Here is a 119,703-nt window from a genome sequence, read left to right on the forward strand (position 1 = left end):
CGTCGTTATTGACAAATGTTAAACAAGCGAGATAAAGAAAAAACAAGCGAATTGCAGGCACCTGATAAGGAATTAAAAAAAAAACAAGAATGTTTTTCAATAAAAAATGGGTTTTCGTGGAAACCGCCTTCAATGAAACACTGAAACTTATATCTCCAAATTTTCCTACAGGTATAGCTACATTTAATCACTATTCCTGTAAACATAAACAAAGTTCAAGATTCTGCAAAATAACAAAATTCAAGATTTTACAATTGTGATGACTATTCAACATATTTCAAGGGTGATGATAATCTAACATAGTTCATGAGTGATGAGTAATCAACTTACATAGTTCATTTAATGTTGCGGTCATAGACCAGGAATAAGTAAGTAACGGGACGTCAATGGCTCACTTGAAATAAAGTCTACGGTAAAAGAGACCTACACTTTACATGCCTTCTGTTTGAATACCAATCTTAAATTTAAATTTGAAACGATATGATTCAAGATCCCAGCCTGAATTTAGGAGATGCGGATACATCTTAAGGCCATATCCTAAATTTAAGAAATTTGGATACTATTTAATGCCATATTTTAAATTTACAAAGATGCGGATATATTTTAGAATTTAGACTATATAGGTATACTACACTCCATTGGACACGTAAAAATTTAAAGCCAAATCCTACATTTCACACTATGCAGATATATTTATGGCTACATCCTACATTAAAGGAACTATACAAGCAGTGGCATTCAAATTTCAACAGCTATATATAACGTAAGCATGTCACTTTTGCCACAAATGTCGTTTGCCTTGACATTGCTAATTAGAAACAATGTGAATATTTTCGTGCTTCCACAAGCCCAAAAATGAGATCAATAATTTTTCAAGGTCATTCATCCCCATGCAATTTCGTAACAACCGATTTTGGTACATTACAAACACCATAGTTGACAGTCAAGAACCGTTCATAACTCAGTGTCGTCGATGATACATTTGTTAAAGAATGCAAGAAATATATGATTATTAATTTTCCAAGAGGCATTCTGTTGTAAAAAAATACTCCCGATAAAAAAATTTTCTGTACTAATATTTGCGAACTCGTTGAGTTCTAATCAGTCGATCTACCATTTGAAAAGTTTTGAACTTCCACGGCCACGCTGATGTACCGCCTTTGTCGTCGCCCAGTCGTTTTCGGAAAGGTAGTTCCCATCAGAGACAAAAAGGGCTAACGCAGGTCCACTATAGACAACTGACGTTAAAATAATGTTGTTTAAACGTCGTTGCAACAAAAATCAGCTTGAAATCAACTCCTGGAGTTGAATTCAATCGTTAGGTATCAATTGTCATTTGCCCGGACAAGAACGTAACTAACTTGCACCTTCTCTAAGTTGGTCAAGCCGATGTTGCAAGATACTGTTGCTTGATGTCATCTCATAATATTAGGAATATTTCTTGACCTGAGAGCTAAAAGCCAATTGCTACCAAATCTGGCTTCAGTTCCGAAACGTTCTTTTAAATGAGCTTAAATTCTCAATGAAAAGTGCTTGGTCAAAAAAAAGATTATTAATGACTCAACTTACTTTTAGTGATAATGCGTTTTGGGTGATTCCTCTGACAATGGGATAAATGTTGTATTGGAAGGTGCGTCATGTAGCAAGCTGGTGCGTCATGTAGCAAGCTGGTGCTGAATGTCGTGGTGAAATATTTAGCTATTCAATAAGTTGTTAATGATTTATTGGTTGTAGGTAATAACTTAATAAGGGATTAGTTAGTAGTGCTTTGGTGGTGCGTTGTTAGTAGTGCGTTCACTAAGTGGTGTGGTACGCTGATTGGGCGTCGGTCATGCGTTTTCAGTGCGTTAGTGGTGTAATTGATTTGTTGGTAGTGCGTTGAATGTGCATTGGTGGTGTATCGGTGGTGCTGTGGTGGTGCTGTGGTACTGCTTTGATGGTGCTGTGATGGTGCTGTGGTGGTGCTGTGGTACTGCTTTGATGGTGCTGTGATGGTGCTGTGGTGGTGCTGTGATGGTGCTGTGGTGGTGCTGTGGTGGTGCTGTGGTGGAGCTGTGGTGGTGCTGTGGTGGTGCGTCGGCGATGCTGTGGTGGTGCTGTGGTGGTGCTGTGGTGGTCCTGTAGTAGTGCTGTGGTACTGCTTTGGTGGTGCTGTGATGGTGCTGTGGTGGTGCTGTGATGGTGCTGTGATGGTGCTGTGGTGGTGCTGTGGTGGTGCTGTGGTGGTGCTGTGGTAGTGCTGTGGTGGTGCTGTGGTGGTGCTGTGGTGGTGCTGTGGTGGTGCTGCGGTGGTACTGCTGTGGTGGTGCTGTGATGGTGCTACTGTAGTGGTGCTACCGTGGTGTTGCTGCTATGCTGCTGCTGCTGCTGCAACAGTGTTGGATGTACTACGGATGTGTTGTACTACGGATGGTACAANTGCTGTGGTGGTGCTGTGGTGGTGCTGTGGTGGTGCTGTGGTGGTGCTGTGGTGGTGCTGTGGTGGTGCTGTGGTGGTGCACGCAGCAGTCAAGGTCAGCGTCACAAGGCGGCGCTGTGAGGCCGCTAACAGCGACGCTGCCGAGACTCCACAGCGGCGAGTGCCGGGGAAGTTTTGTGAGCTGCACTTAAATTCTGTAATATTCCTGTACTTTGTGTATTACGTATAATGTTCCTGTATTTTATATATTACGTATAGTGTTCTTGTATATTACAAATTACGTATAATGTTCTTGTACATATACAAATTACGTTTAGTATTCCTGTACTTTACAAATTACGTTTAATGTTCCTGTACATTGCAATGCACGTTCAATGCTCATGTTAATTTTTGATCACGTATAATTTTTCTGTAAATTACACATTACCTGTACTATTCTCCTAAGTTATGTAAAGTTTCCCCGAAAATTTGTATTGTTTGGTTTCAGAATACGTTCAGTGATCTCCCAAATTGCGTATAGAGTTGTCTAAATTGCTTATAGTCTTCCCCTAAATAGCGTACATGCAGGCTGTTCCCAAATAACGAATAGTTGCGCATAGCCGCAATGATATTTTAAATTTTCACTAAATAGTAGCGATGTTAGTGTTAGTTATCGGGCAAATATCGGGAAGAGTCTGTGTATGGCTGAATGCGGCCATGTAAAATAGTTAACTTATAGTAAATTATTATAAATTTGAAAAAAATGCCACTATATAAATTGATACAGTGCAATTCGGTACCGCTGTTCTCATTCTATAATGTTATCCTGACAGTTGCAGTCTGCTTACCAGGAAAATGTTTATTTTAAACAATTTTGCGTATATAATCAACTTGTTAACTTTTTCCAATGAGTATTGCATGTTAACAAGCAGTATACGTATACAGTGTTTCTTTTAATGTGTTGCATTTTCGTATCATTTTGCGCACAGTATTGTTGTAAAATGTTTGGTTAATGATGAATAGAGGACTATGTATAATTAATGTATGCTGCATACGTAGTATTGTTTTGTTGTGTACGTAGTGTTGTTTTTCTGTGTACGTAGCGTTGTTTTGTTGTGTACGTAGCGTTGTTTTTCTGTGTACGTAGCGTTGTTTTGTTGAGTACGTAGCGTATTGAAAATTGGGCTGCGCGTTGTTTTTCTGTGTACGTAGCATTGTTTTGTTGTGTACGTAGCGTTGTTTTTCTGTGTACGTAGCATTGTTTTGTTGTGTACGTAGCGTTGTTTCGCTGTGTACGTAGCGTTGTTTTTCTGTGTNGTACGTATCGTAGTTATTCTGTACGAAGTGTAGTTATACTGTACGAAGGGCATTTATACTGTCGGTAGTGTAGTTACTGGTAGTGTTTTTCCCTTTAAATTTTTTTCTGGCAGTATTCTTAGTGTTTTATTTCATTTTATGTCCACTCTGTGTTTTTTGTCTGTGAATATAATAAATGATCGTTTGTAAGTATTAAAATTTGAAGTAATTTTTCTTTATGAAAAAGTTTGTGCATGAGAAGAACATTTATTTCGACCAAGTTTGTGGAAGGATCGATGAACTGCTAAAAGTAAAATAAATTTCATCATTAAGTTCATTAAAAAATAATCGAAATATATAGAGGTTGATGATTGCAGGTTTGCCAGAGTGAATACATTAATTTTGTAAAGTGTAATAAGGAAAGGAAGGCAGAATATTCTCTATTCTGTCAAAAAAATTCACATTCATGTAATTTTTCTTCTATAGCTCTGAATGCTTCTCAATGTATATTCATCAGCTGCGATTAATTTAATCGAGATAGAAGAACATGATTTTTTAGTATCATATATGGAAATTTACGCTTATATATCTGCAATAAAAAATTGTAAATTAATATTATTTTTCTCCTATAGCTGAAAATGCTTCTCCCTATAATAATCCGCTACGGTTAATTCAATCCAGGTAGAACATCATGACTTTTTAGTATAATGCTTGGACTTTTACACTTAAATGTCTTAAATAAAAAATTTAGATGAAGTCAGAATCGAACCAAAACGATTTATGCTCAGAAAAATGGCTATAGGAAATTTTAAAGCAAATAGATGTGATAGATCAAAGTTTCCTAAAGTCCCATGAAAACTCTACGGTTTCTCCCACCAGGATTTCAAAACAAACGTGTCAGGAGATATGATGTCATTTTGTATTCACTGACTAAAACGAAAAAGTTTTAATCGATGTATCATAATTTAACGTATTATTATGACTCATAAAACTGGGTATAACGTTGACTTCTCATACTTAATGAAATTTCTCAAAACTTTGGCTGATAATGAGGCTATAATATGCCACTGAAGGAATTCGTGATTAAATGTTGTGGTCATTTATACATTATTCAAATCCATTAGTATAGAATTTTATTACCCTACTACGTTACAACGAAATCAGTTGCTGGAGAATTAATCATCAATTTGGTATGAAATTAATAAACTCAGAGTATGGGGTCCATAAACATTCCTCGTTTCCTGAAGCTCAATGTTTCTAGTTGTTACCGCAAGAGGTCGCTGTAAAGTTGTCTGCCAGACGTAAAATTCGAAAAATTGATCACGATTTTCTGCTAAACTTTTGGTTTTGCAGATATTTTATTCTGAGTCTAGATTAATTATCAATTTTTATTTATTTTGGCTTAGACAGAGCAGATATAACAATCAGAGTGTTGAGTTCTATTCGAACTTTAGTGTCGGCAGGATAGAAAGTGCGCATGCGTGCAATGGCGGATTTGCCATAACTTGAGAGCAGAGTTGTGCCCTAATCATTCAATAATTTCTCTTCTAAAGTGCCTTGTAAATGTTTGTTTTCTTTTAAGATATTCTATAAATGAATGCAAAACCTAACTGAAGGTAAGTATTGTAAATCTTAATTGAAATAATTTTGATTTAGCCTATTTAAGACCTAAAATTCATGAAGTTTATTCATCAGCGTTGAAATCTAGGTTTAGTCCACCTTCACTCTGGTCTGTGCACTGGAACGCTGCACGTAGTGTCGCCGTAATTGTTGTATAATAAACTAATATTAGTATAAATACCTATTGTATGAAATAATTTATATTTGAAAATATTTTTTCTAATTTTTTAAATTTTCAGCAAAATTTTATTTTAATTAGGATTATACATAGGATGAAATGAAAGTTAGATTGTGAAGAGTCGGGTTTCAATTACCTACTTCGGTCATTTCCAAATACTCCAATTAATGAAACTTGTTTTCGTATTCTTTTGCCTGTAGTAATTACCTAACAACTTTTAATTTCGCACTTTTTATGCCGGAAAGGTTGAAGTAGATCTTAGTTATATATTCACACATTTTATAGTATTTTTTTGGCGAATTTAACTTACGTGATATGAACTACGAGCTAAAATTCGGGATATATATACTTCACATCGCGGTCGAGGCGTCACGTACTCACGTTTGTTATTTGATGTTTAATTTTGAATAATATTTAATGAAGTTTTAACTTTTAAGATTTATAAATGATTAGTACTTGATTTAATGAGTTATCTGTGCTTCTGAAATTCTTTTTAATTACGATATATTCTATTGATTGAATTTTTATTACTTGGATTTTGAGAGTAGGCCTACCTAGCTACTAGCTACAAGAATTTGAAGAAATTAAATTGGGTTTTAAACTGAAGCAAAATATTAGTGATTTTTCTGAGATGTGTCTCTAAAAGAATAATTCTGTAAATTTCAAAATTATTAGGGCCTATAGGCTAGGTATTTTATTTTAATTGCTGAACCTAGCTAAATAAAATATCGAAAGGAAATATGAAAACAGTACCTAGGCCTACTTCATTTCCATAGTTATTTTGATGGAATTAGTCATAGGCTACAAATTTAATTTTCAGGTAGCCTAATTACTGTTGAGCTTTCAAGTTTCAATTACTTTTTCCAAAATAATCTATGCTAAAGTTTGTAATAAAACTTTTTTTAGTCTCAGCAACTTTTTAAACTTGTATATCTACACATATTTTCTCAATATTTTTTTTTTTGCTATTATTTTGAATTACAAATACCTACATGAAAAAATCAGACACTTGCTACTTAGAATTATTTCTATCAGATGAATTGGTTCTTTTCAAGCATATATAGGCTACTTTCATAAAACAGCATATCTCATAGGTATTGTATTTTGTTTTCAAAGCAACTAATTTTTAGCAGATATTTCAAGTTTCTAACAGTATAGGTATAATTTATTTTAAATTCTATTTATCTTCAAAGATTTTCACTTTACAAAAGTGACTTGGGTAACTTTTCATTTTAATCTAATAATGCAGACAATACCAGATTCATTTGTATCAATCCTTGACTTAGACTTTGAGATATCATTTGTTTTGGTTCTTGAATCTTGAATTAGGCTAGTTGAATATTGCTGATTTGCTGTTATACAAAAATCTGAGGCAAGTTTTTTCAAACTATGTTGAATTAGCCTAGAACGTACTGTACATGTTCAGGCAAGAATACTTTTTTCTCAATTAAAGCCCTAAATTATTATTTCTAATTTGGAATATTGGGCAGAAGTTTTCCAAAATTTTAAGCAAATACTATCATTTCACAGGTGATTTGAAAAAATCCCTTGAAAAAAATAGGCAGTTTTTCTTAATTGATAATGAATAAATTATGGAAAAGCCAAAGGAACAAAGGAAATTGGCTAGATTCACAGGCATTTTTGTCCAATTCACAGGAGCCTTCTGCCCAATTTTTGTTCATCTTTCTCATTTTAGGTATTAGCTCACTCATGACTTGTGATTAAAATTTCACTATCTATTACTATAATTTCCTTGTTCCAAAGCAACATATTTTTGAAATTGTGTAAAATTTTGTATTCTATTTAAGTTAGCCTTCAGATAATGTCACATGTTCATCAAAAAGTTATGTTTGACCTATAACATAATTTTTTTTGCCTTTGAAATAGTTTAAAATTCTATTATTATATAGATGTTAATGAGGCCATAACAAGAGTGCAGTTCAAGAGATGGTATGAAAAAATTAATTAGGTACCATAAAATGGGGTAACTTTGACCACTTTTTTTTCAAAATGATGCCATTTTTTTACTAGATAAGTTAAACTTAAATTGAAATGTGCAAAATACAGGTCTATACTCTAGCTTTACTCACCATAAATTGCTGGCTCCTGCCTCTCATAGTTTTGATGTAATTTAAAAAAAAGTGATGGTCTTCGTTACCCCAGCTCGTGGGGTTTCTTTGACCGGGTGGTAAAATAAATTTTATTTTTTGGTAAAATAACTCTAAATAACTCCAGGTTGTGGTGCATTGTAGTAGAACTCTTCTAGTTACATTATTATTACATATGCAAAAGACAAATTTTAGGAAAGTGTCATAGTTTGCAAATGGGAGGCGCCGACCCCCAATGGGCAAAATGTGACCACCTAATGGCAGCCATGACAGGGTAACATTGACCGGTTTGGGAATTAAGCTAAAATTACCATATATAAGACTCTGTAGAGTCTGGAACATAAAGAAAAAACATTAATAGGTGTATCAAACATAAAATATGTTATATAGGTACCTATGGTAATTTTAACTTAATTTCCAAGCAGGTCAATGTTACCCCGTCCCGGCTGCCATTAGGTGGTCAAAGTTCCCCTATTGGGGGCAGTGCCCCCCATTTGCAAACTATGAAATTTTCCTAAAATTTGTCATTTGCATATGTAACTAGAAGAGTTCTACTACAATGCATCAAAACCTGGAGTTATTTTACCAAAAAATAAAAAAATTGGAGGGGGTACTCCGACAGGCTTTAAATAATAGCTCTTTTTTGTGGGTCACATTATTAATTTTTTAACATATTAGATATGCAAACTCTTTAAATCTTTCTATTGTGTTACGTAGCCTCAGTATTAGGCCTTTGATGGCCATAGACAAAATTTTTCTATGTCAAATCGTTTTTGAGTTTTGGGGGTTCTTGTTAAAAAAATAAAAAGTGGTCTAAGTTACCCCGCCGGTCAAAGTAACCCCATTTTACGGTACAACTTCACGAGGTATTCGTCATTTCATTTTTAAATGTCAATGTTTTGATTCCGAGTTGAAATTTGTTGCCAAATGTGTTCAAATTGTAGAGTGATGAAGACATTGGGTTTTTAATCAGAAGATATTGTACTGCCTAATTGGCAGAAATCTAATTGCTTAAACTCGCGTAATATATTTATTGTATTCCCCAGATTAATATGGAATCAAAAATTTTCCTATAGTGCTGAAATTGGCCATTTTAGGAAAAATTCAACTTCTCATAATTAACCTGGGTGATGAAAAATTCAATACTTTAATACCAAAAGTGTTCAATGGAATTCTAAAATGATTGATCTATCTCTAGAATGGGATACAAAACTGTGTGATGATGTGATCTAAATTTTTAATTTAAATTTTTAAATAACTTACATCATTAGCATTTGTGAGTGTATTGATACTGACAAAAACTTTCACATTCGCTTGAATTTTTGGTGTGGCAGACCACTAGGTACTTAACTCTCATTCATGCTCTGGCTGCAAGAAGGAGGACAATGTTCTAGGTTTTTGATTTTTTAATCAAAATAGAAATTTGTACTGAGAATTTGAACTTTTTTAATCACAGCCTGCTTTTTCTTTTGGCTATTTTATGACAAATAGCAAATTTTGTTACTTGAGTACCAGTACTGAACTTATGAAGGAATAATTAACTACAAATTTCACTGATACATATTGCATTTTTAGCAGCTAAGTTCTTGCCTGGTGTGCCTGCCATGATATTTTTAAAACATTCAAGTGTTTATGATACATTCGGTACTATCTAAAAAATATTTTATATTCACCTAAAACTCAACCAATTAGATCCCTGATGAACATATTATTTGTTAAACAAAGGAGAATGGAGTCCCAAAGCAGATCATCTATATAATAAAGCTGGTCATGCAGAAATTCATGGCTTCATTCATTATTCTTCTTGTTTACTAATTATAAATTTTCATAAGCACTTATAGTCATGGAGTCTGTTTGCTGTGATGTATGACCCATAGAGTTACATTTCTCAAGAGTGTGTCACTTGTGTTGCAGGGAAACAAGTCGTGTTGTGTGCTACTAACTATTACTGCTGCTGGTGTGCACTGCTGAAGCTTCTGTCCCTCACACCTTTGCCTTCATCCTGCTGGTATGTTGCATCACATCTCCCATTAGCAAATAAGACTCCTATGACATATTCATGGTACATGAAAATTATGCATTACCTGCTGGTATGTTGCATCACATCTCCCATTAGCAATTAAGACTCCTATGACATATTCATGGTACATGAAAATTATGCATTACCTGCTGGTATGTTGCATTACATCTCCCATTAGCAATTAAGACTCCTATGACATATTCATGGTACAGGTACATGAAAATTATGCATTGTTAAAATGAAAAAATTTCTATAGTAAGACTCTTTTTGAAGTGAGAAAGCAAAATATACTGGGTTTTCTCTCCTTCATATTCTGAAGTATTAGTAATCTAATCTCAAGTTGGATAAGAACTTTGGTGAAATTGTCATGCAAAATATAATATTCACATACAATCATATACAAAAGGAATGTGTCTGTACAGGAAAAAATGTCTGAACATAATAATAATAGGCCAGGAACCAAAATTTATTCATTAGTTTCCAGCATATTAAAACTTGATTTAGATTTATATTATTCAAACCATGAAATTTATTCCAATGTCTTCCCCATTTTCATCAAGAGTAAAAACCAAAAGTTTACATACTTACTAATTCAACTTGGCTCCTTTCTTAAGTAAAGAATGATCTCGTGTAATTTTTTAAGTATATATTAATGACATAAAAATTGTGATTAATTAAATCTCCTTTTTTTTCCTCTGAATTTTTAAATTTAATATTCAAAATTATCTATCCAAGCAATTTAAACAATTACCAGTTATTATATTCCCTAAGAATAGAATTGGAATCATACCCAAGCCCTGCTCCCATTATCCCACCCTGAACTAATGTTCTACCAAATGAAATATCGATTAAAGGATGACCATTTCAAATCCCCCTTTGATATAAAATTCCCAATCAACTCCATTTCAAGAATTTTAGGAGACTTTAATTTTTATGTTCAAATCCAACTAAATGTTCTACATCTCAACAAAAATTTCAAAACAAAGCTCCTTCCTAATTTTTTACTGCCACTTAATTGAACCACCATCAATTGGATTTCTGATACAATTAATATCACATAACTATTGGGACTGTATACATTTATTTGTAGAGCCTCGACTTCATATTTGTGGTCAGGTGTCAAATGCCCATGAACACAAAACTTGACCTTTTTTCTAATTTTGGATAGATATCCGCTACATTTTATTTCGGATATTAGCACAAACTAAAATTTTGATCGAGATCAAGCTAGTCGAAAAATATGAAATATATTGGGAATTTAGTGGGGCTATATGGGAGGTCTAGGAATTAGTTGGGAGCAGCTCTTCTAAGCAAATATTATTAATTTCTACTTCATTAATTTGCTACCTGATACTTACAAATCATTCCTTGTTTATCATCTTATTCTCCTTTTAGAAATTATTTCAAAGCCATCTCTTTATTTACTACTAAAAATTTGTCAAATGTCATTATTTTTATCTTTACATCTGATTTTTGTCAATTATTAATCTTGATGTGTTAAGTGTTTTGTAAGTTTGCTTCATTATTACCCTGTGTTATCTTTTAATATTTTAACATCTGTTCAAAGCAGATTAATTGGATATTGTGGTAAGTTTGAAGTGCTAAATGCAAATAGCTGTGCCATTGCTCTGAACTACAACCCTGCTGTACATACCAGCTTTTCTCCATCATTTGGTGCCTTGCATGATGCTTATGATCTATCTTACTATGTCAACTTTGGATCATTTTCAGGGAAGAGCAAAGTATTTTTTGTAATTCATTCATTGTTAATTTGATCAGTTCATTTTTTGGGGAAATGTTCACCTCATCCAAGTTTTTCCATTTGTATCAACCAAGGACTTGTATTTCACATTTTTGTGATGTTGATAACATGGTTTTCTCATTGCTTCATTATTATCTTAGTGGGATTGAAATATAGATGTCATTAGCTTCAATATTATTCATTGCTTTTATCATTAGTCTGCCTAAGTTGCAAGTAGAAAGAATTTTAAAGAAAATAAAATACCAAATGAATTCATCACAACGTCATTGAAAAAATTTTTGCAGGCCAGCTCCATCATGAGCTCGAAAGCTAAGTGAGCTGGTGACAGACACAGACCTGACATATGAAAAGTTTTCTATGAAGATATGGTATATTAATTTGGCAATTTCTTTTTCTTCTTTTTGGCAATTTCTTAAATTTGGATTTTTAAATTCTTGATTATTCAGTGCTTCATGGATGATAATCATAAATGAAGTTCAACTATTACGCACTTGCCAATAATATTTGTCAAAACTCTAAGCTGTTTCATCATTAACAATCTTCTGTGTGTAGTCTTGCATAATTGCTCACACAGCTTCCATAATGATGTTGAATTGAATAGTTGACATGAATTAATCTTGTAGCTCAATTTTTGATAATTATTTCTTAAAATTTTAACATATGTTTACATCACACTGCAACAGGTTTACAATTTTACATGCTACTAAAGTACTAATTCAAGTATTTAACACTAATTATTACCCTAGGTTTCTCTGAGTCCATTAATCCTTGGTCATGTAATGACATGTTTTGATTATCCTGCCATTTTATTAACATGCAATTAATTTGCTTGAATTTAACTCATAACCATAATCTAATCACATTATCAGGTCATTAACTCTGGTGTTATTAATCCTTGTTCATCAACGTTGAAGTTTGTGTTTTTTGTTGTGTTGGTCTCATTTTATCTGTGTCCTCAATTCTCATCAATCCCTTTGCTTGTTTCTGTTGATTTTAGGCTAATTTCTCAATCAGTCTTGGTTTTCTTGATCATGTCAATAACTCTCAAACCTTGTTCTAATTTTTGCCCTATCCCCTTATTTTAATCTGCTTCTATTATATGAATGATGAATGTTGGGATGAATTTCAAGCATTGATTTCAATTAATGAGCAATTTTAGTCCTTCTGTGGCATTTGTTGTGACTGATAATTTGGGTTTATACTCTGCGCATTAGTTTGATTCTAATTTAGGCATTTAAGGAATCTCAAATGTGGTCTGTAGAGTAGAAGGCAGTGCGAAATATATGGTATCAATTGCAATCAAGTTGTCATTGGTGACTTAACTGTTGAAATTGTAGTGTTGAATATTTACAGGGATGAACTCTGTTTCCTGAATGGGTTTTATCTTGCTTTGATTTATTCAAAAGCAAATTGATTGTAATGAAGTTTTTCCGGGGTGTAAAATTGTGATGAAATCCATCTGAAGTATAATTTTTTCTTATTTGCTAAGGTATGAATAAAGGCTAAATATACATGTTACTATCAATTTTGGTTCCAGACGTGTTCACTGTACATTTTTAAACTTGAAATTTCTCTACTGAAGAAAATCGGTGCATCATGTTTATAGACTAGGCTTATGGAATGCTAATAGGACCAAACTATTCTTCATCTATTCTTGCCATCACGAACGCAATTGGTTTCCTGAAGAACCTGACTATGAGCTGACAACCTATTGGTTCTAACTTAAAATAAGATTATAAGTCCCTTCTGGTACCACGAGGTCTTGAAGAAAGATGGTTTCTTCTGATGGTGTTCAAATTCATTATTATTTATCATTAGATATTCTGACGAACTGTACACAGGGAGAGAAAAAATATCTCCGTCAATTTACAATTTTCTGAGCTACCGACAATTTCAAAGTATCAAGCCTGAATCTTAATGCTTGTTAATCCACATTCAATAAAAGTCGGATCTTGATAAAATATACAGATCACGAATTCTATCAATTACCAAGATTTTTTATCTCTTGTGTACAGTTCGTAATGTTTTTAACATCGATAAACGGTTAATTTTACAGGTTATTATTTCATCTCCTATTTAAATTTATAATGACGTGGGGTTGCTGGTGTGGCAACTTTGAGGCAGCGTCGATGCTCTTGGTTTATAAAATGTTATCTTCGTTGCCGTAAGCCTAACAACAAATTCCAAGCATATCTACTGCACAAATCATACTGCATGAACCTGCAAACTGAATAACCTCAAATTATTCAGGCAACCATCGTTATATATATTAGATCAGATGCCAATGTTTGCATGCTAACCTAACCATCATTTATGTAGTTATTTCTAAAGTTTAAATGCTCATCAATTTTTTTTCGCACTGCCGCTAGTTTTATTATGCATGTTCTTTTTTCCTAATTGCATTTTGTTGATTAAGCTTCGGGTATTCTTGCTGACTAATGGTATTTATCACTCCATAGTGTATATTCCATTTTATTGCACTGACGTAATATACATCTATATATGATGTGTATACATATGCGTAATATGCAGAGGAAATTTACATTTCCGTGCGTTTCATGGTGAATGATTCAATTTAACAATTGATTTTTTTTAATTTATGGATTAACTTGCGGTTCACTACGTTTTACGATATGCTACAGTGCATCTCCTGTAGTCTTATGTTCAATTCAAATACTTAACTATTATTTTTCTCGAGTCCATGGATCATGTGACTAACCAATGAACTTCAACTCCCTCCCGCATGATTGTTTACAACTAGTCATTTCAGCACCGATCTTCACATGTCCACTTTTTTTTTCGTTAGAATGTTGACAATTGTTCACTTCTTGATTGAATTACCACTTATCCAATTAGTCTGCTTTCACTGTAATGTATTGTTTTTATGTGTTCTGAGTGTCAAAGCATAAATAGAGACTGTCCATTTGACACGTATCTAAAGTCGATAAGAAATTTTTAAAAAAGGCGTATCCGGAAACCAAGTATCTACACAAATGTCGTTGAATGTAGAAACAATTTGTTTATTCGCTAATGCCGAGCTACTTTGCGCACGTGACGAAATGTCATTCAATGATTTGCTTGAAATAACTTGACCAAGGTGGCGCATTACCATTCTTTTTTTTTTTTCAGAAAACAAATATCATTCGTCCAATCTAGTAAGAACACTGGTAGGGCGCTGTTCTCTGGAAGTATTATTGAAACTATATGATCAGTTCCAGAGGAGTTGTATTCTATGCTGACTATTTCAGTGACATATTTTGTATGAATTAGCCTGCTTAATTCCAGGTATCTAAGGTATTCAATCACATACCTATCATTGAAATGTTTTACGTTTCGACAAAACTATAACAGATCTAATTATACTTTTTTATGTATAGGATTTCATTGATGTAGGAAGTTCCATTTCACGGGTACATAATCGCGTGAAGTTGTGTTTATCGGAAGAAGTGATAACAAATGCGATAAGTCTTCTCATGAAGTAACAGCTGAACCTACGCTGTCACTATTAGCTGTATTTAAATGCGTTTCATTGTATTACTGCATTGCTTGAATTTTCAAGCTTTATTTAGGTATAGACAAAAATTTGTACGGAATAGCGTGATTTCACTTATAACGTTCCATCATTAGTTTACCATCATTCGCAAAGTTTTTAAAATTCTTATTCACGCTAAAAATATCTAGCCCTGAAAACGGCATTGAATTTAAATTTCTTAGAACATCAATGCGTACGTGGTGTGTCGAGTGTAAAATGTTCCAAAATTTCTCATTATATCGCCTGCGTAACGATTGTGTGATAACGATATCCTTCTGAGAAAAATCGTGCCTCAAACCAGAATGAGACATAAGCTGCCTCCAATACATAAGCTGACTTTGTTGGAACTTGGTTGATTTTTGAGCATTCAGTTCAGGCGTCATTAGGATTTAGTAACTACTGTCTCCGCGCTATTAATTACTAATTAGTAATTTAGTCTCCACGCCCCGCAAGGTTCTAGGTTTTACTTGAGATGGAGAAGTCTGGCACTGGAACAGAAATTCTTAATGACGGATTGACTGCTCGTTATGCTTTGACACTCCTTTGATTTGCCTTTTAATAATTTTGTTTGCTTTGTTTTTTTTTAGTTTTTAATTTGCGGTTATCGTTTGCAGGTGGTTGTGCAGTAGGAAGTACCTTAGCCCTGTTTAGGACGCAGGAACATATGTGTTAGTAAGTGTGCGCGGTACGCTGTATATCTGATGTGATGGCAGCTACAGCTACCTGCGGACTAGACTCCTCGTCTAGCCTCCTAGATGCAAAGCTCTTAGTTCCGCTTGCCGAAAACATCGTTGCCACACCAGCATCCTCGGTAATATCAACGAGCCCTTCGTTAGGCTCATGCAACTCCTCATCCTCTCACTCAATGATGGTGTCACCCACAGCCACTCCCACGTCTCCCTCACTTACAGACGCCGCTGCCTCTTCTCCCTCATCTTCTACCTCCACTAATCCTGGTCCGATTTCAACGTCTCCATCGGAACAAGAAAGGGTTCTTGATCCGACCGTCTTGATTCAACTTAAAGAACTCGACCTCGCCATCCAATTAAGAGATCAGAACAGGGTTGACGGACGCAAGACTCGCTGGATCGAGCACCGCAGACGTCAAGAAGAGCAAGGGTCTCCTGGAAGCATATCTGGAGCTTCCACGGGCTCTAATTCAAGCCGCAAACGACGATCGGGCGGTAGCGTAGCAAAGCATAAGAAAGAAAATATCGACGTTTCGAGCGGCTCTGTTTCACCAATCAAATCTTCAAATTCTTCTCCTAGCAAAACAGATGATCCGCTCTCGTTTCATGAGTCAACTCCTCATGACAATAACAACATCACTCCGCTCAAGTTTCCACCAGACTATACAGATTCAAGCACCATGAAAATCGAAGTTTCTGAACCCCTCGTGGGTTCTGTTGAGCCTTCAAATGTTTTGCAGACGATGAAACAGCAATTCTTACAAGACACAACAAAAGAAACCGTTGTCGACTCTGCAAAGCTAATCAACACCGACTCAAATGTCGTCGAAATTTCAGAAATTGTACCTAAGAAGAAAAAAACCAAATCTGCCACGGCTGTTTCATTGCCTGTTGGAAGGAAGAAAATTGGACGACCTGCTAAAAAACCTAATCGTGTTGCGTTGCCGAACGGCAAAGAAGTGCCTGGCACATCGAAAGTCCAAAAGAAGAAAGTCATGAAAAGCACCACAGCAAATGGCAACAATGCGCCGAAGAAAGTTTTAGCTCCTTTCAGCAACTTCTTCATGAAAGCAAAAACCCGAGGGCTTCGCGATGTCCGTAAGCCAGACGGAGAAACTCCCGATGGCCCTTCCCTTCTTGGTGACCGAAACACGGGGTCCGAGACCGAGTTAGGAAGTACAAAAGCTCCTATTATCGCTCCAATAATACCTTCCAAATGTCTCTTGATAGCTGCAACTGCTAAGGTGCTTTCCAACAAAGGTGCTGCGGCTTATAAGAAAAAATCATCCCAAAGCATCGTAAAATTAAGTGCGGGGGTTAAAACAGCGAAAAAGTTTGAGGCTAACGGGAAGTTTTCCAACGGAGAACTCTCTTCCAAGACCAAAACAATGGCCAAAGTCCTAAACAAGAAGTCTCTCAATAAAAATAACCCTAGCGACATTCCTGACACATCTATTTCGAAAGACTCAGAGAAACAAGCAGCACCTTACGTCTCGGAGGGCGATTCTTCGGAGTCAGCTAACGATGCCTCCAGACGTGGAAGATCTCGAGGTTCGAAACGTAAGCTTGATTCAAATTCAATTTCACCGCCACCCAAGTGGAGCAGGAAAACTTCGACTGTTGTGGCTGAGGTTCACAACTCAATGAACGGTGAGCCTCAACAGTCGCTGGCTGGAATCCCTAAGCCACAAGTTGCCGGTCGGAAGCGTAAACCTTTGACACCTGTTAAAGGTGCCGAAACATCTATTAATCAGTCGTCCAGCGGTCTGGCATCAAATGACACGCAGTCGTGTAAAACTGATTCTGATAACAAAACTGATGCCTGTGTTCAGAGTTCATCGAGCTCTAGTTGTGTAAGTGCAGCTAGTATGACTCGACATTCTGAGGAGGAACCATCCAAAATTTCTAATGTGAATCAGATCGGCAGCAACGGTCATGAAGTGCTTCATGTTGGCCTTCAGTCGCTTACATCTCCCAATGGAGTATCCACTGAAAATCGCAATTTTCCCGTTTCCCGCTCAACATTGTTAGGTTCTTCACCGCGTCCGCCTTCAGCACTTCAATCACATTCCTTCACAAATGGAGTCACTACTCATGCGATGATGGAGCAAACGTGCAATAGTTCGACTTTGCCTGAAGATGGCTGCACTCAGCCTTCTTCCCCTCGAAAAAGAACTTTATCTCCAGTGAAATTGATCCGCACAGGTGTGCTCAAAGCCAGCACTACCAACGACAATACTTCTCCCACGACTTTAGTGTCACCAGTATTGAAGACTTCTCCGTCTTCAAGTTGCAGTCCATCTGCAGGAGCTTCACCTCCCTTAATAAATGGCGAACACAATGGTCCGCCGTTAACTCAATCGGTTAATGAAAAGCTTGATGTGTCGAGTAGTATCAAGAAATCACCTCAACCTTATACTGAAACCAAAGTAATGACAACTGATATCCCAGTTGATATAAGTGATAAAGAAATTCGTACAAAATCTCCAACTGGATCCGACTGTGATAATAACAACAGAAATGAGCCCGAAGTTGTTGAATCTTCCGGTAAAATCAAGGAGAAATCTATAATGACTGACACTGCAAATTCTGTGGTTAAAGAAAGTGGCAAGAATTCTGACTCGATTGATGTGAAGAAGCCTCGTCGCCCGCCTCGCTTCTTGAAAGCACTGTTTGACGACGAGGGTGTACAGAATATGCTCAATAGCATCAAAACAAAAGAAGTAGGATTAGATGGCTCTTTCTCTTCCTCTACTGAAATCGCCACCACTCATAAATTGAGACCCAAACGCCCCCCTGAACATTCCATGGCAATTTCACCCGAGCCTGACCTAGAGGTCTTCTTTTCAACCGGCACCGGTAAAAGGAAGAGAAAATGTAACGAGGTAGATAGTTTGTACTCGGACGAGGGTGCCGTCAACATGATGACAAGTTGCTCGGGCAGCTCGAGACGAAGCACTCCGGTTCAAGACGAACCATTTCTTGGTAGTGCAGCTGCTGAGGATATTAGCGTAACTCATGGCAAGGATTGGAGTACCCGCGTGTCTCTCAATGGTAATGAGCAATACGTGGACACTGCTGGTTCCGTGATAGCCAAGCGCAAGCCCGGTCGTCCACAGAAGCAGAAATCCATTTTGTCCAAGTCGTGTTCTCCGTCTTCTGCCCCTGATATCGTTATTGAGTCTGAAATATCTATCCGAAAGAAACCAGATTCTTCATCTTGGAAGCCAGATGATGCCAACGGTTTGCAACTATCCAACGTTACCAAGAACAAAGTTTCTAATGGTCATGAAGTTCGAATTGACTACGGTAACGTCGGTGGTAGCACGAATTTGGGGTTGAAGGCTAACGTTCAATCTTTATATGCTAGCAGCGTCGTATCCAGCAATGCTGCGATTTCTGTTCCTTCGTCTTCGGCCAACGCCCATCGCCAGGGCAATCAGTCTCCTGTTAAAATCAGGAGGATTGATCTTCCCACCAGCCCAACTATGGCCAGTGAGTGTCCTTGTCTAATAACAATTCATTTTTATCTTATATTTATGCGTTTTTTTTTCTTATACTATATGTTTTTCCTTATACTATGCGAGACAAACGGTCAAATTTCATTCAATTAGTGCCCAGCATCAAAAAGCAGTAATGTTGAAACTTTAGTTCAGAAATGGTAGAAACGAATCTGATACTAATCCAATTTGCCCCTGTTTATTTATGAGCAAAGATTAGATGCAATAACCATTTCTTACGTCGTAAACTAGGCTTAGACTCGCTGGTGCGGAGTATGGACGAAACCAGTGGCGTGGTGCCGACCTCAAGTGTCGCCTTCGTGCCCAACATCGTCCCTGAAGACATGGTGCCCCCGGTGCGGGGCATGCGAGGCCTCATGACGGTAGACGGGGGCATCTCTGGAGGCCTGAGGCAGAGCCAGCGCTGTTCGGTGAGGCAGACGGGCGATGCTGCCTCATTCAGCTACCGAGACCTGGTGCTGCGTAAGATGAACAACTTCGTACACATCATCATGGCTCCTCAGACCACAAAAATTAAAAATTCTCTCAATTCCAGGGTAAGCTTCTGATGCATTAGATTGCTTATCGATTAATTTTAATCGCTATGAATTCACGAGTAAGATACTTTTCATTCACGGTCTCACAATTTGCACGGTTTATGTAACTCTAATTTTATCAAGAAATTTATTGATTAAATAATTCAGTTGACAGCGTTTGCTATACGTACGTTAGTTGCTAATAGATCAGTCCTTCACTCAATTGCACTGATCGTGTGTGGTTTATTTTATTTTACGTTCTTCGTGCATCCCATGAATATTTATTGATATTGTTCATAATGTTCTTGTTCGTCCTGTAATTCTTTTTCTGCAGATTAAACAATATCAATAAATATTGATATCACACGATATGCACTTGCAATTTGCAGATCCTGCGCGAGCTGTGTGATGCGCTGAACTCGTTGCGCGGTGACCCGAGCGTGCGGTTGGTGCTGCTCACCTCGAATGGCTCGAGTTTTTGTCAGGGCGTCGACCTTACTTCGCTGCATCACGCCCACCCTGAGACTCGCAACAACCACGCGCAGAACCTCGCCAGGGCCATCAAGTGCGTGTGCTCGAAAATTGTGAAAATATGTAGCAACATGAAAAAATTATTAAAGAAATTGTGTGGAAGAATTCATTCAAAAATTGTGTCGTAGGTTTTTCGTGCCATGTGGAGACTTATTGGAGCATCTCCTTCGTTGGACAAAGAAGTGAGAGTAACGTCTAGTAAGAAACGTCTATGGTATCTTCCTGGTAGATTTTTCTATTATTGGTGGGGTGTAACCAACGTTGCTACAGTAAGATTCATGGATCGGCATTATCGAATACATACCGTATCATGTATTAAGAAACTGAAATTTAAATTTTTTCTAATTATATTGACATTTGAAATTAAGAATTATTTATTCGTCAAATACCCGGTCAGGGTTAGATGGTGTACTATGAAACAGAGGAATTCCCTTTTTACTTTCATTTAATTGAGTTGAATTCAGGCTGTAGCTTAAAAACGGCTGTTTCTACCCCGTTAAAGAATGAATCCGCAGTAATCATTGAATCATCGAAACGCCTGTTTCGCCTGCTGATTAAAACGCCTGTTTCGTCTACTTATCAAAACGCCTGGCTCGTCTGTTGATTAAAAGGCATTTACGTTCTCAGGGAGTTCCTACGCATGCTGGTGCAGTTCCCTAAGCCGATCATCGCTGGTGTTAACGGCAACGCAGTGGGGCTGGGGGTAACCATGCTACCGCTCTTCGATCTGGTCTATGCCAGCGACAGCGCCGAGTTTTACTTGCCTTATTCCAAGCTGGGGCAGGTGCCTGAAGGAGGCGCTACTTACACCTTCCCTGCTCTTATTGGCAAACTACAAGTAATGGCCTTTTCAAAAATCAAATTTTTTTCGTTGATGCACGTAATTACGGATGCAATATAATATGGTGTGTGTATCCTATTATTTATTCATGTTTGTTACCCGACTAACAGACTTGAAAACTTTGTGGAAGGCATTATTTATCGTTTGATGTAGTGAATTAATGCAACAAATGTGAGTTATCGTTTCAAATACTTGAATAAGATATTATTTGACTATTTCTAGTGTAGCTTCGTTAACAGAAATGTATTGAAGGAATGAGCAATTGTTTTTTTTTTTTCGTTGAAAACTGATATACACTGAAATCCTGGTTTTTATACCCGTAGATTTTTTTCAACATCATATTTCTCTGTAGTATATTATAACGTAACGCACATTGGAATGCGCATTATAATGTAATTCAACCAATTCATTAGTCCGTGGAAATTATCCTCGCATCATTATTTATCGCTTATTCCTAAAGAAATTTGTTTCCCCGTTTCTCCTTTCATACTGACGGTTCTTCAAAGAAATTATGTATCTGGTATTTGTTGATCAGTAATTTATGTTCATGGTTTAGTGAAGGTATAAGTTGTGTATGATAATGTGAAGCCATTAGAAAATCAAGTTTTTAGACCTCTATTAACTTTTGTTTCAGGCAACCCGTTTGTTCATGGGCTACAAGTTCAGTGCGCGTGAGGGCGTAAACTTCGGCCTTGTGTCTGAGGTGCTGTGGCCCGCAAACTTCCAAGAAATGCTGCTGCCCAAAGTCGCTTTGCTGGCCACCCAGTCTTCACAGGTAAGATTATTGAGGAGTTTGATATCTCAAAGATGTATGAACTTATGAAGTGACGTAAGAAGTATTAAAATTACAATAACCTATGAAACGTATTTGAATTATTTGAAAATTGAATGCCAGCCATCTTCGAGGACACTCCATTTTTTCACCCTCCTTTCTAAGACGTGTCAGCATGCTTAGGATCAAAATACATTCTGAAAATATCAATTTAATGCTATAAGAAAAGACAGAATCTCTTTCAGGCATTCGGTTCTAAGAATTTTGGGTATTAATTATATTTTTATTGCTTGTTTTAGCTCTTTATTTTCAAGTGAAATCGCTTCCAATCCTAATTTGAGTGTACCTACTTGTTTAACAATCCTCATAACATTTCTTATGTAAATTCTTTCACTCTAACGCATATACTACCTATTTATTATGAAGATGTGAAAGTTTTTAGCCGTAGTTTCTTGGTGGTTGTGGTGGGTAGTGCGGTGTGCACACGCCCTCAAGAGTGCGACCGTAGTGGTGGGGGTACGTGTGGCTGGTGGTGCGTTGAGCTTGAGCACCACGAGGTACGAGACACAAGTGGTGCACTGGGCAGGAACACGTGAAATAACTCTCGTATGTATCGGGCCGCACAGCGCTGCAGGACTCGTTTGTTCCACAAGCAGGCAACTGCAAAGCAGAGAATATCATGCAAAACCACAATATTTATGTATAAAGTTGGTCATTGATGTGCAGTAAATGATCTAAGTTGCCGAATTGCTTTTTTTCAATTGTGCGACGTAATACTGCATTATTACCCTCTATTGAACCGCTCTGTTCTTGTTTACTCTTTGCGTTCAAAGAAGAGCAAAACGTTTTACATTATTGATTCAGGCGCGTTACAGAATTTGTCCTGTCATGTAATGCTATAGGCGTATTTTATTTCTCAAACCACGGAATATGGTTGTTTCAACAGTTTTAGTGCTAGAAAAGGCTTTTACGAGTACGGATGTTGTTGATCAGTAGTATACCGATTACCCACTCACTGTATCACAAACATAGTTGTGTATCTGGGTTAGAAGTCGACTCCGTTGAGGATCATCGCGTCTCTCTCGTTCGGACAATTTGAGTTGAGTGTTTCGATGCTTCCAATACCGCGGCATCTCACATCGACATTTCAGATGAGTGAACGAGTCCGTTATGATGGCGGGTTTGTAGCTCTGAGATGCTGGTTCGTCTTTGGATCGCGAATTGTGTAGTGCATACCGTTCTTTGAGCGTTACTTCGAGACCAACCTGTCGGTTAGTACACTGTTGCATGTCGCGAGTGTCCGATGGCACATTGCAGAACTGCACAAGAGCGCCAAACTATAAATTATATTCTGTTTCTCTGCATTAGCATTTAGTGATAATTTCATTAAGTTATTTGTACATATAACTTTTTGAAATCGATTGTCAATTTGTTCTCGCTATGGCGCGCAAGTTTTGCTTGGTTACTGTGCGCTATTCTTGTGTTGATCTTAAGTCTCGACAGCGTCTTACATGCAGCTGTGCTCTGTTGCTGATGTGCTGAACCAAAAGCTCCCGTCCTGCAGCTGATTCTTCTCCGTCCTGAAAAACACGTCTTTTTGTTATTACGATAGTTTGGAACGTTTTATAAACAGCACAGCTTGTACTAGGTTTGATGTCTTCCCTCGTGTATCAGACTAATGCGCAAAATAAAATTATGTATTGCCGGCCTTCTATTGTGTGGCTACCGTAAACGTTACGAATTTTCAAGTGGCCTGTATTTATTACTCTGCTGGAATGATTTTGTAAGTTTTGCTAGCCATTGACGTACCAGAATTTGGTCTCGCGTGGCGTTGCTGTGGTCAGTTTGCTGGGGATTGACAGGACACGGCGTGTGTCCCGGACACCTACAGAGACGCTCAAGCAGGGGCGGCTTCCAGAAGCGATCGTGGCGTAAGTTGCATGCCTCCAGACCGGAAGAACTGCACTCTGGGAGGTCACGTTCACTGCTCCGCTGTTTAGTATGCAGTTTATTAGCTTATTTTTATGGCATCATTTCCAGGATGAGAACCAAAATCGTCAAAAACTTTTGTGATGAATTCCAATGTTATCGTCAACATTAAACAAAACTAGAACGTGCAATATTATGCTTGCTTGTAGTCTAACCACATTGTTGAACAAATTATTATTTTACTCAGAATTAAAACATATTTCTTTTGTAAGACATCAAACGCCGAGAATTTCATGCGCAAACCGTAGCACGAGCATTAATTTCGAGTTTTGATAGCGGACGCATCAGACGTGCGGTTTCTAGTCCGACTCACCCCGTGACCGTAGGCAATGTAATTGCCTTTATTGAAGAGAATGAGGTGATTTGCGAAGCCTGGTAGTCTCGTGGCAGAGCTGAACTCCGGAACTATCAGAATAACGATTAGGCTCAACCGTACCGATTTGATCATTATTTTATGCACATTTATGGAACAATATTATACAATTTTCTGTTTAGATTTTATTTTAATGAGACTCGAGCCCTAAAAATTATTCAGCTCTCAATGTAAATTGGTTGAATATATTTGTTTGTTTTTTAAATTTATTTTTCTTGACCGTTATTGTGTGATTTCACACACTAATTGCCATCGCTTAAACAAAATTGAAGTTTCATCGAAAAGGAGCTTCAAGGGACGAAAGGATCTTCTTCTCGCATTAATGTCCTTGCGGTACGTCTGTATCTTCAGGCTGCCAACAGCTAACTGAGGATCTTTGTTCGCCAGCTTGGGAGCTCAAGACTCGCCATATTTTCAATGAAAGAAGGCTCTTATTTTACTTCCCTGCGCTGCCATTACTGCTGTTGTTTGACATATCCTGATCCCATATAATCCTGTTATTCCTTCTCCCGATGTATAGTTGTAGTTTTTTCACGATTTTTTGCTAGGCTCCACAGGGCAGTTTGCCGTGTTTATTAATTATTACAATCTAGTGTGTTATCTTTACAGAAATCGATTTTACCTGTCTGTTATCGATTATAATGAAGAATTCTTGTAATGTTACGAGGTTAACATGCATATTTTTTGCAGAGCATGGAGACTACGAAGGCGCTGATGAACCATCAGCTGCAGACGCGGCTGGAACTAAGCCTGGAGAACGAGTGCAACATGTTGCAGAAGCAGTGGATTTCTCCGAACTTCGAAACTCTGAGCCGACGCTTCCTCGAGTCCCACGCTCCTCTCATGCAAAAGCCTGTCGTCGTGCCTCTATGAGTTGTATGGCTTAAATGCTGCTTCTGTAGGCTGATTAATTTTCACATTCTACCAATTAATAATTTTGTATTTATAGCATCAGATTGTATCGTTGTGAGTCATGTTCGTTTCGCATGCCTCTTTATTCCTTGCCGCATATTCAAATGCGTCATGAGTTATTTATACTTTCCGATTATCAAATGAATATTAGAGTTTCATCACTGTATTTGTCATTGTTAAGTGACCGCGGTTTTATCTTGAAATGAATGAGAGAACAATGTCCTCACTTTATTTTGAGTTATGATGCAAAGAGGTTCACGTTATCATAGATGATGCCTTACATTATATTGCAGTCATGCTGCGCCAATATTTCAATAGTATACTTGCCCATCGTTAGCATTTTTTTTTCTCGACTTCAATTATTTAGCTTACTTTCGCAAGCTAAACTAAATTCGATAATGTGAGCCATGTTCTCCCCTGCCGATATCAAGTTTTTTCGAATGATAGAAACTTAAGCTTATCGTATTTCTGTTCCTGTTTTATTCACTCATCCTCTCCCTGACCTCGCCCAGCTACAATGCTCTGTGTTGTGGAGCTTTGATGTTGGTGTTTGAAAAGAAGCCAAATTTTCGGTATATTTCCAGAGACACTAATCGTGAATTTGATCACATTTAAACTGCATACTCCTTTCTTCATAGTTTGGGTAGCAATGAACTAACTATGTATGATGTTGATGCTCTTTGATGATCATCCATCATGACATTTTGAAACAAGTTGATCATTTTTTTTTTTTCGGGACTGTCTAGTTGTTGATCTCATGAATTTGTGAGAATACGTTGCACTCAGCCTTCTCGGCAATAATATTGGTTTTATTTAAGTGCTATAACCAAGAATAAAATTGCATTTGATTGAATCAGTGTTATACAAATAAGAAAGTATTACACATTCTGATGCTTCTATCCTGTTGACCGATATATTGAAATTGACTTGAATTATTAATGCCTATCGCTCGGTCCAATCTTTTAGACTATTTATTTGCCATGTTCACCGACTTTGATTGCCTCTTTTCTTGATTTTGTATGTAGATTAATTCTCTTTATGATTTCTGTGGTTATAAGACCTACAACAAATAAGCTGAACCAACGCTAATCTTTATTTTATTTAAACCAAGGGGTTTGCTAATGTTCATGCTTAAAGTTTACTAGCTCTGACAGGTGCAATTTCATTGTGACATTTTCCTTGTCTTGCTTTCGATTGAAAAAAAATTGAAGTTGTAAATAAGGTTTAGTTCTTTTCTTATTTCACTCAGCCTCTTGTATTCCATAAATCCAAGAAGTACCAAACTTGGCGCAGTGCACGCGTGGACACTTTATGTTAAGGCTTGATAGATAAGTAACGGGGTGATCCGTCATAACACTTCTTTTACGAAGTGGATTTTACTATATTTGTGAATATTGAGTACATCTTTGAAGAATTGACAGAGCTAATTTATCTCAACGTTTTCTCGAAAGTTTTTTTTTTATGTTAGGACTTGCTTTTAAAATTTTTGTGAATTAAAGCCTCAAAAAGTAGGTTCTTTTAAAAAATTCTTATCTATTTTGTGTATTTATTTAAATTATTTAGGAAAATTATTTTCCCGATTAAGTTCTTCCAAGTTAGAAGACGATTGTCGATATCAAGTTTAATTTTTTGCCCGTTAATGATGTTAGCTTGAAGATTGCACTCTTTTTTTTCTCTATTTTAAGCATATCAAGTATTTTCAATAGCCTCAAAATTGAAACAGAATGACGTACCATTAAAAAACCGAATGGCATTTCAAGTGTCCTCTTGTCTGTACGTCAGTTTAACAAAATGGCGTATTTTTGGAATAAATACAAAAAAACTTGAGCAACTTCATTATTGTGGTGTTGAGGATTTTCTCGATGGTGGTTTCAGTGACACTCTGCCTGCTCTGAAAAATGTTTTAATGTGAAAGCAATTTCTATCATTATTGATTTTCCGTTTATTGGTTCCAGGATTGGAGCTTATTTAATGTTTTCTTATTTATTTCGGAAGATAAGCGGCTCCACTTGACCGATGTTTCGTGTTATTCTCGTATAATTAACCGTCCAAGCAGCAGTTCTGAAGCTCATAATTTGATCGAATGGTCGTTCCATGTAGTATTTCTCATTGAACTGCGGGTAGTATTTCTACTTGAACTTATAATGTAATATCATAATTAGTTAAATAAAATGTAGGTAACGAAAAAGCAACATTCGGTCGCGGAGGGGTGACCTGAGCTCTTGAAATAGATTGCTGATTATCAATTTCATGAACACCTGAAAAATATTGTTGAATTCTATGGAAACCAACTGGTTTCAATTCAATGCGTTCCACGGTCTTGCGGACAATATCTTTTAGTTATGTACAGCGTATTTTTTCGTAGTTCGATTGTTATTTGATTTCAAATGATATAGTATGTTTCTTTATGATTGTAAATATGATTTTTTTTCTCGAATCTTGCTTCAAACTGTGATGGTTTGGAATCGAGTTCCAATTCTCTGCCTATGTTACTGTCCATTTAGATTTCATCCTCAGTTTTCACCAATGAATTTTCAGCACTCGGTTCACTAGAAAAGGCATTCGTCCTTTTGCGTAGTTTTGCCGGCTAATCTTGTATTTTTTCAAATTTATTGCTGTGTGTACTCGTTATCAAAAGCAAAATTGCCAGAAATATAAACGTCATAATTGCCTCGAATGATTTCAGCTCAGCTCTAACAAAAAATACACTGTTGTACAATTTCCTGTCAGACCAACCGAATGTGTAAACAAAAAACCGCTTAGTGCTTATAATTTCAAAACTGTGTTAAGCTACACAATTTTTTTTTTATGTTGCAGTTATTGAACATGGGACGATGTTCCTACCAACGATACATCTCAATTTTTTACATTAAACTTAAAATGACAGAATTATTAACATTACATGCAATAACTTCATTCTTTAGTCTCGTATAAGTATGGCCAATCTTTCCTTCAAATTCGTTGTTCGTTCAACTATCTCTTACTCTTCTTTAATATTAGTCTTTGTATCATATAATTTTACTTTGTGTGTTTTGTTGTACATTTTCAGCTAGAACCGCGAGAATATTTTTCGCTTTATTTCGAGTGCACCTACTTTGCTGCATCTCTTTCCAGTAACTCCTCGGCTATTCTAAGGTTCTTGGCGATTAATAGAGTTGAACATTGTGTAAGTATATTTTAGACTTGCATCTATTATTACTAGCCGATGATTCTTTAATTCTTCTGTACGCTATTGATTCAAGCTCTGCGATTTTAGCCTATTCGGATCAAACATTAAACTACAACAAAGAGTGTTGGATATCACGAAGGTTTCGCTAATGTATAAATTGATCATATTGATTTGGAGTTTCCTTTGGGTTCGTGACTAGCATTGGCTTTGACCAGTGCATTGTCTAGATCACGAAAATGTGGCATTCTTTTGGCCTAGAACCATTACTTGCATCGCTCGTTTGCAGCCTCGTCTAGTAGATGAGCTTTTTGTTTGATCGGTTGTACATGTGAGATTTAAATTTCGTGATTATTCATGAAGCTCTATAAGTTTCGTTCTAGCCTGCCTAAATTATTAACCATGGTTGAGCAACGTTTGAAAATTAAAATTGTTTACCCCAATGAGCGTCAGTGACGCGACTACGAAACTTTTGATGTTGGTTTAGTGGATTGGTTCGATGCGATCCTGTTATGGTGGGGCATTATTTACGACCTTCATTTCAATTCTCGTTTTTTTGTTTATTGCCCGTAAAACATTGTGTTTAAGATTTTATGTTACCCTATTAATAGGTTTCTATGAAGGGAAGAAAATTCTTTTAGACGTTACTACATAGTTGATGCTTTTGCTTTTCAGTAGTTAACATTTTCGCCGTAGTTGAATTTTGCTCAAAGGAACAGAAGCAGACCTGACTATCATTGTTTCCTATTCAATTTATTATTTAGTGAGGTTTAGCGGTGTATAATAGGGGCAAATTTTAACTATTTCGGCCTTGAAAGCTTCATTGTAAGCGAGCTATTTTTCTACATTAACTATGCTTTATTTATATATTCAAAAAAAAAAGAATTTTTTTATTTTCCCTTGTTTAAATTTTACTTGATTTCCATTTTATTAACACGCCAAGAATTATTATTTTACGACACCATCAATAACTTGATCAATTCATTTATTTTTATTTTGTCTGACGTCTCTACGATCAGAATTTTATAAGGACATCGCGTTTTGTTGTGCACCGTCTTCGAGCTCGTGTTGGTGAGGCAGTTAATTGGGTCTAACGAGCGGGATTTTCACTCATTTTTATTCATTCTTCCTGGGCTGACGTTACGTGTAAGCGGTTTTTTTTTTTAATTATCGCAAATAATAGTTACTTTTCTGTGAGATGTCAACGCTGCCAGCTTCAGCGCGCTGGTCGTTGTACACCTACCCTGTTTTAATAAGGCTTATTTTGGGAGTAATGTTGCAAGATTGCTCGAGAGTCGAGGCGCTATTAAATCACTTTTTCCTACCAAACTGGTTGCCTTGGTATGAAATTATTTGCATCGTGTGCAATTCCTATATCGTTCATTTAAACAATTAAAATAGTCTTTAATCATAAATGGCAATACTAACAAGGACAAGACGACGTGTTTATCAACTCGTGCCACCATTCTTCATACCATGTTATTACTCATTGCAATTCAAGGATAACGGAATGACAGCTGGAGAAACATTGTTTGGAATGATCAAATACAAAACTTGTTTAGCTAGCAATAGAATCCGGAAACGAGCTGGGCAGAATGTAGTTAAAAAAATTGTTCATCAATAACAATTTACAGGTTTTTGAAACTTGGCTACCGAAACGTTAATAAAAAACGATTGATATTCGTTGGATCAAACGCGCGGTTTTCTGTCAGCTAAAATATAGTAAATGACTACGCGAAGTGAGTTTGAGCGAAATGCGTAGCTGTAAGTAAAATCTGACAAAATAATGTTTTAACGCCATCCTTTAGCAAATTGGCCCAAAACAAAGTAGTCATTGGTAGCTGCTAGCCAGACCCTCATGCTGTGCGCCCACCTTATTAGAATTCATTAAAACTCTGAAGTGTACAAATAATGTGAAACGTCATTGTTGTTTAGAGGAAGTGTCCCTACATAACCGGGAAATATATTTTTAGTACTATTAGATTCGTTAAATAATCTCCGGTGTTCCTCTATATACTCGTGCTTCACCTTATGACCGATCCACTCAAAATGTTCAGTACAACATACGTGGGAATACAGCATCTACATAAATTATATAAATATTTATTTTATAAAATAAATTAAATCAAGAATATGTCGTGTTTAACCTGTCCACTTGATGCAAGAAATTCTTAATATGAACAACAGGTGAAGGAATTCAATAGTAATTTGTCTTCAGTATTCCTTACCTGTTCCGTAGCCGACAGCTAGGGTAATTTCCGGGCAAAAGTTAAAATTATTAGCTGAAAAATTCGAATTTTGCTAGGCATGTGCATTTACAGATTCCGGTAAATTAGTTTCATATTATTTATGGTCGAAAAATCGTTAGACCGAATGACGTGTTTCACTGTACGGATGCCTTGATCCTGATTAACATCAGGATGGGGTAGCTTTTCATTGCCAGTCGGAGAATTGATCGTCAGAGTGCATGGAAGGAGGAAACGCATCCCGTCTTCGGTTCATGACTCTCCTCAGGAGTACCGTCAAGTCTTGCAGAGACTTTTCCGGTAAGCCTGATATATCAGGAAGTGCAGAAGGTCGAACAGGCCGAAGCTTCTGTTTTTGATCCAGGAGGAGTTCAGCGGTGAGAGCCAGTCCAGGTCTATCGACTGTACACGGCCGATTCTCTCTTCTTTTCCCCTCAATGCGTCGCACCGGAGACTTGAGCCGCGTTGGGGATTTGACTCGCTGCCGAGGAGGCGAGATGTCTCGCTCTTTCTTAGGCGACGAACGACGAGAACTCGGAACAATAGGTTTCTGGAAAGTCCTGCTACCGCGGCGAGGAGACGTTGCTCTGCTTTCAGTCTTAGTGTCTCGCTTGCGGAGCTTCGAGTAGTAAACATTGTAGTACTCATCGCTACTCCATGAACTGCACTGACTTTCTCCAGCACTGTCCTGCTCATTTGTCCGACTTTGTTTTACTGTTTTGCCATTTTTTATTCTTCGGTCTGTGTCCCTAGCCTCCCAGCTTCCTTCTAAGGAATCGTGCAGGTCCGATGAGCGGCTCAGACTACCGTCACTCGATTGCTTGTCGCGTCTCTTGAGATCGCGACTCATTTCAACGGAAAGTTCGCGCTGCCGTGTCCTGCTTGACCGAGACTTTTGAGGTCGTCTGTTGGGCGATGGCTTTCTCTCCTCGATTTGTTCGTAAGTGACGTCACGGCGGGACAAGCGCGAGCGGTGAGCCCGATTAGGCGATGATCTTTCCCGATCGTCCCCAGTTGCTTTAATTTTTTTCTCATTACGATCAGGACTTCTTCCACGAGCTTTGCTTCGTTCTCGACCTTCGTTCTTCTCACGAGGACTGCTTTTCTCTCCTGAATTACTCTTCTCTCTAGAATTAGCTTTTTCTCTCGAGTTATTTTTCGCTGACATCGACTCTTTTTGCTCAACATATTTCGACGATGCTCCTCTTTTATCTACGCTCGAGTTACGTCGACGCGCCGGAGCTTTAGGAGGACTAGTTTTTTCCTCGTTGAGTGACATCATCCCGGACATAAGAGGCACCTCTGGAATAAATAAGTAGAAGTACTGAAATTGTTCAAACGATAAAACCTGCGGATAATCATAAAGGAAACGCTTTACCTATACTTGCTGTAATAAAAAAATCCATGTCACTTGTTTGATAAGGAAGTCATGGTCAAACGTATATGCTTCAGACAATTCGAAGGTTTTTCCCGGCAAGACTTCCTTCTTGTTGTCATTCAACGTCGACAAAACAGGAATCGAATTAACATGTTTATAAAAATATGTAGTTACAACCAGAATATACTACCATATAAGATATAGGACTAAACGAAGTCTACTTGATTGGAATTTAATGATGAGCAGGCATAAATGAGCATAAATTACCTCTAATTGCAGAGCTACGAGAGGTCTTCTCCTTTGCATTCTTCTTGTTCCTTCGCAGTGTCTCGACACTTTCTTGCACGGCGTTTATCACGGTTCTGCAGAGGAAAGTTCATCAATTTCTTAATTTTGCGTAAGGAACCAACTAAGTATCGATATCAGGTTAATAAGTGTGTTTAAAATATCGTCGACTTTTAGAAGAAATGATTGAATTTACGTCTGACAAGACGACGTAACATGTCACAAACTTAATATAAAAAACAAACACGCAAGAATTCATATTTATTTTCAGGAAAGGGTAACTGACCATAGCTAACCATCAAATTAACGCTAATTGATCAAGTCGAGTACGTTTATTAATAAGTAAAATTATATTCCTTGCACATTCAGAGTACTTCATTCAAGTTCAATCAGATTACGCATGAATCCTCAATGTAATTTCTGTGTAAAATGAGTGAGAAAATCAGAATTTTTCTACTTAGTGTCATCTTTAATTTATTTTTCTTATCTTAACCTGGCCAAAGGAGGGTCCTGAGGAAGACTGGTAGGTAGGTGAGCTCGCTGGAAAAGACCTCGCCAAGATGGAGGCACAGCAGCTTCTTCCAGAGCACCCAGTACCTGTAAATAAACAATTAAAAACTAACATCGGCTATAACAAAACTTTCTTCATAATTATTTCGCTGAATATTACATTAAAAGAACTATAATTTCATGTCTGATTCAATGAGTTACCACAATACATCTATTAATATTATTATCTGACATTTTTACTCATAAATTACCATGACTACGTTGGAAAAATATTTTTAAAACAACACACCTCCGCAAAGCTGGGTCTCAGTGACGAGTTCTGAGCCCAGCATGAAGTAATGAGCTCCCTCAGCTCTCTGGACACGTTGGCGCTGGGTAGCGGCGGTCTCAGCCCAGCTTCCACCGACTCCAGAATCTGGAAGATATAATTTTCATTTAAAATACCTAGAATTTCTTTATAACGCAAGAAATAATCATTATTTGATATTATCTCGAGATTTTGTATGATAATCCCCCAAAAAGTTGCTATTTTTGAGTCTATTTACGCTTCTCAAGGCCGTTTAACAAATATAATTATGCAAAGATGATTTGAATCTATGTTAAAAATGATGATGCAATCATTAGAGTATTTTTCGTTTCTTCACAATCGATTCCATGTTGGGACCTTTTAACTTCATAATCACGCATTTTTGAAACGGTATTTACAACCACCAACTGAAAAAGTTGAGCAAAACATCTTGAATACAAAATTCCAACAATTCATCCAGTTCAAACTTAGGACGAATATTTTGTCGACAGAAAAGTCGACTTATCCAGTGTGCCGTGGTCAGAAACGGGAAAAAAACATCGATACATCCCTATGATTTCCGGTCATCCCTCAGATCAAGCGATGCAATAGAAAGATTGAGGTATGAATTCCGGATTGTCGTAAGCTTACAACCACCGTAATTTCGTTTCAGTGTCCAGACCTGGAGTACGTCGTAGCCCCGGAACGGTTGCTCTGACGTCAGCATCTCCCACAGGATGATAGCGTAGCTGTACACGTCACACTTCGCTGACACTTCACCCTTCGTCAGCAACTCGGGTGCCATCCACGCTGGTGTTCCTCTGAAACATTTGAAAAAATATATAAGTAGATTAGAATGTGAGATATGCAGATACAGAGCAATGCTCTAAAGTAGAATCATGACTTCTAATGATAAATAGTAATTGGAAGTAACACAACAATCGAGCTAAAAAAATTACCACATTTGAATCGTTCACTTGTAACTTCAACATAGCAGTAAGGTTGAGCTTATATTATATTATATATAATATATATTATGTTGATATTATAAACAATGTACCTGATAGCACCCTTTTGCGCAGGTGAACGCGAGCGACGCAATATAGAGAAACCAAAATCGGCGATTTTGGCTCGTGAATAAGCATCCAGCAAAACGTTCATCGATTTCAGGTCAAGATGTAGGACCTGTAAAAAAATTTTTCAACATCATTTCATTCCTTCAAACAACAGCGTATTATTAGGCGTGAAAATATGAAAACTTTCATATTAATTGTCATTTTATTGTGCTAAATTACATTGAATCAGCAGGAATAGAATAGAAATGTCGGCACTGAAGAAATAGGCCCATGGTCTCTTGCCGATTCCTGTACTTCTCGTGACTTGATTCCACAAGGGATCCGGCTTTTGGAGCCCGATCCTCCCGTAAGTGTTGTTAACAGAATTTTAGCTCCCATAGCTCCACCGTTTGTCGAGTAAGAATTTCGTTTCACAAGTCACACACACAGAGCTTGTCAGAAATAAATCACCTGAGGGTCGTGTTTGTGGAGATAGTTCATGCCCTGAGCGACATCGCGTGCGATGCAGAAATACGTGGCGTGGTCGAGAGGCACCGGCTTTCTGTCGGAGGACATGTGAATTATTATAAAGTTTTAATACGGGATGAAATGGGCGAAAGCGTTTTGTTGTTTGAACTCTAATTACTCAATACTTGGTTGCATTAAAATTGTAATAAAATAATAAATTTTCCTAAATAACGATTCTTCCCCAATGAGTGCTGTCGCTTATCGATCGATTTAGTTGTTCGAGAATGTTTGGATTTGACACCTCTCAGAGATTATCAATTATCAAGTGATACCATGATTTTTCACACATATTTACAGGATGCAGATAAAAAATGAGCGTTCATCGGAGAATAATCTGTAAAAATTTTAATTATAAATTAGATATATCTGACCCGTCACCATGCAGCAACGCGTGCAGCGAACCGCCGCTCATGTACTCGAGCAGCATGAAGGGACGCGCAGCAGTGCTGCATACGCCCATCAGCAGCACCACGCGCGGGTGGTGCAGCTGCTGCAGCAATGCTGCCTCAGACCGAAAGTAGTTTTTGTCATCCTGAAAAAATTGTAAACATTTATACTACACACTAAACTTGATTGAAATATTAACTAATTATGTTTCGATAAAAACGCGTCATGCGCAGAAGTTGTCTACATCAATATTTATTCTGCGAAAAAAAATCAAATTTGAATTGGAATGACTACAGCTAACAATTTTCATGGGAAAAGTGAAGGAATTCATAAATTTTTCTGCCTCTACCTTCACAAATTCGTGAAGCACTCGTGCCGTACCTGCGATAGTTTCAGTTTAAGTTCTTTAACGGCGACGTCGATGGCACAGAAAGTGCCGCGGTAGACGGTTGAGAAGGAGCCTTCTCCCAGCACGTCACCAGGCCGCCACTCCACGTCTCTTTGACGTACTTCACACTTCGCTAGGGCGTCGCAGCCTCGAAGGCGTTCTACTTCATTCTCCAAACTCCTGAGCATCATGTTGATAATTTTAGTGGAAATTTAATTTCCTTGTTTTTAATTTGATACTAGATAATTATTAATATTATGAGAGAGGTTGGTGTGGTATGAAATAAACAAAAAGCTCTTCACAATGAGATAGAATTCTTTAGAGACGTAGGTAGATACAATAATAATTGGAAATAATTATTACGATGACTAGTTTAAAAACATCTGCATCAATTATTTACCAGGCTCAAGAGATCGAAAGCAGGAAGATACTTACCTTATTTGTTTCTTTTGAGCTTTGGTCTGCGAAACCATATGGGTCAATATGTCATGATTCGAGTAAATATGGTCGAGGGGATTAGATCTCTTGGCAGCTGAAGAATATCTGTCACCAAGTTTGACGAGCGGCGCCGCGCTGTTGTCGGCTTTCGGTTCAGCACAACATTTCGGTTCGTACAGCTTATGGTCTGCGTACTTCAGGGCGCAGTCTCTACAGTCGCGGTCGCCGCTACTGTGGCTTCCTGATGATCGTTTCCCGCCAGCATCTCTGATCGGAGTTCGGCCTCGACGAGACGACGTTTTCTCAACCGATGGAATGTCTCGGTTTTCATAATAATCTCGTGACCGAGCACGAGACGCGGGCTTCGCTGGTGAATTTACAAGGGATACTCCGTCGCTCCGGGCATGAGACTTCATCTGTGAATAGTACATTTTCAAACTTTTTTGCTCCATAATTATGATAGACGATTGAAAAATTTCTTCTAGAAGAATATAATAGCAAGCAAAAAGGTCAGGTAAATTCGCCATATTTTCATTGAGAACGTTAGATTACACAGTGTAAATATGATGAATTTACTTGGCATTTTCTCAGTTATTAAATTCTTAGGTAATTTGCGATATTAGTAAATGAATGAAAATAGACAGTTAGACGAAGTCTTACTATGCCAGCGAGTAAATTTAAAGTGAAAAGGACACATCTGCCACTAATAATATTGCGCTGTACGAAAAGTATCTGACAAAATACCTACGAAAAGTTTATATAATGCTCGCCAAGTTTCCAGTATGAACACGACATCAATAATCATACATTTCCAACAGGAAACTATTTTTCGGTAAAGACCGAGATATACAGGAGACAGATTCAGAACTTCAGGTCCAACGTGAATAATAGTTGTCATAATTTCTCTCCTCACATTGATATCGGTCATAAAGCGGAGCCGGTCTAATAATCTGGTGGGACAAACTACAAGTGGACAGCCTATATTTTGTTCTCAGCCGACACATAAACCTTTATAGACGTCATGTTTTCTCCCAATAGAGCACACAAATAATGTAAAGTGACAGTTTTTGCGTTATTTTAGAAACGGGGTACATTTTCTCGAGTAAATGGTGAAACCTGAGTTTTTGCCGTTATTTAAAAGTGGCTCTCAATGCGTCCGGAGAAACTATCTTTGATGACGGGAGCATCACGTATGCCTGCCTATGCTATGCAAGAAACTTTCAAGAGGAAAAAACGCGGACCAAAAAACCGGTTAATCCTTCGGTCGTTTTCTTAGGATGACAGACATACCACAAAAAAACATTAAATTTTGTGAGAGAGATAAGGAAGCAGATTGTTTTAAAGACATCTATCTTATTAGGACATAAATATCATGATCATCACTATGGTTGCTGACGAAAAAGATAATTTCTAGTTTCGATACCGTAGTCTTATAAAATTTTTGAATTTAGTTGTTTAACATCAAAGTTTAGCAAACAAATTAAACGATTATGCACTAAAGAAATCAGAGGCGTCATCTTGAATGAGATCAGATATATTTTATTTTAGCTCTCATATGAGCTTACCTGTTTCGTCAGTGTGGATATGATTCTTCAATGTAAAGATATTTTACTGCCAATAATTATTGCATAACACTGTGAGCTCACTTTGCAAGTAAATAACTACCAGCAACATTTTGATAGTAGGTGAACAATTATTCAATAGTACCTTCTCATTTCGATACTTATGAAATCAGTGCGTATGAAAATCTCACGCACCATCTTAGCGTGTTCTTCACAAAGGTTCCCGCTGAAGTCATAGGTTCCATTGCGTCGTCTAGCGGGGCGCCGCGACGGCCGCTCGGGGGACGGGCTGTGGGAGCAGCGGCTGCTGTTGCCCGAGTAGCGTCGACTCCGCTTCGGGGAAGCGCGGCGCTGGGGGGATCCGCTGTGATCATCTGGGAAGAATAATGTGGATGTAAGTAAGGAATTTATCTCAATAGATACCCAAAATCCATTGATAAGATGTGCTAGGATTACATAATTGAAGTTATGATTACATAACTTGATGCGAACGTTTTTACCAGATGGATCGTCAATACATCGTCCCATATGCAACACTTTATAGGGAGGTACGTCAGAAATAAAATTCATTAATTGCATTGTATGGACAGCTGACACGTAGCAAGACTCATGCTAAAAACAAACGTTCAATCAAGCAGAGATTTGCAGTGGCAAATGAAAACTAAGCTCGAAATCGTCAAGCAACCTCACTAAAGTTCATCGCTAACGTTGGCGTCGTCTGAGAGTTGCGGCGGCAAGAGAATAAAGGGAGGCTTGTTTGCCACGCTGTCGACCGAGGCTCGCGGCGACCAACAACAACAATTGCAGCTCCAGCAACAATAACGGACCACGACGTGACCGAGTACAAGACGGAGCAACGGCTCGTCTTCAACCTACGGCCATAGACACATCAAAGAAAACTAACTCAATCAGTACAGGTAACTTTACAGGCATTTGGTGAGAATTGTTTGAAAATTTATTACATTTTCTAACCGTGAATAAGCATACGAAAAATAGACAGTTTTTACTACCTGACGATTTGCATTGGCTTTTCAGTTATTAGGTCAAATCATGGTGTAAAACTAATAAAGCTGAACTAGGATTGCTAATTTTGATTTGGAATATGGCATGTACAGTAGTGAAATCGATTTCGAATTGCTGGAAAAAACACAACTTTTATTTATCGAAAGCTTATCAAGGAGAGGTTGGTTTTATATAAATGAATCAAGCATCATTCGGGTGTTATAAAAAACTAATCAGATATGCAGGTACATACAAAACGGTTTCGTGGGTCATCAAACAAAACATAAACAGTAGATGGATGGAAGTATAGGAAATATCTTTGGATATAAATAATAAAATATTTATTTACTAATAAATGTATCAACCGAAATCGCAAAGGATAATTTATCGAAGAGGTCGACTTCAAGAAAATTCGTAGTTTTAATCATGTATCAATTTCTAGGATTACTCATTCAGTGAACTCATATCAATTCCAAAAAAGCACGCGTAAAAATTTGAATTTCTTTGGATAAACTGAAAGCCAGCATGCCGGGACAACTGGTCAATTAGCCCACATCTGATTTTAAGATATCATTATATATCAGTATAATGGAATAAAAAAATACCCCAAATGCCCAATCTTACGCAAAAAGGTTAGAGATTTGAAGAAACAATCTGCAAATGTCTACGCGAATGTAATTGCGCAAGTCATTCAGATCGTATCAAGTCTACAGTAAAGCTCTCACCAACACCTGAGCCAGCATATGGCGCTCATGAACCTCATTGCGGGAGAGAAACAGCAATTCTATGAGTACTTGAGATGAATATTTTACGTTATGTTTATTGACCTAAGAACTTGAAGTCTTAACTCAATTTGAATCGCATTTCATGGTCTACATCACATCTAAGAGAAGATGTATCGATAAAAACATGCTGCATCGATATAATGTTCAATGAAAATTTGATTTTCTTCATTTGCGTCAAAAGCAGAAATGTTTACTCATCAGTGATCTCAGTTCATGTTTTAGAGAAAGACAGGTTCGAACACACAAAAACAAACCTGGCAGCATGTAGAGATTTAATCTCAGTAAAAAAGTATAGAGGTTTTATTGTAGCATAAAAGAAATAACTGGACGTTCCTATTCAACGTGGATGACGCATCACTTAACATACGCTCAATTGTTATCTAGACCCGAAATATTTAAACTCGCGTGCCGCTTGTAATCTGATAAGAAAACGTGTAAAAATAAACAACATTTCAAAAATCAAGTTTCATAAAATTATTGTGTGTTGCTACGGAAACTTTCTCTCTCGTCATGATAACTTCTAACAATATAGCTGATAAAAAAGTTGATTTAGTGTTTAGTGCTATCGGGTCGAGTGTGAAGAAGTTAACGGCTGCAGCCAACGACCTCTGACGCCATGTAGGTCATCGCTGGTTGAAAAAACGTACCTGCAGAACTTTTCAAATGCAAATCTTCGCTAGAGAAATTTTACAACGAAAAATTTAAAGTTTCTCATCAAAAGAGCCAACGATTTTTGCCTTGTTGCGCATTCTTTTTGAAAAAAAAAATAGGTATACAGTAGCGATTACATATGAAGAAATTTATTGCTTCTAAAATCCATCAGCAGAAAAATCTCGAGATCTAAGCAGAAACTCAGGTCAAGGTTATCGTGGCAAGGGATTTCGGTTGAAAATGTCTGAAGAACACTTTTTCACTAGTCTTCCGGGAATAATTCGAGAATAAACGAGAAACTGTAACCAGCTATTACACGAGATATTAGTCTCGGTATGGTAAAAAAAAAAATTATGGCGGGGACTCGGCCGTGAAGATTTTTCACCATTCTACAATGGTGCAGATAAAATTATTTTCCAGTTTTAAGGCCTAGATCGTATCGAACTCTCAAGTCGCCATATTAATGATAGGTTTTGACAGCTCGATAAATTTATTATGCAGACGGGCACGCAAACGTATGCCAGTCTATTTGAGTATGCGAATTTCAGATATTTTACTTGGCCTATGACACAGCTAGCCAGAGTGAAAGGTACCGTTGAAGCTACTTCAGAAAAAAAAGTTACTCGGAGTCTTATATGGCTGTGAGAGCTACGTCGCTTCAACCGATCCTAACACAATGATAGACTGAGTACATCTATTCGTAATTAAAATATACAATGCAAGTGATATAGAATAGTTAAAAAGTCCAATTAAATCTTGAGAATAATAGAAATTTACTTCTACAGGTGAACATTAATATTATATAGGTATTCATTGTATTCGAAGAAGAGGCATAATTTATATCTACATTGTATTGCAGGTAGAGGCGGAAGTAAAGCGACACCATTTAAAATGAAACGCAATTAAGAGGAGGTTGCGTGCAGGCTGAAGCATACCACGCGTTGTATCCTCCATACCGTAATCAGGCTCATGCAATTAACGAGAATTAAACTCCACTGAAAGTCTCATGAAAGAGAGAGCTGGTGAGCATCACAAGCTTCGTACCTACATATGATAGCTCATTAAGATTCTATCGATACCAATTTGAGTCAGCGTGACCGGCAGTTAATGTGTCAATTAGCACTTAGCAATTACACACCACTTTCACTGAGTTGACTACCAGTTTTCCCTTATATTGAGTAAATTTGAAGGAAAAAATATGTGGGTATTAAGGAAATTGAGGAAAAATTTGATAATTGATATTTGAAATTTTCCTTAATTAAATTAAGGAAAATTTGAGATGAAAATGACTCTCGTTCAGATAATATACTCGTAGTTTCAAGAAATATTTACACCGATAATGTAAACGAATATTCTTCATGCTCACACTTCTCATTCAATCTATTTATTGCAATATAATACATGCCAAAGCTCATTGACTAGCAGTTGAAAGTAAAAATTAATACATTTCCATGTATTATCGGATGACCCTAACCATATTAAAGTCGGCGGTATAGATCACGTACATGCGAGGCCTGTATCATCTTTAATCTTTACAATTACTTTAATGTAGCTAAAAAACTTCTTCTGGAAGTACGCTGTACGTATTATATTTCATTGTAAGCGACGTCAATCTCAATCAGAGGACTGGGGCTTGTCACTCGCAGGGCTGCTAGTATTATTTTCTGTGTATACTGATGAGCAAGATCTGTTGAATAAAAAATATGATTGTTTGGCGAGAGCAAATGCGAAGGTAGATCATCAACACACATATTTCACACTATAAACGACCTCCAGAGCGTCAGGTGCGGTGTGAGAAACGTATGATAACCTTACAGGGTTAAAACACGAGAAGAATTACAACGAAACTTAGAATAAAACGGCAGATTACGCTTTCATCAGATAAGATGCAGCTTGGATATAATAAAATATGTGTTTAAAAATTACTTTTTAAAGACAACACTTCTGAACAATCCAGTGCCTTGGATGTTACACATGTACAACGAATTTCTAATTTTATTTTCAAATTTTGAAAAAAAAAAATTATTCATCAAAATTTTTTTAAGATATCAAAATTTTGTAAATTTTCAAAATTATTTATTCTGTCAATTGATTCATGCATTGTCTCTGACTTTATGCAATTGTGCAAAAATTTCAGATCAATTGGACAGGTCAAATTTGTCATATATGGATTATAAGATTTGTAGCAGACGAAATTATTTTTATTTTATTTTTTTTAATAATGAAAACAATTTTTTTTAATTTATAAAATTATTTATTCTGTCAGTTGATTCATGTATTGTCTCCAACTTTACGCAAGTGTGCAAAATTTTAGATCGATTGGACAGGTAGAAGTGTGTTAAATATCGATTATAAGATTTGTAGCAGACAGACACAGACAGACAAACAAGAAGTGAAGTTAAAGAGAAGTGTTGTAAAAACTGACAGATGTTAATTATAAGCATAATTCCCTAGTTATTAATTATTTTTACGAATTATCTCGTTCAAACTTTTAATCGAGTAACAATTAATTGTTAACAAGTGAGAAAATAAAATAAATAAAAAGTTTCAATTTTTACCTTAGTATTTTGCTGGGAATTCCTTTGGTTAATGCTGTACAAACGAAAACAAACAGGTTCTCTCGAACCAAAGATTGAATTTGGCATCGTAATTCCTCAAATAAAAAGGCTATAGATTCAGCGCACATTGATGGGCCTCTCGTAAGGTTCCTGAACTCATCACTATTCAAAGATCGAGTTCTATTGACAACATAACCGACGCAGTACTGAATTAAATGCATTAATAAGAAGAAAATATCATTATTCAGCCTGTTAAATTAACAAAAAATATTGTAATTCTTATGTGATGGAAGAGGTATTTGACCACCAAGAAGTCGAGTTGAACGCACGTGTTGTTTTCTTGTGTTTTTGAAGTGTATTGTCAATATTGACGCGAGTCTGAATGGAACTCAATGACCATTAGGAGGTTGCGCTATGCAAATCTACGCCAAGAGTCGTAGATGCGTATGACTCTGCAATATTGGGTCACAGCTGACATCACCGTCGCAGCTGCCGTCGTGATCCATCAAGAGGACTTAGAGGCACTTTTTATGGAGGCAGCCACACAAATTTGAAGTCATCGGTAGGCTATTACGAAACTCAGTCATTGCCGTACATATAACGATGCCGTCTCCAGTGGCGCATCGCTTGTCACTGCGTAACGGACAATTGATTTACGAACAAAGTTACAGGCGGAACAAAATTTGTTGCTAGCAAACTATATAGTTATGGAGTGTACTTTAACAAAACGCCCACGGTATTTCAAGAGCTCAAAGAGTATTGCACTTCAAAGAATGACAATTACAATGAAAAACAATGATTAATGAACAGTTACTATTAGTAGCCAGGGTTGCGTACACACTAATCCATCACTATTTCGCGCTTCACCCACCGCGGCTTCACTTTATTGCGGGATTACAAGACATATAAATGAGAATAATCATCCGCTGATCTTCGCCAAGTGACGAGTTTCCGAGGAAGTCGATCGGCTGATTTAAACAGCCCGTGAAACTAAATAGGCAGTAAGAGTGTGCAATTTTGTAAACATTTGAAACATTTACAATATAAGTACTTAAATAAGTACCATAAGTCGATCAATTCCCATTGCGGATTTCACCTATCGCGGGACAGGTTTGTAACGCAACACCCGCAAAAAATGAGAGCTAATTGCAATCATACCCAATCAACAGGGCTGACAGAAGAGTACAGTCAAGATACTTGAACTGGGTGAAATAAAATTAATAGCAGCAACATAATGCTGCAATTCATTGCGGCACTTTTTATTCCAACAAGAACTCTACATTCCGACCGCCATCTGGCGAGGTATGCACGATATCACCCTCCGTATAATACTATTGTCAAAAGAAAATTCTTCCTTGGTAGTAACAACGCTCTAAGTAGAGTAGGTTTACAATAGATGATAGCAGGATGATGAGGGATTTGTGAGGTATGGTCGTGAGTTGTCGACCATCTTCAAAGGGATTTAAACGCTACTATCCCTGATGAAATATTATAGACGCCAGAGGATGAAATAGAGAAGAATGCACCGTACGTGCTGGATCAGAATGTTGTCGCAATTTTTGGAGTTTAGTTCGAGTAATGGTGCTCATTAGCGATGTGAAATTAGAAAACATTTACAATAGAAAGGTTTCATTAGAAGGAATGACCGCTGCTATATATGTAACAATGAATGAAATAAAACTGGATTTTTTGTTTTACAAATTCATCCAAACTTATATTGAATAGTATGTTTAGTGTAGAAGGTCTCAAGTTCTTATAAATGAAATTCCAGTAAGGCAGTGGTTTAATATTAGACCATTTATCGTACGAAAAAATTACCGGTGGCCTAAATTAGTAACATATCTTATGCCTCTTATTATACCTTTTTATATAAAATAACATTTAAATTTTGGTGACAATTTTTCCTGACGTATTTTTTTCATGAAGACTAGTGCATCATAAAAACGACAGAGATTTGTCAGAATGATGATTTGAACCTACTTAGAGCCGTATGTACAGAACCCACGCAAGAGCTATAAGTTAACGAAAATTTCATGGGATACCATGCATGCAGATATTGTTGCGTCTAAATCCAAACCATAAACAGAAAAAAATTGCGTCGTTCTTCATATTCGGGAGGAGAGTTGGTGAAATTCGTTGCTATAAAAACGAATTCCACATACCAATAGAAAATGAGAAAAACGTGATTTTCATGGAGATACAAGTACTTTTCGAACAAGTACCTTGCGTTGAAAAAAAAAATTTCGAGAATACAAATTTTACAGATGTTTCCAGACAGCGGGACAGTAGATCAAGCTTTCAATGTGCAATGTCAGACATCTAACACCGTCGCCATATGGCCGAGTGTTAGTCAAGGATAAATTGAAGAAACTACTATACGGAGGCACATTATTCAGTGTGCGCTTTACTGACCCCATAACCCAGAGCCAGTTTCCTAGTTCAAATAAGGCATTATGTCACAGAAAAATACCACACACTGATTCTTCAGGCAAAATGGCGACTTAAGCTCAATTGATGAGGAGATCTTACACGAATCTCGTAATACTCTAATTCAGCCCGAGATATTCCTTTGCATAAAAATAGAATCCGCCTTACTGGTAAGTCGAAAAGTGTTTTTATACCCGAGAGACGACGTTGAATGTTATATAACACGGGATTTTCAAATTCGCGAAGAAAATAGTGCATTTTATAGTGTTGAATGGAAACCTAGTCGTTTGTTCTGATGATTTCTGAAGCACACCAGCAATCACAAGACAACAATAAGTGTTCGGTGTCAATCAGGCATCTCATTCTATTCATTATAATTATATTCTAAGATTAGATCATCTGTAATTGAAACGTGATATTCGCTAGACGTGGGAGAGATTAATGGAAAAGTACTATATAGGCCTGATTCAGCATGGACAACATTACGTGACACATCACGCAATCAAGACGTCAGTAGTGGGCGGAAGCTGTGAGTTTATAAAAGGGCTGGGAACCTTAGTGAGGCCCCCATGTAACTGACAATTACGCCGCAATGTAACTTGCGTTAGAGCTATAACTCCGACCTGACGGTCGACGTCTTAGCCTATACCTGTATGGTATCTCTCATGTATAACCACCCCGTATCACGATAAGTTCTATAGAGAAAGGTATCTTACTTTTCACTCACGCACTTACTCTACGAATACCCGTCCTCAGGAAGAATAATATTATTAGTCAGTTGAAGCTCAATGGAGCCGCCTGACACCATTGAGTGACACCTATGAACCTGCGGTATGGACTCAAGAAACTGAAGAGACAAAACGGAGTAAAAAGTAATCAAGGCATAAACAATCCTATCCCTAGAGGGAGAGTTCGACCGCGTGGCGCTTCAGCTTTCTACTACTTCAAGTCAAAACAAAATTAGCATATTTTTCCTGATGAGTACATGTATAGTGCGAGTTTTCTATTTTCATTTTGTGTGTTCAATCTCCTCTCTTTTCAGCCTTTAATTTACTATTACGTCAGTCCGTGACTTCTGTAACTAATAAAATGATTTAAATACGTAATGAAATAGGCTGCGTAGTATTGTACAGTTTCAAATGTATCATTTAAATTACAATAGAAAATATAAAGCCAAATTAGCGGCAAAGAAGTACGATTAACACTATAAAATGCCCCGAATAATTTCTCATGGAAAAATAAAAATTAAATAGAATGAAGTGCTCCGGACTGGGATCATTTATACCAAATTATACGTAGGCATGATAAACATTCGATGAGAAAAAAAAATAACGAAGAAAACATAATAAGGATAAAATAGATATAAAAATAGAATAAGAGAAAAATAAGAAAATAATAAGAGAAAAATAAGACCCCGTCGTTGCGGTACTCTGCTTGTTAGACGTTGAAATCAAGCAAACAAGATCATTAACACGGCAGACGCTAGCTGCTGATAACGTTTCCCTAAAACATGCTTGAGTTTAAAAGAATATTTGAGACGTTCTGCAGGTTCCCAATGACCGCAAAAACTTAACGATAGCCGGACCACGCTTTTTCCGCGCGAGCACATGGCACACTGTCAGAACTGGGGCAATGCTTTTAAAAACCTGTCGCCCTGTGGCGCGTTGTCGTCTTCACTTGGGGAGGACTCACTCAATTTGGATGGCACCTGTTCGTCAACAATGCTCTGAAATACTCTTTGTTCGCGAATAAATTAAGTTGGAAGACTTCCCCGGTAATTTATGCAAGTAATGAACCCATTAATTACACTTAAACAGTAAAATAATACAAGTGGGTAATCCAACTAACATCTAAACTAAGGTATTTTGGCTACGAAAATGATTAAATAAATGGATTAAATGTGAAAAATACTGCTGTAATGTTCTGAAATTACTTCGGGAAAGAGGCAGCAAATAAATTTTAAATTTATGTTGTAATGATAAATTTAAGTGCAAGTATAATGAAAAATTACTTTGCTCCGTTAATATTATGATTAAAAATCAATTTGTTTAATCAATTTCATAAAATACTCACCGCAGCATGAACGGCGAACGCGAGCGGGCGAACGGCTTGGAACGTCTGACAAAGAAATGCTTTGGCTGCGGTCATAGCACGTCGAGCAACAGGTCGAACAACTGCCGGCTGAGCGCTGAGGGCTGCCATACGGAGAGTGTCGGCAAGATCTGTACGGGGAATACGATCTCCTCGATGGGGAATAGGATTGACGTACGGGAGAGGAGTAACTTTGAGGGGAATACTGCTGTGACGTCGAGAGATGCTTGCGACTAGGGGAGTGAGATAAATACTTGGATCCCGACGATGACGAATACCGACGTCGCGTAGGAGATGAATCTTTGTATCGGGAAGAAGACGATCTTGCTTCGTCTTCACGGATTGGAGATGGACAGCAAGATCCAGAGCAACAGGTTGTGTCGGGCTTTGATAGCTCTGGAGTGACGCGGTAATCATCGCTGTACGAAGAGCGATGGTCACGCGATGACCGACCGCCTCCTTTGTACGAAGAAGAGGAAGGCTGTCTAACCATTGTAACTTTTCTTGTCTGATTGTTATGAATAGTATTTCAACAATTATACGGTAAGTTCATCCAAATCCACTCTGAATGATATTTCAGTAGTATGATATTAAAAATAAATTTTCTGATTCTTTGTTCAAACAGTCGTAAGTACCGTACATTGTTTAGTTCATCTTCTATTTTCAATTTCAGCAATATCATAGAAAAACATCTACAGGTTGAGTCATCACCAGCCACTGATACTTTAATCAAGGCACGCTGAAAATAAATTATTTAGACCCTATTGAAATATAGAGACTTAAGTTCATATATTTAGAATTACGTAAAACAAGAAAACAAAAAAGAATACAGTGTACGACAGGAATTCTTTCTAACCCAGCTTCTAAAAAAGTTGAACAGCTATTAATTTACATTTTCATCGAGTAATTGAGGTAAAAAGCGAAGTTAATTTGACCCAATATGACCTAAATTATTTGCTCTTGTGTACGAGGTGCCGTAACATTTAATTCTAATGGCTTCTGAATTGACTTTATACAACCTGTAAATAAACTAAATAGCCATTTCAACAGTAACATGCAATGGGATGCAAAGAATCGAGCGAAAACGTAGCGGACTGGATGAATTTTACATTCATAAATCATATCAACGTGAAATACTAATGTCACTATATAGATATACTTGATTGAACTTTAAAATTATTTACATTCAAACTATTTTTCATGAACCAACTCAATTATAAATCATATAGATTTCCTACTGCTTAGTATTCTTTAATTTAATGGTATAGGAAGCTTGTTCCATCTACCCGGACGTTTTCCACGTGGAAAATATCATAACTTCCTTCCCGGGCTGGAAGAAAAACGTTGTCCACATAACGCGCCACAATGAGAGTGCAAAGAGAAAACTGCGTAGAGTTGACCTACTTTTTTCGGGAGTACGAAGAGACAAAGAAAGCAACTTTCATAGGTCGTTGCATAATAAGCATCCTATAGGCTCCAGTGAACTCAATCTATCTGCCTAATGAACGAAACAAAAATTATCTCAAAATGCATTCTACAGATAGAAATATATTTCTTGCGTAGTTGAAAAATAAAATTTTCAAGGTTTAGATTACGTACCATCAACTGGGTAATCTGGCCCTTGTCTACGTATAATTACACCTTTTTTCCTTTTCGAATTAGTAGCATACATAGGATCAATTTAACGGAATGACTGATAAAGGATTGAGAAAACCCAAGTAAATTAAAAAAACGATACATCATCAAAAAACCGAATGAGGCCGATAAAAGCACAACGAACCTATGTGACTAACTGTCCACGTCTCCACGACAATCAGATCCTCGTGGTATTTTTTTTAATCACATCAATTGACCCAATACTTACTGGCCCAGCCAGTTTCGGAACGGAGCAATGACCTCCTTTTGGGACCACAAGAAAACGTTAAATCCTGCCAATCAACCCAGTCATTAAAAACGAAAATTTGAAACTTTTTCAGCCGGAATAAATGTAACTACAGAGTGTACGTACGGTAATTGACCAATTTGACCTAATTCATTCGGTAAGGATTTGAATGTAAACAAAGCTGAATATCACTAACTTGACTTTTTACTGGAGTTTCTTGGAGCATACAAATTAATTTAACGCGCAAGTTATCTCTAAAGTTCTAATGATGTCATTAATAGTAAGAAACATGAGGGATCTGGCAATATAATTGCATATGATCTAAGTTATACATAAGCCTACAAGTCAAGAACGCCAAATAATAATTATTCCACCCTTGGGAGAAAAATACAAGTGCGAAGTATTGGGCAAGACAGCCCCTTCAACATTGATTGTCAAAACTATTTTCATACGTGGTAATGAAGCATCCATAAAACCCGAGGCAAAAGGTTCACTATCTCTATGTTTAATATAGGTACGTTTATTATTTGACGAATTGCGTATACGATAACAATTTAGCGCCGAGATATTCATGACGAAATAATCATTCCGAGTAAGTAAGAAAATAACAAAGTTGTAACAAACTTTGAACACAGTAATAACTCATTCTTTAAGGTCGGGTATTCGCATTTTAATTGTTTCATAATGAGCGGTAGGATTTAATTACCGGTAAGTTAAATCGTACTCGTATATTATGATTTGGTTGGGAAAATAATCCAAATTAACCGACCGAATAACTTCTCCAATTAAAAACCGAAAAGATAAGCTATCATCTCAAGACATTCATGTGTTTTTTATATTAAATGTACATCCAAAATAAATCATCCCAATTAATTTATGTGCTCCAACTAACAGACGGTGATATGCTCGTAATTCACTTCCGACGTGACGAAAAGGGGAAGACCTAACACACTTTCGAGTAATTGCCGCGCACTAGATAAACAACTATGCCGTCGGTTGCACCACAACACTCATCACTGTCCACAGATAGTCTTCCAGAGGATGTTTATCGTTTCGTCCATCCGCTCTCAGCACGACCTGATGCTTCCAGTGCAGCGGCGCGGAAGAGTCTAACCGACGACTTTCGGAGCAACCTATTCGACACCGACTCAATGACTTATAGCCTCGAGCGTGCTAAGCTTTCTCGTACAAGATACCAGTCGCGGACTGCTTCCAGATTAATAAATTTTTGATGAGCTAACTCAACTAGGACGTTATTGTTTAACTTAAAAAGTAAAAGAGATATCATCATACGTTGAGAAAGATGTTATGAAACGCTTTTGATGAATTTGGTAAAATCTTCGTTCACTGAGCGTCGCAAACTTACTCTCAAAGAAGGCAATCATCTCCTGTAAAAATTGTTTCCCCCCACTGAATTACTGATTACAAATACTTTCCTTTAGGCCGCCCCCAGACGCTCAATCCTATTAAAAAGTACTTTATTCATTTAGTAATTATTTGGGAATAAACTTCTGTCAATAAGACAGTGCCTCATCTATTTATCCTTTCTGCGAGCATCTTCTCTTTAATTTTCAACAGGGTGTTTCACGGAAACTTCGTGATTTTAAAGCTCAATAAAAAAGAGAATTAGTAAAGATATCATTACAATATAATTTTATTAAAAAAGACATAACCTGTATTTCTGTATTACTTAGTTTTGAAGATGACATCGGACAAATGACGGCCCCCATTGTCAATGCATTCAGTAAGTCGCTGAAGAATATTCAAGGGAATGTTGGAAATGGCTTGGCTTATGTTGTTATTTAAATGATGCAAGCTGCTTGGGAAGTCACTGTAAACTATTAATTTAAGATAATCCCATAGAAATATCACCCGGAGACAAATCGGGGGATCGGGCCAGCCATAGGTCACCTCTCAAATAGATGAGGCGCTCTGCAAAATGTTGTCTCAGAAGATCCATTGAACAGCGTGCTGTGTGGGCCGTAGATTCATCCTGTTGGAACCAGACACACGGTATACTCATTGCAGCCAGTTTTGGCAACTGACTAGGTGGACCAGAAAATAACCACCGCCAATGTAATACTAATAACCACCGCTCGTTTCTTAATTCTGGCTGCTTGGCGCGAAACACAACACTGGAAGGAATCCTCCTGTACGACCCTGTGGTTGCAGAATAATGACAACACTATTCAGTTTCGCTAACAGGACGACTTCCTGAAATTTTGGAGAGCTGTTTGTGCAATAGTTGTACGTCTGGGGGGCATGATAGCGTAATCTCTCAATATAATAATAATAGCGGTTTCAGCGTTATTAGGCCGTAGGCCTGTCGCCGATTCTTAACATCGCAGAACATTCACGGCATTTTGCGGTCTCGAACTCGCAACTCACTGCTCCAATTCTGCTGTGCTTAACCGCCCGGCCTCCTTGCCGATTCTGACCAGAAACTGGAGCACAGAGCTGGGATCGAACCCGCGCCTCTCTGCTCCAACCTTGGTACTCTGAACCTTAACCACTGGGCCACCCTGCCCATATGGCTCCTATATATACAGTGCAATTAAGTCGAGTGACTAGGGACTGCTTTAGATCAACAACTTTCTATCAAATCTGGCATTTTCTTAAATTTTTAATTCCATCTGGTGGAAGTTTCCTGACAGAGCGAAATAAATATAGAATATTTTTGACCATAATATTAACCTTGTTCTATGTTATAAGCAGCAATTTAGAGAGCATAATGAGTCAAATTGCGCATCGAATAATCAAGTTACACGTATTTGAAAAGGATAATAAAAGTTCACAATGCAACAGATTCATGTACTTAACACATAAGCAAAATACGCCACTCAAAACAATAAGCAACGGACAATGTATGTCATAGATAACTTTTTTACCTGACAAACAAATACAACCAGACTAGGAGCACTAGATAGTAGAGCGTACTATGATGCAAGCTTACTTTAATAAGAAGGAAACTGTAATACAAACGTAGCCAAGAGAACTAGATCGTAGGAGAGATCGACCGAAATACTTGAAAGAGAACAATGTACACATATATGCAACTAGTAAATATAGTTCTAATAATTCCCGACCTTTATTGACGAAGTAATTTTAGATACATCAACATAGCCTTTCAAATCCAAACCAATGCGTGTTGAAAGGCATTCTTGAAGTCTCATCATTGAAAAGGTCAGCAGCTCAACGAATGAAGCTACGTTTTCAGGAGTGCGGTATGAATTTACCATTATGATAATACTTATTTTGGAAAACAGTAAATAAATTCGCAGCCAATCAATGAAAAAAAAATCGAAAAATACCAAGTCGAAGTGAAAGTGAGTTCACAGACATACTGACATCAGAGTAACGTTTAGTTATACACATGGTGCTTAACGACGATTATGTATATTACATATGTACTGTATGATTACAGTGTGTTTACAGACACTACTGAAATCAGAGTAATGTTTATTTATGTACATTGTAATCAACGACCTTTAGCACGCCATCATAATAGAGACACCAGAGAAACACTCCGAGTGCTTCCACTATTTAGCTATCTCGCGCCGAAAGTATAGATGAAGATCACCAACAAGGTGGAAGGTCTCATTTATTGAAATTTTCTTAAATCAAAACATTTTTCATCACCCACAAGGGGCGGAAGGTCTCTATTGTCCAGCCAGCTGGAGGTGGCGAGAAAGAAGTAGCGTTAGCATCTCTAAGAGACGAAGTGACAAGGAGGGACAGGTGAAAATCAACAGAAAACAAGACACTCGAAAAAGAGGTCGCTTACACGGGGCGTCAGCCGCCCGCACGAGAGAGACAGAGAAGGGAAATGTAAGGAATCCTACCTACATAACAACTGTACCCCACAACTGAAGCCCGCAGTCTGACACCACGAGCTCAGCGGTGGGGAGCTCAAGAACAATCCCCCTAAGAGCGTGAAATTCCATAGGACTTCTGAGGAGCACAGACACGCGTCAGAACTCCTCCTGAAAGATGGTCACTGCAGATCTAAAAAATTAGGTACTAAAACAAAAGCCGGAAAGGAACAAGAAGAACATTCGCTTTCAAACCCGTAATATAGTATTAATAGCACAGCAGGAAGTAACTTTTTATAAGCAGTCCTCGGAATAGTTTAGCATCGCTTACAAAAGTAAAACTAAGATAGGACATCAGGTCTGAACGTTGAATGATAAAAAAATTCATAATTTTAAATAAAAAAAAAACGAATTGATGCTTATTTTATTAAAAAGTATACAAGTTCTAAACACCCCTTATATACTTCTGGGACAATAATTACATTCATAAATTTCATGCTGCTTTAAAGCCTACTCAGATAGCACCGTTAGATTTGCCAACATGACAGAGCGAGTGTAAAACGTTCCAGCTTATCAGCAAATACCCAATTAAAACAGACCTCTGATGAGCAGCTAACAATTAATCCTTGAAAGGCATGAACACAATTCCTCGTAGTTATACAATTGAACAATATTCTAGACTGGAATCAAGAAAATTCGATAACAAGGTAAAGATTTACTTTGTATTCGTTGCAGAATATTGCGAAATTTGCGTTCTAGAGAATGAAGCTTTCCGCGACAATTCACAAATAAAAGTTTCAACTAAAAACTGAATGAGTTGCTCTAGACGAGAGGTACAGTATACACAACACTACCCTCAAAGAAAGGACATCAAAGATATAGCTTTCAAACAAATGTCACAGGCGTCGCTTCACGACAACGGACCAACAAAGAGACCAACAATGGTTTCTGAAGAGTCGTCCTTCACCCAATGTATTCACGAGGACTGAATATTAACGGGCGTATAAAAATTCTATCAATTAGCATTGGGCTCCGAACGTACCATCCTGTTTCAGTGTCAGAGAGCATTTGAACAAGTAAGTTTTCTATGGACCACCAAATGGCCTATCATTTCATATTGATCACCAAAGGGCTTGTCAAGTTTCTTATGAATCAACCAAAAGGGTTTGTCAGTTTTCTATGGATCACCCAAGTGTTTGTCAGTTTCCTATGGATCACCAAAGGGCTCATCAGTTTCATATAGATCATCAAAGGGCTTGTCAAGTTTCCTATGGATCACCAAAGTGTTTGTCAGTTTACTATGGTTCACCCAAGGGCTTGTCAGTTTCCTATGGATCATCAAACGGCTTTTCAGTTTGCTATGGTTCACGAAAGGGCTTGTCAGTTGTCGCTCACTAACATAGGGCTTCTTCAGAGAGCACTCCGGGTGGGGGAGGGAGGGGTGATGGTGGAAGGTTGTACCCCGGGGGCAGAGGCGGCACAGCTGGAGGGGGAGTAGTGGGGGACGTGGGCTGGGTTTCCTGCTATGAAAAAGACGTTAACTCATTAAAAAGCCAATACACTGCAGGGAAAATTTATTAAATTAATTAATGCAAATTATTAAACGAAATCTGGTTCCATAACGTATAAACAATTAATTGCTCGAATTGCCTAAAAACTCAGCACCTCAGTAATAAATTTTGTAATTTTACTGAAACTGAAGAAAATTTATCATCAGCATGATTATTCATTCATCGGTTTCTATCATATAATATAACACATCAAGCCGTGAGCTTCATGTTTCGAGGTAACTCGAAATCACAGGTTTTGGTAGAACACAGTGCTGCCTCATGTTTCCGAATTAAATCATTTTTCTTAGCTGTGTAAATTGAGGAAGTTCGAATTTAGAAAAAATTTCTACAGAACACGTAATGAGGGTTAATTACGAGACATTGTTATTATAAAACATTGACAACATAAGGTGTATACGTTAAGAAAAACGAAAGAGAGGCTGGCGGGGAAACGGGGTGACAGTTAATGAGCAATCGATGACTTCGAATCATTTATTAATTAGTACGTAACAATTATGCAAAGCTACGACTCACTCCATGTAAACGAGCCATCTCGTGCTGCAGTCTACGGTTGGTGCGCTGAGCGTGCTGACAGGCAAGCTGTAGCTGACGCTGGTAGCGCAGCACGCTCTCCTTCTCCTGCTGCCAGCGGCTGCGCTCTTCTGTGATGCGTTCACGCTCACGCACGCGTTCTTCACGCAGCAGCATGAGCTCTTGTGTTACCTGTAGTCACGTAACTTTATGTGAGGCTTACAAAAATGATATGAAATATTCTAAAAACTTCTAATGTCATATGTTATAATTTAGGGGGTTGTTACATAAAAATTTTCACCGCAATTTCGTTGTCTCAAGATTTACATGTTTCGGTAAGTTCTAATTGAAGTCAATAAACAATCAGTCGCAATCAGACCATAGCTGGAAATAAACTAATACCTATAATCTAGACATGAAATTTCTCACTCTTACCTTCCTAAGCTGATCAGCATCGCCATCAGCAGGAGCAGCTACGCCCCCAGAGGATGTCAGCTGTGCAGCTCTCAGCTCAGCGGCTTCTTTGCGCAGCGTTGCGGTGAGCTCGTGCAGTGAGGCGATCTCAGCGCGGCGACGCTCGACCTCCTGAGCGTACTGACGCAGCTGAGCTCGCAGGTGCAGGAGTTCGTGACCTCGACTTGTTTGGTCGCCTTGAACATCTTTTAATTGACTCTTCAGCAATGAGATCTCACCTGTGAAACATAGAATACAATTAGAAACACATTAACACTATAAATTTTCGCAGTTTCTGAACGATATATACTGGTAATTATCAACACGCAAGCCTAATTCAGAGATATTGCATCATCAAGCACCTTATTATTTTGAATAAGGCTTAACAATAAAATCTGTCAATGGCATGCGAAGTTTGGAAGATATCCAAGTGCAGCCTTTTCATACAATCACTCATTGAGCGAGGGGGCGAAAATTTATTTCGGCTATTGTAATCGAAATTAATTAACTTTTTTATTGACACTGAATCAAAATTATCGAAAGCTTCCAGTAACCAGACACAGGATAAGATGAAAGACTCTTTCCTGCCTACTCTCCTGAGAGAATGACAACTAACTGGACTTTTGACAGAGCCCCCACTCACCCGACTTCTGACAGAGCCCCCACTCACCCGACTTCTGACAGAGCCCCCACTCACCCGACTTCTGGCAGAGCCCCCACTCACCCGACTTCTGGCAGAGCCCCCACTCACCCGACTTCTGGCAGAGCCCCCACTCACCCGACTTCTGACACAGCCCTCACTCACCCGACTTCTGACAGAGCCCCCACTCCGTCTCCTCGAGTTGGGACCGTAGGGAGCCGATGGTTTGCTGAAGCTGCTGCTGCTGTCCCCTTCCTGCGTCGCGCTCCCTGCGCGCCTCTGCCGCCTCAGCGGACACCTTACGCCGCTCTTGCTGAACCTGTCACGGTTTCAATACTTTAGAATAAGTCATAACCTACTACTTAATATGGCACTAATTAATCTGAATTAAGTTTATACGGGCATAGATTTCATTGCAACATAAAGCGCATTCTTGTGCAACTAAAATTTGGTTTTGACACTAGGTTTCCACGATGACTAATGTGGAGAGATACTTTCAGTCTGTGAAAGAATCTCACTCTACATATTCTCTCGGCATGCATACTACATTGTATAAGTCGCTTTCCTGAGGAAATAAATTTGAATGAAATGAACAACCCTTACAAGAAAAATATGATACAAACTTGAAGCCAAAAGGGAAAAATATGAATGTCCTCGATATCTAATATATCTCTAAAAATGTTATACAATCATTTAAAATACCCCAGTTATTGATGGCTAAGAAAAATTTCACTATGCCTCTGATGCTGACATCGAACTTTTAACGGATTATTAATAATGTGATGACATGGATATTGTACCTAGTAATCGCTCACACACAAGGCGAGAAAATAGAGCTAAATGACAACTACGAGCAGCTACGCTCCCAGTTCACGTCTGCCGAGCTGAGCGACCAATTTATGCTGGATGAAGGTTAGTTTTTAGTTAGTTCTATCTTTAATGAAGAGTTTAGCAATTTAAAACAAAGTTACAATTAGTACTTCAGCAGGGCATACTTTTGAGTAAATCATACATTTAAGATGTTATAATAGAGTTTATATTGGCATTACTATATACTGAATCTCAATAACATAATTTAATATACAAAATAATCAACTGTAATTACCTGATAGGCGTGAGAATTCAGTGATTGTTCAAGACTTGTTATTTTTTGCTGGGATGCTTTGAGGCGAGCCTCATACATGTCGCGGATTTTCTTCAGTTCACGTTCCCACGTCTTCTCTTTTTCCTCGTATACCTGATCACAGATATAGTTTTAACATAAAAATATCCAGATGAGACCTATTACTTGGCTCTAATGATGTCTAATAAGAGAATTGAGTGCTATGCATTCACGTCTTAAAGGCGTTCAGGTTTACTGATAATTGGAATAAAAAATTAGGGCTAAGATACAATTCCCCATTATGATACAAAATAGACATGGAATGAGTAACCATTAAAATTATATCAATATGAATGATTACAACCAACCTTAAAAATAATTTGTTCACTCTGCTCCATGCTCTCTTTGAGTAAACTGATCTCTGAATCTTTCTCTTTAAGAATGGCTTCAAGTTCAGCGACTCCTGAGTCGGATGGCGACGGCGTTTGTTGCGAGGGATCATCGAGTTCAGTCATCGAGCCGTTCACGGAAGATCTAGTGAGGCCCAAATTAGCACCGGTCACTGAAGCTGACCTATCGAGGGCGACATTAGAACCAGCGATGCCAGCCGCGCTGAGACGACTTAAATTGGAGACCGATCCTCCCATCCTGTGGTGGTGGTGATGGAGATGATGGTAATGATGCTGGTGGTGGCCTGATGACGGAACATTGGACGAAGAAACCATTGAATGAGTCATATTGTTCGTAGGGTCACAATGATTAGGCGGCGTTGTAGGTAGATAATTTTTGGCGTTATCATATCTTTGAATGTTCGACTGAGATGTCCGGTTATGAGGACTGTTGGTGATCTGCAACGACGTAGGTTCACCCTGACCAGCGGGGCATGAGTTACTTGAATAAACAATCTGGTGACTATGAGTTTGTTTGCTTGGAAGTAAACAAACTGGAGGCGAGTCAGGTGAATCATGTGTACTTGCGCTGTAACCAGATGGAGGTTTGTGCTGAGAAGGAGGTCGCACAGGAGAAGCATCGCAGGGACTTTCGCTGGTATCTCCATTACTGTTATCCAACGACCTCGGACTGGTAACCAAACTGTCACAGTTTGTATGGGTATTATTTAAATTACTGCTATCACAAGAATGATTAAGACTCCCAGTGTTGGTGTTGGAGTAGATGGACGAACTGTTGCCATTGTTTTTTGAACTGTTCTGGTGGAAGATAAAAATGTCTGAATGAGGTTGATGATCGACGTGATGGAGGTGAGTAAGGCTGGCATGCTTGAGGTAGCCAGTCCCTGCACCCTGAGGGTTCGAAAAGGAAGAAGGGTCGCCAGCTGAGGGCGCTGTATGGTTCAGCGGTGTACCCAGGCCACGTCGGTCCAGCGAGTAACCCAGACTCTTCAGGTCACCCAGGCCTGTCAAATTTGAAGAGACGCTGAGAAATAAAAAGTTTTCAGGCCTGTAAAAAATAAAAAGTTTGTGCTAACTAATCACACGAAAGACGAGTTTACAATTAATTTACTTACATCGTTAATTTAGCACTCAGGAAGAGCGATTGGTCGAATCGTTCATTTACTTTCCATGCCTGAAGTGAAAATTATTGCGGCAAAGTAGTGTCATAACAAGAAAAGTAATTCCAGCTATACGATAAAAACTGTATGAAACGATCGCAGGCAAGCATAAACACTTCGGCGAACGCGCTTGCATTGAAATACAAAGATGTTTAAATTTATTAAAAATTGTGTACATTCAAGGCAAACTCGTAATTGATTATCATTTGCATTAAGTGACAAGGTTGCTACTTTAATATAGTAAGAAGGTTTTCTCAAAAAGTCCTCCGTCCGTTTTCTTGCTTATTTATGACGCCTGCTCTGTGACGTATGTTACGTGTCGCATGCTCCATGATTCCTCCCGCGCTCGATGATTCCTGACACCCGGTTTGCGACGTGTGCTCTGTAACGTCTTCTCCGTGACGCGAGTTAATTGACTTCTACTCCACGACGCCCGTTCTGTGACGTGTGCTCCGTGACAATTGCTTACTAATGCCTTTTCTTGGTCGGGGTCCTCGACTGAAAATTTCTCGCCAGAAAGCCTGCATCGGCGAGTATCAAGTATTGTACCTCTAGTTATAGCGGCGGGATGTGCTATCGGTAATCCTTAGACAACATCAAGCGAATAACTTTTATAGTTAATATATGATATATAGATCGAATATTTAGATAACTAACTTAAAATTAGTAACACTCACAGCTGCAATATGAATCAAACATAATCGTATGATTGATATAAATAGAAAAAAGTAATTTTCACATCAATGACTCTCTGTGAACAACTGGCATTGCCTCGGACATCTGACTTTCCCAAAGCATACACTTAGCACCTGAATCTGTACTATTGCCTTAAACTAATTTAAATCGTAAATACATGAAAACTTATTCATTTCTGAAATGTACCTATATTTTTCATGATACCTTTGAAAAAGACTTTAGCTGCTAATAATATTCTCGTAGATCAAGAAGAACGGATTTCGCAAAAATAACTACTGTAACCCTTTGAAACTATGAAACTCGTATTGAACAAGAGATGATGGAAAAAGAAGCGTACCGCTAAGCCAGCTACAGACGTGAGGTTCTCGCACTAATGCCAGATCTTCCTGGCACGACTCTCGAAACAACTGAACTGCGTCCCAACGACTGAAATTTCCTCGAGAAATTTCTGCTTCTATGAACGTTGAGACCAACAATCGTGCACAAGAAACTCAACAATGTTTTCACGCACCAGTCATAAGCGCACAAACCGAAACTTTTTTGCCCAAAATAGCAAACTTTTTTTTGTAATTCAAATTTTCTTAGCTTGAAATATTTTAGAATCGAAGAAACTAGAAGGTAAAATGAATCAATTTTAAATGAAGGCCAACAGATAATTGTCTAAAATCTGTCAAAAAAACTTGAAGAAACAAATAAGTCGTCGGGCAAATACGGCTTGGTCTCCAAAAGCGACCCACCAGGTCCCGGATGTATAAAAAAAGTTGATTTAAATAAATAAATCCGTAATAAAAGTTATTTCGTCATTTTCCTGGAGGGGAATTAATGAAGCAGAAAATTCAAACTAAATTGCCTGACGTTGTTTACGGAACTTACTGCCGTAGTGGGGGGCGGTGCCGCGAGGTAGGGCGGGAGTGGAGTTGTAGCGGGGGTCTTGAGGTGGTCGTCCCCCCACCCCCGCAATGGGCCCTGATGGAGCTGAGAGGCCCTGGGCCAGCTGGGCCGGACTTGGGGCGGCGGGACGGTAGGCGATGGGTCTGATGACCACCTTGCCCTGCACACGCGTCAGGTCATGTCAGGTTCACAACATATATATATCAAATACATATAACAAATGCATATAACAAATACATACAACAAATACTACATATAACGAATAAAACAATCCTGTTAGGTTCAGACCACGGTTGGGCAACGCGTCCTGATGAACTAAAAGCTGAGAAGATATTTGTTGAGTGCATTGAAATACTGTAAGCCCTAACATTTTATCGCATCTAAAGCCAAGATAATAATTCGAAACTTCTTAGTAAATTGCATTGATAGCTCTTAAAAACATTGATAGCTTTTGATTTGATCTTTTATTGATTAAAAATCACAATTCAATAGCTTGTAAAATCATAATTGAATTGAGTATTCATTAACTTATGAGACGAACCAAAGGATTGATAGTAGCAATTACCCAAAATTAAAAACGTTTCCAAAATGTGAAAAGTAACATTCCATGAGCAAATCGTCCGAGCTCCGGCTGAACACTAGTGCTGAACAAACTAAAAAAAATTGTTCTAATCATCTAATGGAATCAAAGACCTGCAGATCAGTTCGATACATTCCTTATAAACCAATTCAAACACATTATTTAAACGTTCCTCCAACAAACAATTCAAAATAAATCCGTTTACACGTAGCGGTGTCCAGAGTGGTGATTTCGAAATAAATCGTTGTTGCCGTTATGTCAGAAATTAAAGAAAGAACGGTCGGTGTCCTGCTACTATTTTGTAGTTAACCCACGTACAGAAGGAAGGCAATTAACTCGTCATTATATACCGACATAAAGCCGTACTCCACTACACTCAGAGCAAAATCTAGCCAAAACAAATAAACAGACGAACTTCAGATTTTAGTTGAAGTTTTCAAATAAGTATTAGGTAACATTATTTGAGAAATAAAGAAGACTGATAATGAAGGTTAAAATGCATAGCTGCTCCAACACACAATTTCGAGAAAAAGCTTCGCGCATGATACCTTCAAGAATTCGGAACATATGGGAAGCGCAAAATATTCAATTTCTATTGGAATATACGCTATTAGACTCGGATTTTACACAATGATCAGCTGAGATGGACCTCCGATAACTCTAAACAATGAATCAGCAAAACTTGAAAAAAAAATCGAAGATGCATTCATTTCAAGGCATAAAATGTGTTCGTTGAGCATGGTTTAACCCAGACCGTCGCTCCCGTAGTTGCGGGCCGGAGTCACGATCACAGGAACTAATAGGAAGACCGGCGAGTCAGGCAGAGCGTGGGACCATTGCACAACCAAAGAGCGACTAGAGGGGAACACCCGGAGTGACCCTGACCCCGCATGTCTTGCTATATACCCTACCTGTTGCTGCGCCCCACCACGCCAATGTATACAACGATAACGAATAATCGCTGGTTACTCAGTAGGGCACTGCAAGCAGTAATCGCTCTTAACTCAGTAGGGCACTGCATCAGTAAACAGGAGGCAGTAACTCAGACATTCCACTACATTTGGCAAGGCGTCGGCATAACAAAGCATTGCATATCCTTCTGTCGGACAAGAGCCATAACCGTCGCTGGCGCACATCCATTACAGCTATGAAAAAATATAGGGTTCAAGCATTCAAAACTGAGCCGGAACTGCATTCAAGCATCAAGGTGGCTGACCGTCATTTGTTACTTACCTCATGTTTTTGGTAAAGATGCCGAGGTGAGCTTTCACTAGCTTTAGAGTCCAAAGACTTGAAGTTGGGATAAATAGTTTCACGAGTACAAGGATTAGAACAGTAGTTTCCACATGGCGAATTTTCGTTACCCGATCTATAATAGACCTTATCCCTCTCGGGTGAAGTGCACATTCTTTGATAAGACAATTCACACTCATCTTGAATGTTAGAAAGTTTATCAACTAAGACACCGCGATAACCGTTTGAACAATGAGTATCGTTATATGAGTAAGTTCCAAATTTTGTTGAACTATCAAAGCCACCCGTTGCATTGTGATTATTATTATCAGCGTTCCTACAATGAAACCCATTGCGACTACTAGTAATAGTACGTCTGGTCTCAATACCAAATTCGGACGAATTTTCAGTGCGTGTACTGTAATTTCCAGGGGAGCAGTATGACTGACTTTCATCAGAAAAACCACCATTTTCAAACTCCAAATGTTGTTCCGAGCTCGATAACGTTCGTCGATTAGGATTGCGTTGCGAAGAACTTTCTTCGTGGATCATCACTCCACGTGTCTCGCAAGAACCGAGGCGATCTCCTAACTTGTGGTCGTCGCCTGTTCCACAAGCTGATGTGCACGGCTGAACCATCGTGGCGCCCATAATGGAGCACATTCATGCAGCTAGTCTTTCATAAATTCGAATTATTCTATGAACCTGATTTAGTTGACACAATTCGACGTTTAAAAGCATAATATCCTACCACAGATCACAGCTAAACAGCCTGAAATATGGAAAAACGTAACTATGTCAATTTAAAAAATAAACATGTTCTTGTGAGTAATAATATTTGATAACGGTTCTAGTACGAATTGTAGAAGCGGTGAGAAAGAAAAAAAAGTTCATTCCATCACAAGATAAAGACACCGTGAAATTACAGCATGATTCAAGAAATTGAAAAATCCGTTCAGTAGATGAATGTATTCCACTGATATGCTAATTAACAACAAATAGAAGAGCCGCATGCCCATAAAAGGGGTTGGCCGACTCTTGTAGGCCTAAGGTCTTGCGTGCCATGGGAACACATGCCAGGAAACACTTGGTAACATACCGGTACACGTTCGTATATACTATATACCGTACATATCGTGACAACCTGGGTGTACGCGGACGCACAGGAGGGAAAGATGTTCAATGTATATAAAAAAAATAAACGTGGAACATAGGAAGATTAAACTTTACGAAAATCCGACTGCATTCTAATTTCACCCTAACATAAACATTCTTCTACGAATCAAATCACGTTCACGTGAACGATTGGAATTTACATTTGAATTTCTGCAATAAGTTAGCAAGTAATAAAAACATGGTAAAAAGTCTCCACTTGAGCAGTTTATATTCAAGAAAGGAACACACGCAACTTGTTTATTTCTCTCTACTACGCTTCGATGAAATATGTAAAAAATAAATTCAAATAGTCTTTCTATATCCCTACTTTTTCAGGACTCACAACATGTGTCCCAAGAAGAATTGCAAGCTTGAAAGCATTCCAAACTAATGTATGCCTATTCCTCAAACGAAGCTGGTGTGACCGGCAAAATCACCGCGCCACACCAACCCGGATGAAACGTGACCGATCGAGATGGGAGGGAGAGCAAAGGACGGGTTAGGTTTAAATTATTTAGGCGGGAGATCACCTGCCGTTGGGATGAGTATATATAGTTGCCGCTGACTAAGAACAGCCAGTAGGAAGCGATAGATGTAAATGGGCATGTGCGTCACGTTGTAAATCGGCATGAGTAAGTGAAGTGGTAAAAAATTTCACAAGAATAGAAATAACACGATAGGACGATGAGTAAAATAATAGAAGAAAAACATCCCCGCCCTCCAAGGACTTCTATCCAAATGAGGAGGGCTTTACTAAGCAGCACTCAGACACGACGAGTGTACAGGACCTGGCCCGGATGTTGACGAATACTTACCCTTGAAGGCTTAAACTAATTTCTGATCCATGCATAAATAACACCATCCTAAAAGGAACCTAAGCTTTGGGTCTAACGTTAGACATGCTATAAGCTAAACGTGGCAAGGGGAAACTTTTGGGGAACACCGGTAATAATCGAGGTAACAGAAAAATGTAGCTGGCAATTTCAAGAGAATATGAAGGCACGAGGAATAAATTTTATAAAAATAGACTCTGTGCTAACGCCTTACCAGAAGCATGCAGGTTAAATATCAAGCGGGCAAGCGATACATTCATTATGGGTTCTATAAATTCGTTTGGAAAGTATTCTGTGAACGCATGAAATGTAGGAAAATCGAGAATAGTGAACCGTTAAAGGAAGAAGATGGAGATAATTTCAAGAGATTAGCATAATAATCATAAATTTTATTGTAAACAAGTTTTGGCAGAGCAGACAAGGTCACAATTGCATTAAGTTAGCTTTCACGACATGATATTTTATTATCACACAAAGAAATGCCTAGACGGCTAAAGTATCAGGAATTTCGCAACGTAAATGAATGGACGAGAAGACGGGAGCTGGCAGGCGGGTTTGAAGCAACACCGAGAAGAGGTTTGAAGCTTCACCGAGCTCAAGAGGTCCCCTAGAGCAACGCGCCCAATATAGCTGAAACTCTCACGCAGAATCACCAACATGAATGTATTTTAACCCGGTATAAATCGGTTGGTATTTACTTAATTCTAGAGAACGTTCATTTTATGAATACCGGAGAAAATGCTAGTAGAACATTAGCTTTGGTAAAATGAACAACAGTTTAGTTAATCTCAATTGATAATCTACACATTCACTAACCTTGAAGCACAAAGACCGCTTTGTTAAGCGTTAACTAAACGAGCACACAAAGTAGGAACTCAACGTCAAACATAGCTGACGAACCATACCATATAATCGGATTTCCCATACAATTGTAATACGGTAAAATCGCTGAATAAACATTAGAAATTATTGAGAAATATTTTTCCCGCAAACTTTAAAAATGTACGTTTTCACAAGCTGTATCATTGCGGAACGCAGATAACATAGTTTCCCTTGACGAGTACCTACATGTCCATTTCCATGTTTCCCCGAACATGACAAGTTAGATAGTTATAGACACGGAACTAAAAGCCCCCACTCAAACAACGTTGTTGGGTTAATACGTGCAGCAGTGCAGTGACTGCGGACATGCAGATAAGTTGATGAAAAAGTTAAAACAAAAATCACTTGTATGCGTATTAATATAAGATAATCATTACACGAGAAAAACATCAAAATTCACATTAAATATTGTATACTATATTGAAAATATACAGGGTGTACCAGAATTAACTGACCCTTTTAATTTGTTAATAAATAAAAAACTAAGAACGTTATGAAGTTGAAACTTGTTTTATTTAAAAGAAGAACATTTTTATGGTAATATTGTATCAATTGTGGTGGGCATGTAAAAGATATTATATTTAAAAACTATGATACAATATTACCATAAAAATGTTCTTCTTTTAAATAAAACAAGTTTCAACTTCATAACGTTCTTAGTTTTTTATTTATTAACAAATTAAAAGGGTCAGTTAATTCTGAAACACCCTGTAGTATAAGTATATGAGTAAAAGTATATCGGTATAACATAAGTACGTTAATAAAGTTATTAATAATTAAGTATAATATATAACATTAGGTTTTGTTATAAAAATGTTAATGTTATCACTCAAAAAGAGATCGTTAACAACACAACTAAAAAGAGGTAAACTTTTGTAGAACTGTTAGCAAAATTCTCACAATCATGAATAAGCACAAAACACTATGTTGCGGCCAACAGGGTGTCAAAACAGACAAGTTGTCCGACAATTTAAACGATTGCTTTGATGCAGGCTTGTCAGTAATGGTAAACTACGCAGCAAACGAGCGATGCTCCAAACAGCTTGATCAAAAGTGAATCTGTCAACAGAGTTCACTGCATGAAATCACACGTGTAGCTTTCACTCTTCGTGACCAGTTGATAAAGGGAAATGTCAAATTAAAAAATTTGTGTTAGATCACAATTAAATTCAAATCTGACCGATTTATATGACAAATCAATGACTCGTTTGATTTGAGTATTCCAAACAGTACATAAATTTTGAAACTATCTGAGCAAACCATTTCGAGAGAATTTAATATGTGTTAGAGCAATGTGGTGGTTTAAATTTGGTTCACATCGAAGATGTGACTCGTGCACTAAGATTCTGATAGTGGGTAAAGAGTGTATATAATATATTATGAATAGATACTAAGCACAATCCACAAACAGTTGAAACCTCCAAAAACAGAACTTTAGCGTGTTCCCTACATATAATTATTTCCGACACGAGCGTTAGCAGCGACACTAGGATGGAAGCGATGATAGATCGAAGAAGCCACGCCCAAGAGATAAAAGCAGCACAAAAAGCTTTTGTTAGCAAGGGAACAACACGATCAAGCGTGCGGTCAAGAAGCAGCAAGTTAGCACATGCATCCTCTGATGTAATTTGCGAGGTAATACTACAGTGTTGTCTCGCGAGGTATAGAACACTTTAAAAAATCCCCAGTGTTGAAAAAAATACAAGGATTTAATGTCTACAGCGTCCCTTGAGTAAGCAACGTCAATATTTCTTGACACATCCGGCAAATGCACCCAAATGAAAGTGTAATAAGAGTTTACGATAAGCCTGATTAATCGAATTAGTCATTGTAAAAACCAGTAGGCTGACCACGAAGGCTTTTGATAAACGGATACGAAAGAAGAAAAAATTTAACTCAGTACTCACAGCAGTGAGTGACAGAGAACGCATTTTCTCGTCGACGGAAACTTGAGGTCACGGACAGACGGACGGACAGACAGACAGACGGACATGGCGAGCACAATAGTGCATTTTTTCCATAAATGAGAAAATGTGCTAATAAGGATAGCGTGAAACTGTCACCCCTTTAAATACATAAAAACTCAGCGCACGTATATAGCTGCTCGTCAAGCCAAACTGGGAACTTCAATCTATTGGACAAAAACTGACGATTGGATAGCAGATGTAAAATAGTTGCAACGAAAATTAAACATTAAAATTTAATCTTGAATGTTTACAAACGAATTCTCACACTTCGGAAAATCGTTGCAGTGAGCAAAAGGAAACATAAATCGTGACCAAACAGCCACGGTCTCGCTACGGCCTGTTTCCTCACACCAAGGAGGCCGTCTTGATGTTCTACAAACAAAGAGAAAGAACGGCCTTCACAAAAGCTAAGCCAAAGTTATATGACGCAATGAGCAAGCACAAGGAAGCTCAGCAATAGAGTTTAGAAACTAGTTTTACGACTAACGTATACGAGAATCGTAAGGGACTCGACTGTATTTGATTATAACCCACAATATAAGTTAAGGTCAAGGGAGCCCACCTTTATTTAAAATCGCAGAGCATGACAAATGAAACATTTAGGTACACAGACGTGTTAACCAAGTTCTAAATGAAAAACCAAACGGCGATGTACTCTTTAACAAATGTATTCCAAAGCTTAGACAAACCAAACGAAAAACTAAAAGATTCTCAAAAAAATAAATAAACAACAGGACGATGTGTACAATATCAAATAGTTTCTTGTGGATGGGACATTGTTAACCGCAGCAGCATTCCTGACGCAACATTCGTGCGGTCGCAGCAGCACTTGGGAACACAGACCACACAATGCCTGCTCGCAGAACCACTTCATTGCGGTTTAGAATGGAGAAAAATACTGCACGAATGGAACACTACATGGGCTTTGCCTGGAATGTGTTCTTTTTTCGTAATAAAGCAGAGAAAATCCGGATAAGAGCCTCTCATCTTAATAACAACATAACCAGGTACAATAACAAAAAAATCCTTTACTAGCGACGACAGTTCCATGAAATTATCTTGGACGAAGACGCTTTGCTTGAAATGATTTATAATACAGAATTAACTATACAATTTATACAAAATCAAGAGAAAGATTCACGAGATTTTTCCGTGAGCAAGAATGAGGAAGCACCCAAGGCCAAAGGTCATAACGCGTTCACAGCTAAAGGAGAATAACCTGCAAAATATTAGGACAAGACGCACATACAAAGAACAACTTGATGAACATACACTGATGAATACAGAAGTAGAAACTCGACACCAGCGTGCTCAGGCGCCCGCATCTAGTCTAGGTTGCGCGCAACGGCCGTGAAAATATTAAGGGAAAAGTGCACAACACGATCTAGCTATGGATGCTGAGCACAGCTAGAAGTTCGAAAAACTTACTGCAATATTTCCAGAGGTCAATGACGAGATCGTGATTTTTCAATAAAAAAACTGAACGTGCCATAAAAAATTAATGTCAGAGAAACAAATGCCTATGGAACACTGGAAAGTCTCGACAGTACATATACACAAATAACAGAATCCGATTTTGTTTCGCAAAAGCCCTTATCGGTGCTCAAACTGAAGACAGCCGCTGCAAGCGAACAGTAATTTGTCCAAGAGTCGCTTGCTAAGGTATGTCTAGGAGACTAAGGAATGACAATAGCAGGAGAAAGAACGAAGCTTCTTCTATCCCTAAAGTGGTGGCCTTCGAGTGCGACGATCAGATGTAACAAGCAACTAGGGACAGGCAAGTCAGGTAATTCGAGGAAGATTCCATCGGTTTGTTCTCTGGAAAAGAGAAGCCATTTGGAACGCAGGAGCCAGGCTGCATGGCGAGTTCAACGTGACGGCGCAAAAATAGGCGTCGCTCAAAAATGATCCGCGCACCAAAAAATGAAATAAATAACCCAAGCTGGAAAACAAAGGTCATCGAACGATTGAGAAGGAGCGCAAAATGCCAACTTCAAAGTAAATCGTACGATTATTCTCTTTGCATTCTTTGTTACTTCTTGTACAAAGCCTATATATCGTAAATATATACATGTGTTATTATTATTATGTATATTTATGTACCGAGGGCTAACAAATTTATTCTTCACATAAAAATTGCATCAAACTCTACCACTAATTCGCAAAAAGGAGCAATGCTTGACGGCCTAAAACTAAGTTTGCGGTGAACATCTTTTCCCAGTCAAGTTCCAGTTAGGAAATTCCACGTTCGACGTGCACTGCATAGGAAACCATCTACTAGGCTTCCTCCAAAGAAGAAAAATTCTATTGGGGAAAAGATGAACCAAATTTGGTTAGAGACAAATTCCGGTGATTGCAGTCTTTGCATAAAAAAATTGATCGCACTGTTCCGCAGTTTCTGTCAACGTGGCAAGCATTCAAAAAGTTGTCGCACATATAGGAACAAAAAATAACCGTGTTAGAAGACAAGGGGACGCAATGCTAGTGGGTTGTAAGAACTGATTAGCTCAATATTTTGAAACAGTAGCTGAAACTTCTCATCAAGATTCAAGGCCCATTTTTTTTATTTACATGCAAAAATGGATAAAAAAAAATTGGAAAACCGTTATCAACAAAAATTTACGAAATTCCAGAGATGTGATTTAACCATCAACGATTCCCGATATTTTCAAAGAACGACCACAGGCATTTCTATCGCATCAGCACGGCGACGCGTGCTCGGCAACAGGCAAGATCGATTATCAGCGATCGAACGGCCCATGAAACCACGACAGAGGACCACACTCCACAGGCTGAATGTTTCCCACGCTTACAAAGAAGCAAACAACAAAATTGTGTTCTGAACTTGAACTTGCTTAGATTGAAGTCTACTTTTAAACACGGGTTTTAAATCTTAGAATAAACACTAGTTCATACTACTAATAAATAAGCTAGAATTGGATAAACGATTGTTAAAATTAGCCGTTACCATTCTCATGTTCCTTGATATTTTTGCATTATTTATTTATTCATAATAATTCTCTTTATACCTACAATTTCTATTTGAATTTTTCTATATATAATTTACGGCTATTGCCTGATAAGAGAAACGTTTCTATAGGAATATACTTCAATGTTCAACAGAAACATAAATTGCAAGAATGCTTACAGAAGATGGATGAAGCATGCCGATAACTTCATTTCTTACTCTTGAAAATTGAGAGAAAATAATATGAGGAATTAGTAAATATAGGTACTTTATGATAACGAGATTTAACATAGAACCGTGAAATTTCCATTAATAATGGTGGCATCGAGTTTTTTCTAGCATAAAATGAAAAAGAGAAATAATAAATTATACACGTTTGGAAAAGCGAAGCAACAAAGAGATGCACATGTGTTGGAAAATATGACCCTCGACACATGACAGGCACACCCCGTGAATGAACTGAAACTTGAATGAAGGCGTTCACAGAAAACACCATGAGATTCTGAATATTTTCTATCTGCTTGTTCAAATTTACCGTACATGTTAGAAAAACAAACTTCATCATCAAAATCTTCACATAATACGACGTAAGCAAACATTAGTTCTGGAGATAGAGATTCTCGAACTTCAGAGGCCCAGCCTGGCAGGAGGTACGAGGTCCGGTCTCAGCGAGCCCTGGGTGCGGCCTCTCTAAAGACTCTTTCATCAGTCGCCACTTGTGGGACTCACACCCAACACAGGCGAGTCATTTTACATCCACTCAACCGACTCAAGCGTTATTTTTAGTAAAGAATATCAGTCAATTATGAAAAAATCTAAGTGCCTGACTCTTTAATCACGATATCAAAGTTTCTCAGCGGGACTCGTAATTGCCTAGTCACGAATATCCAGGGTACCCTCCCACACTTGAACCCTGACAGCCAGCCTAACCACACACGTTGCAACGCCGGTTCAGGCCGACACAACCTGCCGCACCCAAGGCAACCGCCACACTGAATGAATTTAATCCGTTTATTCCGTTGGCGCTGTTGCCTGTTTTGTTGCTTTTTGGTGACAGTAGAATGTTAACTCATGGGTGTTGCTGTCGAATTTGAAACTGAACGATTGTACCATGGTTGAACCATATATACCAGTTCAACCATGGATTGTACCGTCTCTTAGTCTATACTGGCTGTGAATCACAGTGAGCTAAGAGTTAATCTAATTCCACATTTAAAAATTCAAACCGAAACACGCTATTTTTTTTAATTTAACAAATTCAGAAAAACATCGATAAATTTCAGCTTTTGCAATATTTATGAACACATAAACAAAGTTGAAAAAACACGCAAATTTTATTGCACTACTGTAGCTGATTATAAATTGTTGAAAGAAATCAATTCAGATTTGTAATTGCTAGTACAACGAACTGTATCCAGTAATGGCGTATTACTTGACCAAGATAAAAAAATATTTCGCTGAGGTAATTATAGGCAACCATAATGAAAATTATAGGCGACAACAGAGTACCTACTGCAGGTGAAAATATTGAGCGCCAATGTTAACCATAAACATAAATTTTCTCAGATTGCTCGTAGAAAACGATGAGCAGCTGTCTTTTGTCTGAGGGACTACTTAAAAAAAGGTAAGGTGGCTTCCGTCCGGCGTTCGCTAGTTCTAAGTTCAAAATATATTTTCCTTCCAGTGATTCAATCCATTAATAATATGCGTTTAAAAATTATTTTTTAAATACAACACTTCTGAACAATCCAGTGATCCTGTGTCTTGGATGTTACACATGTACAATGAATTTCTAATTTTATTTTCAAACATTGAAAAAATTATTTTTCAAAAAATTTTTAAGATATCAAAATTTTGTACATTTTCAAAATTATTTATTCAGTCAATTGATTCATGCATTGTCTCTGTCTTTAGGCAATTGTGCAAAAATTTCAGATCAATTGGACATGTCAAATTGTGTCATATATGGATTATAAGATTTGTAGCAGACGAAATTATTATTTTTTTTATAATGAAAAAAAAAATTTTTTAATGTATAAATTTTTTTTCTGTCAATTGATTCATGCATTGTCTCTAACTTTACGCAAGTGTGCCAAATTTCAGATCGATTGGACAGGTAGAAGTGTGTTAAATATCGATTATAAGATTTGTAGCAGACAGACAAACAAACAAACAAGAAGTGAAGTTAAAGAGAAGTGTTGTAAAAAATAAGGTAATATGATAGGGCTTATATTAGGCGTGTTTTTTATTTTGGACTAGGGAACCACAAATTACCTGATATGATACCAGTAGAGCTGATTCACAAATTCGCTCTGGAAACTGGAGGAGCCGAAACTTTGACGTCACTGAACAACTTCCCACTAACATTCAAGTAACAAAAATTAAAAACCGAAAGCGGGAAAGAACTCAAAGCAACTAACAAATCGTACGTTCGATTAAACGTCAAACAACTTATGCAACCTAGAGGCTGGACCCTTAAGGGGATCGGCTACCCTCCGGAAAAACTTCTACAGTTATTATCCGATTATCATGAAACTTCACATACATACGTAAAAGGTAAAAAGAAAAACATTTTGCTATTATGTATTTTTCGAAAAAATTGATAGAAAACGTGAAATTCATAGAAAACGGCTAAAAAGGGGTACTTCAGAAAATCTATGTCCTCCCACAAATATCATCCTACAACATCGAGACACGTATCATTCGATTTGTAAAGACCATATCTATCGACTCTAACATCACTTTTTTCATTTTCCACCTAGTTTTTTTATGACGTTTTTTCCCATTATATCTAATTACTTAAAGAACTCTCTCACCCGCTTCCCTTTAAAGAGACGTCATGAACGTAAATATTGGCGTACAGCGATGGCAGTGGTACCACCATTGGAAAGAGCAGAATTCCAGCTTTCAGATGAGCACAAAAACCGAAAAACGCCAAAATTGAAAATTTTAGGGTAGCCGATCCCCTTAATATCAAAGCCCTTGGCTTGATCACCACAAAAATATATCTCCGGTGTCGATAACAGGCGAGAGTACATTGTAATTAAAGATGGAGCATTTTGATATCAGTTGCATGAAGATTGAACTGCGCGCTTTTATGATAAGTTTGCTATGCAAAACAGTCAGTACGAATTCTCACTGGTCAAATTCTGAAGTGACCCAGAGAATGTGATCTTACTCTCCATTTTATTCTAAGGAAATTAGGATCAATAAAATGTATTCCAAGGAAGTTTATTCTTACTTACCTGAGGTAAGACACCAGAGATTGGCGTCAATTTCGGGGGTCCCCTGATGTCGAGCTCCTCGTAGATATGATCACGAGAATCCACAACAGCAACACTGTTCCTCTGACGCCCACGCGATCCAGACAAGCCCGATGACGAAGAACCAGTAGTCCCCAAGCTGTTGAGGCCCCCGAGAGATCCCATGCCAGCACAGCCCATGCTGGATGCGAGGTTGTTACACACTGAAGACGTCATCACGGTACTAAACGAGTTCAGTCCAGATAGAGAACTGAGTGGTGTAGGGAGCCCTAGAGTGTGAACAGAGCCTGAAGATCCCATACCGCTGTTTGGTGGCCTGCATGACGATACGAAAACCAAGCCATTAATTTTATTATGCAGCAGAAATAATTTAATAATATTCACACATAAAACCACAGAACAAAGTTTACATATATTTTGAACTGAAACTATTTCATCAACGGTATATCTATTAGCAAAAAGTCATTACGTAACCCACCTTCTAGGTAGAGGTCGGAAAGGCTGGGCTCGGTTGGAAGTCATGCTCGGAGCTGTTGACATTGGTACGTATCTCTGGGAAGTAATCGGTCGCACAGCCGGATTACGAGACACAGGGGTGGATGAAGGAGTACACCGAGACTGAGAGGAGGTGGCAATATTCGTCGGAGAAGAACGGCATATGAGAGGAGTGTTAGAGGGTGTTGTTCGATTCGACTGAGGGTTGGTCGGTGTAGCACGAGATGATAGAGGTGTACTCGCAGTAGCCGTACGAGAAGTACAATTAGTGGGCGTATTGCGATTCGAAAGAGACGAAGTACCACTGTTAGGTGACGTCGAAACTCTTGGAGGCAGAGACTGATTCAAGTTATTGCTATTAATATTAGCTGTAGAAGACCTTGACGGTAGCTGAGGAGGGCTCAAATGGTTTGACCGACTCGTAGTGAAGGACTGGTTTGAAGGAACCATTCTTGCGTTTACAATAGGGTAGTTACTAGATGATCTTCCAGGCACATGACTACTATGAGAAGTAGATCTTTGCATTGGCGCTATGGTAGGTGTAGTGCGAGATATAGGGGTCGTTTTGGTATTGATAGGAGTCTTTGGAGAGAGCGAAGTGCGAGGTACTTGGGAGCCGCATCCATTGAGGTAAACTGAGCTAGTCACGTTGGACAGTTGTTTATTGGATGTAATATTCGTGATAGAATGTTTTTGTTGGAGAATTTTGTCATCATGAGGGGGTGATCGAGGTAATATTTTAATAGGCTGTAGTTTATGGTGAGGAAATGGCCTAGGGTGATTCATGTGTCGGGTGGGTGTAGGTGTAGGGGAATTGTCTGATTCTGAAGATCCCCTTGTGTCATTTCCGCTATCTGAACGCGACGCCATCGCTAATGCGACAGCTGATTTACCAAGCGGACCAAATTCAACAAATGACATGCATGAAGGAGCACCTCGACTATGCTAATACAAACGTCGGCAGAAGCAGATTCATATTTTCTAATCCACGGTTCAACCTGGAAAAAGAAAACATGAGAATCAGAAGGCATTCCGGTGGAAAAATAATATAAAAATTAAGTTCACACTCATCATTCATTTTGCTTAACCCTCTACCGCCTGACATGAGTAGCCAGAGCAACATTGTCACAAGCCTAGCCGAAAAGGATACCTTGCTTAGTGAGCGCAAAATGACTTGCACAGATGGTTGCCGCATCGTACGACAACTTTAAACTGTTCTCTTTTGCGTACAAACATAATAAGGTTATTACACTCACTGGTTTACTTATAATTTGAGTTGAAAGTTATGTTCCCGGATATTGACATACGGCGGTAGAGGGTTAAGTTCCACGTCTATGATTGCTAATCAAAACTCTTTCCTTGCACAAATTATAAAATCGCGCGCAACAAGAATAAAACTTTACTTCATGTCACGTTCATAAAATTACTCTGCACTAAATTATTATTCTCAAATGTAAAAAAGGGACGAAAAATAGCAATTTCACAATTTGACTCCTGAACCAATCTTGCTGGTATCCACGATCTAATTTAAAATAACTGCAACATAAGCATTTCCTACGATGCAAAAAGAAAAGATAGCAGCAGGCTGTCAATTTTCTTCCCTATCTATTCACTTCGTTTCGATAAAAACTATAACTCTGAAAGCTTCTTCAAGAGAAGGTATCCTAGGCATAAACACTTATAGCTGACCCAAGGTAACAGCAAATGACTTCGTTACGACGTCGCCGCTCATATCCGTGCGAAGAAAGAGAAACATAAGCTGCTTTCGAACGTCCTTTTGAGGAGCTTTGCCAGTCATTGTCGACATTTCTGCTACCTTCTCTAGACCAGCCTCCCTGAGAAGAAAAGATTCACGCCTCGCGAGAAATGACCCTTTTCCTCCCGACCCTGCCTCTCCTGCTTCCTTTGAAGACTGACGCTCGAAAACGGTCTCAAAACTTATGCATTCTTAGCACTACAAGGAAAATTATGCAGCGACAGCCAAACAAACAGTTGATATTAAATTAAATTTGGTACATAATTTAACATAAGTATCTTCAATATATATTCTAAATGAAATAGACAATTTGATATTGACATGGAACATTCATTGTTACCCGTGAAGCATTAACTGTGAAATTACCAAACTAAATCATCCAGAGAAAAGAAAGCCAATCGTTTATTAGACTTTTTGCTCTTGGATCAGATACGAGAAGCCCAGATGTGACGAGCGGTCTTTGTGCAGTCGTACGCGGTTATGAGATAAGATAGTTCGAGGTTAGTTATTATCCAATCCTACGTTATCAGACGGCACACAAGGGCGAGTGCGTGTAGCGGGGTAAGGTTTCAGACGTGAGCAGAGAAAGGCGCTGATTCCCTAATGTAGTTTTGTGGATATGGATAACCCACAACGCAGTATTCACCAAACATTACGAACCGATTAAAAGATATTTTGAATAGATTAAAAAGACTATAATATTTATTTTGGACTTTCAATACCGCTTAGCTGACATTTTCGTTCCAGATTGATTCATTCATCTCCAGAACACTGCAAATGACGACAGTAATATCGCACTACGTAGTACGTACGGGGGAGCCTGTGAGCAAATAAATTCCCCATCCGTAAGCCCTTCTTTAAAGTTAACGATATGGACGCACCATCAATGGAAATTCGCAATCATTTATTATACAGTTTACATATATTTGGTGTTTTTCAGATTTTTAAACAAGTAAACGCACGCCCGGTGAGAACACACTCAGAGTTAGAGGTTCCCATGAGGTCAAACTCACGGCACGAAGCGCGAGGTGCTGACCCACTTACTTCTAACAAAACACGCGCATTGAGCGAAACCCCAAAATAAAGAGAAACTTCCTTCACGGATAAAACGCGAAAATCGCATGTGTATGCCAACAAACCTATAAGGCTTTCGACGCATGCAAGATAAAAAAAATCCAATTTATAACCGGAAAATAACATCAACGGTTGAAGTTTATTGAGGTTAGGTTAGGTGAAGGATGTTAGGTTAAGGTGCAGTAGAAGTGGGCTAAGGTTCAAAGTTAGGTTGGCTGCAAACGTTAGGTTAGGTGCAAAGTAAGGTTAGGCACAAAATAAAGTTAAGTACAAAGTAAGATTAGGTAAAAAGGAAGGTTAGGTACACATTAAGGTTAGGTGCAAAGGCTAGGTTCGGTGCAAAATTTAGATTACGTGCAAAGAAACTGAAAATGTTAAAATCACACCAAGCTTCTTTTCGATCAATTGCAAGATGTAATTGTAATAGAACCACAAAATACTTTATTAAATTCCGATCGTTAAACCTCACCTCAACCGATTAGAGAACAAAAATTAAAAACAAGTAAATTAACTCACTGGGAAAACTTCACACTAGCTGTCAACTAAATATAACAACGTTGAAATTATTTGCTGTTTTGTTCAATCATTAAAATCTTCCATCCCCACAAGCAAACATTGCATTCGTTTTCGTTTGAAGCAACGGTGTAATTTATTTAAATCTAGTCGGTTTCATCCTCTTTTCACGACCGTCTTAGGGGTATTTATCAAAGTTTGTGGGTGTATTTGATGCGTGCGCAACTGTAGACAATTGCCAATTAACTTTTTAAACTAAACAACTTTCGAAAAAAATGTTTCTCCCTTGCAAACCCTGCCATGCAAAGTAAGGGAAACTCTTATCCAATCAAGAAGTTTCCCGTTCGACAAAGTCCATCCCGACCCAAACGGGATGAAGAGCGGGCGGGCAGCACGCAGAGTATCAAAGAACACTGCAGGACGGCCATGAACGGCACCTAACAAAGCCCTCAGTAACGGGAGGAGGGGATGAGAGCGTGGTCTGTGCACTGTACAGTGTACTATGTACTTTAGAGTACCTACACTACACAACTTGCGCGGAAATTCCACCAGCGTCGAACATTCGCTGCAGTGAGCGAGCGCGTATCACGTCACAGCGTTGCGAAACCATATGGTATCTGAATTTCAGGATTTGATAAGGGATTCGAAGATATGCCTAACGGACGCGTTCTCATGCGAAAAACATTAGAGGCTCATATGTATTTTCGTTGTGCCTCTCGTCAGCGTAGACTCACTCAGATGTGCACGAGTTTGGAGGTGTTGCCTCTTATTTACGTGGCTAAGTGTTCCATATTAAGGGTCATCTTTTTTAAGCGTTCATGTACCCTACTCCATTTTAATGGTTGCAAAGCCTTGGTTAACTTAATCCGATTGCATATTTATGTCGTCCAAGTCAATGGTTATCATACCTTCCATTTGAATGCTTATGTCTCAAATTTAAACGGTCATTATGCCTAAATTTGCGCATTTATGCTTGCTATGCGAATCGGGTTTTATAATAATCAATATTAATGTACGATATAATAATTTCATATCGTTGGCACGATATTAATGTGCGATAGGTAAAACTGCAGAGCAACGTACGACAGCACGATGCTCGACACGAAGTCCAGAGGCAGATATAGTGGGAAACTTTAAGATGAATTGAATGAATAATTTGAGAAAAATATACGGGAAAAAAAACTAACGAAATAATATAATTTTTTATCAGCAGTTAATAAATTGAGAAGAATATCATGATAATATTAACAAAATATCTGAGCGAAAATTTTTATGTGACTCAATAAATGTTAACCGGCTAAGTCGATATAAGAGCTGTTTGAGGAGGTGGGAAGCAAAATGTGACTCATCTGAATAAACTTTCTCCCCTGGTTATGCCCAGGTTCTTGGAATCCATTGCGAGGGTTACGCCTCCTGAATACATTTATTGCAATTGCAGATGCCACAAACTATGCAGCCACAACGCGATACAAACAATCTCACGAGCTGAGATCATTACATCGTTAATATTTTTAGCTGGGTTGTGCTATAGTTGCAAACACAATTTCACAATACAAAGTAAGATCAAAAACAATCCTTGCTAGGAAAATGTTCCAACCATTTTCTACATGGCTTATAGGTACAATGTAGGACTGTTACATTAGCTACAAGATGTAAAGCAGAGTTCAATAAAGACAACGATACGGAGTGGCGTTTGAGCTTAGCGCTTCCAACTCAAATAGCGCTCCTCTGATAGCAATATGAACCAAAGTAATCATTCAACGATGAGATAAAAGTAAAAAAATAATATTGTGCCAGTCACTTGCAGATATTTTTGCCGATGATGTTGGTTAAGAATACTCGAATTAATCTCGACGTAGATTTATACTAAATTCAACTTATGCCATATTTTTTCAAGCAGGAAACGACTCATATAAAAAACAATATCCTATTTGTGGGTGAAATGACAAAAAAATACCAATCCTACGTACATTGCGAGAGCTGCTGTCACTGATTTATCTCTTGATCTGATACACACAAGTCGCTAATTACCAGAGCCCAAATGACCACAGAGCCGAGCAGCGGATCTGCGACCAGAGAAAGCCCGCGCCTGATAGCGCTGCTGAGATGCTGCCGAGATACCGAGAGAAAGTCTCGCGTCGAGCGTGCGCAGAATATCGCAAGGAGCCCTGCGACCGACGGACTGCGTGCCCCTACCGAGCTGTCAATGCAAAAAATGCACCAAGACCTTTGCTGGTCATAGTCGAAGAACCGCAATGTAAGAATGCAGTGGCGCTTTGGAATACTTATGAAACATTTTCATGTTCATGTCAACTTCCTTTGTAGTAGTTTTGGATGTGATGAATATGTTGGAACAGTGACGGTAGAAAACCATGACCAATAAAATTTTTGCGCAAGTTTCGCAGTCGATGACAAAAAGTTTTATACGAGGGAATTGTGTATTGTGTTTTGAAGATTAAAAGAAATCAAAATGAAATCAGAAGAACGAAACCTTCAGCCTTCGATCGATTATCTGAAATAAACTCCTACAAATTGACCAAACATCTGTTAAATTTTTCAGAGTAAACACAGGTTCCGCTTCGTAAAAAAATAATGTTTTTCTTCCTGCAATTCACACAGCATTTTTCCTCGAGGAAACGATAAATTTGTCTCTCCAGTGAGGTCTCTAAGTACCGAGTGAGCCAGCCTCAGGGAACGTCAGTCACTTCAAAACACCCCCACGGGCACAAAAGATGGCAATGCTCAGATGTAGTGCATTTCTGTTGCAGATGGAAGGCATGTGCTTTCCTCGCAGCTGCTCCAACTTAAAGCCGTACAAAACACCTGCACTCAATCTCAATAAAAGAAATCGAATCGTTCATTCACTAAGAGCAGCTTGAAACTCAGACATTTTTTTTAGAGATTGAGTGTTAATTGCCGAATTTCAAGCCCAACTTTTACTTTATGTCTGATTTGTTTTCAATAAAAAGAAATAATATTCATTAATAATAGTATCTGAATTTGTATTGTAAGTAATCTTCTGACGGATGTAGGTAGTTAAACAGAATTTATTCCCAATTTGCCGTATTTTATTCTTCAATAATCGATCTTTCTGCTATTCATAAAGGCCTATGCATAACACAGTCATTTTACTGTATATCCGAAAACTAGAAGTCCCATCAATGTTATTTTTTATTGTGAACTCAACGTGCTCCCCACCAAGTCTCCACACATGACTAAATATGGTAGTCAATTGGGACGCTTGCGGCATATGGGTAAAAAGGCGAAATTTTACGTAAAACCTGGAACTCTGCGGCTTTGGAAGGTCGCACTCAATGAGGACCTTCAACACCAGTAGAATTAGAGAACTGAAGCAAATGCATGCATGTTGTATTCAATGGTGCACATGTATTTCCATTACGAGCTACAGGAGATTATATGTATCGAACTGTACCGTTTAAGCCGCTATGCAAATGCCAATTGTTCTTCGGCTAGAGTAGCGCCGAGTAAATTTAAGCACAACACTATAATATCATTATGCCGCACGACAATCAAGCTTCATCAGTTTGAAAGAAGATATTCACGATATGCCTATGATGCTCCACATCATAAGGTGAGCGACTTGCAAGTCGTTATTTTTTGCGGAGTGAAGCACAGCATAGGCGCTCGGTAACAGAATTAGAGGTTAGGTAGGAACAGGTTCTACAACTCTCAGCCAGCGAATGCGCCTGACTGACTGTGATCGAGGCTACGGCTTCATAAAAAGAAGATAAAATCAGCAAGATTCGGCGGAGAGATAAGAGGTCATTCGAGACTCAATCAGTGCAATCAGCTGTTTTGAGGAGGCTAAACCCGGCTCATAAAATGTTCCACTGAGCGTTTGAGACCTCATCCCGACAAAATTAGATGGCTGAAATTGAAACGTCGCATCTGGGGAAATTTGTGAGATATTTATATAAAACAAACTAAAAATATAAACTAAAGAAAAACATATACTAAAATAAGATCGTGCATCCGTTAAGCATCGCTCAATCATGTTTAATTGTACTGGGAGGAAAACAAATTCTGACTTTTTACAGAATTAAACAGCGTGGAATAATTGGAAATAATTATTCACTTAGATTAGCATTCAGTTATACATCCTACGGTAATTTCGATATGGGAGTGTACTGTTTCAAAGAAATATTCAAATCTTCAAAGAACTTTTCATCAATTTGTTGAACAAGATAGAATTGCTCATCAGCAACATCATCGTGGCCGACTCGATGTCGGGAGCGTCCTGCATACCATTTCAGTTCCCATCCACCAGGGGAATAAAAAGCCTTGAATTTTTATAGCTTATTGTTGCGGGCGTGAGAGAGACCGGAGGAATAGCATGATGAACCTCGTGAGAGATAAGGTCAAATGAGAGACACTTTTTGCCAATTCAAGGTTAAAACAAAATGGAACGAGGTCATTAACATCCGTTCCCAAATGTTATCTTCTTCCTATGATTAGAAAAGCTATTTACAACTCATTGTGCACATTAAGGTCTGTCATTTCAAAACCAAAATCTCCTTCTTTTATACAACAAATCAGATTTAATGAATAGATTGCTTATATATCGCTGATACTCATGAGTACCAAACAAGGAAAACAGGACTTATTCCGCTCAGCTGATTCTAGGTTCGGAGTTGAATCACTCGGGACGGGGTTACGCTCTGCGACAGTCAAATTTGATTGCTTTGACCTCAATTTCGCGAAACTTCGATTCATCAATTATATATACCTATATAATAATTTAGAAAACAAATAAATCCGTATCAGAACGTAATTACGCCTTAACTACTACATGTATATCCTCTATATGATAAACGATAAAATCTTTTATAGAAAATGTACCCAATTAAATCTTCCTATAATTATACTAATGAATTAAATGAACAAACACCAACCATCCAAACGAATTGCATAATTGTAGAGGAAAGATAGATTTTAGTTATAAAAACTAATTAACGTTAATTGAAAAAATATAACGATGGGACGCAAAATACGAGCACAGGGTAGAAATCTTAACCAGCATTTAACATGAAAAACAGTTTCATGATATTCGTAGGGGCAAAACGTGTATAAACAAATGTTCTCAGTTTCGAGCAGAATAATATTTTGTGAGTTAATTATTCTAAAAAAAATTTTTTTGCCTCAATACATCACTTAGCAAAAACGGGATAGCGATCATAAACCTGAGAGTCAGAAAAATAGCAATATTCATTAATTATTTAACATAATGTGAAACTAACATTGAACATCAAACTTATTTGAAATTGAATGTTCGACAATTAAAACTAATAATCAATTGGGGTTCAAAAAACGGTCCAAGTGTTGTTATCTAAACATCGAGCCGGCGAGTCCAACACGTAGATACAAGAAAGTCAAATGCAGCGGTCAAGTCGGATCGCCAAATCAAGTTGAGGGGAACGACCTTGCCTGAGGAGAACTACCCCGCGATACCAACTGTAACAGTGACACCTGTTATTCAGCTATGCCAGATATCGCGGTAGAATGATATAAATTGTGTCAATCTCCCTCATTGAAAGTAATAAATTTTACAACCGTTATTGTATTAATTATAGAGCCAATGTATCTTTTTTAACGCTAACATTCATATATATCCAAGTTAAAATATACGTTTAGCATTTCACAAAGGGATACTTAATTTTCGAAGGAGAAAACTTTCATTTGCACATTCTAATGGCTTCATTAACCGTAAGAAATAATAATACCTGAAGTCGACGTTGACAATTCCGTAACTACTGTGCACTCGAAGAAGAACCTGCACCACAGGTTCATTTCTTCCCCTTACATGCCAGGGCCTCGCCGCAAATAGAGAGTTGCTCCGTTAAAATAAATTGAATAGATTTTACGAGTTATGGGCAGAGGAAAAAAATCATTAATTATCAAACTAGGATGCAAAAGTTGGTCATTTATTGAAATAAACTGTATGCACACGACTAAAAAATTTTTCAGAAATTTTTTTTCGCCATGACGAATTTAGTTGTCAGAGTGATAAAAAAAATAAGTATTTTAGCTCTGCATAGTATAGCATTTGCAACAAAATTAAAAGAACTCGTAAGCAAGAAAAAAATAAAAGAGTTGAGCGCAACTGAGACTGTTTTGAGCGAAGATAATAGAATTCAAAAGTGAACAGAAACTCAAGAGTCGAGCTGTACGGACTGAGACGTTTTTAGAGTCAATAATTAGAACTACAGGTCCGGGTAAAAATGATGAGCGTTGGAGCGTCGGTCTCGGTACTATGCCTAATGAGAGGGCAGAGAGAAGGCGCCCTCGGTCGTCGCCTCCAGCTAGCAGCCATGCACTCCATTGCCCCTTGCCTCACTCAACCTTGGCAACTGCCGCCCCAAATCATGCAAAAAATCACAGAAAAAAACTTTGAACTGCGAGAAAAAATCAAATAGACGACCGAATAACGACGAAGCATTGAGTAAGAACTTAAAATCTCATCTTGCATAATTTAAGACCACAAACCACATATCAAAATAATATGAAAGTGGAACCACCATTTTAATTAATACAACATGCACCCCGATCCAATATACAAAAATCTGGTACCAAGAAACATCTAGAGAGAAAATAAATATGTTTAACCGAAAGGTTAAAGAATCAAGTGGTTTAACCTCAGCCTGTGTAAAGTTACTTCACAAGAAAAAACGAATGCAGTTAGACTTATTAAAAAAAACAATGCAAAAATTCTACAAAATAAACAACTAAATCACTTCTGAGGTGTTCAAGAGCACAACACCAACAAAGGGCACATAACTAAACAAGTCGGGAGCACGGCAAGTTTCTCAAGCATCGTACACTTGATCGCTATGTTCCAGATCATATCTTGATCAGGGTGGCGTTAGAGGTATAGAATGTTTATTTAGAGTAGCCGGACACAATGATTCAAAGGCTCACTTATATGCGTGTGTAATATTTACTTTAAAAATGCCGAAACACACATAGGTACATTTCTATGGAATGAAACATATGTGATTGGTTTTTACTTTTTATTGCTTTATAAAACAGATATATTCAATTAACATAAATAGGATTTTATGCATAAATTTAAAAGACATAAAAAAGTTTCAAAAATGAAAACGTTCATGCAAGAACTTTTCATCGTATCCACGACAACGGCCTCACCATCAGGTATCCAGTGAGCCAAAAACCCCAAACAGAAACGCAGTAAAAAAACTTGGATCTTACAAAATATGCAAAAGAGATCCGCACAACGAATATGGCAATACGCACCTCACGCTCTCAGCTTCCTGAGAAGTGCACACCATCAATGAAGAATAAAGAGCTTCTTGAGAGCGCGCAGCAGCTCGGTATCGTTGGAGCAACAAGCCTGGTGCGTGCATGAGAACTCGTGTAATATTAACGGAAACCAAGTACTCGGTATCTCAACTTTGTGGTTGTTGGCGCATTTTCTCATTTATGGAAAAAATGCACTATTGAGCTCGCCACTAATGTGCTGTCCGTCCGTCTGTCTGCCCGTCCGTGACTTCACGTTTTCGTCGACGAGAAAATGCGCTCTCTGTCACTCACTGCAGTAAGTAATGAGTTAGGTATGTTTTTATTTTGGCAGCAAAAATCTTGAGTTCATTGATGTCGAAATCAGTAAATACGTGACTTGATCATTCTGAATTGCATGGGATCTTCGTGGATAAGGAAATTAATTAAGCACATACAAGTCAATGCTGAAGTTTAATGAAGTCATTTTCATTATTATTATAATTGACAATTGAGGATATTTGTCAATGAAAGCAAACTTTAGAGATTATATAAGTAATATGTTATAAAATGTCATCTCCAAATGTTATTAGGTCGACAAATTCTTTCAAGAACTTGCAGTTCTGAAAAAAGCAATAAACCATTATTAACTACATTCTAGCATACGAGACTATCGGCACAATTAAATGTATACCAAGCCTCGTGAACCAGTGAGGAGCTCATGTCATCTAAGCAAAGAACTCAACCTGAAACAAGAGTTGAGTAGAGTGAAACAACACACAATCAAACGAGCAGCTGTGCACACACCCGCAACTACAAGCCTTGCGTGCACCTCGTGGGCTCTCCTGATACTCAGCTGCATTAAACGAAAAGCGTTATTCATTAAGACTTGGATACATTTTAATCGGAGCTGTGATGGCAAAAGAATTTCAATGTAAAAAGTGTTTAGTCATTTTAGGATTTTAGAATGAGTTTTGTTATGACTTTAAAAAGTGAAGTCGGCACAACAGATATTATTCTTTATTTATTTTATTCTTTTTTTTTTATTTCAGATATTATTCTTTAGCTTTAGATAAATTTTAATCAGAGCCATGATACCATAAAAACCTAATGTTAAATAAGTTCCGTCATTTTAGGATTCCAGAATGACTTCTACTAGGATTTTAGAATATAAGATCAGCATAAACAGATACTGTTTAATTTAAAATATAATAAGAATAAATAAAAGCACCAGATTTCTAAGTTAACATGATAGGAATATAAAGTAATTTGTACATGGATACAAAGACGTGTCTCGATAGCTGATATCTTCGATTTGAAAAGGATTTCGATTTAACGTGAATCCTTGTTCACAAATATTTTGTGAACAAGGTGTAATATAATTCCTAATGGACACGCAGCCAAGACGCAAGCGGTCAAACTTAGAGACGACACCAGAATAAATGGTTTAAAAAACAGAGCTTCATACGATGCCGAATATGGTTGCATTTGTAGGAACCTAATATATATAGTCAGGCGGCAAAGTACGCAAGCCGCCATCGGTCACATTAAAGAACTCGAGCTAATGGTAAAATCAGGCGTGGTATCACACGGTTGCGACGGAAGAGCACGGCTCAAACTCGTGTATAAGCCGGACTAACCAGGCAGGCCCGGACAGCATTACAGAACGAAGCAGACAACCGCAACACCGGATACACACAGCCGGACGCCCTCCCCTCACCTCACGTATACGTGATCCAGGAGCCTTTACGAGCATGATACATACGTACGTACGCATGTAGAAGAAGCCTTGGTTAGAAAGACAGAATACAGAGTGATAACACACTAGCCGTGAAGAAATCATTAGTAGTTAATGTTACAGAATATTGTCGAGGTAATTACGGTCGATCCATAATAAGTTTGAATGAATTCCCTTGAAATGGATCAGAGAATTATCCATTCTCTGAGTTCAATCTCAACTGGAAGTATCTGTCATGACTTATACCTAAAGTGGATCAGAAAATTTAGTTGAAAGAAATAATGAAATTTCGTAATAACGGATGATTCGCGAAATTAAAATAACGTCTCACCAAAACCATGCCATAAAACTATGCGTACTAGAATAAAAGGAATAAATTATAGAAAAAAAGCGATGTTTGAGCAAATACGACAAATGATCGTCACGAAGACCCTCGACTTTCATCATACGCACCACGTTTATGGCGATCGAATTTTTGAAAAGAAGTGGACTTTGTTTGAGAAGTTCCAGTGGACTAGCGAGCTCGTTCAATGGGTTTCGTGCCGACCGGCACAGTTATGCTCACTGAAAGCGGCACCGAACATACAAGCCCAGATTCGCTTTGGTTTTCAAACGAATCTGCTGAATCATAGCCGAGTACGGCATATGGCGCGGCACTGCTCGGCCATGGAAAATTGGTTTTTGAAAGCCGAGAAAATTAGCCACGAAGGTATAAAGCCGCGAGGCAAATTTCCATGTATCCACAAATTTGTGTCAAATGATGTAAAGATAAGTTCATTCATACGAGTCATATTTTAACGGTACATAGTTGACGGATTGTATTCGTTTCATCGAAACGGCAATACATCGACAGCTAAAAGATATGAACGATCTTTCCACTTGAGAATACTCTCGAAATTAATACTTTTTTACAGAGAAGAGAATCGTAGATTTTTTAAAGCAATTACAAGCTGAATGTTAGTTTATCTTGCACGGACCGCAATCCGTAAATTTCACACGACTACTTTCATGCGCAACGCGATGCATGTCACATGCATGTAGTCGTGCAGCAGAACTGCACTGCGCACGACATGAACCTGCACCACAACATTCGTTCCGTTTCCGCAGGTCGTGTGAGCAGCACGTCGCGGCTTCCCACTGCGCGGCCTGCGAGTAAGCGACGGTGTTTCCCACACCTACTCATGAGTGTGCATCACTAATCCCGGAGCTTTCAAGTAAGCTTAATGAAACTTGAGTTCACTTACACTTAAAACTTAACGCGACTCAAGGTCACCTAAACTTAACATGACTCAAGTGCACTTGAACTTAACGCGACTCAAATTCACTTAAACTTACGCTATTCGAGTTCACTCGAACAGCGACTTAAGCTCACTTGAACGTAAGGCTACTCAAACTTGAAGTTCACTTGAACTCAACGCGACTCAAGTTCACTCAAACTCAACGCGACTCAAGTGCATTTAAACTTACAGCGACTCACGTGCACTTTAACTTTAATTAAAATCAACGTTTAAGCCATGTCTGTTGTACGGGTTACTTAGAAACATGTGGATGTGGAGCACCAACAAGTAAACACAATTCTTCTTTTTTTTCAATTAAAATAATTTACAGCAGTGATCATCAACGAGTCTTTCGGCATATAATCTTGCAAAAGGAGGCCGAAAAATTCATATACTTTGAGTTATAATGAAGCGAAAATATTAAGATTTTGAGCTTTTAATTTCGGTCAATTAAATACTTTAGCAACATAGTAACGAGCAAGCTAGACAATCTCAATGGTGTCGCTCACATATTTTCTTCTTTTAGTACGACCAAAAAACCTAACCGAGTTTTCAGGGAGATGACCATGCCAATAAAATTAAAGTTTTATTTAAAAAAACGAGATTGGGGGGGTCCAGAGTCACAGAAATCTAAGAAAAAACCTGCCAGACTACACTAGGCGAAACCCGCCTAACTGGCCCTAAGCTAATGTCAGTAAATTGACAAATAATTACTGGTCTTCTTTATCTCTAGCATCACCTCGCAGATGTTTTCGAGCATCATCGGTCTTTGTCCATATCGAGCCATTTGCAGCACGATTTCAGCTTCCTAAAAGGCAAAGAGTGGAGTCGGGTTTTCGTAACCTTATAAAATTCCCGGACGACACTTGGTATTACTAGCCTGGAACATTACATAAACCTCATAAAGTCAATAGTAACTCTGCAAGACTTTCTATTTTCGTTAATCACGATATCGATTACCTTTTTTAACAGATCAGCGATTTTCTCGGTCGTAAAAACTGCTTCCAAATGATGTGAAAGCATGACAAATAGTTAAAATTATATGTAAACCAGATTTTTCAAAGCAGGAGCTAATAGATGGTAAATTTGAATGATATTAAAAAATTAATTTTAAATGCATTCAGTAAAATTTTCACTGGGCACAAGAGAGTCATGGACGTTAATAAATTGCGCAACCGTCATGAAGCTTCTGAGTATTATAATATTTAAATTATTCTTCAATTTTCACAATGATTGAGGACACAGTATAATTTGCCTAGCTGTTATTTAACGAGTTCAAGGACAGTTATTAGCATAGTGTTGAAGTGACTTTTTTTAGACTCTTCCTCAAATTCAATTTAGAGTCGTATAAAGTATAAGTAGACTAGCAAAGTATCATGGATACCACTTACCAGCATTATCATATCATACAATTTGTTTAAATCTGGAGTAGATGAGAAACTTAAAAATGAACTGATTCTAAAAAATCTCTGCTTTGACACTATATTTATAGGAAATCTAAATCTACTTCAATTAATGACCGTCGATGGCGTAGTAGTCGTGACAGAAAAATTAGGTATGTCAGTAATAATGTCACCAGCAGCAGTAAGAAACGACGTACCGTAGGTGTCATATCAATCATCGGTTTGAACAGAATATAAAATTTCTAGTAACATGAATACCGATTTAGAATAATTTTTTACCAATAAGGTAAAAAATTATTCCTGATAAGTATTGAATCATTTCAGTAGGTATATGAGGCAATGAGGGAAGTTGAAGTGTAGGAAATAAGCCTTTAAGGGTGGCGTTATCATTCAGGATTATGTTCAACTTTCAATTTCAATTCAATTATAGTTACCAAATTTGTACGAGGTGGGAATCTAGAAATAGATATTAAATTGCAGTAATTCCATTATCAATATTATACTCACCCTAATTAGGAGACTTCATCATGGTTGAGAAAAAAAATTCACATCAATCTGAATATGAGAATTGAGTTCAATCTTATTTCATGCGAACAGTCTATATAAATGATCAAAAAAGGAACATGGATATTACAAAATTCACTGCACATTAATCTATCCTGTCCCTGAATCACGTCATGTGTGGAGAAACACGGAGCGTTGTTTCGATTACTCCATAGTCAAGTTCATCTGTACCCAAGTAGACTACCTAGAACAGCTGAATCAACGAGCGACCTGAGCATACAATACAGATCTGCCGCCAACCTCACTCTGCAACGCCTGTAACGAAACTGAGCAATTGTGAGCGATTTGTAAGGACTATGGAGTGAAGTTTCTTCCACTGGGAACGATGATCTGCTTTTTTAAAATACGACTTGATTTACGGAGAATGCCATTGGAAACGCTCTTAATTAACAATGATGCAGCAGTTACTGCGATTTTATTTCCATCACGAGCCTAAATATAAAAAGAAATGCTGATTCAACTATTTAAACATCATCTGTTTATGTAGCAGCTGGACCGACCAGCAGACAGCGATGGGAAGCTACCAGAGCTCGCCATTTAGTTAAATTGGAGCTTCATGTTGAGTTTTAAATGATTTAAATTCGACTATTTGATTGGCAGAAACTGTGTTATTGATAGTTTTAATTCACATTTCAATAATGATGGTATTGAACAATTTTAGAGATTGCTTTTGTTAGATAAAAGTCGAATAAAATCTGACAATTTTAGCATCAGCTGACTGAAGCTAACAGGTGAACGGCACGAGCTAGGCGCTCAGGGGTTCAGGGGGCGAACAAGGCATCCTAAACTGCAAACTCACTGTTAAGCTGTGGCATACACTCATCAGTCGGAGGATCAGCAATCATGCTGATAAGCATCACTAGCACCATCAATTTGCCGATGTAGGAGCCAAAGAAGGAAAGCTACATGACGTGATCTTTGCAGAAAAATATGAGTTTCATGGCATTTAAATACCATTTTGAAGGGTTGGTTTTCGAAGTTCAATTAGTATATACTAGGGGTAACGGTCAACCAAAAATTTGCCTTCCATTCTATATCATATTAGTAGTGAAAAAACTTTAATCCATTGTAAATGAGTATGAAAACTGAATATTCCTTAAAGACGAATTTTCGTTTGAACGGAATGAAGGAATCATTCAATGCAACGAATGGGCATGAGACCCAAAAAGCGTTCGCCCATTAATCAAACGTTAAATATTCATTATTTATGCTCGGCTAACTAGATCTAATCCTATTTTCTTCGTTTAAGTTTACAACGAACGAAGAATTTCGTTAGTGCTCATTTGATATTTACATGGATTCTGTCTCCAGAGAAACAGGATATCGACAAGATAAAGGGAACACGAAAGGTTAAGCGATAAAGATCTTTCGCATGCATGGCTAATCGGAATTCTGTGTAATATTATCTATCTCATCAAAATTTCGTTCTCACTTCTGATGGTGGGTTTACTTTCGGTCCTGTCTTACTGAGTATGAAAAATAATGCTCTCAAATAATACTGAAAACAGCTCGCTCTCGCACGTCACGGCATCCTCAAAAAAATATTAATAAAATAATAATATGTAGCACATTGAAATTATTCTAAATGTTCAACAATTTCAACTAAACGTGTTATGTTAATGGGTTTTTCAGTGATGGGTTCGAGCTTATAGCTGTAGATTGAATCTAGACACTTCTATTTCCTAAATAAATAAATAAAATAAATTTCACTGCAATCTTCGGAAATGCTACACGATTTCGTAACTTCGTTGGAACCGAGAAGCAGCAACCGGACAAGACAGACCGGTGGCTATTCATCTTCTTACGGTCTCTCATGGCTGCAATGACGAAACCCTGACCAGACCAAAGCTTAGGGTTACTAAATGTGCAACGTACATTCAATAGGCAATCAGTCTCCATTTGTTGTCTAATCTTGGTAATGCCAAATATCGTGAATTCAAAATCAGTATTGATGCTATAATCAAGTCTTCGTAACAGTCCAAGATATTATAAAGTACTGGAGCTATCAGTAGGTCGCGAGAACCTTAAGCAGTGAACAACAATAATATAGCACTCCGAAACAACATAGTTTACTGATTATATTGAAGCCACTAAGCTAAATTAAAAGGGGCAAATATTTCCATTGTTGATATGATAATTATTATTAAACAACATGAGTTTTTACAGAAGGGCCCTAGACGTATAGCTGCTAAATGGACATAATTATGTTGGGTGAACTGGCGTTTTTCAAAGTCTACATGGATGGCGACTTTGATAAAAGCTGGATTCTCTTGAGTAAATAACAATTTCACCGATCTCGCTCAAATTTCGCTGCTAGAACGACCGAACTTTTTGTCGGATAACATAATCCGATAGAGCTTCCACCGCCGCACAGGATGGAAGGACTTGCCGCGTCTGCCCCAAGGGGGGCAACCGACCGTAAAACGAGCGTGAACAGGAAGCTACAGCTACTGCTACTTCCGCTGCTGCTACTTCCTCTCTGTATCCATGACGTGTAATCATCGTTCAATGTGATCAACGGCTTTTGTTCTAAAGTTTCAGTTCTCAGACACAGTAAACATGCATGTACGGATACAACATAAATGCGCGTACGAACAATATAATCCTAAAAGATCCTCTGCAATTTTGACGTAATGTTCCATGCCAAATAAATAATGAATGGATAATTTAATGATTCTTATCAAGATGGTCTGCGTTCGATTACTTTCATGGAAGTCAGAACTTAAACCAATTGTTTTTGGTTTGTTGGAAAATATGAAATCATAGCCTGGTCAAAAACACTAAGCGATTGGCTAAACTCAACGCATAATTTGGAGGCTCAGCAATTGAGAAAAAATATAATTAATAATTCACCAGAGAGCTCCTCTATAACGCCCAACTTACACGTAGCAGGAAATAGAAAAGTTATACATTAATGACGCACAGGTTTGCAGTAGCCTACTGCCAAGGTCAGACGAAGCCTGATCAGTGATGGTTCGAGTCGTGTTCAGATCGATATTCTGTTGCGTGGTTCAGAATTGTTCTCAAAAATCATGTCACAAATTTTTAAAACGTAATTCATCTGTGATCCTTCAAAAGAAAAAGGACTGGTAACGGTTGAACAATTTTATGAGAATTATTTGATTAAAATTACTCTAGTGTATTTTATTTCCGAACACACATCTAACAGAGGAGAGAAGGTAAATGAAAAAAATTAATACTGCTCTACTTTTTATTAGCGTTCAATGTAATGGTTCAACAATTTGTTACACCCCAATGTAACAGCAAAATCTATATTTTATAACATGAAAAAATATCTATCATATGTGATCGCATATTCGTTCTTAGGTTCTTGAGAAACATCTGTTGAGTAAAATTTCCCTTTATTTAGCCGGCAGTCTCAACAGACATGTGATCATTGCTAACGAAAATATAGCAGCATTGCTTCTTGCACTCGATTGCCACATACACCTATAAACAGGTAACCTGGTGCAGGTAAGGCTGTATAGACGGTTGGTGTGGGTAGGTATAGGTTGGCAGGTATAGGCCTGACGCAACGCTCAGGGTGGTCCATTTGAAAGAAAGTGCGCCTCCAGAGCCTGGCTGGCACAAGTCAGGCTGGCCTCGAAGCCGTCAAGCATGGACACCCTTCAGCCTCACCCACGGATTGTCTTGACTGCGACGTCGTTTATATACCATAAACACTATTTGAATCATGAAAAGGTTTTTCATGTTTTTGCTTTTTATTGGTATAGCAAAAATTTTTGGAAATCCGTAATCATTCACATGAACATGGCTAACGTCACCTTTATACTCAGAGTCGGTCAAAATGCTGCCCGATTTTGCATGTTTGCTCTTTGCTGACGTTGCTCACTACTTTTAAAAACAGTAAGCTTAGTTCAAAACCAGTTAACTCAAAATGAATTAAAATATGAAAGGAAATACGACACAATTCAGGCGAATGTCAGAACACAAGTAGCAATAATCTATCCATTCAATAACAGAAGCGGGTTTTGGTAGTAAGTTGAGATACTTTTTAACACGCCCGCAATAATAAATTTCTAGTTTATTGTCGAAAGCGGTTGGAAGAAGCTGAAAGTGGTCGATTCTCGAACCGGTCAAGATACGTTGTCGCAAAGTACCTTGATCTCCCTCCGGCTCCTCAGGCACGACTTTATTATTAGCTGATGTTGGAGATAAAGACAGCCCCTTCGCAATATTTATTTACTACACATATATTACTTCTAGCTCAGATCATGAGAGCTTCTATGAACAAAACGAATGATTCTTTCGTGTTCTTCTCCAATATCAGTCATGCCAATAAACTGCGTCTGTGAGGCTCTTAGTAACTTTATTGAATTTCATCCTGAAAGAACATACAGTATGTAAGGAACTACCAAATTAAATGGGTTCTTGCGGACAATTTTTGCATCACCATAGAATGGCCTAGTCGCAGCGAGGTGTGCAGCAGCTTTTTATCGCCTCTTCATTCACAAATCGCTGGACGGGCTGGCGAAAGTATGGTCGAGTGAAGCAAACCTTTCATAACCACACGCATGTACGGCTTTGTACGCATATACAATTTTTACGCTTAGGACAAATATCAGTTGAGTAAATAGCATCAAACCGTGACTTCGATTATATTTGTAGTTCTGAAATCATGCTCGAAAAAGATTAAAATCATGAAAATGTGACTGCTTTGAAGAATACTTTTCCGATCACTTAATGAAACAACGACCTTAATTTGACGGTCAACGAACAAAAAACATTCATAAGATGAAACGGGCAATACGATATAAAATTTAATATCAAATGCGACAGAAACTTTTCTAGAAATATATTCGCAGATGTTCCAGCTAGCTATCTTATTAATAATTGAATGCACTCACGCAAATGGTGGTCATGTTTATTCAAAAGGAATTATTTCCCGACGCAGTCTATATTTTTAGCTTCGTAATGGTACATCAAGTGGCATGATACACAAAAGCTAGGCCTCTGTGACAGTCAGTTGCGGGTGTACGTCCAGAAAGACTGCCTATACAGCCTATGTAAGATTCGTACTCTTGAAACAAGTCTGTCTCCCGAGACTGGAAGCAAGAGCCTATCCAGGATCAGCGGCACCGGCCAAGCAACATATTATGCAGTAACACGATCTGATAAAAGCCGTTACCTGTAACAACAGCAGCAGGGGTAGGTAGTAGAAGATTTAACTCTTTCTTGCAGGACCAGGCTGTGTTTGCTGGGTAAACCAGTCTTGCTCTTCGGTCGCTGTACCTTCGTTTTTTTTGCGATCGAGCGTGTGAGTGGGCAGCGTTATCGTCGTGCACGACGACTGCTTAAACTTTCCCCTAGGCTGCATCAAGAGTCGAAGGCCCACGCTTGCTTTCTTCAATCGAATCCTCCGAATACTTAACTTTCTGATCGATGGTCCCGACTCTGTGCGAAGGCGGCACGCGCTCGAAAGGCTACCAACAACTTGAACGCTAATCTCGTGAGATGTAAATGAGTAGAAAGTTATTCATAAAAAGTGTACCTGTAAAACAAACACCGCTTTTTAATACGCGGAGTAATATTTTAATGAGGAATTATTTTTACTTATTTATTACTTTAGAGATGGAATATTTATAAAGCTAAGCATATATCAGGGTGCAAAGAGAGAAAAAAAAAGAATAACAGGTATAATGCATGACCCAAATTATCAGTGAATGAAAATAATTTAATTTTTGAGGCTTTGAGAATAATATTGAAAAATATAGTAATGTTCTCACAACAATATGCGAATTAAAAATCTAATCATGTATAAAGCTGGACGTTTTATTGGTTTCCTATTTTCCATAGTCTCTGGGAAATAAGTATCCGTATGCCATTGAATAAATAGATTTAAAATTATCGAGAGGAACAGAATATCTCTGTGCAAGTCCCAGCATAATTTATTAAATTGAATGCTCCTGAGAAACACGTGGGAAACTTCTTTTTATTTGAATGCGCAGTTCCCGAAATAATTATGATTCCGCGTTGATGCATCCAACCAATTTCCGCTGGTCACTGACCGCGCGTTCTCTTCACGGGAGGTCCGTTCAATGTTTCTCAGAATACCTATAACGGTTTCTGCTAAAAACTCAAAACTCAGCACGAAAAAATATGATTAACAAAATTATAACAATACCTATGAATTGTCAAGAGATTTCTCATGAAATTATGATGAAATGGCAACACATTCAATTATTTTTTTGCACGATAAATAATCTATTTTCTACATTTCTGTAAATGAAGACAGAATGAAACGCTTGGGTTGTCATTAACATTTGCGCTTGTTACCGAGTGCGCATAAAAGCTTCCCGACGATCACTACAAGGAAATTTCCTCTGTGAAACAGACAACCAACACACATTAGAATTGGAGATTTCATGGAACTCAGAACATTCCCAAGTTGTAGTGCCAGTAGTGGTAATACAAAATAGCGTTAAGACAAACGCTCGCATAACTTTATATTCCTTTGGAAGCATATCTCTGAAGTAAGGTATCTTTCGAACGTATCTCAGAAACTCGTTATAATAGCACGCAGTGAGTTTAGAGAGGGAGCGACTGAGAGGGCAGACTGAGACGGAGGCTGGACACCTACTTTCACATGACCTGACTTGACCTGATATAACGTACGTCGTGGTATACCCTCTCAGCTTCCCTTCCCGCCATCCCTGTAGGGTTGTTGCACCTCCTTGTCTTCCCTCGATCTGGGCATGAAAGGGTTACTTCACTTCCCTCGACTTGAAATAGAAATTTTATGACTTATTTTCTATCCGAAACGATCATAATCTTCTCTTGATTGTGAATTACCGAAATCTTCTCATTCATGATCGTGTTCTCCGCGGAATTTCTAACTCGCAATCAGCGAGGGAATATTTTATTACCAACTTTTGTTTCCTATAAAAATGTTTGAACTTCAGAACAAAAATAAAATTATTTTAATCATGCTAAACGAAGGCGTCTTAGTGTTATCATTATCGTGAATGAATGATTAGGTCATGAACGGCACGAAACCCGAAGAAGGAGCATGAGCTCACACCGCTGATGATGTCATCGCTGTCGATCGGAGAGCAAGCAGCGTCTGTGACTTCGGTACATGGGAACTGCCGGGCAAACTCTTACCTCTTAATTCAAGACTTCAACACTCCTTTGGGAAGAACAACCACAAATGAAGAGTGCGAGGAGAAATCAACGATGGACACGATAAACAAATAATTCACAACTGTTTTCTATGCTGAATTGTAATAGCAATGAAAAATTTCATTTAAAAACGCAGAAAAGTTAAACGTAGTAATTAAATAACTCTTTCAACATGGACATTAATTACTGAATTTGATAAAGTAAGGTGATGAATGAATACTATATGCATTTTGAATGAATGTATGAAAACGGACAAGATCAGAAATGATTCTGATCATAAATTTGAATTCAAGCATTTAATGGATATCCATTGATATCAAAAAATTTTCAACTCCAGCATGAACGATAATACATTTATTAACATTTTACCGCGTGGGAACTCGAAATTTTCCTCAGATCTGAAAGTGGATGCGAGACGGGCACATGGGAAGGGGCTCCTGAGAGGAGCGGGCTCTCGAGCATGTACGAGCTTTCTTCAGGTCCGTGCTGGTGATCAAGAGCCTAACTGTGTTTAGACTTGAGCGAGACGGGCGAGCTTTCACCGCACGATCTCCGCAGAATTCAGCAGTCACTCAGCCGCTTCGATCGCTGACACGAGTTGTATGATGGGCGCAGAACCAAAGGAGCCACTCCCCACCACGAAAATGACGTCAGAATAACGTTAATTACGTTCAGACTACATTGAAATATTGTTTAATTCACATTTATTCAACGTCAGGTGCCTGCTGGGTCAGCAACTTCGATTGGTAATACCAGCTATTAAGCTTTGTAAATGTATCAGCTTCGTCTATCAGCCCCGTCAACAAATTCGTTCACTGATACCAGCGAAGACGGTTATATACGTCGCAATAATACGTCATGTTCACACGGTTATACGTCGTAGTAATACGTCATGTTCGTTTAATCAAAAGGTCAATTGATCTATTAAGCGAGTCATTACGCCAGCAAATTATTTGCAGATCGACATGACGATGCAATGGCAAACATGAATCCTGGCCCCAGCTTGCTGTTCATGTAGGGTGAGTTGGCCATATGTGTGGCTCGGTTTCACTTTCAAATGGCAGACAGCTCGCCTCCATCCTCGATTCTAGCTTGCTCCATCCGCACAAAGAAGAGAACACACGCTCACCTTTGTAACAAATCAATAAAAAGTTAAACTAAACTCATAAAAATTCTTGAAAGACATGTATGATTTGCAATAGGTAAAGTCTTAGTCGGCTAAATCTTGGTTCGAACATAACTAAGTTTTACGTTCTATCTCAGTACTACGTCGCGATCAACTCAAACGCTCTAAACTCGATGAATAATTAAATTGATTTTAGTCTTTCACACCTCAGTAGCACGATCGATGTGCAACGAAAAATATTTTGTTCAATAATAATTCCACAAACTTTACGCAACGAAAGCAGCGGTCACGCCAAATCCTTACCAGAGAAGAAGTTAATAAATTGGTTCAGGCAGAAAAAAAAACATGAAAAAACAGCAAGTACACAGTAATTAACATATTTTAATGGTTTAACGCAGCTTCCAAACTACTATGCCATGTGCCTCGTTTACTTTCGAAAACAAAAAAATATCGTAATGCTTTTTCCCGTTCTCATCAACGTAACCTATTCACGGGGAAAGTTATATTAAACCTATTATATTAAATAATATAATTTTTATTACTATACTATTATATAATAAAACATTTTATTAAAATAATATTAAACCTATTATTATCGAAAATCTCCGCCTCGAACGACGTTTAGATGAACCCAATAATGTAATTTTAAAAATATGCAAACACTACTCGATCACTCCACTTAAAGTACTAACGTCATTTTACCATTTTAGTGAACCTATAAAATCAATAACATCTAACTTTGTGATAAGCCATATTGGTGCTCAGCGATCAATTTTATTTATTTTTTCATGTTATTCGGACTGGGGGCTAAGAATTCCGAGCGTAAATTCGTTCTCGTGGGGAAGAGAGGCGTAAACACGTACACTGATAACGTGTTCAATTGTTCATCTTACAACGAACATGGGATGCACGTATTGTGTCAATCATACGTGCTGACAACGCTTTCCTCTTACGACGTACGTGTAATGCACGTCTTGAGTCAGTCATACGTGCTGGTGATGCTTCCCTCATACGACGCACGTGTAATGCACGTCTTCACTGTGTAATTATATATTATACAGAACATAAAAATATGGCTATGATGGCATATATTAGCTGGGTCGCACAACATAGGCCGTACCAGCGCCACTCTTTGGTTCATCAAGCCCGTCAACTATGTATGAATCTACTTGATAAAATATCAACGCTTGATAGTATTACAAAAATATTACACATAATGGTTATGTGGCCTGCAGCGCTCGTCATCAACAGACTGATTTCGTTTTTCACAGACTGCGCTCTTCATAAACAGACTGATTATGTGGTAGGCGCTCTTCGTCAACAGACTGATTATACGATACGCGCTCGTCATCAACAGACTGATTTCGTTTTTCACAGACTGCGCTCTTCATGAACAGGCTGATTATGCGGCACACGCTCTTCATCAACAGACTGATTATACGGTCCGCGCTCTTCATCAACAGACTGATTATACGGCCCGCGCTCTTCATCAACAGACTGATTATACGGCCCGCGCTCTTCATCAACAGACTGATCATACGACACGTGCTCTTCATCAACAGACTGATTGTACGGCCCGCGCTCCTCATCAACAGACTGATTATGCGGCACGCGCTCTTCATCAACAGACTGATTATACGGCACACGCTCTTCATCAACAGACTGATTATACGACACGCGCTCTCCATCAACAGACTGATTATACGAAAAGCGCTCTTCATCAACAGACTGATTATGCTGTCCACGCTCTTCATCAACAGACTGATTATACGGCCCGCGCTCTTCATCAACAGACTGATCATACGACACGTGCTCTTCATCAACAGACTGATTATACGACACGCGCTCTTCATGAACAGACTGATTATGCGGCCCGCGTTCTTCATCGTTTCTGTTATGTAATCCTCCGTGGGAAAAAAAGTTAGGTAAGCCATATAGGATACATAACTTTTCAAAAATGCATCGTTAGAGGAACAGATAAATACGTTAGTATTCATGATACCAAGCTCAAGAGGAATGCAAGTAATTCGATCGCATTTGGTATACCCGTAGCTCAAATCTAAAGCAGCAACGGGAAACTCCAAGAAATAACCTGCGTATAGTACAGATTTGGATGATACAGCTCAAGCACGTAAATCAACATATTTAATCTAGCTACAAATAAAAGGTACAATACGCTAAATAAATTCTAAGTCAAATTAATGTCCGAGGTTCAGTTCAAACTTTTTCTAGCAGTCGAGCTCATTTTCAAAGATCATCATGTCGTAGAACCGCGTGGATGTGTATACGAGTGCGTGTACGCAGTCATCTTTTCGAAAATTGGTCCACGAACATTATGCCGACACGGCGCTCAGGAATATCGTTCTCCATAACCGGTTCATTTAGAAAATTCTCAGCGTGTCTTACGAGACGGTGAAGCTGCAAAACACAAAAAAACATATAAAAAGCGATTGCTAATCACGCGTTTCAGATCGCTAATTGTTCAAGTCCGACCTCATGACCTACCAAGCCATTGTTCAGCCCCAACAATGGATAAGATTGTATTCCAAAAACTTTGCTTGCGCCAACGAAGCCTAATGAGAATATAGTTGACTGGTAAGTAGTCTCAATAAAAGCGTGTAGGACATTCTTAACAGTTGGGTTGCGATTGACCCTTTCAAGTGTACGCTAAGAATAAAACGTTTGACATTGGCATCTAAAGTACAGTTTAACATGACATCGAATGCAATGGTATGAGCATGGTATACCATTTAATGTATTTTTATCAGCACGTAGAACAAAAGTATGTATGGAAGCGGTTTAGGCGCCTGATGATTTTCTATTCGCAAACATTCAAGTTATACATTTTAAATTTATCAAGAACGTCGCTAGGCGCGTCATAGAATAGAATAGAAGTGTCGGCATTGAAGAAAACAAGCCCATGGCTCGTTCCTTTCAAGTATACTTTATTAGTCAAGACTCAAATGAGAGGCACGATGCACCATTGTAAATTATTTGATAAGGAATAAAGACAAAATTCTTATCACATAGTGAGCAGTAAGTAGAGTGAATAACGACTGTCCTAGCCAAATCGAGATGCACATTTTAAAGGAGAAAAGTAATAACTGTCGAATAAATTTAGTAGGTTTGCATATATCATCGTCATCTGTCTGACAACTCCTAGAACTGACACCAGTAATTATGCATATGGTAAATTAATGCACATGCACGGTCGCCGCTATCCATTGATGAAAGCACGTTCGCTGGGTTTCAATGAACAAGAGAATATGCAACAAAAACCTGGCGTGCTCCTCGCCATTTCTTTAGTCTGTTGCAAGTTCAAACATAATCGGCATTTAGTTGGAGGCAGTAAAAAATGCCAACGGATCATGCAGAGTTGAGAAAAGCGCTTCTCTGGTCCAAGCGACGCTCCGCATGAGTGAGCACCTCAGGCGCAGACGATTTATTTGGAGTTCGTGGCTTTGCCGCGATTGTACAAGTGAAACCTAACTAGCTTGATTTGAATAGCTTACCTAATGTTGCACGTGCTCTTAAATTATAGAATCTTATTTAATATATAAACATAGCAAATAGAAAAAAATAATATATATTAATATATTAGTTGAATAAAAAAGTTGCGCTCAACAAAAAACACGGAAACTTTACATGCGTTCAACAAAATTTTCGTTGACGGCATTAGCTTTCATCCATTAATAAAACTAATGTACCTGGACTTTTTTATGACAGTAAACTGAATGAATAAATAATAGATAAGATGCAACGAAGTTGATAACTCGTGGCGCAGATTGAACAACGCAAAAACTAATATTTGGTCGTAGGCAAGAAAAAAACAAAGCAAAGGACGCACCCTAGGTTGCTGTTGCGTTCTGTTGAAAGTTGTCGAGTTGAGGCTGGGGTTGAAGACGCAGTGTGGATCTGGATGTACGTTGATTGATCGCTGGAAAACAAAACGGCTAAGCGTCTGATAACTCAAGAAGGTATTAATACAAACAGAATGTGTAACTGTACATAGTTCATGTATTAACAATGCGCACTAATATACAGCGCAAATCTCGAGGGTTGCAGAGAGAGCAGCAGCAACATAGCCCAGTAACCTAAGCCATGAAGCTTCCTGCCCCACCCTTTTGGTGTGGCCTAACCTAGACCTGGGCTGCGGCGCACGTCAAAGGAAGGGAGGATTGTTCAATGCCCTGCATTGTGCGCGCTTTTGCTTAGTTGCTTTGCTTAACTGAAGTGTAAGCCGTTGTAGATATGAGGCGTCTGGTTAACGTGTACCAGCCGGGTAAATTTTACCCAAAAAGAAACGACAAGCTTTGCTAAACGACTGCTGCACAAGAATAGACTTCTGAAATCGGCACAGCAGGAGCTGCCGCTTTCATCCAGCCAGCGTATAACATTTAATTAGCGGCATCGGTAAAACAGAAAAGTTTATATTTATTTATTGCTTGACCACAGGCATGTAATGTGAATTATTTCATCAAGAAAAGGTTCTATCAGTAACGTAAGACAAAGTTGAAAAATGTCATATTGATCAATGAAAGAATTTGAACAGCTTCTTCCAATTATTGATAAGAACCAACTATATTTCAGGGAAGTTATGACGTCTGAAGAAGAACCAGAAATATGAATATGAACTTTCACTCCTAGAGAAGGACCAAAAATATGATGGTATTGAGTTCAAGTACATTGATCGAGAAACTCTCGAGTCGCTTAAGACTGTGGGATGAACTTGTGATGTCAGGTCAGACATGGTAGTCAAGTCAAGGTTAAGTTTGCATAAGCTTCTTTCGAGCTCCCTCGGCCCACGAGTTTATAGGTCATTATCACAGAAGTCAAAGGGGAAGGTCTTCAAATCGCACTCAACGTATACACATTCTATAACATTCATTTATAATAGTGAATGCCTACCGGAGTAACGAGAAATGACTGAATGGACAGGTAACGAAGCACGTACGACTAACAATCGGCGTGATTTCAACGAGTTGAACGCAAATAGCTAGCTGTGTCGTGAATTTTATGTTCGATTACAAACGACGATCTCGGGTTGAATAGCAGCTCGTGAAGTAGGCACGACAGAATCAGAAATAGTTTTCAATGCACGACTCGGAGCTGGATTTGTTATAAAACAATTAATAGCTTCATGTACGAGGGACGAATGAAATTGAATGGTTGTTTAGTGTTAGTTTTTCTGATAAAATTCCATTCGTAATTTTTCCGTCAGAAAAATATGCCTTAGCTCGGATTAGATGTTGCGGAAAATTTCTGGAACACAACAATCAATTCAGAGTTTTACAATAAAATATGATTGTTGATTTTACTTCAGTAATATTTTTTTCCACTGTTACATTTGAATTCAACTAATAAACTATATATTGAGAATATAATTTTTTCCTTGAAACTGTTATCTACAAGTGCTTGGCAAATCAGCACAGACGCAGTTATTTGTACTGTTTGAAAATCCTCTTACACATGATGTGTTGCAGCTTGAGTCAGTTGATCATCGTTGAGTTCAGGCGTGGGAGTAGCTGTAGGATAGAAAAACTCAGGAATTAAAAAAGCGAAGAGGTTATTGGCCACGCCTGCCGAACTTACTTGAGGCAGGCTGTGCCCCTCCGTTTTTCCACTCATCTGAATTTGTTACAGAGCCATGCTCTCCTCCTCGCTCCGCTGAGCAATCAAAATACACCATCAGATAAACATGGTTTATACACAATTGGTCCGGGTTAATTTTCCGGTTCTGCTTGCAGATCATCCGACGCCATCCGGCTTTTGAGAACAGAACTGCCAACCCACAGATTGAGTGCGCGAGAAGCTGGAAGAGAATCAGTCGTCTGAGGGTGGTTAGGTATGACCCTTTCTGACCTCCGTGCACGACTGCACTGCTGCTTCGCACCGAACCTTGTTAAACTAATCTCTCATGATTCTATCTATGATGTCTACCACTATGTTTCTTTCACAGTGCAGTAAATAGAATAAAAATTAACCAATTAGTTCCTTTTTCAGTTGGTTGAACATAGTTAATGACACGGCAAAGAACCGAATTTCGTTCATAAAAACGTGCACTTTATCGTTACACAGATGCTACAAAAATTTATACTTTGAAGAGAAACATTATAACGATCAACGGCATTATTTCTTTCAATGGTCGATCAAAGCCTTATTTTTCCGATTGTCGATCGAAGTTGTACTCTTCCAATGAGCAATAGTATACTGAATTCAAAATTTGCAATTGTCACTCGAAATCGAATTTTCTCAATAGTGGATCAGTTTAGTTCATATGTGATCAGGTATAACCCGCATGAAATTGGATTTTGAAAGGCGTAAGTCGATTGAGCTACGCAGGCATCATCACTTGCTCGTGGAAGTGAGCACGAGTATCACCGCTGCGCAAGTGCGCATTAATTGAAAAATATAGTTTGGGCATTGCTTCACGCTCTCAACGGCTACACACTGAATGTTGCACGAAACTATTCACCGTTGTACCCAAAGCAGAGTCGAGCTTCAGAAATAATTCTCGCCAAAATTGTTATTTCATAGAAAAAGAGCGATAATATACGAGCAACACACAACAAAAATATTAACGCCCTATCTTTTCTAAAGACTTCGAAGTATAGCAGCACACTTTTATCTCGGTTACGGAAAAGTTGAGGGAAACGTCGTCGCCATGTTATTATAATGATTAATATACGGATAGCCCTAAACATTCTGAAAGCCATCAGCGCCATTATGATAAATTACACGCTACAACCTTAGTTACTCATAATACCTGCACGAATTTGAAGATAACAAATCATAATTCATCTAATTTAAAATGCTAGAAATTTGCCGAAAACGGTTTATATCGTTTATAACTGTATATGAAGTGTATCATTTTATTCTGAATTAAATAGAAAATGTAAGCATTAGATGTTGAGATGTTGATTCTGAACGCAGCCTGATTGTTCAAGAGTTTTTTTTTTTTGAAGATAAATTACGAGCAGACAATTCCAAGATAGGCTTAATTACGGCGGAAATTCCATCCCTGAGTGTCGCGAGTCGCGACCATTGCTCAGCTGACACAGCTAACTGCCTGCCCGATGGGTGATGTTCTTCAATAGCTAGTACCTATTAACCGATGGTAAATTTCTATACCAACGATAACAACAGATTCATTAAAAACTGCATAGGTAACAATAACATTAATTTCACTGGTTGAAGAGCAGTCAACTTTCTATAAGCAAAGCAGTGCTCTCTTTCAAATCAGAAATTGGAATTCGCATTCGACGGACATGCCACAAATGCCGAGCATCGAACAAGTTTTTTGACGACATCCAGTACCTCATGGCTTATAAATTTAGCATTGAAAAATTGTGCCAAGTGATGACCAACGAAACAATGATGGTTTATGTTCTCATAATTAAATGTATATCCTACCCAAAATTGCGCGAGATCGTTGGGTGAGTCAGAAGAAGAGATATCGAGAGTGGGGTTCCAAGCAGCGCCATTATCAGTGTAAGTTCACAGATCAGGGTCGCGGTGGAGGTCCGAGCTAATCGTAATGCTCGCTTTGCAACGCCTATCCTCATTTGAAGGTCAAATTAGACTAGATGGTCACAATCGTAGCGTCAGTTGCAGTCACTGCACCACGTAAAGGTCATGATGCACTTGCTCAACAGATGGTGTTCAAACTCCGGGTGAATTTGGTTACATTTCCGCAATCCTACGGATCACAAACACAGAAAATTGTCCGAGTCTCTGTTTGGACTGAACTTGATAGGAAAACGATGACCAGATAACTACTGAATAATATCGCAGATATTACCCTTGCACTAAGTGATAAAGAAAGATTGATGTATAACAAACAACCGAGTACGCGACGTAAGTATTAAGAATGGAGATGAGAACCCATAATTGCAATTTATTAGGAATAATTGAGAAGGAACATAAACACAAATTTTATACTCCCAACACAATACAAAACAATTAATGGTAAATATTATTTGTGTGGGTTACTACGTATAAGTCAGGCTTACAATAAGATCACAGATTACTGAGACCCACAAGTCTGTAACTAAGATATTAGAGGTGAGAAATAGTCAAAAGAACGTTAAGATTATTTTAAGATTAACTAAGATATTATAGGGGGAAATATTCAAATAGGCGCTAATGTTATGTAAGAATATCTAAGAAATATGTGGATAAACAATTCAAATAAAGGTAAGACTTATTTCACGATCATTTCAGAGTATTGTAGTGTTAAGTGCGTGACTTTCTCCGTACGCATTGCAAATCAAAAGTGCAGATGTATCATACCGAAGAAATTCGCTGGGCGACTTTATATAAATCAATAATAACATACGGCGAACATTTCTATGAGATTTTCAGGCATTCTGAATTTGTACATAAAATTTTTTCAGGTCAATACTTTGAGCTAGTTGAACGCAGACTCCATTATGCGAATGGACTAACCAATTACATCACCGATCCTATTGGTACAAGCACACAGCTATGACACGCACGGAAAACGCCACATTTAAATGTAACAAGCAAAGGAAAACAGTGTGATTTACTTTACTAACTTAATGGCTTATAAGATTCACTAAGACACTAACTATCGACCAATAGGTCACATGAGGGCGCTAAATTATGATATGAACTAACTAATCTAATAAGCAACAGAACTGAAACAGTGCAGCTTTTGACTAGATATCCCATAATAGCAAGCCGAGGCACGGCGGCGTCCATATCACAATTTTTAAGCCTTGTTAATATAAACACACTAATACTAAAATCTAGAGGCAAGTGTTTTTTCCGTAATTAATTTGGTGTAAAATTTTCAAAAGCAGATAATGAGTTTGAAGATTCTAGTCAAAAGATTATAATCGAGACTGCCGGCTGTGCAGCTTGCCCAATAAGCCTGTGCTTAAACGAAATTCGCAAAAAATTGACTGCTAAAGGGACATTCAAGTCATGGCATGTGCAACACTCTAAAATTATAAAACGTACAAAATGTGTCACTCATGGTAGTTTCTTCTCGCTGAAACGTACGATTGTGGTTGGGAGAGATCCGAGACTGCAATTATTTGATTGCAACTAAATTATGCTAAATTTACGATTGAACTGAACTGCGGTGATGCGACAGCCTAGGAAGCAAGGCGCACATGTGTCATTATATAACACGCTTATAAGGACATCATGGTATCGCGTAGACGTTTCATCTCGAGTTCCATTTTGTGAACATACATAATCTTCTGGTCAATGGTCTTCTGAATTGAGTGAATTTGGAGCAAACGTTCATATGCTTCCTTGAAATCTGCAGCCGCAAACCACTTATGCTTAATTTCGGAATCAACTTTTGCCACAGCCTTATCAACCAGATCCTTCAGGTTAGCTTTGGAAGTGTTTGGACCCGTAGCTACATTTTCACTTTCCGACTGAGGTTCATTGGGTTTCTCCGAAAGAGACGACTGGGATCCAAGATACAATGGTCGGCGTAGGTTACCGCCAACTTCTGCTTCGTGGGAACTTTTGGCTTCGTGGTCTGGATTCTCAATTGACACAATAAAGGGAGGACTGTTTTTGACAGTTGAATTTCTAGCATCTGCTCTCCGTTGAGCGATGTCTGTTACTAATTTTGCAATGTAACGTAAGACGTCCACATGGCTCAGGATGGCCATGTGGTCGGTCTCGTTGTAGCTCTTCACAACGACCGGTTCAGATTGCAGTTTGCTGTACTGTGTAGATGTGAGAAATATACATAATAATAGAATAGAGGTGTCAGCGCTGATAATAATATACATAATAGTACAATAGCAACGAAGAGGCTACTAAAATAAACACTTAATTGCGTAATTAAGTAAAATAGAATGTTTTTCGATGAGAAACGCAGAATTAGTATTTGTCATAAACTCCAAATTATTGGTGAGAAATGATACGACGTCTCAGATACTATTTGTCATTATTTTCACACAATTTTCAGAAACTGTCGTAAGTATTTTTGAACCACGGAGGAAAAATAAAAAGACAAAGCAAATTTCATAGTCACTGCCGTACCTGGGAACAGAGATCTGCACTACGGAGGTTGACAGTTCCGTCACCCGGTCCGTTGACGAGGCTTGGATAATCCGGAAAATACTTCGCATTGGCGAACTCAATTCTGCAAAAAATTAGTAGTGATGAACACACACGTTAGGGATAAATTTTAGGATTTACTATGAGGATCAAGGGGGATCAAAACACAACTTTAACAAATTTCCCCAAGTACGATACCAGAAGAAATTACAATGGGTACATATATATTTTAATAAATATGTACTCAATCATTCCTCACGGAATCTACGATTACAAAAATTGACAACAAAACGTGATTACCCGGTACTTAGGTAAAACTAAATACATTATATCACTACACCATTAGTGTGGTCACTGTACATCAAAAGGGAATGAACTGCATCCAAAGACAAAAGTAGAGCAAACCAAAAAATGACGATCAACATAATACAAAAACTATACTTAATATGTCTAGACAAATAAAACTAGTCCTAAATTTATCAAAGTCAATAACAACATTTGATGCAATTCTCCCTTTTTAATAAATTTGCAACGCAACAGTCAAAACACATATTGAGTAAAAACTAGTAGTGTAGAAAAAGAAAACAAAACAAACTCTCAAGGTAACAAATTACAACACCATTTTGGAACGGCTGCCAGAAACATCGAGGAACGGTGATCAGATGAAACCGTTTAATAGTTATTTAGGTACTACTCTACCAAGGGACTGTTTGATATATATACTCTAGCAAGGATCTACTCAACCCTTGTAAATAGGTTACTACTTACTATTAGAGATGAGGGTGCGTTATGACAAACTACACACCTAGAAGAGACTTGAATTACAGGCCCAAGATACAACACTGATACCTTACATGCAAACCGAGACTCGGCAGACAAGAGAACATAGCTTTTAATCTAAACTATTACGATCATCTCAGTCGACCCGGATGGTGGCCATCAAGCATCACGTAGGAATTTTTCATGATAGAGACCATGAAACCACAATAAAAAGCAAATATCAGGACAATAAGAGATCACGTAGCTTTGAAACGGGAATGGTGGCCAGTGAGAATCACGCACCGCTCAACAGTAGGGATGCCCACCCCGTAGAGGCAGTGCAGGGCGACGTGGGGCGCCGTATGGGACATGTTGAGCAGAGTACGCGTGTCCAGGTACATCTCGTAGGCATCTGGCAAACCCAGTTCACTGCGTCCATAGATAAATAAAAAATCATATCTTTCTTCAACGTATGATTAATGATGGAAGAATAACCCTGAATAAATATAAAAATTTCTCAAAAATTATATTGATGTAAATTCATTTGTGTATCAAAGTGCCATTTTCGAAGAGAAGTGCAAATAATAAGTTGGAAGGTACCAAGTGCCACAACTCATCATTTACTGCGCATCTTATAAAACTTTAAAAAATATTTTGTACAAGTTGAAAACGATTAAAGCGTTCTATAAATGCTTTGAAACAGTTCTGTTTCAAAGTAACATTAGATGTTACTTGATTTATTAGAAACAACAATATTGTCTGGAAGCAAGGAGCATATAATATACGTTTAAAAATTACTTTTTAAAGACAACACTTCCAAAGAATCCAGTATCTCCAATCTTACAGATGTACAATGAATTTCTCATCTAATTTTCGAAAATTAAAAAAATTACCTTTTCAATTTTTTAAATATATATAAAATTTTTTTAATTTTTAAAATCATTTATTTTGACATTTGATTCATGCATTGTCTCCAACTTTACACAAGTTGGCAAAATTTCAGATCGATAGGATAAGTAGAAGTGTATTAAATTTTGATTACAAGATTTGTAGCAGACAGACAGACAGACAGACAGACAGACAGACAGACAAGAAGTGAAGTTAAAGAGAAGTGTTGTAAAAAGTAACTCACAAGAGGTACTGCTTCATATCCTTGATGGTGTAATTGGCAGTAGGGGAGCGGACCAGCACTTCATCCAGCCACAGTTCAGGATCAGGCAGCAAGAAAGCCAAGCTTGGGTTTGTGCGCTGTTGAGTCCGCAGAGTCAGGGAATTCAATACGCTGTTCAAATTATCACCTGCAGCATAAACCTGCAACAGCCAACAATTGCTAGTGTCAGAACATTACAATTTAAAGTTAAATAAAAAAAGCTGGGAATTATTAAGGACATGCATTAAACCTCATATATCTAGTTAGAAAAATCAAATGCATGAGATAATCCATGAGGAGCAGAACATATGCATGGTTAATTTTAGCAAAAAATAACTTCAGGAGAAATAAAAAATTGTTTGACACTATTTAAATGAAAGCAAAAAGACAAAAATCTAAATAACCTGGCTAGCTCCAACACAGCTGTCATTCATGCTATTAAGTCAGTCTAAAAGACAAATTGGCCAAATAAAAATAACATCAAGAATGAAAATGCATCAAAAACTGTGGTGAACAAGTACAAAAGAACCAAAAAGCCCATTGCCTTGATGGCTTTTACAGAGCCGCCCCATGCCCCAGCCAGGGACACAAGGCATTCCACATTCTGCTTGCGCCAGTTCTGGGTTTGGAGGTTGAGGAAATAGTTCATGAGAGGAGCACCCATGCTGTGAGCTATGAACACCACAGGTCCTCCTGTGCTCTCTCGCAGCTCTTCCGTTAGTAACTTCAAGGAGGAAAAGTAATCTGATAACTCATCTGTAATAGAAATTTTAATGTTAATTGATCAGGAAGGGGCAATTTTTTCAATGAGTAAGTGAGAAGTGATGATAAAAAAATTATTGACTTTCTGCAAAGAGATAAACAGGAGTTATTGCTTTGATTAGGCATGGTGATGTAGCATTGTAGGTGGAAGATAGAAATAACAAAGAAATAAAGGTATTTGAAGGAGTATAAATATAAAATGGCATGGACTTTGAAGTGGTATGTCCTGTAGGTATTAAATTGCTTTTGTTAATAATTTTCAAATTAATTGCATGCCACAATGCAGAAAATTGAATGAAATTTGCAAGAATACTTTTTTAAAGGAATATATATGAATTATTTGAAAAAGCAGTGACAAAATTGCTCCTGAGATTAAGTAACAGACAATATTTATATCAAGTAATCAAAAACTTAGTTATGTTACACATTACGAATGGCAAATATGAGAGTATTTCCATGGTTGTCTTTTAAGAAATATTGTGAATTTGGCTTACAATTGACATTTGGCTTAAAATTGACAGTGATCTCAATCAACATTTGATTAATTGGTTAACTTACTTGGTGCCTTTCTGAAGTCAAAAGGAGCTCCTCTAAGGGTGACATTTCTCTGGTAGCCTAGAGCCACGAGAACTTCAGCAATGTATGCAAAGTAAGAATAAAGTCTACAAGGAGTGAGGTATTCCACTGTGGAAGTGTCACCAAAGTTTGGAACTCTTACATCTACTCCAGCAGGATTATTTGTTGTACGTGTTGAGTTGTTGTACTCCAGTACCATGTTTGACGTCTGTAAACAGAATAAACTGTTAATGGAGCAGAACATATGCAATATAAAATTCATGCTGGTACATACAGTCATTACACAGACCTGTAACTGGACATTTATATAATATTCAACCAGAAATTAAAAGACAAAAACTAAAAAGTGTGCAAATTACCATGACATTTTGCAGTTTTAATACACATACAAGTTACAACAACTCACCCAGCAATCTATAAAACCAGGAACCATCTCTGGCAGGTTAAGCCAGGATGTGAACCAATCACTGTTTTGATAACAGAAGAAATGAGCTGAAGAATTCTTGTGCAGGCGAGCTTGAAGTTGAGCACCGCCATCTCCAGGCACTGGAAAAAATTCATGAATTACTACAATATTATTTAATAAGCATGCCAGAATCTATTAACAAACATAATTTCAGTCAAGAGTAAAAATCATAATTTGCCAGTCTAAATTCTATGATTCTTCTTTCTTTAACCTTTATTCACATAGGAGTCTCCAATAAAAAAATATTTAGTAGCTGATATAACAAAGACACTCCTAATTCCTAATTTTTAAAATTAAAATAAAAAAATAAATATTTTTGCCTTTAATTTCCAAAAATCAACCATGAAATAAAAATCTGTAGTACCAGCAATTTTTGAAAATTCTGAATGATATTCTAGATTGGTTCCAGTTAAAAGTTGTGAGTTTCTAATCAGTAATCTGGCTAATTTTTTTATATTATACAAATTTAGAATAATATCAAAATTAGATTTCACTGTAGTAAGGTACCTACACTCCTACAGTAATTGTGTCAAGTGACAAATAAATGAGAAGGTTATAAAACAAATTTTTTTAAACAAAATTATTATTTATACATGCTCTTGTTTATTAAATTGGTATGCATTACCAGATTGAGTTTATTATTCAAAATCCAACCCATTTGCAATTTCTGGCAGAAATTTCCAAATTAATAGGTAAGAATGATCATTTCCTGTTTACCTGTCCTATTTAGCAGAAGTTTCCTAAAATTTTAGGTGAAAACAAAACAAACATTTTACTAGTTATTTTGGAAAATCAATTGGAAAAGGAGACAATTTTTCAAGTTTTGGCTGAAATTGAGAATAGGCCATAGAAACATGTGAATTTGGCCAGATTCACAGGAGATTTGGTCCAACTCACACAGCCTCAAACTCACACTAGTCTGGAAAAGTCCTATTTTTGTCTGAAATATCGCGGCTCTAATATCATATAATTTCAGTAGGTATGAAATCTCGCGGCTCTAATATCATATAATTTCAGTAGGTATGAAATCTCGCGGCTTGAATGTCATAAATTTTTGTTTGATTAAAAAATCGCGGTTTGCACTTCGCAAACATGTCATTTCAATTGTTGCCGTTTGACTGTTTAAGGGTAAAATTAGAGATTTGGGGTAACACGTGCATAAACTTTGTAAATAAATTCGCATTCGCACCTCGTAAATGGCTTTTCATGGCCGAGATATGGGATTCACGGCTCGGTGAAATAGAATCACGGCTCGTAGAAATGGAATCACGGCTGGCAAATCCATAAAACCACGGCTCGAAAAATTCAGTCGCGGCTCGCCAAGTAGATATATTCCATACTAGCACTCACAGCCTCACAGTCACAGGTGGCTCCTGCCCAATTTTCCACTTAAGTCTTTATAGTTAGGTATTTTGAAAAATTGCAAATAAAAAAAGATATTTTTACTGATTTTCACTGAAGAAATTGTGAAAAAGCCATGAAAAAATGAAATTGGTCAGATTCACAGGCTTTCTGGCTTCTGCCATCTGCTTTTTTTGTCCAATTCATTTTTCATGGGTGGCTTCTGGCTGCAAATTATGCAACAAATGTACGAATACATAGCATTAAAACTCACCAAATATGACACCAGGTAACTGAGGTAAGTTTGCAGTATCAAGTGCCTCTACTTTAGTCTTGAATACGAAGACAAAAAATAAAGCAGAAAACAAAGCTGTTATTGCCATTCTTCTCATGTTTGCATCGCACTTCGACTGCCACTTCCTAGACTGCAAATGAAATTGCGTCATGGGAACTTCGAGATGATCATCAGCTGATCATTTAAGGTCACTGGCACGTTTGTCAATGAGGATAAGCCTGACCAAGAAATGTATTTATTGCTATTTTACAACTCTTCTCTTTAACTTCACTTCTTGTTTGTTTGTCTGTCTGCTGCAAATCTCATAATCGATATTTAACACACTTCTGCCTGTCCAATCAATCACAGAAATTTTGCACACAAGCGTAAAGTCAGAGACAATGCTTGAATCAATTGACAGAATAAATAATATACAAAATAAAAAAAATTATATATATAAATTAACATATATATTTTTTCTATATATATAAAAAATAAATTTATTGTACACGTGTAACAGAGGCGTCACTGGCCTCTTTAGGAGTGTTGTCTTTAAAAAGTAATTTTAAACGCATATTTTTAACTACTGCAGTATCATTCGGTTCAATAAAATGTGCTCATAAATTTTATAAAAATGCTTCCAGTGAGATAACAAAACATAACATAGTGACTTTTTAGTGATGTCGGCGCTAAAGAGAAGGCCTGATGTGGCCTGTCGCCGATTCCTGAACTTTTCATGACTTGTTCATAGATCTAAAATCGTGTCATTTGACCGGATCTTTTCAAGACTGCGATAGTTTGAAATAGCCACTAGACTTCCACCGGGTTCGATATGGTGCTAGGCATTTCAAGTCCGAACATATATTTTTCCATAGCATCATCTAGTGATTCTAGTCTGTTCTTGAACGCGTTCATACTCGGAGCGCCAACGATGTAATCAGGGAGGCTTTTCTATATGTCGATGATTCGAAGCGAGAAGAAATGTCGCGTGGACAAGTTGCAGCGCAGTTTTTTTAGTTTACGGCTGTTTTGTTCTCGTTGCAAATTCTAGTAATCCTTCGGAGACCTTGTATAAAGAATAGAATAGAAGTGTCGGCGTTGAAGACATAGGCCCATGGCCTGTTGCCGATTCTTGAACTTTTCGTGACTTAATTCACAAGGGATCCGGCCTTTGGAACCCGATCTTTCCATAACTGACGATTGATTGAGATAGCTGCTGGACTTATTGCCTGCTCCGTAATTTGCTAGGCATTTTAAGACTGAACATATGCTCCTGCATAGCTTCGTCGAAAACATGAGTATACTTGTAACTTTAATGAGGTCCCACGCAGATGTCGATAACTAAGGCTCGGAAGCTTCGTAATCTTTAATCTTTCTTCATAGGACTTGCTCTTCAAGCCTGGAATTATCCTTGTTGCACGTTTTTGAACATTCTCTAACAAATTATATGTTGGTGATTCGAAGCGAGAAATGTCGCGTGGTCAAGTGGCAGCAGTTTTTTTTTTTATTTATAGATGTGGCCCCTGGTGTTGGTTCTTGTTTCAAATTCTAGTTATCCTTCGGGTACCTTGAATAAACAATGAGCATACTTTGTATACTTCAATGAGGTCCCCACGCAGACGTCGATAACTGAGGCTTGGAAGCACACATTGTCTAAATTTAAAATCAACCACCAGGACAAATAGTTAATTTATTAAGATTTAAAGGCGACAATTTTTTCAGAATAAAAAGGCCAGAAAATAAATGGAATGGTTAGGAGAAAAAGGAAAATCACTAATTAAAAGATCAAGACCCTAACAATTGAAAATTGATTACAATTCAGTGTTTTTTGTTGTCATTTTAGCATGGAAATAATTTCAGATGTTTCTTTTACGGGTCAGAATAACTTATTTAACTTTTATTTTGTGAGCGTTGACTGACGACAGCACAGCGTTCCGTTTTCTCTTGGGTCTATACTTGCTGTCATACCGTGTTCTGAACAACTATTTAGTTGAAAGTAAAAGCATTTTAGCTAAAATCTCATAAAACGAAAAATCATGCACCTGCTTCAAATAAATGGAAAATAAATACAAAAATAGCGCTGCATCTTTTTACTCTTTAATTATAATTATCAGATAGATTTGGTACTACACAATTTATTCTTCGATCGCCTTCTCTGCTTTGAGAAGAGCTTCTGAGAATCTGGTCATGGGCACCACAAGTACCTTCCTGAACTGTTGCCTCTTATCATCGACTTCTTTCTCATTCCAGGACTCCGCGGGAAGAGAATTGCAATCTGTCACACAGTATTCGAAACTCAACGAAGCAACCTGCACAAGAGGAAGGTTTCCAAATCACCAATCGAATGAACATTCATAAGTACTTATATTATTAGTCTGCTTAAATTGCAAGTTCACAAGGAATTTAAAAGCAAAGAAAACACCAAGCAAATTCACCATATCGATATCGAAAAACGTTTTCAATATCAGTGTGGTGAATTTGCTTGGCGTTTTCCTCGAATTTAAATTCTTTTTCAAACGATTAAGCACTTATTTATAAACTTTAGAAAGTATGTAGGTACTGTTAAACGGAATATTTATTGGTTGTTCTATTGTTTAAGAATTAAATAAACAAACAAACTATGAGAAGCTCGATATTCAATCCATAAAGTTAAATTAGGTAAAATCTTTGGTGAACGTTTTTTCCAAAATCTTCATACACAAACGTTCAATCTTAAATGTAGCACTTGAAAATGTCTTTCTATTAGGAAAAGGGGCTTAGCCACCAATGATACAGCATGATACGAGTGAACCAAGACTTGCTCCAGACTTCCTGAGCAATGCACGAGGAAACGGAAATTTTAGGATAGTACCTCAATATTTCAGTATAGTACCATTAGAACTCAAATTATTCTAAAATTAAAATCAACCACCAGGACATATAGTTAATTTATTTAGGATTTAAAGGCCACAATTTTTTCAGATTAAAAAGGCTAACAAATAAATGGGATGGCTCGGATCAAAAATTAATATTACCGTACCTCAGAAAAACATTCCTCTTCAGAATTGGAATAAATTTCCTTCTTGCTCGGATCAACATCATCTAGGATCTGTGAGGTCTCGCCTTGCTTTTCCTTCATCTTGCGCATCTTCTTCTTGGATTTCAAGGTATGAAACTTGTAAGTTTTGGCAATCAAAATCAAATGCGAGAATTTGAATGGCATACCAATTGAATTTGATTCGTCCATTTCTGATCTAAAAAAAAAACAGACCAGAAAAACGTATTTAATATTTTTAAATTCATTTATCCGTACAAATATTGACAGAACATCGTAAATCAAATTTTGCAGTAATAAGCAAGAAATTATCCATATTAACATAACAGTACTATTCAAATTGGTGAAATAACAGTTAACAAAGAATAGTATAGGTACATATGTTGGTATATATACACTATACTAGGTAACTTACTTTAAGGTATGGAAAGCTGGAATAGCAACATCTGAAGGCAGATTGACAAGTCGTTCATTGATAAGGAAGCCAATACTATTTGACGCGTCTTCCAGGATTGATTGGAAGTTTTCTTTAACCTCATCACTGCACTTGCTCGCTGAACATCGCTTCAAGAGTTCTTTACGCAGGCTTTTGATGCAGTCCATTTCAAGTTTCTAAAACATAAAATTAATTAAAATATTACACCCATTTCATTGCCATAGGCCAAATAGGGTGGGTCTATACCAATCATATTGGCTGGCATCTGCAATCATATTGAGTAGCAGAAAGTTTGAGATATGTTATACTTTGATTTTAAGAATAATTATTAGAAAACATTTTTGACTCTAATGATATCAACCCAAAAATACTTACTTTTTTGTGTGAGATGTTGAGGATTGTGTTAATTCCAAATATATAATCACTTTCAGTGTCAGGCTCTCCTTCAAGGGCATCATCATCCACTTCCATTGCTTCTTTTTCATCATCAATGACTTCCTGAAGTGAAAAATTTTGTTTAGGCTAGTACAATTTAGTAATTTTTATTTTCAATTTTGGAATTCTAAAGGAACAATATGGAATTTGAGTGAACAGAGGAATAGACTATGCACATGACCAGAAAAAACATTGCGGGATATATTAATAAGAAATTATTTCATTGTTTCTCACCTTCAGAACACATCCAACATAATTTTGCTGGATGATCATATTTGTTACATCTGATAGATTAACATCCAAACCTCTGAAGGTCTGTGCCAGTAAGCGCTGGATACCATGGAAGTCATCTTCTTGCGGAGTGAAGCCTTCAAAGTTGACATTCACCTGCAAACAAAATGTTTCTTGCATTATGTGCCAACATAATATACCTAACATAAAATCTCAAGGGTTAGTCTAGAAATTCCTAGGTAGCTAGTACCAGGAGTAACTTAGATTTGATGAACAGGCCATAGTAAGGGTAGGTAATTATGAGTGTATGTGGAAAAATTATATGAAAATACATTGCATAGGTACAAGTGTTAGTGTGTATATGCAGAAGTTACAAAAAAATCTGATTAATAAAAATACTTACTATTTGTCCAATAGCATCTTCATCAGTTTCAGAATTGCTGGAGTCCTCAAACTCTTGAAGAGCTTTCATTTGTTCTGAAATCTTAGCTTTTTTAGGCATAGTTGTGCAATTATGAATTTCTGAAAAAAAATTAAATTGGATCTGCATGAGTGGGTATCAGGATTTAAAATTCTACTAAAATTCTCAAGCTATAAAATGAACATACTTATGTAAGAAGCAAGATTATCCTATCTGAAGAGCAAAAGTAGGTACTTATGTGGTAACATGGCTCTGTACCACTGTCAGTCAAATGGAATTTAAAAGCAAAGAAAGCGCCAAGAAAATTCACCATATCGATATTGAAAATGTTTCGGAGTCCAGGTCCATCATCAGTTCAACTAATTTCAAAATTGGTTCTTTCTTCAGGTATAAGGACGTTATTCCTGCTCGGATGCGATCAAACCTGGTCTATGAGTTCTGTTGTGCACGCTGTGCATCTACGTACGTTGGAATGACGTCGCGTAATTTCTACATCCGGGTTTCTGAACACTGTGGCAGGAGCTATCGTTCTAACTTGCCTCTCGCCAAGCCTCCTCATTCTTCCATGCGCCTCCACGCTGAACAGTGTGACATGGCTGTATCTGTGAGTGATTTCAGGATACTTGGTTCCACTTCTGGCAGCTTGGATTTGAGAATTTTGGAGTCTCCACATATCTTCAAACAAAAACCATGTCTCAATAACACATTTAGTTCATATAATCTGGAAATAGTAAATCGCTAGGATTTTATTTTCTTGTCATACCCCTAGGACTAAGTTGTTCTTAACTAGTCCTGTTTATTTCGATACATATAATGTTAGGTCTTGTTTAGGTTTTATGTCTGTCTTTGATTTTTGACTTTTAAAGTGATTTTGTTCATTTTTAGTTTAGTCAAACTGATGATGGAGCTGGACTCCAAAACGTTTTCAATATCGATATGGTGAATTTTCTTGTCATTTTCTTTGCTTTTAAATTCCTTGTGAACTTGCGAGATAAGCAGACAAATGATATAAGTACTTGCAAGTCAAATGTAATGGGGAGTCAAGATGATAATTAACCAAACACTAATATTTTAAATAGACCAAAGTTTGAACCTGTTTAATAAGTATGAATAATTTTTTTTAATACTAGGTGCATAATATATTGTGAGATAACATCAAGTACAAGTATATTAAATATAATGAAATATTACATATTAGCTAAATATATTAAATATAATATCAGCTATTCAAGACAAGGCTGCTGTGAGCAGTGAGGTTACAATTGACTGAACTAGTGATAGAAGTAAATTTAGATGTCAGAGGTAGGCAAGAGTGTTTGACTTTGGTTCAATGATGAATTTAGATGTTCCTAAATATATAACTATAAATTAAGCATCAAAATATGAATTATGATCTATACTCAGATGGACATATACTTGTAGTTGTAGCTGTCAGGTGTCTGTTTCTATGACCACCTGATGGATTTGTACTGAGAGTCAGGGTTCTTATTGTTCCATGTATGACTAAGGCAGGACAGTGAAACGCACGGTTAACACTAGTTCTATTATAATAATAAACTGGCTCGGTGAGTACAGAAGGACGGGGTTTGACAGGTACAGCACAAGTACGTGCTGGAGGAGGGGCTAGCAAGATGACGGCTAGGCAGTACCACTACCGCTACAACTGACAAGCGGTGCACAGATCGAGATATATATAGGCCTTAACAGGGATGACGTCACTGAGTGTGACTCTATATACCATGTGGGTACAGAACATGTTATAAGAGTGACGTATGATAACCTAGAGGGTGATAGAAGATCCCCTGACATAGCCTGTACTCTGTAGGCTGTAGCACTACCAAGTGGCAAGTGCCAAGCACATACTCATTACTCACTGTCATTGGGACATGGTAGGCATGGAATATATCTACTTGGCAAGCGGCGCAACAGTCGCGCAAGCCATGACTGAATTTTTCAAGCCGTGATTCCATTTCTTTGAGCCGTGATTTAATTTCTTTGAGCCATTTATTCCATACCTTGCCCATTAAAAGACATTTACAAGCTGGCAGCCACAAACTTTTTACCAAGTCCCATGCATGTGTTACCCCTAATCTCTAATTTTACCCTAAATAAAGTCAATACTAACATTTATCTTCACTTAACTTACTAAGTGACCACTGATCACGTGAAAATGCAGTCTGATTGCTCTGACATGACGGCAACTATGCAATCTTTAAGGTTACGTTCTAGATTGACTTGTTATTACGTTGTGCAGGATATTTTGGTGGAATCATTTAAATATTGCAGATTGTGGAAGTTGAAAATTTTATGAAACAACCGGTTTGCAAAGTGCAAACCGCAATTTTTTCAGTCAAACAACAATACATGACATTAGAGCCATGAGATTTCATACCTACTGAAATTATATTTGAGCCATGTATTTCAGAAAAAATAATACTTTTCAGCCCTGGGACATTGGAGCATGGATAACAGGGTAGGGTATTATGTTAAAAATTACTAATTTTGCTGCAAAAATAAGAACATAGCTTGTTCTGTAAGACTGTAACTTCTGTCTATAAGACTATAGCTGAGGCAGAACTCATCTAAAAAAGTATCAATCAATTTATTGCATTTGATG

At 37.9% G+C, this 119,703-nt stretch overlaps 6 protein-coding genes across 9 annotated transcripts; 1 reads left to right on the plus strand and 5 right to left on the minus strand.

The window, feature by feature from the left end:
• Positions 1-5,276: 5,276 nt before the first annotated feature.
• LOC108678804 (cell wall protein RBR3) lies at positions 5,277-26,228 on the plus strand. 2 transcript variants are annotated; one of them, XM_018167286.2, is made up of 8 exons: positions 5,277-5,310; positions 9,515-9,608; positions 15,529-19,098; positions 19,356-19,660; positions 20,029-20,204; positions 20,798-21,008; positions 21,646-21,786; positions 24,836-26,228. In XM_018167286.2, the coding sequence occupies exons 3-8, from the start codon at positions 15,621-15,623 to the stop codon at positions 25,016-25,018; spliced, it is 4,494 nt and encodes a 1,497-aa protein (XP_018022775.1). In that variant the 5' UTR covers positions 5,277-5,310; positions 9,515-9,608; positions 15,529-15,620; the 3' UTR covers positions 25,019-26,228. The 2 variants fall into 2 exon arrangements, with proteins under 2 accessions (XP_018022775.1, XP_047738740.1); XM_047882784.1 differs by lacking the exons at positions 5,277-5,310; positions 9,515-9,608 and having other exon boundaries at positions 15,397-19,098.
• Positions 26,229-29,940: 3,712 nt separating this feature from the next.
• On the minus strand, positions 29,941-47,579 carry LOC108678818 (probable serine/threonine-protein kinase DDB_G0268876). Its single transcript, XM_018167303.2, has 12 exons — positions 46,783-47,579; positions 37,482-37,660; positions 35,722-36,140; positions 35,280-35,466; positions 34,883-35,043; positions 34,455-34,545; positions 33,989-34,113; positions 33,611-33,749; positions 32,932-33,057; positions 32,626-32,729; positions 32,115-32,209; positions 29,941-31,771 (listed from the first exon to the last, which is right to left on the minus strand). Exons 1-12 carry the CDS (start codon positions 47,291-47,293, stop codon positions 30,657-30,659), a joined length of 3,252 nt encoding a protein of 1,083 aa, XP_018022792.1. The 5' UTR covers positions 47,294-47,579; the 3' UTR covers positions 29,941-30,656.
• Positions 47,580-51,479: 3,900 nt separating this feature from the next.
• On the minus strand, positions 51,480-89,133 carry LOC108678806 (leucine zipper putative tumor suppressor 3). 3 transcript variants are annotated; one of them, XM_018167289.1, is made up of 10 exons: positions 88,826-89,133; positions 73,287-74,301; positions 72,791-73,124; positions 59,910-60,087; positions 57,139-58,184; positions 56,774-56,905; positions 55,834-55,987; positions 55,011-55,267; positions 54,579-54,767; positions 51,480-54,014 (listed from the first exon to the last, which is right to left on the minus strand). In XM_018167289.1, exons 2-10 carry the CDS (start codon positions 74,222-74,224, stop codon positions 53,889-53,891), a joined length of 3,354 nt encoding a protein of 1,117 aa, XP_018022778.1. In that variant the 5' UTR covers positions 74,225-74,301; positions 88,826-89,133; the 3' UTR covers positions 51,480-53,888. The 3 variants fall into 3 exon arrangements, with proteins under 3 accessions (XP_018022778.1, XP_018022777.1, XP_018022779.1); XM_018167288.1 differs by having other exon boundaries at positions 51,480-54,017; XM_018167290.2 differs by lacking the exons at positions 72,791-73,124; positions 73,287-74,301; positions 88,826-89,133 and adding an exon at positions 61,741-62,512 and having other exon boundaries at positions 51,480-54,017.
• Positions 89,134-98,522: 9,389 nt separating this feature from the next.
• LOC108678778 (eukaryotic translation initiation factor 3 subunit A-like) lies at positions 98,523-99,521 on the minus strand. The gene is made up of 2 exons (XM_018167245.1): positions 99,484-99,521; positions 98,523-99,042 (listed from the first exon to the last, which is right to left on the minus strand). Exons 1-2 carry the CDS (start codon positions 99,519-99,521, stop codon positions 98,523-98,525), a joined length of 558 nt encoding a protein of 185 aa, XP_018022734.1.
• Positions 99,522-106,055: 6,534 nt separating this feature from the next.
• Positions 106,056-112,776, minus strand: LOC108678817 (phospholipase A2 group XV). Its single transcript, XM_018167302.2, has 8 exons — positions 112,530-112,776; positions 110,855-110,994; positions 110,431-110,656; positions 109,655-109,866; positions 109,093-109,271; positions 108,264-108,389; positions 107,184-107,286; positions 106,056-106,864 (listed from the first exon to the last, which is right to left on the minus strand). Exons 1-8 carry the CDS (start codon positions 112,699-112,701, stop codon positions 106,313-106,315), a joined length of 1,710 nt encoding a protein of 569 aa, XP_018022791.1. The 5' UTR covers positions 112,702-112,776; the 3' UTR covers positions 106,056-106,312.
• A 1,843-nt stretch (positions 112,777-114,619) lies between these two features.
• LOC108678789 (protein BCCIP homolog) lies at positions 114,620-117,281 on the minus strand. The gene is made up of 6 exons (XM_018167256.2): positions 117,069-117,281; positions 116,669-116,821; positions 116,375-116,497; positions 115,979-116,175; positions 115,549-115,762; positions 114,620-114,838 (listed from the first exon to the last, which is right to left on the minus strand). The coding sequence occupies exons 1-6, from the start codon at positions 117,213-117,215 to the stop codon at positions 114,665-114,667; spliced, it is 1,008 nt and encodes a 335-aa protein (XP_018022745.1). The 5' UTR covers positions 117,216-117,281; the 3' UTR covers positions 114,620-114,664.
• Between the last annotated feature and the right edge of the window lie 2,422 nt (positions 117,282-119,703).

This window comes from Hyalella azteca, unplaced genomic scaffold, assembly GCF_000764305.2.
Source record: "Hyalella azteca isolate HAZT.00-mixed unplaced genomic scaffold, Hazt_2.0.2 contig11277, whole genome shotgun sequence".
Classification (NCBI taxonomy): Eukaryota; Metazoa; Arthropoda; class Malacostraca; order Amphipoda; family Hyalellidae; genus Hyalella; species Hyalella azteca.

Coding starts and splice junctions, on each gene's coding strand:
- LOC108678804 (XM_018167286.2), top strand. CDS start 15,621: ATGGCAGCTACAGCTACCTGCGGACTAGACTCCTCGTCTAGCCTCCTA. Junction 19,099..19,355: donor CACCAGCCCAACTATGGCCA/GTGAGTGTCCTT, acceptor GTCGTAAACTAG/GCTTAGACTCGCTGGTGCGG. Junction 21,009..21,645: donor CTCTTATTGGCAAACTACAA/GTAATGGCCTTT, acceptor CTTTTGTTTCAG/GCAACCCGTTTGTTCATGGG.
- LOC108678818 (XM_018167303.2), bottom strand. CDS start 47,293: ATGGTTAGACAGCCTTCCTCTTCTTCGTACAAAGGAGGCGGTCGGTCA. Junction 36,141..37,481: donor GTGAAGAACACGCTAAGATG/GTGCGTGAGATT, acceptor TACTATTCACAG/ATGAAGTCTCATGCCCGGAG. Junction 32,730..32,931: donor TGAGACCCAGCTTTGCGGAG/GTGTGTTGTTTT, acceptor GTTTATTTACAG/GTACTGGGTGCTCTGGAAGA.
- LOC108678806 (XM_018167288.1), bottom strand. CDS start 74,224: ATGTCATTTGTTGAATTTGGTCCGCTTGGTAAATCAGCTGTCGCATTA. Junction 58,185..59,909: donor CACCGCCCCCCACTACGGCA/GTAAGTTCCGTA, acceptor CAAATTTGACAG/GCCTGGGTGACCTGAAGAGT. Junction 54,018..54,578: donor AGATGGCTCGTTTACATGGA/GTGAGTCGTAGC, acceptor TCTTTTTCATAG/CAGGAAACCCAGCCCACGTC.
- LOC108678778 (XM_018167245.1), bottom strand. CDS start 99,521: ATGGAGAACGATATTCCTGAGCGCCGTGTCGGCATAAT. Junction 99,043..99,483: donor GAGCGCCGTGTCGGCATAAT/GTTCGTGGACCA, acceptor ATTACATAACAG/AAACGATGAAGAACGCGGGC.
- LOC108678817 (XM_018167302.2), bottom strand. CDS start 112,701: ATGACGCAATTTCATTTGCAGTCTAGGAAGTGGCAGTCGAAGTGCGAT. Junction 110,995..112,529: donor GTTACCTGGTGTCATATTTG/GTGAGTTTTAAT, acceptor AATTTTTTCCAG/TGCCTGGAGATGGCGGTGCT. Junction 110,657..110,854: donor CTGGTTTTATAGATTGCTGG/GTGAGTTGTTGT, acceptor TTCTGTTTACAG/ACGTCAAACATGGTACTGGA.
- LOC108678789 (XM_018167256.2), bottom strand. CDS start 117,215: ATGCAGATCCAATTTAATTTTTTTTCAGAAATTCATAATTGCACAACT. Junction 116,498..116,668: donor ATGTTGGATGTGTTCTGAAG/GTGAGAAACAAT, acceptor TTTTCACTTCAG/GAAGTCATTGATGATGAAAA. Junction 116,176..116,374: donor TCAACATCTCACACAAAAAA/GTAAGTATTTTT, acceptor TTTATGTTTTAG/AAACTTGAAATGGACTGCAT.